The sequence below is a fragment of the Engystomops pustulosus genome, chromosome 4 (genome assembly GCF_040894005.1).
Source record: "Engystomops pustulosus chromosome 4, aEngPut4.maternal, whole genome shotgun sequence".
Lineage (NCBI taxonomy): Eukaryota > Metazoa > Chordata > Amphibia > Anura > Leptodactylidae > Engystomops > Engystomops pustulosus.
This window is the reverse complement of record NC_092414.1, coordinates 38,802,769-38,946,947: the sequence shown is the minus strand read 5'-3', so window position 1 is coordinate 38,946,947 and position 144,179 is coordinate 38,802,769. Positions and strand designations below refer to the sequence as shown.

At 42.8% G+C, this 144,179-nt stretch overlaps 3 protein-coding genes across 5 annotated transcripts; 1 reads left to right on the top strand and 2 right to left on the bottom strand.

Moving 5' to 3' along the window:
- Positions 1–17,118: 17,118 nt before the first annotated feature.
- LOC140126364 (histidine--tRNA ligase, cytoplasmic-like) lies at positions 17,119–31,585 on the bottom strand. Its single transcript, XM_072145754.1, has 13 exons — positions 31,392–31,585; positions 29,368–29,457; positions 27,801–27,920; positions 27,546–27,641; positions 27,180–27,305; positions 26,236–26,343; positions 24,506–24,604; positions 23,870–23,963; positions 22,739–22,866; positions 20,951–21,220; positions 19,409–19,525; positions 18,553–18,699; positions 17,119–17,318 (listed from the first exon to the last, which is right to left on the bottom strand). The coding sequence occupies exons 1-13, from the start codon at positions 31,479–31,481 to the stop codon at positions 17,259–17,261; spliced, it is 1,545 nt and encodes a 514-aa protein (XP_072001855.1). The 5' UTR covers positions 31,482–31,585; the 3' UTR covers positions 17,119–17,258.
- Positions 31,586–46,642: 15,057 nt separating this feature from the next.
- LOC140126363 (histidine--tRNA ligase, cytoplasmic-like) lies at positions 46,643–90,111 on the bottom strand. Of its 2 annotated transcripts, none has more exons than XM_072145752.1 (14): positions 89,983–90,111; positions 87,553–87,765; positions 82,624–82,713; positions 82,389–82,508; positions 69,443–69,538; positions 66,464–66,583; positions 64,605–64,712; positions 61,644–61,742; positions 52,869–52,962; positions 51,326–51,453; positions 50,966–51,229; positions 49,561–49,677; positions 47,934–48,080; positions 46,643–46,961 (listed from the first exon to the last, which is right to left on the bottom strand). In XM_072145752.1, the coding sequence occupies exons 2-14, from the start codon at positions 87,661–87,663 to the stop codon at positions 46,908–46,910; spliced, it is 1,548 nt and encodes a 515-aa protein (XP_072001853.1). In that variant the 5' UTR covers positions 87,664–87,765; positions 89,983–90,111; the 3' UTR covers positions 46,643–46,907. The 2 variants fall into 2 exon arrangements, with proteins under 2 accessions (XP_072001853.1, XP_072001854.1); XM_072145753.1 differs by having other exon boundaries at positions 89,969–90,100.
- Positions 90,112–90,474: 363 nt separating this feature from the next.
- On the top strand, positions 90,475–128,113 carry ZMAT2 (zinc finger matrin-type 2). Of its 2 annotated transcripts, none has more exons than XM_072145751.1 (6): positions 90,475–90,587; positions 93,493–93,586; positions 95,407–95,533; positions 108,980–109,053; positions 120,936–121,081; positions 125,981–128,113. In XM_072145751.1, the coding sequence occupies exons 1-6, from the start codon at positions 90,570–90,572 to the stop codon at positions 126,122–126,124; spliced, it is 603 nt and encodes a 200-aa protein (XP_072001852.1). In that variant the 5' UTR covers positions 90,475–90,569; the 3' UTR covers positions 126,125–128,113. The 2 variants fall into 2 exon arrangements, with proteins under 2 accessions (XP_072001852.1, XP_072001851.1); XM_072145750.1 differs by lacking the exon at positions 90,475–90,587 and adding an exon at positions 93,355–93,393.
- The last annotated feature ends 16,066 nt before the right edge of the window (positions 128,114–144,179 follow it).

The following is a 144,179-nucleotide window of genomic DNA, read 5'->3' as shown; positions in this document are numbered from 1 at the left end:
CATGGAGGAATGGGCCAACATACCAGACACAGTGTATGCCAACCGAGTGAAGATATACAGAAAACATTTCAACTCTATCATTGCCAACAAAGAACATACAACAAAGTATTGAGATGAACTTTAGTTATTGACCAAATACTTTTTTTCACCATAATTTGCAAATAAATTCTTTAAAAATGAGTTTGTGATTTTCGAGATTTGTTTTCTCATTTTGATGTCTCTTCCTATGATGTCAGGTACAGGCCTCTCATCTTTTTAAGAACTTGGACAATTGGTGGCTGACTAAATACTTTTTTCCCCACTGTAGATCTATTTTTACATAGAAAACAGTGTATGATTTAACCAAAGAAATATTCACATACCCTAAAAAAAATAAGTGCTAAGAAAATATTGAAATGGGGACAGTTAGTCTGCCATTGCAAAATATTTTTTTTTCTTGTAAAAAAAAAAACTTTTTTCACTTTTTTACTAGAAGAAAAGAAATGCCCAAATCAGAAGTTCAAAAGATAGTCTGGGAAACCAAAAGGTCAAAAAACAGAAATTGGTTCAGTAGCAAACACATAGAGCTAGGTACCAGGACACAGTTTTAGGTAGGACTCAGGATTTTTACCCCAGCTTGCCTCTCAGCCTCATACTGCCAGCATGAGCTTTTATATTGTCAAGACCTAATAAAAACATCTGATCCTTCCTATGTCTTCAAATTTCAAATTAGGTAAATTTAACCTCCTGCAAATGAACAACAACTATGATTAATTATACTTCTTCATGGAGTCTTATTAAAAAAAAGTCCATCAAGATCACACATAAGTCAGTGAATAATTTATCATTAGGATAAACCTTCTGCAGATGCATGTTAGGCCTGATATATACAGAGACCTGGTGCCAACCTGGGGCGTCCTACTTGGGTCACCACCCATTTGGTGCGGAGGGAGCCTAGCGGGAACAAAAGTTTCAAATACTTGCCGCCAGAAATATGCCAACATAAAACATAGCAGAACGGAGCAGATATCTGACAATTAAAGCCTCTTAATCATAATTAACCTCTAATGGGCCAGAAAATCTCCTGGTGGATGGTATAATAGCCAGCAACCCTTTTTTATAGTAGTGTGTAATTCAATATCAGGACTACTTCAGTCATGCAACATTGTCTGGAGTAGTCACTAGTGATGAGCCAGCATTATCCAGGTCCAGCAGATTTGGCCGAACCTTGACCCAAATTCAAAAACCCATGATCCGTGCTTGAATTGATCCACTCACCCACCAGTAACACCCACGATTGGTGCAGACACAGATCTCAGGTGTTATCCTTTACATGATGCGGCCATTTAATGGCAAGGCCCTCTCTCAACAATTGTATATATTTTTTCATGGTCGTTTAGCTTTCTGCTTAGATAAAGAATGGGGTGTTCTTTACAGTTCTGTAGTTGTGACAGAACTGCCCATTGTCCCACATTACAGGCATCATTCTGGAGGACAAACCCTTTTTTTAAAAGTCTGGGGTTATTACCGTATTTTTTGGACTATAAGACGTACTTTTTAGCAAGAAAAAAATCTTGCTAAGAAGTGCCTGCGTCTTATAGTCTGAAGGTCAAAAGAATCCAGCACTACCAGACCACTGTAATGGAGATCGGGTGATGCCCTGATATAGTGCTGCACCCGATATCCCAGAGAGTAGAGCCTCTGCACTGCTCTCCTCTCCCCTCTCCTGGGTGTCCTACAGGACCTGCAGTGATGTCAGAATCATGCGACTGATCAAATGCTTCTTACATCACCACATATTGCTGAGAATGGGGACATGCTACACTGGGACAGTGTAAGAAGATGGGGGAAGTGTGGAGGGGTTGTGTGTATAGCTGAGCTGTGTGTGTAACTGTATGGATGATGCAGAGCTGTGTGGGTAACTGTATGGATGATGCAGTGCTGTGTGTGTAACTATATGGATGATGCAGAGCTGTGTGTGTAACTGTATGGATGACGCAGAGCTATGTGTGTAACTGTATGGATGATGCAGGGCTGTGTGTTTAACTGTATGGATGATGCAGAGCTGTGTGTGTAGCTGTATGGATGAAGCAGAGCTGTGTGTGTATTTGTATGGATGATGCAGAGCTGTGTGTGTAACTGTATGAATGTTGCAGGGCTGTGTGTGTAACTGTATGGATAATGCAGAGCTGTGTGTGTAACTGTATGGATGAAGCAGAGCTGTTTGTGTAACTGTATGGATGATGCAGGGCTGTCTGTGTAACTGTATGGATGATGCAGAGCCGTGTGTGTAACTGTATGGACTATGCAGAGCTGTGTGTGTAAATGTATGAATGATGCAGCGCGGTGTGTGTAACTGTATGGATGAAGCAGAGCTAGTACTGGCTGAGCACAGAGAAGGTTTTTATGGGTCTGAAATGCTTTCTCAGCCTCTAGGGTCCATTTGACCATCACAGAATCTTTACCTTTGGTCAGATCTGTTAAAGTAGCTGCAAGGGGTGGCAAAATTTGGTATAAACCTTCTGTAATAACCTCTTATCCCCAGACAAGCATGGACCTGCTTCTTGTTTACTGGCTTGTAAGGCTTCAATTTTGTTTACCTGAGGTTTAACAAGACCACAACCTATTACGTAACACAGGTACTTGGCCTCTTCCTCACCAAAGGCACATTTTTGGGGGTTTTCTGTAAATCCTGCCTCACACAGTGAATCAATAATGGCCTGTACTCTATGTAGATGGGACTCCCAGTCTGGACTTTGAATGATTATGTCCTCCAGATATGCCGCTGCTAATCATGTGTGGGATCTTTAAATTTTATCCATTACCCCCTGGAAAGTTGCCGGGCACCATGCAAACCAAATGGTAACACAAGATAATAAAATAGACCATCTGGAGTGGCAAAGGCCGTTTTCTCTTTGGCCTCCTCTGTAAGTGGCCTGGGATATCAGAGAAAAAAAAAATCAGTATTCTTGGAAAGAAACCCCTTCACCTCTACCTTTTGGGCCTTTGACAGAGAGCTGTTACCTCTGGCAATAGGGGCTTTTCAGAGCAGGGCAGATGTGGTGGGGAGGATATGTCTGTAGCAAGTGTTAGTCAATCCTTGCAAGGCTTAATAAGATTGACATGGTACACTTACTCAGGCTTCTTCTGTCAGATTTTATAGTTTATCTAATTTATTTTTTTCTATCACCTCAAATGGCCCTTGCCATTTTGCTAGAAATTTACTTTCCACTGTGTGGATAAGTACCAAAACTCAATCGCCTGGTCCAAAAGTATGTACTTGGACACTGCGGTTATTCCCCCCTTGTTGTAAAAAGCGGACATTCGGTCCACGAGATCCTCACCCACTTTTACCACTTACAACAAATACAACAAATCCTGTTTACTGCCATGTGAGGGAAGCAGAGTCTGGTTTACAGAAAAAACTCTCGACAGTCCAGCCAAATTCCGGAAAAAACTTTTGAGACTTTATTTGGTCAGAATACAAACATCCACAGCATTGTTTCTCGATATTCCCTTTCTCTATCCAACGCGTTTCAAACGGATTAACCGTTCTTAATCATGGTGTATCTGAGAAGGGGACGTGCACTCGACTTTATATTGGTAAAGATAAATACATGCACCTGTAGGGAGGTGTGTAAAGTCGATTACTGCACGTGGACTCCTCCTATACTCCATGTTACAAAAGTTTACATGGAAGTTTACATGCAATTATCACAAGATAAAATATACAAAATCTTTATTCTAGTATACTATAAAAGACTAAAAAAAAGAATAATAATCAGTACACACTAAAAAACAAGAAATGAAAAAGAACCCTTGCTGTTTCTTGCCATTCCGATTGAATTTCCGATGCTTCCCATCACCAGGGCAACGGAGGCATTTCCAGTGTTGGTCACATGAAAGTCATGTGCTAGGTCCTCGTAGGAAATGTTGACGAGGCGTGGGCATCGAGAGTCACATGTGATACCACGTGTTACATCACCCTGGTGATTTGTGCACAAGGGGCGGGGCCACCACCATCGTCTGGAAAACACCGACGTAATGTAAGTAGATTATTTGAAATGTGTAAGTTTTAATGAGCGTCCACGTTGCCTTGGTATTCCGGGAGCATAGTCGGAGGAAAATGCATTATAGATGTTGACAATACAACTAAGATATAAAGAAACAGAAAAAAAAAAAGGGGTTGTCATTATACATATATTGGGCTCTTGATCATAACCATTTAGTACAGACATTGATAAAAACAGTTGCAGGTTCAAATGCTAAAAACAACATTATGAACAGAATAGCTGAGCATATATCACTGTTGTGAATCCTATTTTTACCCATCTGCAACATCGTTGTGAACAACAGATGAATGCACTAATTATGTGGGGAATGACTCCAACCAGTGGTATATGATATGTGAAAAATTGCCAGTTATGCATACTATGGAAATAAAACGTAACAAGTCAGGTGTTATTTCTCCTTGGAAAAAGTATATTCTGTTGGGCATACACTGTATCTGGACATGAGATGGTACACTGAAATGTACTATATTATATTCTATTATTTTTGGAACGTTATTTTTGGGACATAAAACATAGGTTGTTCTATTCAATATTGATATTACTATGTTAAAAATACTAAGTATACTGCCCCCTGGTGTTTTTTCAGTAATGATACATAAATTCCTTTCTGAAGTTCATGCCCTTTGGATATCGGGTGTCTAAATTAAATATCCAATATGCCTCCCGATTGTATAGTTTTGAGTTTATGTTCCCCCCTCTGATGGGTTTATGTACTTTTTCAAAGGCAAATGTACGTAAAGATCTTGTATCTTTCTGGTGAATGTCAACAAAATGTCGAGATGCCCCTGAAAGTCCCCTTGCTTCACCTCTATTGATGCCATTTAAGTGTTCCAAAAAGCGTGTCTTGAATTTGCGTCCGGTATGTCCAACATACATCAGGTCACATTCTGTGCATACAATAGCATAGACGACATTGGCCGTGTTGCAGTTAATGTAGCTTTTTATGTGGTATTCTTTTTCATGATTGCTGTTATGAAAAGTCTGAGTCTTCTGTACATAATTACATGTGTTGCAACGATTCATGCCACATCTGTAGAAACCCTTGTGTGCTAACCAGGTCGAATTGATTTGGGTGGTATATAATGAGGGTGACAAAATGTTACCTAATGTTTGTCCTCGTCGTGGTATGATGTTACAGCCCGCTGTCAGGATTTGTTCCAGAATCGGATCCACATGTAACAATGGAAGATGTTTGTGCACAATGTCGGATATATCTTTATATTGCGGACTATAGGTTACTACCAATGTTGGTTTGTTGGGTGTCGATTTGGTTTTTGTCTGTTTGTGGGTTATCTGTTTGTTCTCCTGCTTTTTATCTACTATATCTCTAGCTCGGGTGAGCATCCATTTGGGGTAATTCCTCTGCCTGAGTCTGTCACTGGCTTTCACTACCTCCTTTTCATATACATCAATTTGACTACAGTTGCGTCTCAACCTCGTGAACTCACATACCGGGATAGCCTTAATGGTGTGTTTAGGATGTTGTGAATCAGCGTTTAATATAGTGTTACCCGCTGTCAATTTACGATGTGGAGAAAAATGTACATGTTCTCCCTCTTTCGTGTTTAGACTCAAATCTAGGAATATCATTTCACATGGATGTGTGTTGAAGGTGAAGCCCAAGTTATACTCATTGCTGTTCAAATACTGTGCAACATCCCCCACCGGGGCCTAGCCCTTTGAGGTGAGGCCTGGAGACAGCCGGGGCCCGCGGTACCGGAGTGGCTGGCGGTTGCGGCCTAATCACGCTATGGTCACGGTGCTTGGTACGGGGGAACCGGAGGGCTGTCCTACAGCCTGGCAGGTCTCCAGCAGGGTGGTGTTGGCAAGAAAAGATGAGGGAGAGGCTGCTATAGCGGATCTCCCTGGGGCAACCCCTTAATGTCCCGAGTGTGAGTCTCTGGGTGATGGACAGGGTGCCGGTGATGAAGGCAGCCGTATTAACAGGGACCAGACGGAGACAGAAGTTGAAGAAAACAACTTACAGTTCTTTATTTGAACCGGCAGGAACCGCAGCAACGTGCCTTTAACAGGTAGATGGAGTGCTGAGATGTGAGTTGGAGGAAGCCTCAGGAGATAGTTCACCAGCCTGGATGTAGAGGGCAGGCTGGGAGGCAGCTGTGTCCTGGTAGGAAGCTTCAGCTTGTCCTGTAGGGCTTCAGGTATCACCTTTAAAGGTAAGATGATACCCCTTTTCCTCACTACACTAACTCTAGTCTTCTTGCTCCACTCTTCAGAGGCAGGGGCTAGGCTCTTCCTGCTCTGGTATGGGCTAGACTGAGAATGCTCACTCACTCACTGATCTCTAGGATTCTCCTACACTGGAATCTCCCTAGAAAGACCTCTCTAATCATCTGAGACCCAGAACATTCCTGGCCAGGGGTTTTATTACCTTCCTTTGGTCAGGTGGTGGCTGCTCCTCCAATCACATCTCAGCTTACAAAGGACAGGATGTAACACAAATCATTGGACAATAGCATCTTGCATCATACAAAATACTTAACCTCTGCCTTGCCAGGCAGGATTCACCACTGCAATACCCCTATGTCCTATCAGGACCATGTAGTGTAAGGTGATTACATGCAGGTGGGACGTATTCGCAAACACTCCCTCGCCATTGCATCGGCGAGGGTGTTGCATACCCCGGGGGCAATTGAAAGAGCCGCCCTCGGCTCGACTATAGATGTTTTGGGGCACAGAGGGGGCTAAGGCACTTCTAGGAAGTGCAGGCTATGTGAGGTGTAGGACAAACCGCCCACGGTCCTGGAGACAGGCACCTGGGTTGGTGTCGGACTAAGACAAAAACATTTAGCTGTATGACAGTTGGTCGCTGACGCCATTAAACCGAACTGTACAGTAGGAAAGGTGTGGTGTCATGTCCTGTAATCCACTCCTTGCACCAAGGCCTGTATATTTGTTGTATCAACGCTTCTTCCCTGGCGGCAATTATATAGTGTGTATATCTGCATTGCGTTAGCATATGCGACACGAGTACCTCCTGACTGGCATCCTTACCCATGTATGGGTGGCATCCAGGTGCTATCTTTGTAACACCCCCGGTCCCCTAAAGACCCGCAGTTTACGGACTACCCCCACGTGCAAACCTCGGTTTGAGGGATCAGGTAGCGGTCAGTGTTTTACAAGAAAGACGGTCCGACACAGCCACACTACAACCTGTAAAGCCTATGAAAGGGTTAATGCAGACTACTGGCATATATGACAGTGTGCAAACAGGTGGTAAATTCACATTGGCTTAGGAGCCCAATGGGTACACATCTTGAACGTTACAAACGTTACAGAGGTAGATAGGCTACTCAGGGTAGCACGGTAGCAAATGTCTCTTTTCCTGCAAATAAAAGGCATGGAAGTGCAAACATAATGTCCGTACCTAAAAAGGATGGCATTAAGTGCAAAATAATAGTCAATAGCAATAGCAACTTTTCCCTGGAGTATCTGGCAAAAGTCTCACAGAAGGTCTCTAATGACAAAGTCCATCTTCTGGGTACAGCCCTTGATGTGGGGAAAAGTGCACTGAGAAGCAAAGGGTCTCCTCTATGTGTAGAGGGACAGAGTCCTTTGAAGAAAGAATCTCTGCTGTGGCAGAGGAAGGGGTGCTATCATAGCACAGGACAATAAATAATCTCTTGACTGAGATAAATAAGGGTAAGAGTCTCAGGAAGGTCTCTGGCTCTTTGGGGAAAGGACAGAAATATACACAATGTACAGTACCTGAAGTGGGCTACAGCCCTTCAGGGGTTACTCAGTATCGCTGGGTTCAGCAGGGACAAGATCCGGCTCCAGCGGGGAATCCTGTGCATCCTCAGCGGGAGTAGGTGCCGGCTGGGGACACCCGGTGGCAGTAGCGGGTACTGCAGGTGCAGCAACATATTCCGGACCTTCAGGGGGAGGAGCGCTGTCGCCCGGGGTGTCGGCTGTTCCAGCCGGGGGCTCAACTGGGCCAGGGACCGCGGAGGGGTCCAGAAAGAAGTAAACAGGGACCTGCGGCAGCGCCGCAGCTCCTTCCAGCTCCGGTTCTTCCGGGGCCGGGTCATCACCCCATTGGTAACCGGCAAGGGGAGATGTGGGCCTAGACGGAACCTCCGGACAAGGTTCGCTAGCCGGGATGTCTTCTCCCACAGAAGAGCCGCGGGATCTGGCAATGCTCCCGGCAGGGGAGACGGTGGGGGTGGCGCCCTGGATCATGCCCGGCCCATGGATGGCAATGGGACCCGTACTCACGATTACCGTGGATGGGGCATTCACGTGGGTCACCGCCCGGGGACTCGCAGCCGAGGAAGAAGAGGTGTTCGGAGATTCCGGCCACTCGTCGTCCTCATACCAGTCGTCGTACGGGAGGTAGCGGTCCTCATCGGAGTCGGGGATCCGGATCACACCAGCCGCCCAGGGTCCTCGGGGCCCCTCTTGCAGGGAGAATTCAATGCACTCGCCTGGCTTCAGGTTGTGTTGGTTCTCCGGCAGATCAGGCCTCTTGACAGACCGGCGGGGTATAAATACTTCCCGTCCGGTGTAGTCCTGGGTGGCGAAGCCATAGCCACGCTGCTTATCGAAGAACCGGACCATGCCGGTGGTGCGGTTCTTTTCCACCCAGGCTCCAGCTGTAGACCGGCCGGCCATGTAGCGTTGGGCCTCCTTCTCGCGGCGTCGCTGCTCCGAGACAGCGTCCCGGAGTCGCTGGCGGGCGGCCTCACCTCGGCCTCGAGGCTGCGGAGGTGCCGGTGCTGGGGCTCGTGGCTCCGGTGCAGGCTCGGATCTCCGTGATGGTCGGGCAGGTGCAGGAACAGGAGCAGGAGCAGCCGGAGGATCAGGAACCGTCACAGCAGAGCTAGCAGGCCGAACAGCAGGGACAGTAGGCCTCGGAGCAGGTGGCACAGCCGCAGTAGGCCCAGGCGCTGGCTCGACAGGGGTCGGGGCCTCCCCACGTGGCGCCTCCACGTGGGCCTGCGGTACCAGAATGGTAACCGGGATAGGTACGAGGAACCGCCCGGGTGGGACTTGGTACTCCGTCACCGTCTGGACATACCGCCGGGTGACGAATGCTCGGGTCAGTCCTCGATGCAGCCGGTGCCCAGCAAAGGGCCTCCGGACCGGCTGCGCAGAGACCACCACCATAGTCTCCAGCACTTCATAGAACTCAGGACGCTCCACAGGAGGGAAGGGCGGAGGACACCACATGATGCTGTCCTCACTGTCCAAAATCCACTCGAGTTCTGGCGTTTCTCTGAGGCGGGGCAGGAAGTCCGCCTCGAGCCAGTGGGAGGAGTCCAAGTCCTTCCCGCCAAGAGCTGTGGCGGGCTCTAATTTTTCCTGCGCCACAGGAGGCGGGGTTCGCGCCATTCGCGCGTAGGTGGAGCTTGGTGCGTCATCTGGGTCTCCCGCCAGTGAAGGTTTTGGCGGGCTTGAATTATTTGCTGCGCCACAGTTTCTGAGGTAAAAAATCTTCAGGCGTGGCAGCGCCGGATGTAGCAGAGCTGGTACAGTTCTTGCAGGGATTAACCTCTTGAGTGCTGGAGCGGCGCTCGACAGCACGTGGCAGCAGTATAACACAGTTCAGTCCAGAAACACACAAGTACTTGGGCCTAAACCCGGATGGCAGCAGGGTTAGGCAGCACAGTCTTTTTAATAAAGGAAAGTCTTTAATGCCGTAATAAGGCACAGAAGTATCAATCCTGTTTGTGACGCCACTTGCAACATCCCCCACCGGGGCCTAGCCTTTTGAGGTGAGGCCTGGAGACAGCCGGGGCCCGCGGTACCGGAGTGGCTGGTGGTTGCGGCCTAAGCACGCTATGGTCACGGTGCTTGGTACGGGGGAACCGGAGGGCTGTCCTACAGCCTGGCAGGTCTCCAGCAGGGTGGTGTTGGCAAGAAAAGATGAGGGAGAGGCTGCTATAGCGGATCTCCCTGGGGCAACCCCTTAATGTCCCGAGTGTGAGTCTCTGGGTGATGGACAGGGTGCCGGTGATGAAGGCAGCCGTATTAACAGGGACCAGACGGAGACAGAAGTTGAAGAAAACAACTTACAGTTCTTTATTTGAACCGGCAGGAACCGCAGCAACGTGCCTTTAACAGGTAGATGGAGTGCTGAGATGTGAGTTGGAGGAAGCCTCAGGAGATAGTTCACCAGCCTGGATGTAGAGGGCAGGCTGGGAGGCAGCTGTGTCCTGGTAGGAAGCTTCAGCTTGTCCTGTAGGGCTTCAGGTATCACCTTTAAAGGTAAGATGATACCCCTTTTCCTCACTACACTAACTCTAGTCTTCTTGCTCCACTCTTCAGAGGCAGGGGCTAGGCTCTTCCTGCTCTGGTATGGGCTAGACTGAGAATGCTCACTCACTCACTGATCTCTAGGATTCTCCTACACTGGAATCTCCCTAGAAAGACCTCTCTAATCATCTGAGACCCAGAACATTCCTGGCCAGGGGTTTTATTACCTTCCTTTGGTCAGGTGGTGGCTGCTCCTCCAATCACATCTCAGCTTACAAAGGACAGGATGTAACACAAATCATTGGACAATAGCATCTTGCATCATACAAAATACTTAACCTCTGCCTTGCCAGGCAGGATTCACCACTGCAATACCCCTATGTCCTATCAGGACCATGTAGTGTAAGGTGATTACATGCAGGTGGGACGTATTCGCAAACACTCCCTCGCCATTGCATCGGCGAGGGTGTTGCAACTGTATAAAGAGTGCTATGGCAGGCACATCGCCACTCCAGATGATCAAGATATCGTCGATGTACCTGCCATACCACTTCAAGCTGGAGAAAAAAGGATTAGTGTCAGTAAAAATGAACTGCTCTTCCCACCATGACATTGTAAGATTTGCCAGTGAGGGGGAAAACTTAGCCCCCATGCTGACACCCCTAACCTGTAAAAAATATTCATCGTCAAAAAGAAAAAAATTATGTGTTAACAGATACATACAAGCAGAGTCTGGTGTCAGGATCCACCAGTGTACCATCAATAATCTTCACATTTTCCATGGCTTTGGTAAGGGTGGATACAAGCATTTTTATTAAAGCGTTTTTGAGTTTTTATGGGTGGAATCTTTTTAATTGTTCTTCACCAAACTGATCTTTCTTCATTTCCACATCAGGCACATGGTTACTGTTGGAGTCTCCTCTCTCAGGACTTTCTTCTAACACCTCATTATGGTCAGTGTCCTCAGTGGCCCCAGTTATGGCAGAAAAAGGAAACATTACCCCATCAGAAGCCTCCCCTAAAGGCATACACCCTTCAGTGTCAGGCATTTGGTCATCACCTGCAGGTTGGGGATTCCTATAGGTTCCCATAACTGCCAGAAATGTGGGAAAACCCACATTAACAAGAGGACTGAACCAACTACAACTTATATTGTTCCGAACCTGGTGTTTATGCAGCCCTCAGCAGTGTTATAATCATGGGTGTCACCATGTATACAGGATACATCAACGGTTTTGGTCTGTCTTTTTCTAGAATGAACCAAATCAGTCCTTACTAGGGTGATCAGACTGCCCGAATCTAACAAGGCAGATACAGTTTTACCTTCCACAGTTATCATGCACATTTGTTTCTCACCCTCAGCATTTGGCTATACAGCCAGGGCCATATTTAGTATTGATGCTGCCCTAGGCACACTCAGTGATTACACCCCTATTCAAGCCCTCAAGCTAACATCTCTGGCACGTTACTAGAAGAGATCAGTGCCGGTCCCAGTAGGAGTCTCTCCAATGATCCACTGTAAGCATTAGATTCAAAAATTGTTTCAGGCTGCATTCACATGATGCGTTTGCATTGTGTTTTGAAATGCATTGGGCAAAATACTTATTTGCATGTAAATACATTTTCTTAATAGCAGCACATGTGGGACATAGTTAGTCATCACTATTAAAGGGGTTCCCCAATCTAGCACGTACAGTGCTTGGCTATCTCTGCCGGCTCCATAGAGACGAACTTGGCAGCCTGCGCATGATCTCAGGGACCGACGAGAGTACATCGGACCCCTGTTCTCATGATCTGAGGGGGTTCCATCACTGAGTCCCCTACCGATCAGCAAGTTCAGCCCTATCCGACAACCCATCTGCATTTACAGTGAATCGCTTGTGATCAGGGATGTGCATTGTACACAACTGGGAGACTCCTCCCCACTGTGCACGAATTGTGTTCCTAAATGTAATTCAAGCGTAGTGTGTGAATGTAATCACGAGGAACCTAGGTGTACCCTAAGCCAATTACAACTAGTCCTACTAACCCTAACCCTAACCTACTGACCCACAAACATATACAGTGCTCTCAATAATTAACTTCTCTGGGACCGCCTGCTGACTTTAGACATCAGTGGGCACTGAGTGCGACCTGGTCTCCCGGAGACACTAGGGAGAAGGGAGATAAGGTTCTTTACCGCTTCTCCCTTCTCCGCTCCTCATAGCATCACACTAAAGGAGCATGAGGCAGAGAGTAGCATAGTTGGCACTGCCACCGGCTCCATAGCCTCGGCGGGTAAAATTAGACCTTGTACATCTCTGATCAGAATCCCCTGGAATTGTGGCTGTTACAGAAGTAAATTTAATACAAAAAAAAATTAAAATGTCCCCCAGGGGTCTTAATTGACCTCATGAGGGACATAAAGTAAAAAAAAACCCACACAAAAATTACCGAAAAAAAAGTAGGGAGTTCATTAATAATGTTCATTTTGAGTTAATTCGAAAATTAAAAAAGAAAAAGAACTATAAATTATTTTTAAAAAAAGACTTTTTTTTTCACTTTTAACCCCAAATAAAAATGAAAAAAAAAGTTTAAACTTTTACCTTTTTAACTAGCTCTACTATACTCTATAGAGCTCTACTAGCTCAATATTATATACAGATGTATATACACGCAGACTTGTATAAATAAGTACATGAAAACAGAACAGTTTTACCTCCTGTTACTATGCACAACTATATGAAAGCATTTCAAAGGCCAGCAATTTGAAAATGCCCCAATTTAGGACCAGAGCACATGCATGCGACGGGCCAAAACCTTTGCTTTTTCTCTACGTTTTGGGGGTGGAGAGCTGAATGGATGATGTGGACAGGCTTAGTAAAGGTGACGGTGGTGCTGCTGGTGGTTACTCCCTTTGCGGGGACATGGGTGGCTTTGTAACTTGGGAGATGATAGAACAGGCTAAAGCAGTAGAGAAACCCTTAGGGGTTTCAAGGCTTTTTAGTGCCTTAGCAACTGCAGCTCATGTTTACTGTGCAGGTGCCTGGTGCAAGGTGCTCAGATTGTTAAAGGGAATCCCTCACTAAGGACCTCATTTTCACTAAAGACAGGTTGCAGATGCCAATTACACCTGCAGTGCAAATATATCTGGCTGGTGCATTATTCCTGTGGACCCCTCTCCATGACCACTCCAGTACCAGAATCCAGATCTGCTGTATGACTATTTTGGCCCGTTGCCTGCTACCTGCTGTTCAATAAAAAAACATGAGTTGAATTGCACAACGTTGCCTCATCTGATCCCTGGCCGTCTACCACCACGGGCTTCCCATCCATTACCCGGGGACCTATCTTACAGACACTCAGGGGTTGCCCCAGGGATAACCAGTACATCAGCCTCTCCCTCCATATTTCTTGCACACACCACCTGCTGGAGACCTGCCAGGCTGTAGGACAGCCCTCCGTTCACCATACCAAGGACCGTGACATCAGGGTGCCATAGGCCGCACTAGCCAGACACTTTGGTATTCTGGACCCGGGCTGCCTCCAGGCCCCAAGAAAAGGCTAGGCCCGGTGAGAGATGTTGCAAATACATCCAAACCAAAGTAAACCACAGAATTCTGGCAGGAATCCAGGTAAGTTGGGTGACAACTATCCTATTTAGAGGGGCTATTGCCTCAATGAAGTCTTATAGGCTGGGTTTCCAATAAGATATAAGAGTGAACTTATAGAACTAATGGGTCCAATATTTAAATTTAAGAAGATAATTGCAGGATTTGGGCAAATGTAGCAATGCAAATAAACTAATTTATGTAGCATTTGGATTTTTTAAAAGGGTTGGTTTTAACTTTTTAGTATATGTTTTGACTGGGGAAAGTATTAGAACTTGGATGGAGATAGGAGAGGAATTCAATATTTAATCAGGCCATGCATTAAATTGACGTGTCTGGAAAAGGGACCCCGTTCTACAGGTCTCCAAAAGGCTGAGAAGTTGTACAGATGAGTGTGATGTGTCCAACACTCATCACACTCCCAATGTGTGCTGGCTGGATGTCCAGTCCAGCCCAGCCCAACTGCTGAGGAACCAGAACTAAACACGGCATGTCAGTTCAATTCCAGTTGTTGGCATTGAAGCCGGACGTTCCATCCAGCACACGTTGGGAGTGTGATGTGACTTGGATACATCACACTTGTTAGATTGTAAAAGGGTCTGAAATGTATAGAAGAGACTCATAGGGCTCTTTCACATTGGCTTTGTTTCTCATGTCCGTAGTTGAGCGATTTCCACAGATGCCTCACGAAGCCATTGATTTCTACAGGTGCTTTCACATTGGCTATTATTTTCACTGATCCATTGTCCGGGGAAAAACCATAATAAAATATGTCCTATTTTTTTTCACTGATGAGGATCATGGAAGGCGATAGAAGTCTATGGGGGGGGGGGGGGGGGGGGTTCTCCTGTTTTTTCACTGATGAGGCTGAAAAAACAGGTGTGATGTTTTCAAAGCACGGAGACACTACAGATACAAAACACAGCTGAAGCTGAGACCAACGCCAATGTGAAAGAGCCCTAAATGTCCCAAGTACGGGGAAGGTAATTAACACTAAAGATGTTATGATCATGTCACTGTCTCCAGGGTTTTTGGGAGGATAGTTTGGATACTATAAAGGTATATTTAAATAGTGGAAATATACAGAATTGTAAAACTGGATAAGACCTGAACCTCCAACCAGGGGAGAATGAAATATGTCAAATGAATGTTAATATTTGAAAAATCAAAGTATACTAGGAATAATAAAGATAGATAAAATAAGACAAGGTGAGAAGATTAGGAGGAGCAAAATAGAAAATATAACATTTTAGAGTATGAAAAATGAAGGATATGTTACAATGGGGCCATGCCTGTCTATAAGGTATGGCGGAGGGTACATTGATATATATTCAGTTTTTGCGGTTTGTGTTACTGACAGAATCACCCTCCCTTGCTGTTCTGTCTGGATTTTAGACTTCTGGTCCAATCATTTCCCGGGGATGGGACTCTGACATCACATGGGAGCTCTGCCTGTCCTAGGTTCTTTGCCTGAACTCTGTGTTTGTCGTATATTCTGCTATCTTGTTTGTATTGAGACTCTCTTTCCTTTGTGATTTTATAGTGTATTTGTCAGAATCGGGTCAAATCCAAGTGGACAATAATTCTGTCCTGTTTGTTTGGCTTGTTTTAATCTGTTTTTATGTGTAAAACTATTCGGGCCCTACCACTTAGGGCAAGTGAGGCAATCAGGCAGGGACAGCTGGGAAGAGGATTTAGTTGCAGGGCCCACTGTCTGTGTCACCTGTCCATTCCCAGTCAGATTTTTTTTTCATCTTTCTGTTCTGGTCTACTGGGAGGGGTCTGCTGTTAAACTACATTACAGAAGAAAGTTAAGTTTGTGTATATTATGTAAAATGAAATTATTGATGGTTATATGGGAATATTTGATGTTTGTAATAGTTTTGATATGTTGGAAGAAGAAAGAATATTAATAAAGATTTAATTAACAAAATGGTCAGAGGACTCAGGTGGTGCATCCTCAGTCACTTGCCAAAGTTTTTTCGATCGCCAATTGAAGATCCTATAGGTCTCATATTGTAAGGTCTCTTAGCAATTTAGCTTTTTCAGTTCTTTTATACCAATATAGGCAAAAATTAAATATTTCTCCAGCAGTGTGTGTCTTCACCTAAGTGCCCCCTCTTTTCAGAAACAGTCATTATCTTCAAATTGGGATGGGTCTTTACAGACTAAGGCCTGGGGCAGCACAGTGGCTTATTGGTTAGCATTACAGCGTTGCAGCGCTGGGGTCCTGGGTTCAAGTCCCAGGGTCAACATCTGCAAAGAGTTTGTATGTTCTCTCCGTGTTTGCGTCGGTTTCCTGCCACACTCCAAAACATACTGGTAGGTTGCATCGATTGTGAGCCCCAAGGGGACAGGGACCGATTTGGCAAACTATATGCAGCGCTGTGTAATCTGTAGGCGCTATATAAATAAAGGAACAGTTACTGAATTGAAGAGATATTCCATTTAAATCCTAACAATCCAAAAAAAACTTCTACAGGTGCCTTAATGTTGTATTTCAAAGCGTTTGTGTTTGATAATTGCAATTCCCTAAATTCCAACACCACCCCCAAGTGATATGGAATCACACAGAGCCCTTATAGCAGGACCTCTTGGTGTGCAGCATTCACAGCGCCAATTACCCTGATGACACCAGCTGTGGATGACAGATGCAAGATGCTAAGAGCTTTCAAAATCATCCCAGTGCTAGTGGCAAGTCTCTGCAGGGGTGTGCTGCAAACATCCAGTAATTACATATCGGGTCGGGCTGGGGGACCTGGGGTCCATCTACTGCTACATCGCATTTGCATTCCTGCCGTTCTGATATAAGAACCGGTCCCAGCAAACATTATTAAAGTGGGTAGGTCAGTAATAGGAATCTACCATCAGTCAGTCCTTTAAGATCTGTCATTTGTTATACAATGATATGAGATCTAGGTGGTGTCATTCAATTACAGATAATTCCAATCAGTAGTTGTAACTGATATTCACTTTTTTTTCTCTGTCTTGATTGGTCCACTTTTAAGTCCGCTAGGGTTTTTTACATGCAATTAGTGCCACCTTGTGATAGTTTTGTGTACAACAAGTTTCAGTTTTCTTGTAAGGCTGCTGTATAGTTTCCTCTCGGGACCATCAGGTTTGCTTGGGTTGAAGCCCTGTTTGGGACACTAAACCACAGATCCATAAGGCGTCAAGTTGGTTTAGTGTCCCATATCGCCGTGACGGGTTCTCTGCAGGTACCATCTAGACATAGTCACAAACATTTTTAGAACTCATTTTCGTTATACGTAACCTTTTTATTATTTGACAGAGAAACTGAAGAAATGTAAAATTCTTGCACAGATGGTTTATAAATAGTTGCGAAGGTAGGTGGCCCCATTATATGCAATAGCTAAATGGTATGTATTGTAACGTCTTATAACAGACTGGTTCTCCGTTGAATTTCTTCCACCAAATTTTGCCGGGAAACGTCAACCTAAAAAGAAAAAATAAATCATTGAGGAAATAAAGCAGAAAGATCTCAACCCTAACAGATGTCACCTACATTGTGTACTGGATATCTGTGGACTCCTTTACTATTGCAAGCAATAAGTATCCAACTCTTGTGAGAGGCCATTTTGATGATCTGGTTGGTTGCCGTTCACAGATTCTCTACTTATTTTCCTTTGCCATTTTTTAATTACAATTCACAGATCACGAAAACACGGGGTCTGTCGGACCGCTTTTTGCTCCATCAGACTAATGGAGCAGACGGCCGCGCTGACCGTTCTGCTCCATTAATCTCTATGGAGCTGACTGAGATCGCAGAGGTTGTTTTGCTGCTCCTCATATGCCATTCTCTTGAGAAGGACCTGCTGTGGGGTCACACGCCAGGCAATAGATTGTCCTTTCAGCCTCCCACACAGTTTGCATCTGTGCCATTTATCTTCTTACCTTTGTGAGTCTAACTCCTTCAGTGTCATTCAGGCTCTATTGGTTTTTGTTTATCTATACATTTATGTGAGCTCAACTCCTTCAGTGTTGCTTTGGCCAGATTGTATTTGGCTATATTGCCTTCACATTATTGTCATATATACTTCTCATTTTGTACCTATTACCTGGCATGCATTTGCCCTCTCAGAAGTACTCATTTTAGATATAAGTTTTATCATTTCTACATTGAATAAAGACTATTCTTACTAAAGCGGTTGTCAAAGACATAAAAAAGGGTGGGATGATGGCTACTTTAAATAAACACAAACCTGCTTCTTCGGATGCAGTGGTGTTGCGAGCCGCGCTCTCTCCGTGCTCCTGTTAACTAAACATTTACTAACCTTTATTAACAGTGGCACAGAGGTTGTGCTCAGACCAGCTTACGGCCCAAAGAGGCTGCAGGCCACCCATCCAGTCCTTGTCCTGGATCAGGCCCCACGATATGGGGACGGGTGTGGCCGGCTGGAAGCTGGTCAGAGCACAGCTTCAATGCCCATGTAAACAAACAGGGGCACGACCCTGAGAGAAAGTGGCATGGGACACAGGTAGGAACCTTGAGACAATTACATGTTTATTTTTTTTAAGCAACCCAGCCCCCCCCCCCTCTGTTTTTTTTTAGATGTCTCGGACAACCTTTTTAAAGCCGATCGATCTAGGTTTATAAAACATTGCTACACCTATCTACAGATGGTATACAACATTGTGCCGCTGCCTGGCTTGCCTTTAGCCGTACATACCTCTTCCCTTGTAGAAACAACTCTTAGCTTCACGACTCCATCCTTGAGTTCCTGCTCCCCAATAATGGCCACTAGAGGAATACCGGTCTCCTCACAGTACTGTAACTGATTCAGTAACTTGGGATTTTTCTTGTACAACATTTCTGCCTGTAGGGATAAAAGTATGAGATACCAAAATCCTGGTTATACCACCAGAAGTGTCCGGATTTTATAGACCAGCAAGGTCCTATTCCTGCCCTTGATTTTCACTTTAGAACATATCATACATCTTCCTCTTCTCCTCCCATTTCTTTTATTTTTAGGGCTTTATGTGATTAGAGGTTTTTTTTTTCTTACACAGAATAATGTCTTTATAAAATAATAATATTCTGATTTGCCAAAATGTTTCTAGAGTATCACAAATGAAAAGAGAGAAGAGACAGGAGGGGCTCCAACATGTGTGAGATCTGATGGGTATAGGGTGTATCGTAACTAGATATAATATATCCTCACCTGATTGTGTTGTGCTGCCGGTACAACATGGGCGAGTCGCAGTGTGAATCCTTGTGGAGAAGATCCAGCAGGGGGAAGACTCGGCATGCACGGAATGACACGGGGAGGCTATTTGGTCTATATACATACGGGGGCAGATTTATGGTACAGTCTAAAAGAAAATCTTTGCTGCCATTCCCAAACAATTACAGCACAAATTTGTCCTTGGTTTTAAAGCACTTAATGAACCATGTAATGAATAGAGGGGGGAGATCTGCCAGTGCACAGTATGTACTACACAGAGCTGTTCGCAGGATACCTATACAGTGTGAACACTGCATAATAAACCAACCACACACACGTGAGGCCACATATTCTCATCTACCTTGATCCCCCCGTTCCAGAGTTCGGCAATAAGTTTCATTCTTTCCTCTAGTAGCTTCTTCTGAGCAGCTGCAACCAGAACCTGTGTCTCCGTCGTCCGAATCTTCTCTTCAGAAGCCTGAAATAAGGATGAGAAACACAATGCATGACCATCACAGAGTCCGAGTACCTGTACAGGATTTACATACAACATTGTACTTATACACAAGGTATACAAAAAGAATGAATGAAAAAATAGGGAACATCTAATCCTACAACTAAGGGGTTTATATTTCTGAAGAGACGTCATTACAAAACGTGGACCTGGGACATAGATAAACTAAAGGGCAAGGTCTATTGTTCACGCCAAGGAGAGTTTCTGTCCAAAACCCTTCTATATTACTTTCTCTTCACATTCCCTGTACAGTTTTCCTTCCCCCATACTCAGTGTAGCCATATTACTAGTCTGACATCTAGGGGTTATTTGCTGTACTTTCCAGATCCTTAGTATCGTATTTTTACAAAAAATCCTTTGATTTTTCTCAGAAATCAAAGGTGCGCCTTATAGTCCAGTGCGCCTTATATATGTACCGTACTTACAGACAGATTCCTTGAACTGTGCACAGGTCTGCCATCTGCTGGTCATTCATCCTTAGAATCAGGTGCGCCTTATAATACAGGGCGCCTTATATATGAACCTAGACGTTTTAGCAGGCATTTATTGATGGTGCACCCGAAAAATACGGTATATAATAAATATATATATATATATATATATATATATATATATATATATATATATATAATATATATATATATATTTTTTTTTTTTTTTTTTTTTTTTAAAGACACTTTTGCACCATTTTCTTGTAAATTCTGTTTTAAAAGCTTTTACTGTGCGCTCCCAATGACAACCCCCCCCCCCCCACCTTTGTTCATTGGGTCAGTGCAATTACAAGGACAGTAAATAAGTATAGGTTTAAAAAAAAAAAAAAATGAAAACCATTTTGCTATGTTCTGAGGCTAATACTGAGCTGTGTAAGGTGCCATTTTTTGCCGAATGTGATGACATTTACACTGATGCTATTTATGGGACTTTACAACATTTTGATCACTTTTTAGGAGTTACAAAATAGGGCCAAGTGTCCTAAACGCCACCATTTTCTGTTACAGGGGTTCTCTGTCAGGCATAACTGTTTTTGGGAAGTGGCAATCCCGAACAAGTTTGCTATAGTTTATTTTTCTAGGAGATCTAGGGAAAATGTGTACTTTAGGGTTTTTTTTTAGACTACCCCTAGGGTACTTTAGCCATAGATTGGTCTTACTGGTCCTACCATATACTTCCATACTACAGTATAGCAGTATATGCGGCTTTTACACTTGATCTGCTACATTGTGCCACCTGAACATTGTAACAGATCTGCAGAAATGACAAGTCTTGGACCCCAGGCTGTTAGTTTGCAGCATAGGGTTAAAGGTCCTCTTTCAGATATTTGCATAGCAATGTGAAATGTTTTTTAATACTGTGTATGGTGTGACTTTGCTGTGAAAAAGAATTACTCACCTCTGCTTTTTGCTCCATAATAGAAAATATTCTCTCAATTCCAATACTAACGCCCACGCATGGAACTTTCCTGCCCTTTGGATCAAACATTCCCACCAAACCATCATAACGTCCTCCTCCGGCCACACTGCCGACACTGACCGCCTCCTCTGCGTGGTCATTCTGCTGCTGCTGTTGTTGTTGTTCCCCTTGATTCTGAACCAAAACAGCTTCATATATGACGCCTGTGTAATAGTCCAACCCCCGAGCCAAGCTGAGGTCAAAAGAGATCTGCAGGGAGAGTCAAAAGGAGACATTAATCCAAGAGTGGCACTTACTCTTTATTAGGGAAATTGTAAATGTAACCCCACCTCCACCCAGAAGTTGTCTATGAGTATGGGAAAGTAGAGTAGAGTAAAACCCTACAAAACAACTAGAGACCACTCACTGACTATTCCATATTGCAGTAGACTGTCTTCATTGCGCATATCGGACTCACAATTACGCAAGTTTTCTAATTTCATTTTTTTTTTTTTTTTTTTTTTTAATTTTCCCCATGTACAGCCCTCATACAGGTCAATTCAGATCCCTTAAACCACAGGTCTAAGGACCCGTAGTTGGTTTAGGGTCACAAATCGACCAGACCGGTCTTCTTTAAAATAATGTTTGCAAGTTGTTTCTCAAAATAAATAGAATTCTGGGTCACTATAAAATATGACCACTAGATGGGATGAGAGTACAGCTCTCCTACCCCATCTAGTGGTCAAATTTTATAGTTTACTTTTATAGGTCTACACCTGCCTTTCTGCTTTCGCTAAGCATTTGCAGTACAATATAATTGTGTGTTATAACTTACCCAGCATTCTGACAGAATCCTCTATGTAGTCCTAAGGGTTGAGCTTTGGTTTGGAAGCATTTAAAAAAACAACATGGGACTTGTTTGTGCTGCAGGCTGCTCAGCTCTTGGCCCCCACCATTGTACTTCTATACAGATCCACCCAACTGCACCTTCACAGAGGTCACAGCCTCTGTACAAGAGCACAAAGGCGGGGACCAAGAGCTGAGCAGTGTGCAGAGAAAACAATTCACATGTTGTGTTTTGAAATGCATCCAAATCAAAGCCCAACTCCTGTGACTACACAGAGGATTCTGTCAGGATACAATGCAAGTTATAACACACAATTATATTGTAAAGTTAGTTTTTTTTCACCTGAACCTGCATCACGGACTAAGTTGCAGCATAAGCTTCGGCTCACAGGCCGGCATATGGTCACTAAAACCACATTCCTCAAAACTCTTGACACAGCTGCACCGAAAAACACTGTTAAATTTGAGGACTAATGTGGGATCCAGAAGGCAAGAGCGTTGCCTGCGAAGCACGCCATGCTGAGATTACTCCACTTTACTAACTAAAGACTGCAGGGAGAATTTATTAGAGCCAACTGTTTTAAACATCACCCTTAATTATCTCCCCGGCCAGCAAATTCCATGCCGTACCTACTAAGAGGCTCCTGTCTCTTAGTAAATGCAAAAAGGATGGTACACTAGTTTCCACCAGGTTTGACTTGTTAAGACCAAGTCAAACCTGGTCTAAAGTTCCAGTAAAGTCTGCACCGTTTTATGGTGGAGAGCTTAGTAAATCTGGCGGGCCATTTCTCCTGACTTTGAAGTTTCCCCTCCTCTACATGCGTTTCTGCTGTGGTGAACGCTATGGCTAACTGTAAAACAGGAAGAGTATAAAGCCATATTCATTGTTAAAGAATTTTTATTATTTTTTTACATTTGAGAACGATGAAGGTCACAACTCACCTTATCAGTAACTCCAAAAAGTTCCAGATACTGAAACAGTGTTTTCATGTCATTCAGCCCGTCTAGTGCCTGCTTGTTCTGCGAGAGCTTAGGATCATTTAAAAGCTTCTCGATGAGATCTAATCCACCTAAAATAACAGGTTACAAATACGAGTTAAAAGGCCACGACCACATTCACAACTGATGACTATTTTTACAGTGAACCTAAACAGATCCCCTTTGTTGGTTTAGAACGAGAAAGCTGTGCATAACATTATATGCAAGAAGCCAATAAAAAACCCTGTGCACCTTCACCAAGGTTTGACGTAGACATCACAGCCCAGGACAATGATGCTTATTCAGGTGGTAATCATTTCTGCCTCATTAAAGGGATTTAAAATTCTAAAATTTCAATCACAATAAAGATCATTTTAACCCTTTACTTTACAATTTTACTCAGTTTCATAGCTTTTTTAGCTCCTATAACTCAGTGATGGTCAGTTTAAGATTCCAGAGTGTGGGCGGGGACTCTCTAAGCAGACACTTTATGATTCCTCTGTGCTATGAGCACCTGTGTGCTGACAATGTGCTCAGATGATCAAGGTTCAGGTTTATATTCACTTTCATTTAGCTTTTGAACATTCATTAGTATCTGACACATAGAAAGAGAGAGAGAGAGAGACGAGCCATATCAGAAACAAGCCATATCAGATGCATTTTACACACTGTCATCACTGCTATATCTCAGCTATACCACACACAGTCAGCTCTTCTATAACTCCTTCTCCTGCTATAAACATCTTATGTGTAGTTTGTAGAGAAAGCCTGTGTACGCTGCTTTCTGGCAGGAAGTGTCTATGTGCAAGCTTGTTTTGTAATTGAGGTGTAAAGGCAAAGAGACTACATCATGCAGACATGAGAAGCTATTTATGAGAAGAATATGCTAGATGCAAAGTACTACAGACTAGGTATAAATTATATATTGATCACTGAAAAAAAAAATTGATTAGTGTAAATGCATCTTAGAAATCTTTAGCACTTTTAATAGATAATAGATTAAATCTTTCCTACAGATGGCCACTAGAGGGAGCAATGCTCTGGATGGAGTCTTGCTTGGGAGGGAGTCCTGCTGCAAAAGATACCTGTACTCACCATTATTTTGGACATATTCCCCAATTTGGTCTGCAGCCTCAGATGCAAGTCCTTTCTCACCAACCATTTCATTCCTCACCTCTTCCCAAGGGGTCTGAAAAGAAGCAATCAATATTGTTAAATTGGGATATCCTATAATACTATGAATAATTATCAATCACTTTGATGGAACAGCAATATCGCAACAGTGAGGGTGGCCCCAGCAATCAGCTGATACAACAGAGTCGAAGCTCTTTGGGATGTGCCGCAGAATTTTAAGTGTCTTCCCGCTGGATTATGAAAAGATCCCTACAGGAGGGAGTAAGAGGAAATCAATGCTGTTCCAGCTCTCTTCCAAGGAGATAAATTGAAATACCAGGCCCAAGCATTACTATATCAGCTGACTGATGCTGGGTGTCATTTGCTCACCTATTTGATGCCAATATATAAAACATAGCTACTTTTATGTTTAGTGTTCACGCAAAAGACAGAATTGGCATATTAATAATAAAATACACAAATACATGCAGATGTTTGAGGCAAAGTATGAATGGCTCTGAGTAAGTGCTGGAGATCTGCTTCACTAAAAGAAGCCACTGAAAGAATACAGCTGCAATTCCCAGAGAGTGATATAAACCTAAAAACATTAGTTTTCACCTTATCCAATTTGTCCACGGAAGAGCAAATGGTGCGAAATTTCACGTCAGGCACTCCACAAACTGCGAACATCCCATCCAAAATTCTCCTGTCATTTACCTGAAAGTATAAATGACACCATCATTCACATCTAATATATTACTGAATGTTGTGATACAAACATTAAAGGGTCAACCAGTATCAGTGTGTTGTGAAGTTCCTTTAATTTCCCAGTGTTGGTGGAGAGTTTATCACTGAAGTCAAGCTCTTCCCGTCTCAGAACGTTCCCTAATGTCCCTGGATGCAGAACCGTCACTTACAGTGAAGGTCTCATTCTAAGGTGGGGGAGAGCTTGACTTCAGTGCTGAGCTCTCTACATCTGTGACTTTATGCAAACAATTTACAGCTCACTTCAAAATTGATTTTCTGGATGATGCCACTATGCTGGGCCAAAAAAGTATTTAAGGCTGAGTGCAATACAGTAGCATTAAAGTGAATCCGATTTGGAAAAAGTAATGTACACAATACAATTTTTTTTCACAGTAGGCTATGGGCATGTGAAGATCTGAATCAAATCTCTATTAAATCTGCATGATGCAGATTTAAAGCAGGTTTTTGCTTGAAATGATGTGAGATCAGGTGAAACGAGAGGTTAAAAAAAAAAAAAAAACCACGCTGTAAAATCTGCAAAACGCAAAATTGCTCATAAAAACTGTGCATATTTAATGCAGATTTACATAAGGATTTTCCACATGACAATCTGCAACATGTGCACCATAGGTGTTAAATTTGCTAAAACAAAGAGGACCTGTCACCCAAAATTTCGGCACTAGGAGCTGCGTATTCACGAGGGGGCGGCGTGGCTATGCGCGGTGACTGCCGCATGACGCGCGACAGTCACCGGCACCCTATGGAGAGAGCGGGGCGGTCCAAGGAAGAGGCAGCGCCTAGTGCCAAAAGTTTGGGTGACAGGTCCTCTTTAAGACCAAAAATGTGATTTCAATTGATGCCAAAAGAAAAACCTTAAAGAGGACCTGTCAGGGCAATTTGGGGCACTAAACCAACCACAGGTCCTTTGCAGACTGGTGGTTTAGTGTCCCAAGTTGCACTTTAGTCCCCAAAATAAAAAACGTTTATACTTTGTTGAAGTGCTCCCTACACCTGTGCAGTCGGGCTGTAACGCCGGCGTACTACACCTCTTCACTGCCCATGTGCAGAGAAATGGATCCGATGCAAAGACAAGGTGTAGTACGCCAGCTTCACAGTGCGAATTCACAGGTGTAGAGAGCACTCGAACAAAGTATAAACGATTTTCATTTTAGGGTCTTGTTAAAGGGGGACTTGGGACGCTAAACCCGCAGTCTATAAGGACCTGTGTGGTGTCCCAAATTTAAGAGGATGAGTGTGAGGGGTATGATGAGGAGGGTGCCAACCAATTTGGGGCAATTGATTATTTATACATATCCTGACAACAGGGTGTTACTAATTGAGATCATGACACTGTAAATTAGGCGCTGCCAGTACCATACTGTGTAGGCATACGCCACTTTATCATTATGAAAAGTAAAAAACTCAGATTACACTATTAGAATTTATCTTAAAACCTTACACCTGTGCCTTTGGATCTAGACCCAATAGGAGGGCAGATAAATAAACCCTTTCTGTGTGTGAGGCATCTACAATAATATAAACCTGCACGGTACATATGTGTGTGGTATCAATGGCTGAAGTCCTGTATGATGTCACCTTACCTTTATTAGGAACTCGCCCAACTCCAGGTCACTGAGGATTTCATGAACAATCTTCAGACACTCCGCATCAGGGATCATGGGGTCATACTGTCCGGCAATGTCAAAGTCCTGGAGGGACATAAGATGAGAAACTAGTCTCTTACATTTTACATTTACATTTTACATTAAATAACCATCAAATGTTATGCTTACATGTCTTTATAGTCTTTTCAACCAGAACTGTGTGAATTATTGTTTAATGTATCTGCAGCATTTGCTATCAGTGTGAATAAAAGGTTATTGGAACATCTTACATTTGTATTCACAAAGGGTGACACCTAAAAATCCATCCCTCTTGCCTCAGTCTAAGATGACCAGGTTCAACGGGGAAAAGAAAAAAGGTTTTCAAACTTGGTGTTTTTGTACCACCCAAATAGGCATTTTTAAGCTAATAGAAAACGAAAAATGATTTCTTCAATAGAGCTGCTTTTATCTATTCTCTATGCGTTGCATTCAAATTCAACCTACGAACCTAATTTGTATGTAACCCAGTGGGGGACTGCCTGTGTAAGTATATACAGTGGGCACAGAAAGTATTCAGACCTTCATATTTGACTCACATGCCTCCCATTTCATTCTGATACACACACACCCCTCTATAATAATAATCATATTTGGATTTGGCCTGTATAATAGTAAATAAGCTTGGCAGGAAATATAATTGATGGCCCATTAGCTTTTCAATCACTTATCAGGGAGCAGTCAGTAACATGCTCTTATCACAACCACTGCTCCCACAGATGTGAATAGGAGCTGCAGCTCCACGTACAGCCCTGACCAGAGATAACGGAGATAACACATCTGGTTCAGTGTTATCAGTGCAGGAGACGGGTGTCCAGCGGATAGACCTTCAATAATAACCCCCAATTAGATACACAAGTACATGATGTCTTTTGACAACTTACACATTGGTAGAACTCCCTGTAGCGGCCTCTGGTCATAGCCGGGTTGTCCCTTCTGTATACTTTAGCAATGTGATAACGCTTAATATTAGTAATCTTGTTCATTGCCAAATAACGGGCAAATGGGACCTGAGGGCATAGTATAGGAAGCAAAAAAACATTTCTGGAAGGGGGACAGGAGAGAAGCTTAACCAAGCAAAATCAAATATAGATTTACGCTGCTAAAAACACAGAAATTTCAGGCTCATGAGAAGCTAAATTTGTCCATTTGGCCGGCAGAATTCCCGCTCCATTGCTGTTCCAGGGCTGTGGTTGTATTACTGGAGACACGAGGGAACCAGGGCCCAACACATCTTTATAAAAGGATACAGTAAGATCATAACGCAGAGACAACAATTCACCCCCCTGGTCTTTCAGGTCATATATCAGCTTAGAGTCTTCTCCATATTTGCCAGTTAATGTTTCCTATTTAAAATTGAAAAAAAAAAAAAAAACACATTCAAAATAAATCTTACATTCTGAACCTGCGGTTGTGTGCGTTTATAGAGGCATGAAACAGATCATTGCTAGAAGATATGGAGGAATAAAACATGAACGTAAGAGAATCATGGATACAACCCTCACCTTCAGCTCAAATACCGGAGTGTCAATGGTCTCAGCACCGTGGCGTTTAAAACAGCTGATAATAGTGTTGAAAACCTTCTCCCGGATTGCCATCTGTTTGGGATTATAATCCCTTGTGCCCTGAGAAGAAAAAAACATATACAATATATATTTATTGTACGCTGGCACGATGACATACATGATGATACAATAGCTGACTTCTTTATGGGCTCTTTCATCAATATTTGGAGTCTGTACATTATGTACTTGCACTCCTTTTCCCTTTGATAGGAGTTAGGCTACATTCACACGATGTATGCCCTCCAGACCGTAGTACGGCGGGCATACCTCGGCGCCGGGGAGATGAGGAGGGGATGAGCACCGCTCACCCTAGCCCCTCTCCATACTAATAAATGGCACCGTATTCCAGAGAAAGATAGGACAAGTCCCATCTTTTTCCCAGCTACGGAACAGTACTGCTCCCGTAGGGCGCCGTGCGCCCATTGCCGTATATACGTCCCCCATATGTTCGTGTGAATGTAGCCTTAGGGCAGTTCCACACCAAACATGATAAGTTAGTGATCACAGTCCGTGCAGAGCCCTGTGTCGCAGGCTGGGAAAATATTGATATATGATGCAAGGAGTCCCTTCTTCCCCACTACAGAACAGCTCCAACAATTATAGTTTTAGTTTGGTGCTGCTGCTTAATGAGTGATGACTATGAGTGATTGTATCACTATGAAGCAAGGAATCCCACTCCATTTCAGTCCATGAAACAGGACACAGCAAGCCTGGACTGACAGTGGCTAGCGGGAAACAGTCCTTGTCCTGTCTAATATCCATGTTATACGAGTGTATACTATTTACAGCTCTGCAGAGGAAACCTGATGACGCGGCACCTTGTGCATGAAGGCGAAGATAAATCTTGTCTTTTTGCAGGCAGCTAGTGAATCAGCATTGTGAATCGCTCTTTTAGCTTGATGTAGACTGTGCCAGGGTCATCTCACCACACACTGGATGTCCGACTCACCATATTACCACGTTAGGCCTCATGCACACAAAGAAAGACTAGCGGCCGGCAAAATATAAGACATAACCTATTTTTCTTTCCATCCATGGCGCGGCGAGACAGTGTTTGCTCACCGCAACGTGACCGTGTGCCATAGATGTCTATGGGAACCTTGACTAGATACTAATATACAGTTTCTAGAGAACATAAGAAAAATGTCCAAAAACACTGGGAAGAGTCATAGCAAGGGATTTATTATCTATAGAAATCATCAGACATTTAGACATTACACACCATCAATGAAAAGTATACTAATGCTGAGCTATTATTCTATCATGTCATTGCCTTCCTCTCACATCCCTTTTCCATATTTAATCCCTTCCAAAACATTTTCTATTTTCCCATCTAAACCTGTATGTGGCTTATTTTACAAAAGTGTATGGAAAATATACAATATATGTTGTTCACCGGGTCACGTGGGACTGCAAATTGCATACGGTTGTGCACACCCGTATGCAAAAATACTGGCAATAGTCACACACAGAACAGCTCCTGTATACAAGTAACACTGATCCCTACCTTAGGCGTTTTGAGAACAAACTTGTGTTTTCCATCCTCTGGTCCCAGCTGTGCCTTTAGCGCCAAGAGTTTTGCCACTTCTTCCGCAATCTAAGAAGAAAGTAAACATTCATACCACAATGTAGAGATACAGCCAGTACATCACACAACATACTAAAGTATAAGCTGAGTTTTTCAGCAATTTTTGTGCTGAAAAAGCCCCTCTAGGCTTATACACAAGTTACATATTTTTCACACTATGAGGGCTCATTCAGACGGGCGTTTTTGAGGTCCGTATTCTATTGGATGATTTTGTGAATGGCATGTGGACCCATTGATTTATATGAGTCTGTTCTTGCAGGGTGTGCCCGTGGATGTAGCAGATCTGAGTGTATGTTAATGAATGCATGTAGATATAGAGATGTGTGTGACAAACAGAATTCTTAATATATTTTTCCTCTTTTGCATGACGAAAACTGGGGTGTCACACAATACATATAAAAAAATAAACTCTCCCGGGGTTGCTGTGTAGTAAGACAAGTAGAGAGGGGTCCATGGGCTCTGCCTGTGCATGCACTATGACACGGTGTTGTCACAAGGACCTCCCTACACGTGCTGCTACAAGGAACCATGAGAGAGAAGAGGAGCTGCAGGGGGCACTGGAGGCAAGTACTGAGTTTATTTTTCTTACATAACAATGGACCCTAGCAGGCTACTGGCTACCTATTATTGGGGGGAGGCTGCGGCAGGGCATTGAATAAGTGAGGGGAGGCTGTGACCAATGCAGTTCCCAACCTCGGCTTATACAGTTTTTGTGTGTTAAAATTAGGTGCATCGGCTTATATTCCAGTATATAAGGTAACAACTTAGTTATTATTGAAAGAAATGATACAGGTATTGTGGCACAGACAGGTAAGATTGTGAGCTATCAGGGTGACTGCCTGTCCGCAGGCCAGGGGATAGGTGACCCTCTCCTGTCACTACCTTTAGGGAGATCATTCCAAATAAACATGAATGAATGGAAGCAGCCATAAAAGTGGTGGCCCGCCTCCATTCACTGCAGCCATCAGTTATATACTGTACACACCCAGAGACATAACAAGGGCTGCTAATACTTTCACTTTCATCTACTCATAAACCAGTATAAGAGATAATGACTGCGACTCCCTGGAGGATGATGTAACCTCACACATTCATTACAGCATCCACTACACTGACTCACTGGGGGTGAAATGTGGGTATACAGTGTATGCCAGGCTCATACAGGGCACAGCAGACACTGGGGGATGGTACTGCTATGTGCCATACAATGAGGGTATAGAGGATACACCATACACTGGGGGTGATAATTCTATGTGTTATGTGGGTATACAGGGTACACCGGGCTCATACAGGGCACACTAGACACTCGGGAATGTTATGGATATGTGGCATACAATGTGGGTATACAGGGTACACCGTACACTGGGGGATGATATGTATATGTGCCATATAATGTGGGTATACAGGGTACAGCAGACACTGGGGGATGATAATGCTATATGTTATGTGGGTATACAGGGTACAGCAGACACTGGGGGATGATATGTATATGTGCCATACAATGTGGTTATACAGGGTACACCGTACACTGGGGGATGATAATGCTATATGTTATGTGGGTATACAGGGCACAGCAGACACTGGGGGATGACATGTATATGTGCCATACAATGTGGGTATACAGGGTACACCGTACACTGGGGGATGATAATGCTATATGTTATGTGGGTATACAGGGCACAGCAGACACTCGGGTATGTTATGGATATGTGCTATACAATGTGGGTATACAGGGTACACCAGGCACTGGGTGATGATAATGGTATGTGCCATACAATGTAGGTATACAGAGTAGACCAGACAGGGGGTCACCATAACCCCCAGCACGTGGATATTGGGGTGCCCACACCTGAGCGGGGACCATACATTCATACTTCTATGAGGTGACATAAGGCCACAGCCTGTGTATGCAGAAGGCACATTATACCCGGTCCTGGCCTCACCTGCTCGGCGCTGGCCTTCTCCTGCTTCAGCCTCCGCACCTTCTCTCCCTGCAGTGTCACCGCCTGCTCCAGCTCCGCTCTATCCGCCATGCTGAGCGCTCACAAGAAGCCGGTGCTGACAGGCGCGCATGCGCGGTGCTGCGGGAAGTGCGGTGACGTCACACCCTGCCCTGTAGTGGTGACACAGATCTCTGCGGCGTCATTAGTGCACAGAGCATTGCGTCACATCAGAGATATAACACGGCGCAGAACTATATAAAGTTTCATCTGAGTTTGATCAGTGAGAACTGACTATTTCCATCAGCTGAAGGGCTGAGCCCTCTTCATACAATAGCGCATTACATGCTGCATGATACACAAACACCCACCAGTAACACCAGAGATGGGTGCTGGCACCTACCTCTGACGTCACCCTGTTAAATCCTGGTATTATATCATGGCTATTGCTGAAGCAACAAGCAAAAATGATGATTAATACTGGCGGAAAATAACGCTCAACTTTCCGAATTTACCCTATTTTGCAACTCATACTAAAATAAAAGGTGATCAAATGGTTGTACTGTCCAAAAAATGGTTCATATCCTGCAAAAAAATGGCACCTTACACAGCTCCAGACCGTACCCCAAAGTATGAAAACGTGATTATGGTCAGAATATAGCAAAGAAAACTTTTTCAAACAAAAGGTTTACATTTTTTTTTTAAATTCTAATAAAACCTATATAAACCTGATAGTCTTGCTCAGATAGGATGTATCATGTGATGTGTAGCATTCAAAGGTGAGTATATATCACCTAACATTTGGGAATCTAATGGTATGGGAAAAGACAAAAGCAGTCCAGCTTCAAGCAGTCTGGCTTTTATTAGTTCAGCTTAAAAACAGTTTACGGTACAGTTCAGACACTTGTATGAGCATAGGGTAACGAGGAGACCATAGATGCCGTTCTAATCTAATGGTATATTTTAGAATATAAAGGGATTGTTCACTCACACAGAACTCATGTGAAAGGGCTTATTTATAGACATGTTTATACTACTCCTCCATACTGTATGTAGTGGGTGTATGTATGGATAATGATATGTTAATCAGGGTTGCCATCTGGAGGGGAATACTGGGACTCCAGTCATGAGCCTGGCCAGAAAGGGGAATGTTCCCACAGATCAATTGCACCACCAGTGGTACAACTGGTTACTACAACCTGTAACATGGAAGACCTGCATCGGCTGCCTGCTCTGAGGAGATATTTATTTATTTTATTTTTTTCCTTTTTGGGTATACCGTGGTGCCCTGTGACTTTGGCTACTATAACTCTTGGCTACTGGAGGGCACTGTAACTCTAAGGGCTTTGTGACTTTTGGATACTATGGTAGCCCTGTGACTATTGGCTACTTGGCGTACTGGCTACTTTGGAGGGGGGTATTTGACTTTTAACTGAGGGCACTGTGCATGCACTCTTACTTTTGTGGGGGTTCTGTTACTTTATTGGCTACTGTGGGGGCCCATGACATGATGTTACATAGGTCTACAATGTGGTGTAGTATTCTAAATTAGGAAACATGTTCAGGGGGGCAGGTAAATTGGGCACAAAATTTACCAGTCAGGGCGACCTAGAATTCCTAGTAGCAGCCCTGATGTTTAGTCGTGTAACTTGAAGCTGTTGGGCCCCAGTGCAAAGTCTGTGCCAGGGCCCCGACTATAATGTATGGTTTATAGAAATAGTCTTCTCATATGGGAAAGTGAGACCTTATGGGCCCCCAAAGCCTCTTGGGCCTGGTTGCAACCGAACCTTCTGCATCCCCTCAAGTTACGCCCCTGTTGATGTTAATATCCTGTTGGGTCATGTTCGCACCTGTCAGGTATGCAGTATATTAGACCACAAGGCTTACATTCAACTTTTTGCTCCTTAACATGGTCCCACTCAGATTTTTTATTTATGCTACTATTTAATATTCCATAATATGAGTTGACAAACTGATAAAAATGGAATAGGAGAAACATGTGCTACAAAATTCTTAACACCGATATCTTTGATTTTTTCTTGAATGGCATATTTTATTTTTGCAGTTTAAAAAAAAAAAAAATCACTAACAAATCAAACTGTGTCCTGCCCTATTTTAAGGCTAATGCTGCACTGAACCTCCCATTGAAATGAACAGGAGATGTTAGAGTAATGCAACAGGATAAGGGATAACAATATGAATGTGGGAGCTGCGTTCCCATTTAATAATGGAGCAGCAAGGTATCCCCACAATCATCTTAGATTCAGCTCTCCCCGTCCTACCTCTGCCCCTGCCTTCGCCTCTGCTGACAGACAGTCCCTGCTCTCTGTAGCGCAGTCCGTGTGTAACTCTTATAAGCATAATTGAATGTAGATCACTCGCTGATGAAATCATTATCATCTTACATTATCAAAATAAATACATTTAAAAAAACCTTCCAAAATCTAAATGACAAAAATGTATGTACTGCATGGGGCAATGGGCTTTTTCACTTATATGTCCAAACTATGACTGGATGTCACCACGTTCTAATAATATACAATTGAAACCAGAAGTCTATATACACATCATTAATATGGTAACACAGTAGGACAGTCTGTTACATCACCAATGGGATCAGAGCACGAGAGGAAGGAACAGTTACTGAGGACTGAGGGATGGTGGGAGTTGTAGTATCCAGTGGCGTCCATCTTGGAGATAACTCCACCAACTTTAGAAAGCTCATAAAATTTTGTGAATCATAAAAGCGAACTAAGCTCCATTTTTTAACTAAAGACACTGGGCCGGATTCACCAAAAGTGTGCAGTATGCCTTGCATCTGTGCAGGTTGTGACATATTATTGAATACTGCCGCACAATTTTCAATAGCGCACCCTGCACCCTCTCCAGAAGTGTGAGACATCTTTCTTTAGGTGCATCTTTAACATACAGCGTGCGACACAATTCTGTCAAGTCAAACTCCGAATCAGCACTAATGTGGTGCAAACTCCGAATCTCTCTATGCAGAACCGGCAGAGAAACTGTGCACTGAAGACCTCGCATTATGCGGATCCAAAGAGGCTACTATGGCGTGGAGTAGCCGTGCCGTGTAGCTTCAGCCCTGGCTACTGCACGCCCCAGTAGCCTCTAAGATATCTGCATATTAGGTGGTAAAAAAATGTATAAAGTTAAAGGCCACTCAAGGATTAGCCCTAAAAAGGGCTCCCATGTCATTGATTAGTTGAACCTGCCACCGGATCTACCTTAATAGGTAGTTCCGAGATGGTAGGTTTCCTTTAAATACATGTGCAGTTTGCATGTTATTTTAAGTGCAAAGTCGGACTGAAAACTGGTGCAGTTTAATGGTCCATTGAGTTTTGTAGCCAGGATGTAGCCAGTTCATAGCTAAAGGATTAGCCCCATTTTTTGTATTCTGACATTCGTCGCTTTATATGGTTATAATTTTTGAACACTGTTACCTATCAAAGCGATTCTGAGATTGTTTTTTCTTTACGTTTTCGAAATTTGAAATCATCGCGCTTTCAGGCAGATAGATTTACCATCTAAATAAGTTGCTGAATAACATTTCCCACATGTCTACTTTTCATAATTTCTTAAATGTCTGGATAATTTATTTTGATGTCACGCAGATTACAAATCGAATATCAGTTTTCCATATTTTCCGAATTTACTATTTTGGGGATAATTACTGTTTTGAATGAAATTTTAAACATTTAACAAAAAACCCTATGTATCAACTCTTTTTCAGATCTGCACCCATCAAACTATCAGAAACAACTTTTAGAACTTCATAGTAATTAAATCAAAATGAAGGTGAAATTTAGAATGGTCAATTTTTGTCGGTTATACATTTATTTAGCCCTAAAATGTATACATTTCCAAAAGATAAAGCTCATCTTACAATTTGTTCTGCAATTTCTCCCGAGTACAGAGACCCCGCCATATTATCACAAGTGACCGTTCCTTGTTTTATGTAGGCACAGCGAGGTGCAGATGGGAAGGAGTGCCCTGCAGCTGCCAGGATTTTAATTTTCTCATTGGCCACTTTTGGAGGCTATCAAATTTTAGCTTTATTGGGGCCATGTGACGGCATTTTTTAAAAAATTTTTTGCAGGATGAGGTGCCCCATTTTGGGGTTGGTATCCTATTGCTAAAAATGTATGAACTTTTTTAGAGTGCAGGAGTAGAAAAGCATCAATTCTGTACTGGAATTTCAACTTTTTTTTTTCATATAGCCTAATGATCATGTTATCTTTATTCTACCTTTTCTGGCTACCGAGCTGGTTGATGGCTTGTTTTTTTTTTGTGGGACTTTGTACTTTGCAACAGTATCATTCTGGAGTACATTTTGTGGGTTTTAACATTTTTTTTTTTTACGCCATTCTTCGTGCGGGCTCAATAATTATTTACTTTTATTCTATCGGTTCTTACAGACGCGGTGATGCTATATGTGTATGTCACTAGAGTGAGGAAAAGCAGGTCGATTCTGTGTGTTTTCATTAAATTATGGAAGTGTATTAAAGGAGGAGAAAAAGATTATGAGGGGCAATGTTTATGACAGGACAACCCCTTGAATTTGTCTTTTTTATTATATATAATTAAATATATAGTACAAAGAGAACAGATAAAATCCTGGACAGCTCTGCAAGGCTGAGTTGCATCTCCTGAGTCTGACCCAACGCTACAATGCTCTTTTTGAATAACTACCTAATCTGCCCCCTTTGTCATGTGAGAGGCGTAGCCACACCCGTACCAGGGTGGGATGATGGGAACATATTTCCTAATTATGTCATATTTTCTCCTAGGGGTCTCCTAAGGAAAAGATATGTCCCACACAAACCCCAGCATGAATTATCATATCTAACAATACCATACACCATGATGAAATGTTGAGCCAATAGTCTGATACCTATTTTGTTGGCTTCCTGGCTCCATGGAAAAATTCATTGACTCCCCAAAAACATTGAAGAATGATTAATTGAGTTGAAATGCAAGGATTCTGAGATACACACATGGGAAGGTGCCATAAAGTGAATGAACATTTTCTATTCACGAGACAGGGAAAACACATAGGAGCAGAGGAAAACATTTGGCCTAGTGACTAGGTGTGAATCAGATTATCTTGTAAGGCCAAGGTGGTGGTCTCGTCACCACATTTAGCTGGGGGGTACCTCATAACCCATAACAAATAAACATTTTTCTATATTTTAGCATGTACCTGGCTCAGTACCTACTGTATATAACTCGAGTATAAGCCGAGGCTCCTAATTTTACAACCAAAAACTGGGAAAACCTATTGACTCAAGTATAAGCCGAGGGTGGGAAATGCATTGGTCACAGCCTCCCAGTAGTATACAGTGTGAGACACTGAAAGGGTTAACTGTGGATGGGCGGTATGTTTCCCCTGGGTTTTCCTACTATGCAAGGCTTTAGTGCTGAGGTTGTGTTGTCCAGCACCTTGGACAAAGGTGGTGGGAGCAGCCCACTCAGGCTGCATAAAGCTGCTGAGCAGAGCTGAGAGCGTTGTCTCTCAGAAAGGATTCTGGAGAGCACACATAGCCCTGACCTCTGTGCCTGGAGCAGCAAAATCTTTTGTGTTAGTGGTGAGTTAGAGAAACTCTGTTTAGTTAGCGCCCAGACGGGTAGGATATTGTTTGTTTTGATGCCTGAATGTAAAGGCTGTTTTATTTTGTTCATGCTGCTGCAATAAACACAGGCGAAACCTGTTTTGGACTATACCTTGGTGTCACTGTCTTGAACTGCATCACAAAACCCCGCTACCACTGGGCCATATCTCCCACATATGGTGGAGGATGCTGGCAGTTCAAAAGACACACACCTGAAAAGCCTCGCTACATCCTGCAAAATTGCATGGCCTGGGTGAAAGCAGCATGCAAATTGCAGCATACAGCCAAGATGGAGGACTTTATTAAATACCTGCAAGAGGAGGCCATAGCTAATCGGCAGCTGCAGCAAGCCATGCTCCAGCAGTAGGAGGAGAGGTCCTGCCAGCAGCAGGAAGAGTCCCAGGCTAATCGACAGCTGCAGCAAGCCATGCTCCAGCAACAGGAGACGTACCGCCAGCAGCAAGCCATGCTCCAGCAACAACAGGAAGAGTTCTTACAAAGGCCTTACAAAAGATGGCGGCGACCGACGACGTGGAGGCGTATCTCACTGTGTTCGAGTGAGTACCTGAGCGAGAGGAGTTACCAGCTGAGCAGTGGGCAGATGTCCTGGCACCGTTCCTGACAGCCGAATCGCAGAAGGCCTTCTACAACCTGAGTGAAACAGAAGCCGGTGAGTACCCCCAGCTAAAGGCGGAGATTCTGGCTCGTCTTGGGGTTACCATACAAGTCCGTTCCAGCCGGGTCCACCAGTGGGCATACTCAGAAAAACTACCCCCGCGCTCCCAAATGCATGACCTGATTCATCTTGTCCGGAAGTGGCTACAACCAGAGGACTGCACCCCAGCACAGATGGTCGAGAGAGTGGTTCTTGACAGGTTCACCCGTTCTCTGCCCCCTCGGCTCCAGTGATGGGTTGGACAGGCCGGTCCCACAAATGCTGAGGAACTCGTGTCCCTAGTAGAGAGATATCGGGCTACGGAGGATCTTCTACTTACTTCTCCCACACGAAGCAGTGCCAGTGAAAAGGCCACTAAACCATCTGGTAAGACTGCTACTGCAGAAAAGGGGAAACAGGTTAGGTTGGGAGGGGGTTCATTGGGGGGCTCAGATAGACAGAAACCCAATGAGGCTCGTGACAGAGGTCATAGCCGTATCCAGTGCTGGCGATGCCATGAAATGGGCCATATTGCTGCCAACTGTCCCCTGTCAGTGGAGCCAATGGACTGCAACCAGACTCGGTGAATGTTACTGTTTCCCGGCCGGTTCTGGCAGCTGAGTCGGTCACGGATGCAGAACCCCAAGTGTGTATGGTCACAATCGGGAGTCACATGGTGGAAGCCTTGCTAGACTCAGGGAGTCTGGTCACACTGGTGCGGGGAACTTTGGTTGATCCTGGACTATACAGTGGGCATAAAGTGGGAGTGTTATGTATACATGGGGACACTCGCAAATATCCCACTGCCGTCATCAACCTACATACACCTTGTGGTACTATTACCCATGAAGTGGGGGTGGTGGGGACCCTGTTTCATGAGGCTATTATCGGCAGAGACTTACCAGTGCTTTGGGACCTCTGGAGACGAAGACCCACCTCAGGTGCTATTACAGATAATGGACATCAGATATGTCCGGCCTTGGCCCTTGAACCCTTTGAAGCCAATGTACCCACACCAGCAGTAGGGTTGACCCCAGGTGATGAATTCTCTCCCCTAGAGGTCCTAGCTGGTGAGGTCGAGGGTCACGAGGAGGTGCCCGACATGCCGGACCTTGAGATATCCCGTGTAAATTTTGGGGCTGCACAGCTACAGGACCCTACCTTATTTAAAGCACGGGAGAATGATAAAGTGATAAATGGGGTACTCCAAATACCAGGGGCTGACAAAATATACCCCCGAATGGTGATTGTTGGGGAACTGTTGTACAGGGTTGACCAGATATGGGGTGAGGAGGTTGAGCAACTTGTAGTACCCCAATCTCACCGTAGGCTGGTGCTAGATTTGGCACCTAAACATGTGCTGGGAGGGCACTCAGGTGCTGAGAAGACCCGAGAGAGGATCCTGCAGAGATTTTTCTGGCCCGGGTGTGGGAGTAGGTAAACCGGTATTGTAGCTCCTGCCCTGAGTGTCAACTTACTGCCCCGGTGTCCCACTTTAGGAGTCCTCTGGTCCCGTTACCAATCAAAGAGGTGCCGTTTGAACGGATTGCAATGGATTTGGTTGGCCCTGTAGTCAAATCCACAAGGGGGCACCAGTACATCCTGGTTATCCTGGACTACGCTACGGGGTATCCAGAGTCAATTCCGTTAAGGAACACCTCCTCCCAAAACATTGCTAGGGAGCTGTTCCAGGTATTCTCCCGCACAGGCCTTCCCAAGGAAATCTTGACTGACCAGGGTACCCCATTCATGTCTAGAGTAATGAAGGAGATGTGTAAATTACTGCAGGTTATACAGCTTCGCACCTCTGTATATCATCCTCAGACAGAGGTTTAACAAGACCTTGAAGGGGATACTAAAGAGGGTGGTCAGCAAAGATGGGAAGGACTGGGATTGTTTGTTGCCTTATCTGATGTTTGCCATACGTGAAGTTCCCCAGTCCTCCACGGGTTTCTCACCCTTTGAGTTGTTATATGGCCGTTCCCCACGTGGAGGTAGCTAAGGAGACCTGGGAACAGGAAAGGACCCCCCACTGATTGAACACGTCTCCCTTATGCAGGACCTCATGGCGGCAGTAATGCCCCTTGTAAAGGAGCACATGACAAGGGCACAAGAGGCCCAGTGTAGGGTCTACAATAGATCAGCCAGACTCAGGACCTTTAACCCAGGCGACAGAGTGTTAGTTCTGGTGCCCATCATTGAGAGTAAGTACAGATATACCACGTGAACCTCCTAAAGCCATGGAGGCCAAAGGTGTTAGCCCCCACAGGGTCAAACAGAGGGGGAGGGTATGTGAGACACTGAAGGGGTTAACTGTGGATGGGCGGTATGTTTCCCCTGGGTTTTCCTACTATGCAAGGCTTTAGTTCTGAGGTTGTGTTGTCCAGCACCTTGGACAAAGGTGGTGGGAGCAGCCTAATCAGGCTGCATAAAGCTGCTGAGCAGAGCTGAGAGCGTTATCTCTCTGAAAGGAGGCTGGAGAGCACACAGCCCTGACCTCTGTGCCTGGAGCAGCAAAGTCTTTTGTATTAGTGGTGAGTTAGAGAAACTCTGTTTAGTTAGCGCCCAGACGGGTAGGATATTGTTTGTTTTGATGCCTGAATGTGAAGGCTATTTTGTTTCTGCTGCAATAAACGCAGGCGAGATCTGTTTTGGACTGTACCTTGGTGTCACTGTCTTGAACTGCATCACAAAACCCCGCTACCACGGTCTCTACTGGGCCAAATCTCCCACAACAGCTACAGCCAGCCAGCCCCCAGTTTACCCAGCACATAAAAAAAAATAAAGTTACATACTCCCCGATGCTTGGCGCCTCTCCTCTGTCTTCTCTCTGCTGTAACAGCAGGCAGAGACGCGGCCATAGTCTCCCATCATTGAGCAGACGTCCTGCATGTTATCCTTTACATTTCTGTCCGTCCAAGGGATGAAACGGGGGACCACTATAACCATATATTAATCTTTAGTATAAGTGGTTTTGTAGGATGGACCCTCCACGCTCTATGGAAATAGATGCTGAATGCATATGTAAATGTGAACAGCCTCAATAGATCTTACGCTTTTCGCTTTGCGTTACATTTTGAACATCGTGTATCCCTTTCTTTACCCTGGTGAATGTAAAAGCAGTAAGTACTGAAATATACCGGCACTTTAGATGGGATATTTGCTGGTACAATGGCTTTCCCAATTCTCCTCCTGGAAGTCAATCAGATGAACATGTTCCCTTTTATGTGGATGAGACAAAACAGTTCATTACTCTGCGGCGTCTCCGATCCGAAGTCATTTGTTACAATAAGTCAGTGTGACTTTTACGGCAAGCTTTGACATTTGTTGCTCCGGTTATTTATGTTTTATCACAACAAAGACATTTTTGTAAGATTAAAGAATCTGTTATTTCAAGAGTAAAAGTTCTTTTAGTCAATTATTCATGAAGCGAGTTCTTCCATCAAAATGGGATGTATTTTTCAATGTTGAGCGATTCCACTCAGTGCCCAAGTTTTATGAGGAAGAGGGAAAAAGCGAGGCGGATCAGAGGCGAGAATAACAGTATTACTCTCGTATGAGGATTTGTGTATTATTATTGAGAAAAATAGAACTGTCTACCTGCTCCGCCAAGCACCCGGAAAGTATAAATAGCATGTTCAGGGCTCTGTAGAAGATTTTCAGTCAGATCTTTGTTTTGACCTCTCATACAATAATATTCTCGTCTCAACGCAACCGCTGCATTTAACATGCCTTCCGGGGGTCTGTACCACACGATCGCCCCCCCCCGCGCCGTTTTCGGGGGGGCTGATCGCTGCTATGGCACCTCTGAGGTCCGATCGGGACCCCAGAGAAGCCTGAAGGCAGTGCCTTTAAGATGGCGTCTGTGACGTCATCTTAAAGGCAAAGTGTCAGCCTATGCATCTGCATAGGCTGGCACTGCTAATACCCTGCAATACATCAGTATTGCAGAGTATTATCATAAACAAGCAATAAAATGATTGCTTGTTCATATCCCATGGTGGGTCAAGTAAAAAAATGCAAAAAAAAATGTTTTTCAATAAAAAATAACTTATAAATCACTAAAAATGCCCATAAGCCCCAAAACATATAAAGAGACATATAACGCTCAAAAAAGTCTAAATCATAAAACAAACCCCACATATATAGTATCACCGCGTCCGTAACAATCCATAGAATAAAACTAAATAACTATTGAACCCATATGATGAACGCCGTAAAAAAAAAGTTAAAAACCCGCCCAAAATTATGATTTTTACCTATTATATCCCACTAAAAATGCAATAAAAAGTGATCAACAAAACATATGTACTCCAGAATGATATTGTTGCAAAGAACAACATGTCCCGCAAAAAACAAGCCATCAACCAGCTCTGTAGCCAAAAACGTAACAATGTTATGCCACTTGGAAGACGGCGATGCAAAAATGATAGATTTTTCCCCACATTAGGGTTTTATTTGGCAAATTTAGTAAAACATAAGAAAAAATATTCATGTCTGGTATCCCCGTAATCGTATCGACCCATAGAATAAAGATAACAGGATTATTAGGATATACGGTGAACACGAAAAAAAAAAAGAGTAAAAAACCCAGTACAGAATTGATGCTTTTCTACTCATGACCTCAAAAAAAGTTCCTAAATTTTCAACAATAGGTGATACCAACCCCAACATGGTAACACTGGAAAAAGCATCTCATCGCGCAAAAAAAATGCCGTCACATGACCCAAATAACGGAAAAGCGAAAATTTTATAGCCTTCAAAAGGGGGCAACGAGAAAAATAAAATCCTGGCAGCTGCAGGGTGCTCCTTCCCTTCTGCGCCTCACTGTGCCCCCATAACACAAGTAATGTCCACATGTGGGGGGTCGCTGCACTCAGGAGAAATTGTAGAACAAATTTTATGGTGGGTTTTCTCTTTTTATCTTTTGGAAATGAGTAAATTTTAGGGCTAAATGTACGTATAACCGACAAAATTTGACCATTCTAAATTTCACCGCCATTTTGATTCAATTACTATGAAGATCTCAAAGGGTTAACAATCTTTGTAAATGCTGTTTCTGATAGTTTGTGGGGTGCAGATTTGAAAATGGGTTGGTTATATAGGGGGTTTTGATGCTAAATATGTAAAATTTAATTTCAAACGGTATTTATCCGCAAAATAGTCAATTCTGAAAATATGGAAAATCGCTATTCGATGTGTAGGCCGCGTGACGTCAAAATAAATTATCCAAATATTTCAAAAATTATGAAAATGTAAAGTAGACAAATGGGAAATGTTATTCGGCAAGTTATTTAGGTGGTAAATCGATCTGCCTGAAAACGTGGTGATTTTGAATTTCGAAAATGGCAAATTTTTCTAAAAATTCATCATTTTTTTCCTTTTTTTGTAAATAAACGCAAAACTTATCAGCCAAAATTTACCACTAAAATGAAGTACAACATGTGGGGAAAAAAATCTCAGAATCGCTTTGATAAGTAACAGTGTTCAAACGTTATAACCATATAAAGCGACGCAGGTCAGAATCCAAAAAATGGGACTGAGCCTTAAGCTGTAAAATGGCTGCGTCCTTAAGGGGTTAAGCACAAACCTATGGACCCTATCTTGTACGTAACCCGAGGACTGCCTGTATATGCCTTTTTAATTACTGTGTAAAGGGGTAGTGCCTTGTTATGCCAAGTGACCTGTAAAGACATGCATAAAAGATAAAAAAAAACTATTTTTCTCATAAATTACTTATAACAAGAAAGCAGGAAAGGTATCTCTGAAAAGCTTTATAAAGCACATTACACAAGGCTTACTCTACCTGTAGGGTGATTAACCCCTTAATGACCAGGCCCTTTTTCGTTTCTTTTTCACTCCCCGCCTTCAAAAATCCATCAACTTTTTTATTTTTCCATGTAATGAGCTGTGTGAAACGGCTTATTTCCTGCGTAACAAATTGCACTTCATAGTATTTAATATTCCATGCTGTGTACTGGGAAAAAAAATTCCATATGCAGAGAAATTGGTAAATAAGTGCATTTGCACCGTTTTCTTGTGGGCTTGGATTTTACGCCTTTCACTCTGCACTCCCAGACTGCAATGATCAGCTGCAAGATGTCTGTAATGAAGCTTTATTAATAATTCTTGGTCCAATTACACCAAAAATTTTGAAACTCCAATTGTCACTGGGGCAAAAGAAAAAAAATTGTCTAAAACTTCCATTATAAAATATACAGTTTCGACTTACATACAAATTCAACTTAAGAACAAACCTCCAGACCCTATCTTGTATGTAACCCGGGGACTGCCTGTATTTAAAAACGTTTGAGACTTTTGAAAAGTAAATATATATTTGTATATTCTGATACATGTGTTTATTTTGGGTTATTTATCTTCATGTCTGATTTAGCACCTTAAAGGGGTAGGCCACTTTTCAATAAATCTCTTCCATTGGACAAAGGCAGCTTGGTGGCTTAGTACAAGTCCCAGGGTCAACATCTGCAAAGAGTTTGTATGTTCTCTCCATGTTTGCGTGGGTTTCCTCCGGTTACCTCCCACATTCCAAAAACATACTGGTAGGTTGATTAGATTGGGAGCCACATTTGGGACAGGGACTGATCTGGCAAGCTCTGTGCAGCTCTGCGTATCTTCATTTTACAGTCCATTCTCACTTACATGGACAGGAAAAGGGGAGGGAGCAGGATGAGTCATAACATTTCTGCTACAGATCCTCCTATTCAGCAAAGCTAAGATATGTATACAAATGACGTCATGAGGGATCCACAATCCGTCGCAATGATGAGACTCCAGGACTTGTCATTTCTGAAGATCTTCTGTTAAAGTGTGCTGGCGGCATACTGTAACAGATCTTCAGCAAAGCCACCTTATACTGCAAAGCTGTATTATTGCAGTATATGATAGAAGAGATCAAACCCCCTTACAAAAATTACACCTTACACGGTTCCCTATGCCCAAGTATTAAAAAAAGTGATTAGCGTCAGAATATGGTGCAACGAAGAAAGTTGTTTTGATACAAAAGATTTACATTTCTTTATTTTATTAAAATTTATAAAACGCACATAAATTTGGTATCCTCATGATCGTACCAATTGCCAAAAAAATGGAAAAAAATGGAGCAAATGCGATTTTGAGTGTGATAGGATACCCAGAAAAGTATTGCGATACTTGATACCCATACGATACTTTCTAGAAAAGAAAAAAGTATTATGTCAATGTTTAGGGTGCGGTCACATGGTCAGTAACGGTCCCCAGTGGAGAAGCTTTAGTGCTTTATGACAGTGTAGTACATGTATTGTAAAGGTTGTCCTGGTAATGTTAATATAAAATAGTATACTAAATAGTATAATTTGGGGCTCATTTAGGGAGGTGTTTTTGATGTCTGTGTGCTATCCTTTTTTTGCGGAAGGCACACAGACCCACTGTTTCCTGAAACCAATGCATTTCCCACCCTTGGCTTATACTTGAGTCAATAGGTTTTCCCAGTTTTTGGTGGTAAGTTTAGGGGCTTTGGCTTATACTCGAGTATATACGGTAATCACAATAATCATTTCAATAATAATCTCTGAGAAGATCCCTCTCTATATACAACAATGCATGGAGCCGGTGTCACAGTGTAACAGTGAAGCTCCTGGTTACATTAAATCCTCCCATTGACAACCAGTAAGCCCAAGTCTAGTGGATAGAGGCTCTGTCCTGTATCTCTATGGCAGGTGGAGTGTGGAGGTTGTGGGTTTAAATCCCGGGCTCGGCAAAAAGAATATTTAATTGAATTAAATAGAGACCTTGTGTCAGGGGAAGTCTTGGAGAGATGGTGATATCCTTCTGATGACATGGTCCCTGCTCTGCCCCCTGACACATCTACACAAAGGATTCCCTGCCGGATTTCTGCAGAGGGATACAAGAAGTCTGTGGAAGTCATTCAGTACCGCAAGTAACAGAAACCTGGTATTGAGCTGTTCTGCCTTTGAAAGTATCGTACAAGTACAGAGATTTCAATGCATTGTGCAACCCTACTAGGAAGTACTTTTGTTACAGAGTTAAAAGGGATTGTCCCATAAAGAATATGGCTTTTATCCAGCACATAATTATTAACTTTCATTATTTTTTAAATGTATTTATTTTTTTACTTAAAAAATAAGATTTTAAAGAAATAACATTAAAATAGCACCTCTGTAAGGTGGAAATAACTTCTCACAAGTTTTTCCATTTTGCCTTCAGCTTCTTAGGGTATTCCAGGTATTTGTAGTGTTGTTTCGGAGGGTGCTGAGGGTGCTATTTAACACAAACAATCCAGAAATTATTTTATCAAAGCGCCACTTTCTATGTGGACAAGTGTAGTTATACAGTAAATAAATGGAGCTAATAAACATTTTCTTGTAAACCCTACAAGACATGAGGTAACTGGGCGGCAAATGCAGAACAGGAAGGCCAAAGACCCAGTAGGACATTGGGAGCTGCTGTTTTTGATTGTCAGAATTACTTTCCAGTCAGGATTTGCCAAGACTATGCACATAAACATTAATCTCACTGTTGTAGTCTGGTAACATCCTACAGGGCTGGAGTGGTGGCGTCCACCTTACCTCAGTCCCCATTGATCCAGGGAATCATTACATTGTGGTCCAGCACTTTGGTTAGGATAATTTTTACGGCAGTGGCTTTCTTTTTGGCTCAGGGACAATATATAATCTTGCTGTTAGGCTCCAGGAACTCGCAGGACACAATAAAGTCTGCATCATATTACCAGTTACAGGCGGTCCCCTACTTAAGGACACCCGACTTACAAACAACCCATAGTTACAGACAGACCCCTCTGACCTCTAGTAAAGGATCCAGAGAGCTTCACCATAGTCCCAGATTGCAATAACCAGCTATAAGGAGTCTGTAATGAAGCTTTATTGATAATCCTTGGTACCATTACAGCAAAAAATGTTTAAACTCCAATTGTCACTGGGGCCAAATTTTTTTTTGTCTGGATCTACAATTATAAAATATACAGTTTCGACTTACATACAAATTCAACTTAAGAACAAACCTCTGGACCCTATCTTGTACGTAACCCGGGAACTGCCTGTATGTGCTTGTACTTATAAATAATTAACACAAGCATAAATCTAAGAAAAAAATAACAAGATCTTGTATAATATATATAGATATTTATTCCTTATAAAAACTCTCTATATATTAAAAAAATCCTTCTGCTGTATATCCTAAGTACGTAGGAGTCAATTACTATCAACTTGTCCGTTTCTGGATTTCTTTTATTAAATCTTCCCTGGGGATGTTGACCTGTTGGAAAAACAAAGGGCACAGTAAGAATGTGGTTCCTTATCTGCTTAAATGGGTATTCCCAGTTTGGCAAAAAAATGTTGTGGTTTGTATAATGAAAAATTGTATGTTTTCCAATATACTTTCTGTATCAAATCTTCAAGATTTTCTAGATCTCTGCTTGCTGTCATTCTGTAGAAAGCTACATTTTTTATTTCCAGTGGATAGAAATGGCCCCACAAACGAGCTGTGCACCTGTGTGACCATGGTCAGATTTCTGTCCACTGGAAGTAAACATAGAAGCATAGAATGACAGCAAGCAGAGATCTAGAAAACCATGAGGAATTGATGCAGAGAGTATATTGGAAAATTGCATAATTTTTCATCATGCAAACAATAACATTAATTTGCCAAAATGCTAATACCCCTTTAAAACAGGCTTGAATTTTTACCCCATATTTACTTCAAATAAAAGATTTTTTTTCCAGTTTTTTCAAATTAGTAAAATTCAGATACCAGTCTCTGCAGCTAGCAAAAAAAAGCCTTTGGCCTCTGCTGGTATAATGGGTCTAACATATGTTCGGGATTTATGGTTCACCAAGTGATGCTTTTAGTGTGAATAATATTAGAAGCATGCAGAAAAATAAAAGGTGCACGTTCTTTCTGAATCAAAAATACTATGCGCAGGGCAACCAATCAGGCAGCTCTTAGGCCCACCTTATACACCGCAACAAGGCCTCTCCTGCTACCCTTAAAATAAGGGCACCATGTAAGTATTTACTAAAATGATACCCAAGCTCTGATTGGGTTTTGTAGGCAACTAGAACCGTTTTACCTCAGACACATCTGATAAGTCTCCCCCAATGATTAACTAAATTACAGAATACCATCATCTGAAAGGATTCCTAGAAGTAACATTTTTCTGTAGTTTCTGTAGTTGGCTGCTATTACTATTCCAATTGACCACATGTTATGTGTAATAGAGGGCTGTACCTCTTCTCGTGTTGTAACATCTCTCAGCTTCACCACTCCATCTCTCAGTTCTTGCTCCCCAATAATGGCCACCAGTGGAATGCCGGTCTTCTCACAGTACTGAAGCTGGGACAGTAATTTAGGGTTTTTCTTATGAAGCATCTCTGCCTATGGTGAAGAAAATACATGTCAATACAAAAATAAAAAACAATAAAATTGACACTTTTATCCTCTATCCACTCTATCCAGGACAATCTATCGATATGTGGAACCCCAAGGTGAGTGACAGAACATGAGAATACAGGTCCCCCTGACTTGCCCCATGCATTTTTAGGATTGTCTGTCCCGAATGCTGTCTTGAAAGTCCCCTAGATTGTGGGAATTAAAGATAGAGCTGACCTAACCATAGGATAGGTCAGACACTCTTGCCCTTAAAGGAAACCTACCACTTGGGATAGGGCTTATAAGCAGAACATGCCGTGCACCAGCTCAGGGTGAGCTGGTGCCGGCGCTTATCTCTGTTATGTTTTTAAACAGTTTTAAAGTTTTTTTACAGTTTATTAATGTTTATATCCTTACTAGCTTCCCCGCACCGAGGTCCGCGCTCGGCGCACCATGCGCGCTACCACTTCCTATTCAGATGCATGCACGGTCGCGCGCATGGTGCGCCGAGCGCGGACCTCGGTGCGGGGAAGCTAGTAAGGATATAAACATTAATAAACCGTAAAAACACTTTAAAACTGTTTAAAAACATAACAGAGATAAGCGCCGGCACCAGCTCACCCTGAGCTGGTGCACGGCATGTTCTGCTTATAAGCCCTACCCGAAGTGGTAGGTTTCCTTTAAGTTGTTTGTAGGATGACCTACAGTGTCTGCTATACTATGCCGGGTTCAAACAGGCGTGTCCGTAAAAAATGCAGATGGGTGTAATTTGTGTGCAGTCTGTATTGTATCAGCATCCGTTTTTTCACATCCGTAAACAGAAAACCCTGGTGATTTACTAATGTATTTTCTCCCCAGTTGGTTGCCTAGCAACATTTGAGAAAAAAACAGACCGCATATTGATTTTATACGTTTTTTTTTTTTGCAGGTCCTTGGTCCGCATGCGGAAAAAAAAAAAGTGCATGCTGCAATTTTTTTCTCAAAGCCTGAACACCAGTGGAAAAAAAACGGACATGTGAACAGACCCATAGACGTCAATGGGTCAGTATGCAATCTGCAAAAAAAAAAAAAAAAAAAGAAAAAAAAAAAGGAGCATACTAATATAAATCACGGCCATATGAAAAAGCCCCTGATTAAATATGTATATGATGCAGCTAGTGGCAGGGGTTCTAGGTGTAGCAGCCTCATAGTGGTGACCTATCCTATGGAGAAGTGTGTAATGGTAGTCCATATTCTGACAATAGATACACAGCTTTGTGCATACTCTACTACCCTGCGTATACTGCACGGTACATACTGTTCTATGCCATAGCAGTGTATGAGAAAAGGAAGAGAAAGGCCGGAGGTAGGAGTGAGAGATCCACAGTGCTGAACGTGGATTCACAAACTTCTCTCCCTCCAAAAATGTAAACAAATCACTGTGATTCCTAGAAAAATGAAAATACACATTATGTATAATCTTACAATAAACAATGCACACACTCACTTTAATGCCGGAGCTCCAGAGCGCAGTAATAAGCCTCATCCTCTCCTCCAGGTAATGTGGCTGAGCCGAAGCCACCAGCACCTGAGTCTCTGTGGTTCGAATATTCTTAAAAGATTCCTTTGAAAACAATTGTACTATCGGTCAGTAACTGTTATAGGCGAAAGCAAAAAATGTAAAATAAAGGAATAAAAAAATGGATGTTAAGAGACAAAAACTGTGAAGCCCTGGGTTTGTAAATAGAGAACATTAAGACACAGTGGGGCACATTTACCAAGGGTCCGCACACAGCATTTCCGTCGGGTTTCCAGACTATTTCCAATTTGTGCTGCATTTAACAGGGGTTTTTGGCGCACGGTTGCGACACAAATCAGGGGCGTGATCATCAGACAACCCGACTGATTCGGACTAAGCCCGGGATTTAAAATTCAAATTGTGTGGCAAGACATGCACTCACATACACCGGGAAGAAGAAGGTGAACTCTGGCGGACCTGAGTGGGGAAGCGACACATGCAGGATATCGGGCACACAATCTTAGTGAATGCCCGATATCCTCGTCCGACAACGCACCTCGGGGATCGTGACAATACTGGTTAAGTAAATGTGCCCCAGTGCTTGCTCTGCTTTCTTTTTATTTGCACTTAAAGGTAACCTGACTGGACCGGTGGATTAGTGTCCAAAATCACACCGAGTTTAAAAAAAATAAAAAAAAAAAAATTTATAGTTTCCTTGTTCTGCATTGCAGGAAGTGAAGCCGCTGCAGTACAAGCCAACTTCACCACTCATGCGTAGTAGGTAAAGCACGTTTTGTCCCGGCAACCCAAGAGGCCACACTGGGATCCTTAGATGGGAGTCTAATGGGTCTAATCAGACTCACATCTAGCCGAGTATACATGTCTGTTTGTATTTTTAATTGAGCCCATTGAACGCGAACATATAGGTCAATTTGGGACCCTAAACCCCAGGTTCATATGGACCTGTAGTTGGTTTAAAGTACTAAATTGACATGACAGGTTCTCCAAACACAGTAAAGGGGATATCCTATCAAGCCATTGATCACTTGTCTGGATAAATGTATGCAGGGGTCCCACTTCTGGAACTTCCAAGGAATACTAGAACAGGTGGCCAAGACCATGTTCCAGAATACAGAATGCAGCGGTGTCTCACAGGGTACTACTGTTCTGAAGTGTATGGGGCCGATTGTTTCAAGTACTATACAAGTACTTTACCCACTAGCTGTCATTCACCCATCACTTATCCCGTAATGCATTATTCATGGGATAATTCATAATTTGTTAATACACAGTAAGCACAGAAAGCCACAAGTGGCTGTGAAGTTCTCTGTCTGACTTACTCACAAACTCGTACTAATGTTCAAACAATCTACTACAGCCATATTACTCTTACCTCTGCTTTCCTCTCTGCCATAGATAGTATTCTCTCAATGCCTATGCTGATTCCCACACATGGTACTTTCCTTCCTTTGGAATCAAACATGCCCACCAGATCATCATAGCGCCCCCCTGCAGCTATGCTTCCAAATCCAGCTATCTTGTCAGTATCATTATCTGGTACGTTGTGGGGTTCTTCTGGACCTCTAAGCAGCACAGCTTCATAGATGACTCCAGTATAGTAATCCAAACCACGGGCCAAGCCCAGATCAAAAGTGACCTAAGAGAGAAATTACAATAAAATTACAGCTAACTAAATTCCACAGTCCTAGACTGAACTTGTATCATAGAAAGGTAATGTCATTTATGTTCACACCTTGTCCGCCACTCCAAAGATTTCCAAGTAGCTGTGAAGTAGCTTAAGGTCGCTCAGTGCTTCCATTGCCATTGTATTCTGAGAAACCAGCGAATCGTTACATAAGTGTTCAAGTACTGCCAACCCACCTAAGCAGAAAACAAGTCATATTACATTACACACTCCGCTGTCATTGTGCTTCTGGATCATGGCCAGGGGCACAGCCATAGGGGGGCAGAGGTAAGCGCAGCTACAGCCTATGGTGCCTGAGGGAGCCGATTGCCATTTAGGAAGAAATCAATACTAAAATTGGCACATAACAGGCAGATGGGAGCCCTGTAAAAGACTCTCTGACTATGGCTGCATAGGAAAAGTGAATGCTTGGTGTTATACATACAAAAGAACATGAATTATAAGGCTACTAACAGACGACTTACAGCCGGAATAGATTTCAGTTTATTGTCTCTAGATGCACTACAAGCCGTCCAAGGTAATAATTCTGATGTCTCTGAAACTAATAGGATTTCTTAGATTGTACACCTTCCCATTATGCTTGTTCTTGTAAAGGGTGTATGGTCATATTGTACAGCAGTAGAGGGGTAGTTTGGGTTTGTTTTGAAGACACATACCCTGTGCATCTTGTAATCATTGAGACAACCATCAACTCCACAAAATATTTAGAGGGAGCCTGTCAGTTATACTAACCCACACTAACTAAACACATCTGTGAAAATGGCTTTTATACAGCAGGATAACTATCCCTATATTGTTATTTTCCATGCTCGAAAAGTTCCACAGTCCATTTGTAAAGTTGTCTTGCTCGCTATGCTTATTCATGTTCTTCTAGCTCAACCTCGCCTCTAGCTTCCTGAATGACGACGGGATTGCTTTCACTTCACTTAAATCAACTCAGCCCTGCTACATCATTAACACATTAGGAGTCAAATGTAAGGCCATGGATCCAAAAAGTAAATCTTGGCTGAAACTGGGTCATACAGCAGGACAAAGATCTCAAAAACACCAGGAAATGGAGAATATCATTACACATCGATTTTCTTCAGGCTCCCTTCTAAGTAGGGAAATCAAAACCCAAACATGAATTTATGTATGAATAAATAAAAAAACTAAATTGCATTATTCATAACACATAGAAGGGGAGGTTCACTAGAAATAACATGATACGGCTAGTTTATTCATTTAGTCAAATGAACCAGAACTTTTGTATTGTATTTTCCATTCTATGTGACTGTGTTTAGCCATTGTGTAATATATTTCCCCCGACCAGGCTGGAGCATTTCCTTATTGGATCTATAATTTATGTCTGCTTCAATATGCCGGGACTCTACATTTTTCTGATGTATTTCCAGAGGCATAACTACACTTTAATTAGCTTCCACCAGATAAAATCTTTCTGCCAGCCCCAGACTCAATTATACCGTGTTGCAACGTATGCAAAAAAATAAAAAAAAAAAGAAGAAGCGCTGAAGATACACAAACTGCCCTTTGGTCTCACAGCACGCCATTTATCACGGGCTCCTTTAAGAACATCTCCCATGCTTCATACCGTTAAGTCTGATGTATTCACCCAGTCGGTCTACAATCTCCGGACTCAGATCCTTCTCTTCAATCATCTCTCTCCTGACCTTGTCCCAAGAAATCTGTAAGAAATCGGAAATACATAAGTAACGTGTCCTTTCTTTCTGAACGGTCTCAATTAAAGCCATTCTGTCACAACAATAAAACCAGGTGAAAAATAAATGAATGAGAAAAATGTCACACGAAATGTGTGACATCAGAAAGATATAAATAGAGGCTTACGGCTCCTGTATCCAGTCACATGCCCATGTCTGCTGCTCCCATAAGTTGTCTGCCTTTTTCTAAATCAACCCCAGACCTTAAGTGCCAGCACAAGGCCAGATTTTAATGATATTCCTGCTCGGTCGCAGATACATTTATCAAACAAGGGGGAGGCCGTTTTGTATCTTCTTACGTCTTTAAATGTGTAATATTATTTATACTGCAATGATGTTCTCCTGACGCCTGATATTGATGTATAGGCCATTAGAGAACATTTCCTCTCTATAAAATTACAGATATTACCTGGAAACAGAAGTCCCTGACTTGTCCTCTCCAGTGAAGCTTCTGAATATTCTATTCAGTCATTGTTCCGTTATCAAGGTCTTACAGATTCAGCATAGAAGAAGGCTACAACCCAGCTTTTCAAAAACCATGTATAGCCTATAGTTTACATGTTAGAGAAATTGTAAGCCTAGAAGACTGATGTCATTTATTGTTAGCTGAAGAATATGATAAAGAGCTAGTAACAGTACTTACCTGCTGGTGTTCGTTTCCCTGCTATCACACTTAGGACGATTCACTAGTCTCACATATCATGAGACCTGTGAGGCCAGTGATCATGTGTACACCCAACATGTGAAGGACACCGTTACAACTGGTGAGCACCATGGAAGTAGTAGAACATGAATATTAGTTATTTTTAGGTACGCCTTTTTAAAATTATCTCTTCTAACGCTAGGATTACACTTTTTTCAACTTTACTACTGAAGGATCTTGCCCCAATCCATGAAGGCTCTGCACCCCCTTTATTGAGGCTTCTCCCCACTGTGCGGACTTGGTTTATATATATTGATTATTAATATCACTATGTAAAATGAACTTTAACCTCCAATGTTGCTGCTCTACATGGGCTTCTTGAGGAGGTCCTTAGTCCTGAACAGCTATCGACTCTCAACACATGGTCCTCCCAAGTTCTGGAAGGTTCCTAGGTGCAGGTCAAGCATGGTGTGGTACAATTCAGGAACATCATTCCAGTAATTGCTGAGAGTCTCAGAGGTCAGACCCACCAAAGAATTATAAGGGTCCTTAACCCCTAAGGCGATGCTGGTTCAGCTCTGCACCGGAGGCATCGGGGGTCGCGGGGTGTCAGCGGTAATCTACCGCTGACATCCCGGGTAACACCTGCGGTTGGAGTGGGCCCCAATCACGGGTGTTTAAACCGTTAAATGCCGCGGTCAGCACAACCGCGACATTTAACTTGTCTTTGGGGGATCTTTCCCCCACGATCGCCCCCCCCCCCCCGCGCCGTTCTCAGGGGGCGCTGTACGGTGCTATGGCAACCCCATAGCTGCCTGCTGGCAGTGCCTGAAAGATGGCGTCTGTCCTGCCCCCACTTCACGTACCCCCGGGGTCTATGCGGAGCTCGACAGGCAGTTAAACGCCTTCCTACAGTTCAACAAATGAGACTGCTTCAAAGTCCGTAGCTTTATTAAACTGATGTAGGATTAGGGTGAAACTGAAGAAAAACATGAATGTACAATCTATTAGAATAGTACAATAATATAACAGGAGCATGTTACATACATTACATTAGCATATAACAGGAAACAAGCTGATACTTATACAGTCTGGGACCAAACATGGCCGACCATGAGGTTGGGCCTATCTGTGCAATTACAGTGCAATTACAGATCTATACATTACATCATATAAGAGACTTTATACAGAGTGGTCCTATAACTGCTAGTAGCTATAGATTCTTTTAGACAGTCTCCTTACAGGCTATACTACAACAAGGGTTAATTATGAACATCATTTAACCTGCATAACATTTGCCAGTGGGCAGCACAGCGTCAGTGACGTCATCTTAAAGGCACAGTGTCAGCCTATGCATGTGCATAGGATGACACTGCTAATACCATGCAATACATCAGTATTGCAGAGTATTATCATGAACAAACAATCACATGATTGCTTGTTCATGTCCCGTGCTGGAAATATTAGAAAAGTAAAAAAAAAAGAAGTTTAATCAATAAAAAATAAAGTAATAAATCAATAAAAATGTTCATAAGCCCCATAACATCTAAAGAGAAATATAACGCTAAAAAAAGTCTAAATCATAACATAAACCCCACAAATATAGTATCACCGCGTCCGTAACAACCTGTAGAATAAAATTAAATAATTATTGAACCCGTACGATGAATGCCGTAAAAAAAAAAATAATTTAAAAACCCACCAGAAATTATGATTTTTACCTATTGAATCCCACAAAAAATGCAATAAAGTAATTAACACAACATATGTACTCCAGAATGATACTGGTGCAAAGTACAACATGTCCCGCAAAACACAAGCCATCAACCAGCTCTGTAGCCAAAAAAGTAAAAATGTTATGCCACTTGGAAGACGGCGATGCAAAAATGATAGATTTTTTCCCCACATCCCGCAAATTTAGTAAAACATAAGTATTCAAGTATGGTATCCCCGTAATCGTATCGACCCAAAGAATAAAGATAACATGATTATTAGGCTATATGGTGAACACGAAAAAAAAAAAGTACAGAATTGATGCTTTTCTACTCCTGACTGCAAAAAAGTTCCTAAATTTTGAACAATAGGTGATACCAACCCCAAAATGGTAACACTGGAAAAAGCATCTCATCCCGCAAAAAAAAAAAATTGCCGTCACATGGCCCCAATAACGAAAAAAGCAAAAATTTTATAGTCTACAAAATGGGCCAATGAGGAAACTAAAATCATGGCAGCTGCAGAGCACTCCTTCCCCTCTGCGCCTCGCAGTGCGCCCATAACACAAGTCATGGCCACATGTGGGGGGTCTCTGTACTCGGGAGAAATTGCATAACAAATTGTATGGTGTATGTTTTTGTCTTTTGGAAATGTGTAAATTTTAGAGCTAAATATAACTGACAAAATTTGACATTCTGAATTTCACCTCCATTTTGATTCAATTACTATGAAGATCTCAAGGGGTTAACAATCTTCCTAAAAGTTGTTTCTGATAGTTTGAAAGGTGCAGTTATAGAGGGTGGTTTTAATGATAAATATTTAAAATTTAATTTAAAACAGTATTTATCCCCAAAATAGTCAATTTTGAAAATACGGAAAATCGATATTGGATTTGTAAGCCGCGTGACATCAAAATAAATTATCCAGACAATTAAAACATGATGAAGATGTAAAGTAGACAAATGAGAAATGTTATTCAGCAACTTATTTAGGTGATAACTATCTGCCTGAAAATGCAATGATTTCGAAAATTCATAATTTTTTCTTTTTTTTTTTTTGTAAATAAACGCAAAACATATCAGCCAAAATTTACCACTAAAATGAAGAACAACATGTGGGGAAAAAACAAACAAACAAACAAACAAACAATCTCAGAATCGCTTTTATAAGTAACAGAGTTCAAAATTTATAACCATATAAAGAGACTCAAGTCAGAATACAAAAAATGGGACTGAGCCTTAGGCTACATGCACACTGCCGTGAGCCCGCCACACCGTAGCACGTCGGGCACACGGCAGCGCGGGGAGAGGAGGTGAACGTAGCTCACCCCCGCCCCTCTCCATAGCGATATATGGCCGCGGCGCCGTAATACGGGACATGTCCTATCTTTTCTCGGGCTACGGAGCAGTATGGTGCGGCACCGTACCGCTCCCGTAGGGTGCCCTCAGCCCATAGAAGTGTATGGGGGACGTATATCAGCCGCATATACGTCCCCCCATACTGTAGTGTGACTGTAGCCTTAAGCTGTAAAATGGCTGCGTCCTTAAGGGGTTAAAGAGATTATTAAGATTCTCTAATAAAAGTATTTTACTCAATAGCTCAGCTGAACTAAAGGGTTGTGTTGGCCTTTGGCAACTGTTTCAATATATCCATAGAGAATGTATACAAACTTGGGCTACATTCACACACATGTATGGGGGACGTATATACGGCCGACATACGTCCCCCATACACTTCTATGGGCTCCCGGCACACGTGCGGCACCGTACTGCTCCATAGCCCCGGGAAAAGATAAGACATGTCCTATCTTTTCCTGTGTTACGGCGCCGTGCACCATATGTCCCTATGGAGGCGCTCACCTCCTCCTCTCCCTGCGCGCTGCTGTGTGCCCGCCGTGCTATGGTACAGCGGGCAACAGCAGTGTGCATGTAGCCCTAAGATTGTGTTTTCACAGAGTGGTTTGTTCTGGTATTTTTTGTATAGTTGAAAAATGAATGAAAAACACATTTTTGCTGTACATATTTTTGGTTTCCTATGTGTTTATAAATTTTTTTCAATTGTGTTTTGAGCCTTAACTTGTAAACCTGCGTGATTTCACTCGTTTAACTTGTAATACCATATGTGACCACTAGATTGCAATCTAACTGCATGTACAAAATCCAAACAACAGAGAAAGTTATTCTGAACAGTATGATTATGTATTATGTACAGCGAATGCATTCATATGTCCTTATGTACAATCACACTGAGTAAAGTCAGTTTTCACAGTAAGCCCACTGTCAAACTCAATATATTCCCCTGCCATACATTTATTCACCTCATCTATACAGTCAAGGTGTTTTATATAAAGGACATTTAGCAATACTGCTTGACTGCGGGTCACCAATCACTGGAATAGGTGGCAAAGGTGGAGGACAAGATGTACAGCAACACAAGAGGACTCTGGTATACAATATTCTATTGAAAGTGGCTGTGGGTCAGAATATGCAAGTGTGTGTATATATTATATAGAGGCTGCATTACATATAAAAGTCATGTGCATCACAATTAATTTAGAGGGGTAGTTTATTGGGTACTTGTTTATAATGTAAATTTGGAGTCAAGGGAACTGTATTCATTTATTATGAACTAAGGGGAGGACCCTAAAATATACTTTAGGTGGTGCAGTGTATATTATATTTCAGGGTGCATAGTGTATATTATAATATATTAAGGAGTCACAGAGTATCTTGCTATACGGCACAGCGTGAGCGGTATGTATTATTTAGAAGCACAAAGAGTAGAAATCCAGGGGATACTATACTGTAAGTGATATTTTCAAGGGTATAGTGTGGAGAGGAGCCAAGAACTGTCAGAAGTTGTCAAACTCTCAAACCATAAGTCATGGCCATAAGTCATAAGTAGTTTTGACCAACCTTCCAGTGTGCGAGACGACTCTTAGGATGTGTAATGTCATTCACAAAGTGACTGTGAGCCAAGTCTTTTTATTACTTTTCACAAATACAAATTCAAAATAGAGTTGTGTCCTGTGCCCTAAAGGCAACTCTATGGGACTTTCGGTCAGTTAACATGATGGACAGAAACTAGAAGCAAAGGGAAATTGCAATCCCCTGTTCTGCTAACCGCAAGGGATCCGACTGTCAAGACCCCCGCAATCTGCCATTTATCCCATTTCCTGTGGACAAACATTATAAAGGACATTTACCACCAGAATCAAGGATTGAAACCCCAGATAAAAATCTCAAACAAAGGCAAGGCTGTGATTGGCCAGGTGAACACCTGGTGGACACACCTGCCCAATCACAGCTCTGCCTGGTTGCTCTGCAACTCATCAAGCAACACGTTCAAGTTAGACGGAGCAGCCAAACAGAGGATGCCGAACATAAGGTTTGGGTCGACTCATTTCTAAAATTCCCCAGGGACATTGTTAGGCAAGCTAAGTGTCTAATGCTGGATGATAAATCTAAAGTTTAAGAAAGCCAAATAATAAATTTGCACCTCCTGAATGTTGGCTAAGTTTATGTGAGAAAAATGTGCCAGTTTGGTTTATTTGGGGCATGCCAGACTTCCCATGAAGCTGTTCCCCTTTCATTAGGTTTACTAAACCTAATTGTGTTTCTAAACCTTGATAAACATTTAATATTTTAGAAATGTCCTTTCTATGACCTTTGCTTCCTATCTTGGGCTATATAGCAGCTAGAACCATAGTTCTGGCATCATTGCAAAGACGAGAATCTTCTAAAACAAATCATGGAGATAAAAAGGAAATGAAGGCATAATTGGGAATGATGCTCCCCCTTCAGAGGAAATGTTAGAAAGGGTATTTTATACCCTCGCTATGGGGACTGTTAGATTAGTAGTGTAAAAGCTGGTGACAGTAGAATTTTCTCTACAGCCTCCACCATTTCATCATTTTCAGGTGGGCTGTTTTTTTTTTTGCAGCTCACAGTAGAGGGTCTAATTAGCATATTGCATACTGAAACTAATCAGAAACTATGATAATTAGGCTGGAACTGACAGCTTGGCACCACCCATCTGACACTACAGAAAATAACGATATTGATTACTTGAGAACGGTCAGGTCTAGAGAAATAATTAAGTGCAACAGTGACTATTAATAGATGCAAATATTCAGGTGTGAAGGTGTGGAAAAGTCTTCTGTAAGGTCCATTAACACCTAGACATAAAATGTAAATGTTATACTGGCGATTTGCTGGTATAAGATTACTAGGGTTTTTTATTATCATAAAAAGTAAAAAAAAAATTTCCCCCCCATCCTTTGTGCGGTAAAATGTTAAGTGAATATTTGAAAAGTTGGCTGTGCCCAAGCGTGTTAAAGGTGTGAATAAGTCTAGTCTCTGGGTGGGTTTCCTCCCACACTCCAAAACATATTGTTAGGTTGTTTAGATTTTGAGCCCCATGGGGACAGGGACCAATTTGACATGCAATGTGCAGCGCTGTGTAATCTGTATGCGCTATAGAAATAATAATAATAATAATTATTATTATCATTAGTCTTCTCCTTCTTAAACTAAGCTATGTTACATAACCAGCATAGTAAAAAATTATGCAGACAAATACCGATGCCCGATCCCATATGAAAAACATACACTTTCAAGTAATCTAGTGATTCTTTGCACAAAAATCGAATGGTTGCTAGAGCCTTTGCACAGTACCTGCACAGGTTAGCAAGTTCACATTTAATTCCCCAAGTTTCTTCTAAACACAAAAAGTTCATCAACTTTCTGTAATGTTTAATGCTCCCCCCTCTCTGATGGGACCTGTAGTTTACCAGCAGCCTGTAGACCTTGTAAAAGGTGCTGGATGATGCACATTTATGCAGAAATCATCCATAATCCTAGGTCCTGGGTTATTCATAAAACACCAGATTCTTATCTCTCACAAGATAATATCGCTTTCTGCCGCGCTATTTTGTGGGGTTGGTTCAGCGACCAGAAAAGCTTCTTGTGACACTGATATATCAGCTCTCACAAAATCCGAGCAGCGGGTGTTATCTCTTGGGAGATTATATCAAGAGATTGATGAATACACTGCTGGTGTAGGAAGAAAAAATAGGGAAGAGACTTTGTAGCAGAGATCAATGAGTACTTTATCACAATGCAGCTGATGGAATATTATGCATCTCTTGCATCATTACAAGCGCGCTCCATCATTACACACTTCAGCCGGGCCGCACCGAAGATTAATATCTGCCCCGCACAACTTAATCTACACCTGGCACATCTGACATTAATTTGTGGCATGCCCACTTTGTACTGAGTAATAGTTGTGCCTTATAATGATGAATTTCTGACCGCCGACTTGTTATCAGGAAAGGTCTCTGCGATCACCTGAGATGATTTATTCCATTATACGGTGATATAAATATGAATAGCAGAGCATGCACGTACATGGTGATATTGATTGGTCTTATGGTGCGGTACATTTTCCAATAAGATCTAAAGGAAAAAATGCACAGCTTTCTCCTTGACCTAAGCCATCAACAGCCTCATATATTGGTGATCACGGCTTATATACACATGACAGACACCATAGATGTAATGAGTAACTGCAGAAGACCACCACATATTTAAAGGACATCTACCATCAGATAACCTGATGGTAGATGCTTATACTCGCCTCCCCGTCCCATCCCGATCACCAAGAACCTTCTTTTTTCATCTTTTAGAATGGCCTGATTGCATAGAAAAAAAGATTTATAAACTATGCAAATGAGCCTCAGTGCCGCAGCCCCTCCCCCCTTCTCCGGCCAATTGGGTCCGGAGATGTCACTTCTGAGCCTGAGGGGCTCTGGTGGGTGTCAATGTCTCTGCAGTGATGACATGGCAGCCTGTGAAGCTGAACACGGAGGGGCTATGAGCCTTCTGGGTGTAGGGTGTAGGGTGAAGGGAGGGAGGGAGGGAAGGAAGGAAAGGAAAGGAAAGGGAAGGCAAGTCTCTAGTCCACCATCTTTAGTGTCTACTAACAATACAGTAGGACAAAAACTATGGGAATAAATGAAAAGTCGGAATGTATAATTCAATGTACACTGTCCTAGTATAGGAAAAGAAAACAAATGAAAAATAGAAAATGCATAAAAATGAAACCAGGACCTGAGAAAAAAAAAAACAAGAAAAAAAAAAAAACTTTAAATAAAAGCATAAAAACACATGATACACAAATATGAAAAAGTATTAACTAATCCATGTCTGTGAGAGGTGTTGATGGGTCGTATGTATTTTGCGTTAGGCTTTAAGGTGGATAAATAGCAGAATCCTGAATATACACTTACCTTGTCCATCTTATCAATGACAGTGGATACAGTTCTAAATTTGTCATCTGGAACGCCACATGTTGCGAGAATACCATAGAGGAGTCTTCTGTCATTCACCTTTAGGAACCCAGAACATTCACTGTAAGTATGGCAAAATAAATCAAGTATAGGTGCAATAATTCATAGCAATAATTAGGCAAAAAATGCAGGGATCACATCACAACATTCATTGGTTAAAACAAATCTCATCTTTCCATCTGCCAGAAGCCAACACGACATAGAACATCCTAGGAAGACCAGAGTCATGAAGGGTTTACACAATTCGGAATTATACGGGTGACCAAATCAGGCAGGGAGATTTCTGCTATAGTCTCCACTGGATTTCTACCTTTGCCCGGCCACAGCGGAAATTCCCAGGAAATGGAGAGCGGAGATCGGATATTTTCATACATAAAAATTTTATTATTCCACCGATCCCAGCCTAACAGCAGTATGAATTGTTATTGTGCCGCTAGTATCGGTCATCGGACCTGCAGATGTAACACAGACCATAAAGTACAGAAGCACTGATATGATCTGGCAGCTCTAACAATTCACCTATATAAGATATTTTCTCCCTACCATGTCCTGCTCTCATGTAGGGCAGCATCAAGCACCTGGCACAAGCATTATGGAACATCATCTAGACCTCCGAGGAACCAAAGATAATATTTAACAAATTTATACCGTATAAGAGAAAAGTGATCACATATTTTAATGGAATATCCTACCAACTGTTGAACACAAGCTGCTAAGTTCCATTAGTAAAATTAGAAAAGTTCTCAGCGCTGTAAGATCCGGGTGCACAGAACCGTGCAGAAGCTTCTGTGTCAAAGTGCGGACAAGCCCGACTTGGTTCCAAGGCTGCAGGAACTATAGGGCTTTATGTTCTGGTCCAGACACAGATTGGTTGTAATTGCTGGTTTGGATAGGATCTACATGTTATTTTAGCTCTCGCTATCAGATTCCGCAACTGATATCAGCAGGGATCATGTAAAAAGCTGCAATAATTCAATCTTCTCCGTAGTGTAGCCCATATTAGAATAAATGGAGTGTGTAGTCTGTAAGTGAATGTAAAGAGCAAAATTTCTTCCTATTCCAGATTTCCTTCCAAGCCAAGAAATTTCTATTTAATGTATTACCCTTATTACACCAGTATCAAAGCTTAGTATTATCTGTTGCTAAGCTTTGGAAATGTAACATCCGCCTGTCTAACCGCATAGATATCTACCTGCTTCTCACTTCTGGTCTATTTTAGATTTGCAGTATACCGTATGTGTAACATCTGACTGGAACCACTTTATAGACATTACTACACAGATGAAACCCTTTAATGAGTAGTTCTACGTGTCTGGCATAATTAAAGGGGAAATTATAAGTGGATGCGATTAGTGGCCTAGAACTTATGACAAGGACAATATAGAACGAGATCAATGTCGTGAAGAATAGATGCAGCCCAGGAATGGTAGGATAAGACATTCTTGATCATGTACTTTCCTGGTCAGACAGCTATATCCGTCTTCCCTGCAGGTTGTGAGATATTTTATCACCTCACCTTAAAGGGATCTTCCAGGGATATTGAAAAACCTCATAGGAGCAGAGACAGATGCAGGCAAAAAAGTGTGCTAACTCAGCTTCAACTGTTAGGTGGACTTTGGTTTCCTGGAACTGGAATGAAGTGTCGGGATCATGTGACACATTTCAGCCAATCCGTGTCTCACGGGTCTTATTGACAAAATGAGTCACCAGGGCCCACTTTGGCCACCGATTTGTCCTGTCATCCAGACACTGCTGCCCTGCTGGAGAACCAAAGACTGCCCTGATGCTTGAAGAGGTGTTTGAATAATATTTACCAAGGTCCCACGGCCGCATTTCTGTTGGGTTCCCCGATGTTTTAGGTCATCGCTTTCACGCGACACAAATCAGGGGGGGGGGGGGGTGGACCGACAGAAGAACCGACGGATTCAGACAATGCGTGGGATTTAACATTTAAAATTGTATTGCAAGCCAAGCCCCGGGAAGAAGAAGGTGAATTCCGGCGGACCTGAGCGGGGAAGTGACAGATGCAGGATACCGGGCGCACGCAGGTAGTGAGTCGCGGCAGACTGCATCCTCGCCGGACATTCCGGATCGGGGATCGCGCAGGGACCAGGTAAGTGTATGTGCCCCAATATGTTTGAGAAAAAAATGTGTACTTATTCTTCTGTCACTTGCCCCCGGGCACTAACCACCAGTGCCCCCCATTATAATGTAGCTATAATAAGTGTTGGTTGTCTCATCTATATGTGACATGACCTGTAATACAGTCTCATATTAATAAATGGTGCCGATTTGCACTACCAAGTACAGCCACTATACAGTCTTGTGTTTAAAGGGGTGGTCAGGGGTGCAAAAACCATAGCTGCTTTCTTCCAAAAACAGCTTCACACCTGATCTGTGTGCGGTATTGCAACTAAGCTGAGCTGCAATACCAGCACCAACCATGGGCAGATGTGGCGCCGTTTTTGAAAAAAAGCCGCCATGTTTTTCAACCTTCAGACAACCCCTTTAATAGACTGTAAAGGCTATAGAACTTGCCGGAATGCTGTGGGCGTTTGGTTGCCTGCTAAGATATTCACCTATAATCTAAAATTTCCCTTTAATAATATTTGTGGGGTGAGATACCTATGCAAAAAAAAAAAAAATGTCTTCTAATAAGCAGTTTCACATGTAAAGGAGTGGAGCGCATTATCAGAGTTGGTTACAAGGACTCTTGCAGTGCACAGCAAAAGAAGGTGCTGTGTCAGAGCGCTCCAAGAAAATCCCATTTATTACCAATTACACATTCCCCAGAAAGAGCAGAGGATGCAAAATTCTACCACAATGCACTGCACCAAAAACATATGTATTTATCTTTCTTCCATTAAGTGTGATTTTTATTTGTTTCAGATCAGCACTTACCTTAATGAGAAACCCTCCCAGTTCCAGCTCACTGAGAATCTCATACATAATCTTCAGACACTCGGCGTCCGGGAGCAGGGGGTCGTAGTGTCCAGCAATGTCAAAATCCTGGCATGAATATGCATAGCGGGATCAATAGCGACAGGCCAAGATAGATGGGGTCAGATTTTAAAACTCATACATTTTAAAGTAGGTAAAAACATTGTTTTTCTAATGACGGATGATTCCAAAGTTTATTATTTACACAGCGATGCAAGCGATTCCTTCTATAGAAAGTTATTCCGGCTATTAATATGCTCTGCATCCCTAAGATGATGTGCACAATGACACTATGTATTTCATCATTTATGGATACCAGGTACTAGGCACTGACAACCTTCAGCCTATGTGTATGGATACGGTTGCTAGGCGGAAAATCCTTAGCAATAAGTCTATCTCCGAGGACAACACTTAGAGCACATTAGCACTACTAATATATTCTTCATCTCATATCTTGTCTGTTTTTGCGGTCAGTGAGCCTCACTGTTCTAGTTGCTTATGCCAACCAATCAGAGCTCAACTTTCATTTTATAAACTGCTGTGGGAAAATGAAAGCGGAGCTCCGATTGAGAGCAAAATGGTTCTAGTTGTACGTTGCAGCCAGACATTTTTGATAAATCTTCCCCACTGTGTCTTTGGTATACCGTATTTTTTGGATTATAAGGCACACCATCAATAAATAGCTGCTAAAACATCTAGGTTCATAAATAAGGTGCACCAGATTATAAGGCGCACCTGATTATAAGGATGAATGACCAGCAGGTGGCAGACCTGTGCACAGTTCAAGGCAGCTGTTGTCTGTGAGTACGGTTCATATACGGCGCACTGGACTAGAAGGCGCACCTTTGATTTCTGAAAAAAATCTAAAGATTTTTTGTGCGACTTATAGTCCGAAAAATACGGTATTTAAAGTTTCCGAGCTGTATGTCCATATGCTACCCATGCAGTGCAGCCAGTCCCCCCTACCTATTAGCCATGGCTATGATTTGCCAAGGGGGCCACCTGTGGCCAATCACAGCCGTGGCTAGTAGGTAGGGTCGTTAATTAGCTAATCTGGCTACATGTCCGGGTCGAATGGGACGACCGGAAACCGAACTTTAAAAGAAATCCGGCTCATCTCTAGGCATGAGCTACCCAAGATGTGGTGACTGACACTCAGACGTCTGCTTTATAATACCCACCACCCGGACTACAAGACGAAATATTACATCCTCCTATCCCCTCTATTACACACCCCTAACCAATATTGATACTAAGCAAAATGTTCCCAATATCAAAACCCTTTAAAGGAAATCTATCATAAAAATGAAGCATAAAAATCCAGGGACACTTACTCATAGATCCTGGCATTGTGACTGTGGTAATCTTCTATATTTGTTATCCATTAACTCTTCCTTCAAAAGTCAACTTTTAAAATTATGCTAATGAGACAGAAGGGCGCTGGGGGCGTTACCATAGCCCCTCCATGGTGTAGCTTCGCAGGCTGTTACACTGTGCTGGAATACAATGGATAACAAATATACAAAGATTACCATAGTCATGGTGCCAGGATCTTTGAAGTGTCCCAGGTTTACCAGGCTTGATTTTGGTGGTAGATTTCCTCTTTTTAAAGATCGCTCTACAGTATTTGGTTCCATAAAACAAAAATATTTTATTATAAATAGATTAAGCAAGTATGAAAAGAATGAAGAAAGGTTTAAAGTCAGTTAGGGTAAAATGATGTGAAAATAAAACTGGATTTAAAAAAAAAATTAACAAAAAGGTAGAAAAAAAACATCAAGAACTAAAAATATTAAAATAAATTTGTAGTTAATACTCACACATTGATAAAATTCTCTGTAGCGCCCCCTTCCAGGATTATCCCGTCGATAAACTTTTGAAATCTGGTAGCGTTTTATGTGGCTGATTTTATTCATGGCCAAATATCGTGCAAAGGGGACCTTGTTTATTGGGGTCAAGGAAATGTATAGAGGAAAAACAGTGTTTACACCTACAAAACAACATATCAATGACAATGTACATTTTTCTGTGTGCATTTTGCCCAAAATTATAACCAAATTCTAAAACATTTTAAGAAATCATGAAAGTCATGAAATGCCCTGCACCAAGACCCCCTGGTCATGAAATGCCCTGCACCAAGACTACCTGGTCATGAAATGCCCTGCACCAAGACCCCCTGGTCATGAAATGCCCTGCACCAAGACCCCCTGGTCATGAAATGCCCTGCACCAAGACCCCCTGGTCATGAAATGCCCTGCACCAAGACCCCCTGGTCATGATATGCCCTGCACCAAGACCCCCTGGTCATGATATGCTCTGCACCAAGACCCCCTGGTCATGAAATGCCCTGCACCAAGACCCCCTGGTCATGAAATGCCCTGCACCAAGACCCCCTGGTCATGAAATGCCCTGCACCAAGACCCCCTGGTCATGATATGCCCTGCACCAAGACCCCCTGGTCATGATATGCCCTGCACCAAGACCCCCTGGTCATGATATGCCCTGCACCAAGACCCCCTGGTCATGATATGCCCTGCACCAAGACCCCCTGGACATGATATGCCCTGCACCAAGACCCCCTGGTCATGATATGCCCTGCACCAAGACCCCCTGGTCATGATATGCCCTGCACCAAGACCCCCTGGTCATGATATGCCCTGCACCAAGACCCCCTGGTCATGATATGCCCTGCACCAAGACCCCCTGGTCATGATATGCCCTGCACCAAGACCCCCTGGTCATGATATGCCCTGCACCAAGACCCCCTGGTAATGCAGTGCCCTGCAGCAGAACCCTTGGTAATGCAGTGCCCTGCAGCAGAACCCTTGGTAATGCAGTGCCCTGCAGCAGAACCCTTGGTAATGCAGTGCCCTGCAGCAGAACCCTTGGTAATGCAGTGCCCTGCAGCAGAACCCTTGGTAATGCAGTGCCCTGCAGCAGAACCCTTGGTAATGCAGTGCCCTGCAGCAGAACCCTTGGTAATGCAGTGCCCTGCAGCAGAACCCTTGGTAATGCAGTGCCCTGCAGCAGAACCCTTGGTAATGCAGTCTCTCACTCATGCATAAGCTGAGGTAGAGTTTTTCAGCACATTTTTTGCGCTGAAAAACTCAGTTTCTACTGAGACCCCCTGGTCATGATATGCCCTGCACCAAGACCCCCTGGTCATGATATGCCCTGCACCAAGATCCCCTGGTAATGCAGTGCCCTGAAGCAGAACCCATGGTAATGCAGTGCCCTGAAGCAGAACCCATGGTAATGCAGTGCCCTGCATTACCAAGGGGTTCAGCATGGGGAGGGGGAGGCAAACCCACCCAAATGTACCAATATTCCACTATACAGTGACCATATAGCGGTAGATACTGATTCTGCCCAGCCCTCCTTATTATTAATCACAGGAGATAACATAGTGAACTACTACATAGTGAAGGTGTACTACTTCAGCTGCACAGTGCACGCTGTATATCTACAGCTCTTGTGCTGTGAAGTCAGGAAGTACTACTCCAGCTTCATAGGGCACTTGTGCAGTGAAGTCTGGATGTACTACTCCGACTTCACAAGCAGCACTGCGCAGGCATGGAGAGCCCTGGAGAGTATAAACATTTGTTTTTCTGTTAATACGGTCACGAACAGCTATCATACTGGGTGATTTGGAACTCCGATAAGTACCTGTGGGTGGCTTAGTGTCCCAAATCCACATGACAGCTTTCGTTTATGTCTACATATAAAAAGATACATTTGAAGACAGTCGCCAGAGTCTTTATACTTTCACGTTACAGTGTTGTCCATAACTGACAGATATGATAGGAAAATCTTCAATTTGTCTTTGTATACTTATACGAGTCCGCTCATAGTAATCCTTCAACTGCTTGTCTCCTTATTCCTGATTGACAGGTCTCACTGCTACCAGCAGCTGTCAGTATGGAACTAGTGCCTAGGTACCCTCTTGTCAATATTTAATACAGACATATACAGCTTCCTTAACTTTGCCAGGGGTAGACAATGCTACATAGGTATAATGAGGAGACCATAAGACTAATCTCTTGAGGGTTGGGAGGACTACTGCGCACTCCATCTATGACAGGAGGAGATCATGGAATTCCTGAGAGCCCAAAAATATGTCCCATGAGAGTCATGCTAACAATGCTACATAATGCCTTGCTGGTACCTTGACAGAGAGTGTGAGAGAGACAGTGGTTGTGTGTGACTTGGCGCTGCTACATCATTAAACAATCCTTCACAAAGGAGAGGGTAAGGTTGCATTCACACAAATGTGTGCCCACCAGGCGGGCATAAGATTGGCGCCATGACCCTCCCCTCTCCCTAGCAATGCACAAATGAAAATTCCACATTTAGACCATTCGGTTTTAAGGAACCCAACCTATATATCCGCTCAAGTTCCATGCATCTGAGGGTGGCTTGTCTATTTCACCTCTGCGTTGGGGTGGTATGTGATCTATAAGAGAAAACCTAAGTTGTCCCTCAGTGGGGAACATTTATTAAGGGCTATGCGCCAGTTTTGTGTTGGACATTGCATAGTACAAGTTCTTAGTGCCCCAGTATGTTTTGCTTCTCTGAAGTGTCTGAATAGACCAGAAGATTATTTTGTTTACATCTAATAGTATATTTATGATGATTGATATGAGTGTTAAAGTCGTTGCCCATGTCATTTCTTCTACATTTAGGAGATTAAAGGGACAAAAGAGTACATAAATGACTTGCTTATAGACTGTAAGCTCTAGCGAGCGAGGCCCTCACTCCTATTGTTCCATATGAAGGTTTATTCACATTTAAAAGGATACAGTCAGATCATAGCGCAAGGATAGTTGCTCCCCTCCTTGATCTTTCAGGTCATAGATAAGTTTGGAATCTTCCCCATATTTCCCAGTCAGGGTTTCCTGCAAAAGTTTTGACAGTTAAGTCCCAGCAAAAATAAATAAATAAAGCCATAATGATAAATCACAAAGCTTGGCAAAAATGACAAATTACTAAACTTACTTACCGTATACTCGAGTACAAGCCTCGGGTGGGAAACAAATTGGTCACAGCCTCCCCCTAGCCCCCAGTACATAGCCAGCCAGCCAGCCAGTCGCCCTCAGTACATAGCCAGCCCCCCGCCCTCAGTACATAGCCAGCCAGCCCCCAGCCCTCAGTACATAGCCAGCCAGCCCCCCGCCCTCAGTACATAGCCAGCCAGCCCCCCGCCCTCAATACATAGCCAGCCCCCCGCCCTCAATACATAGCCAGCCAGCCCCCCGCCCTCAATACATAGCCAGCCAGCCCCCCGCCCTCAATACATAGCCAGCCAGCCCCCCGCCCTCAATACATAGCCAGCCAGCCCCCCGCCCTCAATACATAGCCAGCCAGCCCCCCGCCCTCAGTACATAGCCAGCCCCCCGCCCTCAGTACATAGCCAGCCCCCCGCCCTCAGTATATAGCCAGCTAGCCTTCCCCAAGTATGTAACCAGTAATAACCGTTATAACCTGTGCGCTACATTGTCACACGGACTGGCCACTGACGGACAGCAGAAGAGAAGAAGACTTGCGGGGGGGCATTGAAAAGGAGAGTATTGGCTTTGACTTGAGTATAAACCATTTTTGGCTTTTTCAGCACTTTTTTTGTGCTGAAAAACTCAGCTTACTCGGAGTATATACAGTACATTCCTTCTACCATATGGACCATAAGAGAGGCCCCGCCCACACCCTGGGATTTTTCACTGAGCAGCATAGAGAACTGAGTAAATTGTAAAGTAAGGGGTTAAAATGATCTTTATTGTGTTAATATCACTAGGGGATTGAGAATTTAAGTAAAAGCCTCACAATGCTAGAAAACATTCCAATTATGATACTTAGAAATGGAATCATTAAAAAAATTGAACAGGTGAGATAACAACTCATTGAAGAATTGGAGTATATGGGAAACTTTTGTTTTTGGGTGAAATCTTTAGTCTGGCAAAAGTTGGTTACTGTTGAATTATGACACTCCTCATACAGTTCAGACAAAAAATATAACATTGAGTAAGGTAAGGAACACTAGCTGATAATAAACCCTATAGGTACAGCAGGCATTTGCTCTAGAACAGGTCAATTTCTTCCACAGGGTGGGTGACACCTGGTGGAGGAAATGGACAATTTTAGAACTTGGAAGACATTGTACTTTTTAATTAAAGAACGTGACACACATATTAATTTGGGGGAGAAATGTGTAAGCAAACTTAGTAGGATAGTGCTGCATAGAATATAATCCAAACATAAATGCGTTGTCAGCCACCAGGGGTAGTGGACCCACTGGACCACCGCGGACAATGACGTAAGCCGACACCTGGGAGCAGAGTCTAAGTGGCACCTGGTTTTCACCACAGGCCGCCGCAAAGCAGATTGGACTTGTTGCGGCGTGATACCACCAGGTTGTTCCACAGGCGCGACTTAGTCCGCGGTGGCGGCCAAGGCGAAGTACAGAATTGTAAGGCAAACTAGTGGTCGGGGACAGGCAGCAGGTAGAGATAGGCAGCACAGAATCAAAGTCGGGAACGTAGTGGTAGGTCAGGACAGGCAGCACGGGATCAGAGTCAATAACTGAACCGGGATCACATCGGGAATTTGGAATACAAGCAATGGACATCCAGGGCAGGAGACGCTGCTGGAACCCGGAGAGGCGAGTGATGCAGAGGGGCACACGGGTGCGCCTGTAACCAGAGACATGTGTCCTAGGGTCAACCGTGACATGCATGTCTCTAATATTTTCAATTTGGTGGGGGTGCTGTTTATGCTAAAATTGGGGCACATTATTTATTTTAATGACCTCTGATTTTTTTTTATATTCGACCAGTACAACAAACTTCTCTGCTCTAGAAGAACTCAAATGGGGAGATTTATCATCAGTCTCTTAGAGCAGAACTGTTCTAGTTGCCCATGGCAACCAATCAGAGCTCAGCTTTCATTTCCCCACAGCTGTATATAAAATTAAAGCTGAGCTCTGATTGGTTTCCATGGGCAACTAGAACAGTTTTACCTCAGAAACTTGATGATAAATCTCCCCCAAAGTGTCAAACGCAGGTGAAAGACAGATAAGATTTGTATCAATGTCAATACCGTTACAATTTAATACGCATTAAATCATACAAAAGTTACAAAAAAAATAAAAAAATCGAAAATAATATAGTATACAGTCTTGGATACCCAAGTAAGAGTAAGACTTTGCCAATTTAGGCCACTTTGAAGGCCTGTGGAGATTTATAGCCATTAATGCTGCACTAGGGGATTCTGGGAAAATATGCAAATACATTTTCTAGGATAGGATATGGAAAACCATGTCTCTTTCAGCTACCTTGTAAGGCAGCTCCCTTGACTTTAAGCATGACTTGCAGGAAGCCTAATGACATGACCTGCTGATACGTTTAGGCGTACACGGTGGCGATACATATGGCATACATGGTGGGATGCGTTGTGTATGTGGTCATATAATTTACTGATCTGTCATTTCTTGGGGCTATATATTTACAAAGGATCTGTATAAAGTCTACTTTACACCCTGAGCCCAAATCTTAAATTTTCTCCTGTATACGCACACTCAAAAACAGCACCGCTCTCGTCTCCATGGGGTGTGTCAGAACCTTCTTTCTGCCCTTCCGAAAGCCATGATATCATTCCATGGCACTTACGAAAAGCAGAAGGCATCAGTCTCCAATTCAATGACATCTTTGTTTTATATCTATCGTATCTCGGAAAGATGCTTGGCACTTGGCCTAGTATGGCGCCGAGGCTCCAGGAGGAATGTCACTAGCATCTCCTTCTAATCTTTATTACACTTTACAGCCCTGCTGCTACATACCTCTATACGTCACATTATCCTGCAATATGTGTTTTTAAATGGATTTCTGCTCGAGAAGTATCAAGAGTCTCACGTCTGGGTATATTTGGTAGAGAAGCGAAATAAACAGGTCATCTAAGGGATTATAAATCTGGAGACTATGATTCATTATTTATTAAGATCCCACATTAGGCAAGTTGTGATCATGCAGCGCCCTTGGACGCTTTCTGGATAATTATGTGTGTAATTTACTGTCCCGTCTCTGGGGGATGTGTCTGGTACTTTCGCTTGTAATACATTATTCATTCACACTATTTTTTTTGTTGTCTACATGCTGGCTTGTTGGCGCGTGCCAGATATTTATGCCTATTATTTTAGAATTGGCCCCGTAACCCTTCCAAAGTAATTACACAGAGAAGATTTCCCTTTAATTACACTAGGAACACATTCTGCTTCTGCTGCAGAAGAACCGTAGTATACTTCCTTTCTATGACAAGACACAAGACATCATTTCTAAGGCTCTGTTCACATCTGCAAACCTCCCCTGGATCAAGCATGCAGCATTTTAACACATTAACGTCATGCCAGCAAGGACCCTAACCGAGGGATCCATGGCTGTCAAAGCAGGCTCTTTTACAGGTCCAATGATTTTACAACGTACTGCAATACAGTAATATTGCAGTACACTGTATAAGAGATCATCCCCCTAGGGTTCAAATACCCCAGGAGGTCTACAAATACAAGAAAAAATATAAAAGTAAAACTGTAAATAATTTAAAAAACTGAACGTGTCCCTAGAATACAAAAATAAACAAACATAAACAGGTTAGGCATCGCCATGTCCTTAAAAGTCTATCAAAATATAAAAATGGTTCTTCCCGGCAGGGATGAAATATAGCACCCGATTGTCCCAATGGACCATTTTTTACCATTTCATAATACACATATATTTGAATAAAAAGTGATCAAACGCTTCTACCATCCCAAAAATGGTAGAAGTCAGCTTCACCCACAAAAACGACACCTTAAAAAAAGTCTGTACACGAAAGTCTGAAAAAGTTATTGGGCAAAGCCAAGAAATTTTTTTTCTTTAGAAAAGGTTTTAAAATCAAAACCTTATAAAACCTATATGACTTTGGTAACCTCATCACCATACTAACCCAACGAATAAAGTAGAAGTGTCACAGCCAAAAAAAAGAAGCCAACAAGAAAATGGCACACATTTTTTGTAATTTTCAGCAGATTTTGAATTTTTTTCAAGCTTCCAAGTGCATAGCAAGGAATACAAAATGCCCTCACTAGGAAGTAGAATGTAGAATTTAAGCAGAAAATAGACCCCACACATACATAGATTTAAGGGATTATAAAGTAGGAGTGAGGAGGTGCAGAGAAGGATACCACAGTGAGAAGGAGTGGAGTGTACGGGCCATAAAGCTGGGTATTATACTGTGCAGGAGGGGGTGGGATACGGCATGGCAATGGGCATGGTGCAAGTTTTTGTTTGTTTTTTTATTCATTTGAATGACGCTGCAAGTGCCCCACTTTTTATACCTCTTTCTCTAACTTGGGATGTATGCATCTCCATTTGTCAGTCTATCCGAGATTTCAACAAGTTTTTCGGTAACTTTTATGGAAACAAAGAATTTATTGAAAGTTCTTGGAAACCAGATACGTCATAACACCATGGATTAAATATAGCAGAGAACTCTCTATATCACTAGTGTTTGTACAGAAAGCTTACAGGGGTGGGGAAAACAGGAAACGTAAGGCCGCATGCACACTGACGTATGCCCGCACGGCTATGGCCAGACGGGCATGCGGCAGCTGCGATAGAGAGGAGGAGGGGTGACCTCTCTACATTGCAATGCATTACATACAGGCCGTAATACAGGGAAAGATAAGACATGTCCTATCTTTCTCTTGTGTATGGAGCAGTATGGTGCAGCATGTGTATGGCACCGCATCGCTCCGTGCAGCCATTGACGTTCTATGGGGGATGTATGTATAGCCACAACCTCGCAGCCGTACATACTTCCCCCATAAATGCGGCCTTAGAGAGGTGCATCTTCAGCCAAAAACTGCAGAACAGGAAGTGATATAAGAGAAGGAAACATAGCTTTGTAGATGAGCAGACCCAACTGTCTTCCCCATGCCCCCCCCCCCTCTGGACAATTGTACCCTTGGCTGGTTGCTAGGGGCATCAATTTGTCAGATTGGCTGTTCGGCCAATCTGGTAATAATTCTGCTTCAGTCCACTCAGCCCAGAAGCATGCAGTTATATCTTATCTCCTGCGGTTTTCAGGGCAAGAAATTAGATGTAAAAGAGCAACATAACATAAATTTAACAAACTCAACATAAACAAAAGGTTCCTCTCAACTTCTCTATCCCCTCGTCCTGGATCACTACTCCACCCAGTGACTGTGAAATTTACTTTCTCTGAAATAGAAGTAAGACTAGATTCACATACATTTTTTGGGGCACATTCAACGTTGTACACACTCAACATGTCCATAGACATACAATGGCAGTCGGAGGCAGCCTTTTGTTCTCTTTCAGATTAGTTTACATTGCATCCAACAAAAATCACAGGATGAAAAGGTGCAGTAGCCTGCTCTTTTTCATCCTACTTGCGGAGGATATAATAGCCAATGGGAGATGGATGCGTCTGTATGGCATCCATCCTCAGCCTCCACTGAATGTACCCTGTGGGTGTTCCCTAATCATCTAACTGTCCATGTATGGATAGAAGCCCTGCACCCTTGTGGTAGATTTTTTTTGAGCTTTAAATATTATGTGACTGAATCTTTTCAGCACCGGATGAACACACCAAATTTCTGCAAGAAATAAACTACTAACACTTATAAAAGGTGGGAGCAGGGTAACCATTCAATCAATACACCACCCTCCTCACTGCTGTCACCGTATGGTAACCATTCAATCAATACACCACCCTCCTCACTGCTGTCACCGTATGGTAATGCCCAATCACCAGGGTCCCCAAGCTAACATGGTGCACACGATCCATGCTGAATAACAAGTGAATTAATCGCTGGCTGATTCTTTAAACTCACTCAGCAGGTGCTCGGTCATGGTTAGAAGATAAAATATTTATAAGGAACTTGAAATAAGCGGAATAATAATGTGGGCATAATGTAGTCAGTCAAATAGCTACAAAATCATAAAAACACTGTATGAAAAATGCATTCAGCTTAATTGCAATGCTAATAACCAGCGTAATACTAATTACTAACATTTCCATTGCTGACACATAAAACAAGCGAGTTTGTAATAACAATGCGGCAACTGCAAAATAATTCTGACCATTTCGGAAACAATTTTTTTTTTTATGCCTGAATAACTTATTTATCAACCACAGAACGTGTGTAAACATAACAGATTAGTAGCCGCATGTGACAAATGTGACAGAGCAGCACGGTGGCTTAGTGGTTAGCATTACAGCCTTGCAGCGCTGTGGACCAAGGTTCAAGTCCCAGGGTCAACATCTGCAAAGAGTCTGTATGTTCTCTCCGTGTTTGCATGGGCTTCTTCCAGGTCCTCCAGTTTACTCCCACACTCCAAAACATACTGGTAGGTTGATTACATTGTGAGTCCCCATGGGGACAGGGACTGATATGGCAAGTTCTGTGCAGCGCTGTGTAATCGGTGTGCGCTATACAAATAAAGAATTATTATTGCTACCGCTGTGGGTTTATACCCTTATGGGCCGTTATTGTAAAGTCTGCAAACAGATTAAGACTACGGAGATTCCTACATGACAGAAACCCATTTTATACTACACAGGCAGAGCCTTGGGGCTTATTCACGCAGCCGTATTATACAGCACATACAAAATGTAGAGAGAAGGGGATTAGTTAGGGAATTTGCATCCCTGTGGAAAACCAAAAACACATAATATAAAATACATATGTAATTTCTCCTTTTATCTCCTGTTTTTGGTTTCAAAAACACCTGAATGTGGAAATTTTGCTATAAAAGGGATTTTCTAGGCTAAACATATTGGCGTGGGATGGTTCATCATTATGGGATTGATGGGTAAAACAAACCCGGTACTCCTATGAATTTGGTGCTTGCTGTACATGGTATAACCTGGGGGTCTGAGCTGTAAGAAGACTGCGCCATGGGCTTGGCCTCTGTTCACTGACAATATTTTAAAGTGGGACTTAAACAGTTAACCTCCTTATGAGCTTACCCGGGAAGGGGAGTGGCTGCTGGATTTGGTTTGTTCAAAAAATAAAATAATAAAAATGTTTTGCTGCTCCATTCTATTATGGCATGAAACGTTAAGGGGATAAAATGGATTTTTGAATTTTCTTTAAAGGGAAACTTTCCCTTTAAAGAAAAGTATGTCCTTTCTAGTATTCCACAGTCATGGGAAAATGAGCAGAGAACAGTCATATTTGCCTGAGATGCATCAAGTTAAAAGGCTTTAGGGGGAGAGTCACTTTACACGCCATTTATATTAGGTTCTAATCTATAATACTTAGAAACATGCTTTTGGCGTCATATTAAAGAATCTCATCTTTCAGATTGCAACAGTCTTGTGAGCTCCAGAACCCATGATACAGGCAGATAAAGAAAAAGAAGGAAACGGGATACTTATCTGCAGCTTGCATTCCCAACTTTGAATTTACCTGCCCAAATTATGGTTCTGTAGCTCCCAAAACAACAAGTATGATTTGATTTGTGGTTTGAAAGAGTAAATCGTCTTATTTAATATCAGAAACATGGTTCTAGCTTCTTTTTTTTTATCAAACATTTTGATTAAAGTGTTTTTCAATTTTGAACATAGTAAAACACAAAGCAGACACACATTTCAAGGTACATAAAATATACCTTCCCTACCTTCAACTGTGCAGGTAGGACAACATGGCAGGATATGTAGGCACACATACATTTGTTCATGAGTTTTTACACAAGGGCGACAATTCTCGCAAACGGACATATATATAGGGCAGTTCCACTCACATATAGAGCATAAGGGTTCACGGGCCAAAGGCAGATAGACGATAGCCAAGACGTTCCCGAAAGTCCAGGAGTACTTTACTCAGTAGGCCGGAGAGTCCACCTGCCCCACAAATTTTCAAATTTCTTTGGGCACTTCCATTTCAGATACACATCCCACCAGAGTCTAATGATGTTATTGACCTTTTGCACAAATTCTTGCTTGGTAGGAGACAAACTCTGGATCCACCTGCCGGCTTTATCCTTGCAAACCAGATATCAAATTTTAATATGCTTTGCTTAGTCACCTTGTCAACCTCCTCCATTTCAATAATGCCTAGCAGACATATCTTAGGATCCGGCTCAAGGTCTATGGGTAGGACTGTTCTAATAACCTGAAGCACCTCCCTCCAGAACCTGCACACCCCCACATTCCCACATCATGTCTAACAATTTGGCCTCCGGGATGGAACACTGAAGCACCCACATCCGCCTCCCACTTTTCCTTAACCGAGACTGGATGACTCTTCAAATATTCCTCTAGAAGCCGGCTGTAAATTACATGGTTCTAGCTTCTACAGAAACCAAGATATAGGAGTCTGGATGGACGCTCCCCCGCCTGTCTCTGGAAAAAAATATGATATATATATATATATATATATATTTTTTTGCAGGTAAATGGTGGAGATTTCACATAAAAAAGGTTCTAGAAAGGACATTTCATCCCCTACCTGAGGGTGCTGCTAGTTAAGTGGCCGCAAAAGTAGGTAAGCTACCCGTTTAAGGCATTTATGCATAGCAAGGCTAGGTAAATTTGGTAAATCTCCATGATCCTACTGAATTTAAGAATAAAGGTGATGTATCATTTGGACCACAGTGAAAGCAGTGAAAACAAAGCACCAGAGAAAACGGCCTTTTATGCCAATTTCACAGATAAGTTTTTGTTCCTGCTTCAATGTGCGTAGCATAAAATATTAAATGGCACCTCTAGCAATTTGTTAGGCAGGAAACAAGCCCTGATACACCTCTGTAACCTAAAAGAATAATAATAATAATAATAAAAAAGTTAGGGCTATATGCTGTTACTCTGCTATCTTCACTGCTCCCCGGATCCCTGCATCATACGCTGTTATAGAGTTACTCTGCTTTCTTCACTGCGACCCGGATCCCTGCATCATACGCTGTTATAGAGTTACTCTGCTATCTTGGTGGTGACTGACCCCTTGCTTGACCGCTCCTCAACTGACAGTAGACCGACACCTTCCTCTAGATCACTATCATACCTAATGGAACAACTCTCACTATGTGATGTCTGGCACACAATTCATAACACTGCAAAGGAGTACACCTTTTCCCGTATATCTGTTATCTGTTCCTGTTACCCATCACCCTGATGGATTCCCTCCATTCCATTAATATTCACCCAATCACTATACCATACCACGCTCCAATCACAATGACCCTGACAGCTCTACAACACGAACATATCCCCCTACATACAACACCTAGAACAGATAATCTCCAAATGGCAACATCACTCCCTCTCCTTCATAGGTAGAGCCGATCTACTTCAGATGGTGGAGTTCCCCCAGCTGTTTTATCTCCTGCAGACTCTGCCCTCGACTTTAACACCCAAAGACTTAAATAAAATTAATTACCTCTACCGGAAATTCATCTGGGGGGGATGTCGCCCAAGGATAGCGTTTCACATTCTCCAAAAACCCAAGATTAATGGGGGCCTCAACCTCCTTAATATTAGGGCATACAATCCAGCGGCCACTATCAGGGTGATTAGGGACTGGATACACAGCACCTCCAGCTACACAGACATCCTCATAGACCAATATTTTGCAGTAGGGGTGGGTCTAATTTGTTACATACCACATTTGACCGCCTGACCACACAGCCGAGATCTAATACCTTACTAATGGCCACTTGGCGCGCGTGGTGAAGAGTGAGAAGACATTTCAACCTTGATCCCTCGTACTCTCCATATTATCATTTAACCGCAATCCCTAACGCTCAACATGGTCACCCACACCGCCATTTCTATACGTGGTTTAGGGCCGGAATTAGCACAGTGGCGCAGCTGCTACATGAGACTGACAAACAAATCCTTACAATTACAGAACTACAGGAGAAATTCCCTGACTTGCAGATTGCGCTTCTCCATACGCGCAGGCCTCACATTACGCTGAGAGGGTGTTGGCAAACTTAAAAGATAACGACTGGAACCCAAGCTGCAGAGCCTGGCTTAATAGGACCAATGGCCAATACAAACAAATCTCCCTAAATTATGCCCTCCTCCACCCCTCGCTGGACTGTGAGACCTCGCCTGCTCCCCTGACTAAGTGGCAGGTAGATGACACGTCTATTACCCCATCACAGCTCCTGAAGGCCATGGCTAATGACTATAGATCTCTGCCTTTACGACGCTTCCAGGAGATTTACCTTCAGCTGTGGCATCGCTCCTACATCACTCCAACTAGAAGGTTTCATATGGGTACATACGACAGGACAGCATGCTGGAGATGTCATGAGGAGGGAGCCGGCCTATATCACTGTATGTGGGCATGCCCGGTTATCCAGCCAGTCTGGCACACAATCATAGCCTTTACAACTAAATATATCTTACAAATTATGTCCCTAGGAACTCGCTGTCAGCCATCTTTGGGTATGTAGATACAGAAACACAACGTTGTACCAGAGGGTGCCAGAGATTACGGACAGCAATATGGGCAGCTGGTTGTAAAAGCCTCCCCCAAACCTGGCTCAGCCCCACAGTGCCCACTATCAGAATGTTTCTAGACAAGCTCACGTATATAATGCGTATGGACTGGATAGAAGCCTCCCTGAGCGAGTACAGTCTTTTTCACCACTTGGGAAAGTTTTATCAGTGTGCGGTCACTAGAAATGATCTGAGATATCAGACATGGCTTTGTGAACACAGTGTGGTACCAGGAACGACAAATTATGGAAGATGTCCTGATAGAACTTGATTGAAATTGGATCAGGAATGTTAGTGTCTGTGATCTAATACATGAATGTGGTAACATATTATAATACAACATGCTTGGGCTGGGGTGGGGGTGGGGTAACCTCCAGGGATGAGATGATGAGCAAGTGCCGTGATTCTTTGGTTTTGTGTTAATTTTATCGTTTGTTTCCCCCCTCCTGTCCTTTCCCCCAGAACTGGGTATAACTATCCTGTAAGGCCATCATTCTACGAGCCAATACCGTATGGATTTTGACCTTTAAGCTGGAAAAGGATCCCGCTAACAGCTAAAGAGAACTGGAATTGCCATTCTGAATTCAATGGAACATAGTGACCTGATAGAACTTCTCCCTTCCTTTCCCTTCCCCTTTCTCCTGTGGGTCTCAGACCCATTGTTTGTATTGTTTTCCTATTACCGTATATACTCGAGTATAAGCCGACCCGAGTATAATCACAAATCAAATCAGTGTAACGTATACAAATTAACAGTAAACCGATTCTCGGCTAATCAAATAGTGAAAATAGCGCAAGGAACTGCCCTCTTGGGTATGCATGCAAGCTTTAAACTAACAGAAAAAGAGGATGCGACATGCAAAATGTGATAATAAAAGATAATTTTTATTGAACACAAAGTACATTAAAATGTCATATAAAATGGCATCTCAGGAGAGACTTAAAACATGGAGCACACCAAGTATACTGTCCATACACAATATTATATTAACAGGAAGTGTAACCGAATAATGTAAAAAGTAACATACTGCAATGCGACATATATACCATTAGCAACATATTGCCTATATCGGCCTGTAATTAAACCCTATAATACAGCATCGTGCCTTGGTTAGTGGTTGCAGAGTTAAACATTGCATAAGGTATGGTAATTGGACATACTACCTGGCGTGCCTCTAGTCCCCCAGGTATAAGCCGAGACCCCTAATTTTACCACCAAAAATTGGGAAAAACTACTGACTTGAGTATAAGTTGAAGGTGGGAAATGCATTGGTCAAACCCTCCCAGTAGTATACAGCCTGCAGGCCCCCATGTAGTATACAGCCTGCAGGCCCCCATGTAGTATACAGCCTGCAGGCCCCCATGTAGTATACAGCCTGCAGGCCCCCATGTAGTATACAGCCTGCAGGCCCCCATGTAGTATACAGCCTGCAGGCCCCCATGTAGTATACAGCCTGCAGGCCCCCATGTAGTATACAGCCTGCAGGCCCCCATGTAGTATACAGCCTGCAGGCCCCCATGTAGTATACAGCCTGCAGGCCCCCATGTAGTATACAGCCTGCAGGCCCCCATGTAGTATACAGCCTGCCGGCCCCCATGTAGTATACAGCCTGCCGGCCCCCATGTAGTATACAGCCTGCCGGCCCCCATGTAGTATACAGCCTGCCGGCCCCCATGTAGTATACAGCCTGCCGGCCCCCATGTAGTATACAGCCTGCCGGCCCCCATGTAGTATACAGCCTGCCGGCCCCCATGTAGTATACAGCCAACAAGCCCCTAGTAGTATACAGCAAGCCCCTAGTAGTATACAGCCAGCCTGCCCCGCGGCTCCCCGATGTCAGTGCGGCTCACCGATGTCCCCGATGTCAGTGTGTTTTGTCCTCTGTCTTCTCCATGACATCGGGGAGCCGCGCTGACATCGGAGGGTGAGTATTTAAGTTTATTTTTTTTTAAGTGGGTAATTTTTTTTTTTTTGTAATAGACTCGTGTATAAGCCGAGGGGCCGTTTTTCAATACATTTATTGTGCTGAAAAACTTGGCTTATACACGAGTATATACGGTAAATTGGAAAAACTCAATAAATACAGTTTTAAAAAAAAAATTCATGTGGAAAACGGTCGAGAATTCACATTAAATAGAGAATTCTAGAAAGAATAGTAGTTTCATGGGGTCAAATCCAGCAACAGGATCCCTTTAAAAGGTTAACAAATGAGATTGTGTGTGAAATACAGATGCAAAATAACTAACCTTCAGCTCAAACACAGGGGTGTCGATGCCCTCGGCTCCATGACGTTTAAAGCTCTTCAGTATTATGCTGAACACCTTCTCTCGAATGGTCATTTGCTTAGGGTCAACATCATGTGTTCCCTGTGATCTCAATGCAGAGTAAATGTCAGAAAGTGACAGCAATATGCAAATTTATACACATATTTATTTTAATATCATGCATATATATTTTCAAACATTTTAAAAACAGAATTACTTTTGGAGTCTTGAGTAGAAAGTTTTTCTTTTGGTCCACAGAACATGATGGTGCCGTCACATCTTGGTGTAGCAATGCCTTTGTGATCACCTGTAATAATACACTGTATATTAGTCCCTGATTATAATAATAAGAGCGAACACTCATTTATTGCACATAGGAGGGGATATAATGTGCAACAAGTGGAGTCAACTTTGGGAAACTATCTGAAATCCTACTGGAAAAAAAATCTGCACTTTTTTTTTATCTTATTTGTATTTAGTGATGACATGTCAGAAGAGATGACAACAACCAATTGGTCTTATCAATGCTTGTATATATGTGGCCATTTCTACTGACAATCTGATACTATCAAGATCTCATTGGCAAGACTTAGGCCCCTTCCACACTTGCTTTGCAGATCACGTCAGTCTGAGCAGGGTGCCAGGGTATCAGAGTTTGTTCAATGGTTTTCACGCTGGTTGACAATGTATTATCAATGTGTTTTCACAGGACAGCACTGAGCTCTATCTTTTCTACGGCAATCGATGCATGAAAAATGCATTGCACTTGCATGTGTGATGCGTTTTTGATGCATCTCCATAGACTTGTATTGTGTGTTTTTCACACACGTGACTTGCAAAAGTAGAGCATGATGAGATTTAAACGAGCGTTGAAAAAAAAACGTGTGTGAGTGCGTGAAAAAAAATGCAAGTCTAAAAAAAGCCCATTGCTTACAATGGGTCAGAGTGCAATGGAAGTTTTGCATGTCAAAAGCATGCGCGTGAAAAACTCAAGTGTGTAAGGGGCCTTAAAGGGGTTGCTCACTTTACCTCATGTTTTTTGTAATGTCTGTGTAAGGCTGCATTCACACAGCCGTATATACGGCCGGTGAATATACGCCATATATACGTCCCCCATACATGGCAATGGGCGCGCGGCAGTACGGAGGCCAAACATATTTGTTAATATTGCCTAAGTGTGTGCGACTGAGGAAGTGTGTACAGATTTCACCTCATCAGCGAGACATACCTGCCCATAAAATGGCCGCAGATGGAGGGTCAAGTGGTCTCTAATTGTCCTTGAACAATTGCCCTGCCAGGACTTTATAAAAGTATTCATGGATATAAGATTGAGGTCCCGGCAAGGTAATTGTTTATGGACAGATACAGATCCGCGGACATTATTTTGGCAGGAATGTCTGGCTGATGAGATAAAAGACTGGAGGATTCGATTTACACATCAAGAAAGCGGAGCAGAACTATTAATAGATGTAGATTGGTAAATTACCTAATATCTTGCCCGCCACACTTATACATTACAAAAACATGTAGTAAAGTCTCTTTTACATATGTTGCCCATGTGCCTTTACTGCCTTGTGAATAATCCCTGAATGTTTCAGAATTCAGAATTTTGTACTGTGTGCAGACTCTCCATGATTCTTTGTTTACATGTCTATGCTCTGCTGAATAGGTGGAAATGCAGCAGGACATTATGACTTATCCTGCTCCCTCCCCTCTTTTTTCCTCTGTTAGTGAGGATGGACTGTGAGAAGAAAGATACATTGGGAGACACCAGAAGACGCCTAGAGCAGTGAAAGATGGTAAGCTGTGTATATACAATACAGACCATAGGTTTGGAAACACCTTCTCAAAGAGTTTTCTGTATTTTCAGGACTATAAAAATTGTAGACTGAAAGCATCAAAACTATGAATTAGCACATGTGGAATTGCTTAAGAAAAAAGTGTGAAAACAACTGAAAATATGTCTCTATTCTAGGTTCTTCAAAGTAGCCACCTTTTGCTTTCATTATTGCGTTGCACACTCTTGCCATTCTCTTGATGAGATTCAAGAGGTAGTCACCTGAAATGGTCTTCCAACAGTCTTGAAGGAGTTTCCACAGATGATTAGCACTTGTTGGCCCTTTTGCCCTCACTCTGCAGTCCAGCTCACCCCAAACCATCTTGATTGGGTTCAGGTCTGGTGACTGTGGAGACCAGGTCATCTGGCGTAGCACCTCATCACTCTCCATCTTTGTCATCTTCACCAACGTCTACCCTAGCTCCCTCATGTTTTCTCATCAGCAGAGTTACTATGTGAGAAAACATGGGGGAGGGGGAAATGAGGGAGATGTTGGAAAAGAAAAAGCATGCCCCTTGTGACTCACTCAATCTGCTGGCAAGGTGCCAGCTATTTTTTAAAAATTGATTTAAAGGAAATCTACCATTTGTCTTCATGCATTGTGAACCAAACATACATATTTTCTTTAATCCCTGATCCGAGTGGTTTTGCTCAAAAAACAAATGTTAAAATTCAGGACCTTAGGAAAGCTGAATTGCAGTCAGTCTGCCGTTCATAAACACATTACACAGAGCTTCCTGAACTGTCCAGACAGGACTAATCAACCTGAGCTGGATGACTCCTATACAGCAACTGGGAGGTGGTGCAGCAATTGATTGCTTCTACCTGTCAGGGACAACACAGTTCTCTGAAGCAGTGCATAATTAAGGTAAGAGGAGAAGTACAAAGACAGCCACAGGAGCGACAGAGCCTAATTATCATAATTTTATAATTGTTTTTTCAGCAAAACCACTCCGCTCAGGGATTAAACAAGAAATGTATCTGCATCAGTGTAACTACAGCATTCTCAAGGTATGTTTGGTTCACAATGCATGAAAACAAATGGTAGATTTCCTTTAATAAAAGATACGAACTATGGATTTTTATAAAAAAAAACTCAATGGGAAACAATAAGAAGACTTCTTTGGCAACCTGTCATTAGGTTTAATGGTAACAGGTTCCCTTTACCAAAGTTTTTAACCTTCAGCAAATAATTGATTGTAAAAAGCTATACAATATTCCAATACACTTTCTGTATCAAGTCCTCATGGCTTTCTAGATCTCTGCTTTCGGTCATTCTATAGGAAGCTTTTTGTAGATAAAAACAGGTGCACGGCACGTTATATATATGATTACTCTCTGTGTTATAATGAGCCGTGCACCTGTGTGACATCAAATGACCTGGGACAGGTTTTTATCCACAGGATGTAAACAATGAAACTTCCTAAAGAATGACAGCAAGCAGAGATCTACAAAACAGAGAGGAATTGATACGGAAAGTATATTGAAAAATTGTATGACTTTTCATTATGCAAACAAATTATTTTTTTGAAGGTTGAAAACCCATTTAATTGTAGATAAAAATGGGCCTTTACATATTTTCCTTTTTACAGGACTTGAGGACCTAACTAGATGGACACTGCTATGGTGGAAGCACCTCACTGATTTGTATAATACCCTGTTTCCCCGAAAATAAGACAGTGTCTTATATTAATTTTTGCTCCTAAAGAGGCACTAGGTCTTATTTTCAGGGGAAGTCTTATTTTTCCATGAACAAGAATTCACATTTATCATTGAACAAAAAATCTACTTCTCTAACATTCTTATAACTCTCCAAACTCTGAATTTCATGCTGTATTTCTTGTGACTCCATTTCTATTAGAATCATTGGCCCCGATCTCTCATGGTTAGTAAAAGCACTTTCCATAAATGGCCCTTCTTATCCTGGTAGTTGCTGGTATCACATTTGCAGCACAACAGTCAGTGATTTACTTCCATGATTTCTTCCCCATGTCACAACCTTCTGCAGCATCTAAAAGATTTCAATATACTAATGTATGGCGCGGGGGGAGCTGCTGCAATGACTGACACTAGGTCTTATTTTCAGGGGAGGCCTTATATTTCTAAGCCTGAACAAAATTGTACCAGGTCTTATTTTTGGGGGATGTCTTATTTTAGGGGAAACAGGGTAGCTGTGGGCAAGCTACTAGCAGTCTAAGAGGACTTGTCTCATAGCTACAACATCACCAGAAGGACTTGTAGAAAGAAAGAGGTTGTAGAAACCAAAGGCTGTGTTAAGGAGATTGCACTGGTTTGGGACGCCATCTTGACTTAAGAAATACCAGAATAAGGGACTGTCCGCCATTTTAAGTATTAGCCAAGGGTCAAGCACTGTCCAGTTCAAACTTCATTTTATGTAACCTGTTTGCTGGCCTGTCAGCTAATTCTCTTTGACATTTAATGAGAAGCCAGTCTGTCCTTCATCTTTAGTTCAGTATTTTGATTTTTGGTGCCAGTTTATCTCTTTCTTCTCAGGAAATTAGTATAAACAATATCTGTGTACAGGTCCCTGAGAACTGAGCACAATTAATTAACTTTTTGTAGAATGTGCTGATGACCAATAGCTTTGCAGTATACTATTCACGCCTCTTTGATGACTCTTCAGTCTGTGATATTATGGATTTGAGAGATTAAAACGGAAGAGAAGATCTTTACATACACTAAGAGACTGACGTGTGTCTTGGTTCTATGTTCAAGTCCCTGGTACCGGGACAACCATGAAAGGGTTAATTAGGACTCACCTTACAAAAGTCAAGAGGGCTGTTGGGGCCTGCATAAAAATCCCTATCAGGCTGCTTTATGCTTGGCTAGTTACAATAGTCTTATCTGTGCAGTTGTGTTTCTTTACTATAGATCAGTGGTGGCGAACCTATGGCATGGGTGCCAGTGGTGGCACTTGGATCTCTCTCTTTGGGCACTTAGGCTGTGACCCCCAGCACAGAATTCACCACACAATACCATGGAAGTCCAGGACGTGTTGCACTATCCTAAAGTGGCTCATGCTCTGCTGCCTGGGACTACAGGAGGAGGATGGAGTTGTTGATGATCACTGCACCTATTACTCCAAGCCCCTGCGGTTATTCTTCTCAAGCTACTGTATTGGTGTCCTCAGGATGCTGATACGATTGAAAGCTGTGACAAAGGTGGGAGCAATAAGTCACTGTTTAAATTTGCTGTGTTGGCACTTTGTGATACATAAGTGAGTTTCGGTGGTAGTTTGGGCACTTGGTCTCTAAAAGGTTCGCCATCAGTGCTGTAGATAAAGCTTACCTGAGAATTAGGAACACTGCCCAACAAGGAAGGAGTAAATGTTGAGGGTGAAATTCTCCTGGCCACCAGGATCGTCCAGCATGAAGCAGAGAAACATTTTATGGATGCCATTGTTTATCATTCATCAGTAGGCTACAACATCCAAGATTCATTTATTTTTCAGCTTTGGGTAATGTTACCCTTTATTCTTCTGGTCATGACTTGATAACAGATCTGAGGAAAATAAAAAATAAAAATCACAGAATAGTTTCCATACAGGCATGAACAAAGAGACGGGTGGGTGGGCAGAGCGAGCAGGTCAGCAGGCCACATTTTCTGTGTTATTAGTAAAGGGATTTCTGATCATCTTTATTTTTACAAGTAAAATGTAATAGGGGGATTTGAAATTTTACAGAACATTATTAATGTGTTATCAAACTACAAATTATTTTTGGTCAGCCCCAAAAATAAAATAAGGAAAAGAGAAGAACTGTCCTGCCGACATCTCCAGCACACGGCTGGTAATACTCAGGAGTGTGGTGCCAGTCCATCAGAAGTTTTCTTCATATGTAGTGCACATGGAGGATTTAGTTACTATTGACTGGACAATCTACCACTGGGCCAAGAGAAGGGCCCTGGCCATAGCCCCTCCGAATTATAATTCACATTAAAGACTGCAGTTTGCATTTGGACTACTGTTATTTGGCCAAACTGTGAAATTAGAAGAGTCTTCCACATACCAAGAAGTCTGCAAAGTTACAAAATAAAAGGGAAGTAACCACAATACAGTGGACTATACTCTTGTAGCCGCTGAAATAAATAGGAAGGGAGCTCAGAAGATTAGAGAGGGTTTTTTTTATTTGTAAACGTTAAAATTGTAAAAATTGCTCTGGCCAATAACGTGACAAAATATACAGAAATGCCTGGCAGTGAAAGGGTTAATACCCCCTGGTTGAATTCCTGAGCGAAGATGCTTATCATCTATCTATATATCTGTCTGTCTAGTTATCTATCTCATATAATCTGACCATTTATATATCTCACTTTTTCTCTATTTTTCAATCAATCTTCTAGTTCTCTTCTACTGTATTTATCTCTATGGCTGCATTCACACACATGTATGGGGGACGTATATATGGCCGATATACATCCCCCATACACTTCTATGGACTCACGGCAAGGCACGGGAGCGGTACTGTCCGTAGCCTGGGAAAAAATAGGACATGTCCTATCTTTTCCTGTATTACGGCGCCGTGGCCCATATGTTCCTATGGAGAGGGGCGGGGGTGAGCTGCGCTCACCTCCTCCTCCTCTCCCCGCGCTGCCGTGTGCATGTAGCCTATCTCTGGATTTATCTCTTTTATCTACTGTATATATCATCTACATTATAGTTCTGCATCTAGAAATCTCTATCATATTTTATATTTATCTTCTATCATAATAATTATAATGAATAATTCCTTTATCTATATAGCGCATACAGATTAAGCAGCGCTGCACAGAGCTTGCCAGATCAGTCCCTTCCACCTGGGGCTCACAATCTATTCAACCTACCTGTAAGTTTTTGGAGTGTAGGAGGAAACCAGAAAACAAACACAGAGAACATACAAACTCTTTGCACATGTTGACCAGTGCTGCAAGGCTGTAGTGCTAACCACTGAGCCACTATGCTGCCCATCAATATCCCAATCATCTATCTCCTATAAAAATTTCCCCATATTACAGATTGTTTTAGCACTGACTGTGATTGGTCATAAAATAGTTTTCTTTAGGGGCCCCACTTTGTCTAGAACCGGCCCTGCCCATGGACACACACATTGCACAGGACAGGAGTCCTTGCATCATACAGAAATATGATGTCTGATAGAACTGCCTGCAGAACTGTTACTGAGCCAGCAGTGCAGTTTGGCTAGCAGACAGGTAGTCCTTTTATCATGTCTCTGTATGAAGCAAGGACTTCTGTCCTGTGTTTTGTGTGCAGTCAATGGGCTCAGACCAAGACACGGGTTTATCTATAGCCGGCCTTATATTTTGTGATAAGTTCACACAGCCTGACCTTGCAACTTCCCAGAACCCCAGGGACTGTATGATGTTGTATTTAGATTGGGTTCATATTTTAAGCCATAATTCTTCAAAGCAGCCTGATTCCCCATGAGATTTGTATAGCAATGTCATTTCAACTGATGCACATAGATACCAGCAAAACACATTCAAATGAATGTAAGACAAATCTGCAGTGTGAATTCACCCTTACAAATGGATGGGATATCTAATAACGCTGACATTTCCACGTGATACATTTCTAGATTTGCTAATTCATGCAAATATATGGAAAATAAATGGATAAATATCCTTTTCCAGTTTGTCCACACAATAATACATGACTATATGTGGAAATGGATAAATGCTCTGATGCAATGAATGGGTTAATAGTAACCTGTGACATCTGACCTTGCAGACATTGTTGCCTAGCACTGCAATGGTCCTCTGCTCGTCTCTGCTCCTCCAGTACTCATCCCATGTGATTCTGTCACCTCCACGGGGAAGGAGACTCGTCTAGCCTCTCCCTGCACTCTATGGTGTGAGTTAGTGACGTCATTCAACATGGCGACTAGGTTACACTATACGTCTTATAATGACGTAATAATCCCACTACAGAAGCTTTAGTATACAGCACTCACAGAGTCAAGACATAAATTCACATTTAATTTTAGAAACGGATCCCTTTGAAGGAGTTTGGAATCATCAGTGCCCACAACAAAGATGGCGCTGATTGTCTCATTGATCTCCCGGAAAGCTTAATTTTATTTTTGTTTACTCTCATATTTCATGCCTACATGTTGTATACGGCACGATAATATATAACAAACACGGATATTATTATTATTTTTGGTCTGTTCGATGCAGTGGCCGAGTTTCTACAAGCCCCTCCCTGCTCCCTCCGGGGTGGGCGGGGCTGGAGCCGTGGCCATGGTGATGGTAGGAGCTATCCTTCCGCGTGACGTCATTCGGCGCGACAGTCGGCTTTCGGGTACAAGATGGCGTCAGGAAGTGGGGTGAGTGTTGTGTGGAGCAGGTGCTGGGTGCCCGGCTTTATATTATCTTATGGTGCAATGTTCTGCTCCGCGATACCGCAGGAGTCTGATCACTGATTTCCTACACATGCGGTTTTCCAGCTGCTCGGGGTCTGCGTGTTGTACTGCGGCTCTGGGATGATCTGATTGTGAGACAATGATGTGCGATGATCCGGTGTCTACATAGACCTTCCCTATATCACAACTTACATCAACGTTATATCCAGGGTCTCTGGCTCCTCCTGGGGTCACCGTAGGAAGTATCACAGGTCTGTGAGGCTGCCCATAGACACAAGGATAACCTCCTATACTAGGGTCTGTAGATAAATCCCCTCCTTTTCTGGCTCTTCTGCTCCCTGCACCACACTTCAGCTTCTTCTCTCCTCCACGTGCTGCTGCGCCAGGAGCAGGCGTGGGGGACCCGGTCCAGGGCTGCGCCGCGAGCAGGTGGGGTGTCCGGTCCAGGGCTGCGCTGGGAGCAGCAGGGGGGGTGTCCGGTCCAGGGCTGCGCTGGGAGCAGCAGGGGGGTGTCCGGTCCAGGGCTGCGCTGGGAGCAGCAGGGGGGGACCCGGTCCAGGGCTGCGCCGGGAGCAGGGGGGACCCGGTCCAGAACTGCGCCGGGAGCAGGGGGGGGGGTGGGTCCGGTCCAGGGCTGCGCCAGGAGCAGAGGGGGGTCCGGTCCAGGGCTGCGCCAGGAGCAGGCGGGGTCCGGTCGAGCGCTGCGCCAAGAGCAGGCATGGGGACCCAGTCGAGCGCTGCGCCAGGAGCAGGCGTGGGGGAACCGGTCCAGAGCTGCGCCAGGAGAAGTACAGTACTGCTGACATGTACTTACCACTCCTAGGTCTTCCCTGCAGGTGCTTTGCTCTGGGTCCTGGTGACTGCACATGCAATCAGAGTCAGGTGACAGGACACAGAGATGAGCAGCAGGACAGGTCCCGGGACCAGTAAGAACTTTTCAGCTGCACTCACCACTACCCTGGCCTCCTGCACCAGGGAACTCCTCCAGGGGTGTAACTACAGCAGTAGCAGTCATAGAAGCTGCTACAGGGCCCACAGTGTCACGAGGACCAGCCACACAACCTGCCACAATAAAGAATGGAGCATATGCACCATTATACACATATTATTCTGAACATTGTACAGCATAATATGTATATAACATTGTGGATCTTCCACACAGTACACAGCTGAGCCAGCAGCTAACATAAGAAATGTTGGGGGGGGGAATCTCTCATTTCTACTTCCTCCATGAAGTCATATCTGTTGCCATCCCCTAGGATTAGAAGACAACATGAATTGCATACCCCCATTTGTGTGCGCTTAAATATATAAATGTGTGTGTACAAATATGTATTTATAGCTCTGTGCAGCGCTGCGTAATCTGTGTGTGCTATATAAAGCTAGAATTATTATTTATTATATATGTTTGTAAGGGAAATGGGGACCACATCCCAAAGCCTGCTATGGGGCTCGACCTCTTCTAGTTACTCCCCTGAGCACTTCCATCAGGGTACAGGCCACAACCCGAGGCTTGACAGGCCGCATGTGGCCTTTTAGAACAGGTTTTGCACCCCTATCCCAGGCTTTTAGTTGAGATGAATATGGCTGCTCTTTATGTACATGCTCAGTAGCTCCGTTGCTATACATCGGAGTAATAAGGCACTCGGATGGAATGTCTGCATTTATCTCTGCACTGCTAGAAGGACCAAAAACAGGACTGTGGAGTTGGCTAGTATGGACATGAAAGTAATTGAGTCTTAGTGGCTCCACGGCCCTGACTCCACCTCTACAAGACTGTCCATAGACATTAAAGGAAACCTACCTACCACACTTATAACCCACAAATACCTTGCAACAGATCAGGGTGAGCTGATGCCGGACCTTATCTTGACTAATTGCAGCATACTAATTGCGGACTACAGCAGTTTCTGCAACTAGTCAAGATATGCTCCGGCATACCCGGTATTTGTGGGTTATTAAATTTTAAAGTGGTAGGTTTCCTTTAACATGTTCCCTTCTATCAGAGGGTGTAAAGGGATACTACACCTCTATAGGGCTCTCTATAGATCTGAAGATATCTCCTATCCGAGGGTGTAAATGGGTTCTACACCTACATATCTGTATATATGTATGGAGCCTAACACTGCTGCCTCATTCCGGATACAAAACTGATGCATGGTCCTGAAGACTCCGCTGGTCCTCACCTTTACACCAGCTGCAGAGAGGAACAAGAAGGAGTCTTCCCCCTTGATGTAGCATATACTGAATGTAAGCAGACATGAGAGGGGGGTCATAATTTCCTTGCCCCATCCTTCTCTGTTGTTTTTGGGTGTATATAATGTGTAGCTACTTTTTTAGGCCCTTGCACCAGGGGGAGAGCTGTTGTAAAGAGCGCCACCAGCTTTGGTGAATGTGGCATGAGCAATACTACACTGTAGTTAGGTTAGTACTCTAATATAGAAGCAGTGATCAGATGAGGAATGGGGGCGGTTCAGTATTTTCATCTCCATAATTTTTTTTGTGGTAATATATATATTTGTTTTTTGTTTAATCTCATATGTAATCTATTAGTATGGTAACCCCCTCCTTAGCAAAATACTGATGTAGCCTCGCAACTATTTTCCTGTCTCTCTATCAAAAATACAAATGTGGAGCGTATGTGTGTGCAGGGGTAGGCCAGGAGAAATGGGTATTACACGAAAGGACGGGAATTGCTTTGAAACGACAGGTCAGCATGTATGGTACTGTAAGGTCTAATAGTGCCATGAGTATGCCATTGCTTTATGGGGTGAGAATAACTTCTTAAAATAAAACAAGGCTCCAGCAGTAAAGTCTATTTTTAATGACTATTTTGCAAAATTCTTAAATGTTGTTCCCTTCTTTCCAGTCCAAGAACAATGATTTCCGCCGGAAGTGGGACAAAGATGAATATGAGAAACTTGCACAGAAACGAATCACAGAAGAGAGAGAGAAGAAAGATGGTTTGTAGCATTTACCCACATTATTAAGCCATACAAAACCACAAGGGTTATGCCTGAAACACAAGAGATTAAATCTTAAAATGGAAACTTTTGTCACTTATTGATCCCATAACCATGAAAGATCTTAGTGTCCCCAACATATTTAGTAAGCTTAAAGGAAACCTACCAGTTAGAATGGTCGGTGTAAGCTGTAAGTACCGGGCACCAGCTCAGGGTGAGCTGGTGCCGGTACTTACTTTCGCTAGTGTTATAAACCGCGGTATCGCGGTTTTAACACTTTTTAAACTTTAGAGCAGAGGAGGCTTCGGCGCTGCGTGCGCACGATCGTGCACGCGCCTACATAGGAAATAGCGGAGATGTTGCGCGCGCACGGTCGCGCGCAGCGCTGAAGCCCCTTCTGCTCTAAAGTTTAAAAAGTGTTAAAAGCGCGATACCGCTAACACTAGCGACAGTAAGTACCGGCACCAGCTCACCCTGAGCTGGTGCTCGGTACTTACAGCTTTACCCCTACCGTTCTAAATGGTAGGTTTCCTTTAAGCAGTGTCCCCATTTCAACAAATACATTTTACTCTTTGTATAATGAAAAGTTATACAAATTTTCAATATACTTTTTGTATCAATTCCTTGTGGTTTTCTAGATCTCTGCTTGCTGTCCTGCTACAGAAAGCTTCAGTGTTTATTTCCAGTGTTCAGAAATCTGTCCATGGTCACACAAGTTCACGGCTCATTCTAACACACGGCTCTGATTACTCCCTATGATAATAACGAGCCGTGCACCAGTGTGATCCACTGGAAGTAAACATAGAAGCTTTCTATAGAACAACAGCAAGCAGAGATCTAGACAACTGTGAGGAACTGATATAAAAAGTATATTGGAAAATTGTGTAACTTTTTATTATACAAACAATAAAATAAATTTGCTGAAATGGGACAACCCCTTTAAAGGAATTAAATCACATTGCGACCTTGATGTAACTGTGGCCCTTAATTGCAAAAAGAAACATATCTTTTTTTTCATTTGCAAAAAAGGTGTCAACCACGACTCACCCCAATTCGCCTATATCACTTCAGATGTTGCAGGGGGACACAACAATCCCTATTTGTAGCCCAAGTCTGAAAAATGTGACGTGCATTCGCAGTGTTCTCCTCTTCAGTAATGTGTGTCTGAGCCTCTGGTTTCTGCTGAAGTTTTTCAGTTTACAACTGCCTTTAATTCTCTCTTTTTTATTGAGACACACTGAAGCTGTTGAAAGAATTGGTTTACTTATTTTTCCTGTGACCTGGAGATGTACACAATTGCACAGATTCCCATACAAATCAATGGGATGTTGAGCTTTTGTTTGGCACTGGCATCACCATAAAAATACATTGTGAACACGTTCCAATAACGCAGAGGCAGAAGGTTTTCTCTGGAATGATATTTGTAGTTATTGCTATTAAAGCTTCCACAGATTTTCTTAACCCTCCATCAGTTTTGAAAAATATCCACACAAATGAGTGAGTGTGTTGGCTGGGAAGTCCGGCCCGGATGCTTAGCCAACAGAACTGAACCCGGCATTTTGGTTCAGTTCCGGTTGTCAGTGTTCGGGCCGGACCTTCCAGCCATCACACGCTGCGAGAGTAATGCAAGTTGGACTTCTGACTCTTGCTTGTGTGTGATGGGCCTCGGCGACATGAAATTATGGAAAAATTATGAATAACTGAATGTTTTCTAAGCCAGATTAGAATGTATAGGGTATAGTATAGATCTGTGATATTAACATGCTGGATAGAAGTTTTTTTTTTTTTTTTAACGTTTCAAGACTTTTATATTTCTTTAGGCAAACCCCTACAGCCCCCCGTCAAAAGAGAACTGCTCAGACATAGAGACTACAAGGTGGACCTGGAGTCCAAGCTGGGCAAGACCATTGTCATTACAAAGACCACTCCTCAGTCTGAAATGGGAGGGTAAGTGCTATCATAAATGAAGAATTTTGTTGAATTTTTCAGTGTTACAGGTGTTTTGTCTTGTTGGTCCCATTTTATTATATATCAGATTTATATGCCGGTCACAGGAAGCCCCATTTATCGGCCTTGGGTCAGTTCTCGTACACAAGAACCAAGAATAACAATAAATTATAATTATTAAAGCTTAATTGCAGACACCATTGATAACTGTTCTAGCTGTTTATTGTAGGCTGGGTAAATTACCAACATCCAGAGGTGCGTTTTGTAACTAGGGGTCGTCTGTAAGTCGGGTGTTCTTATGTAGGAGACTGCCTGTATATTGTGCTATGGACATAACTGTTGTCAGATGTCTGTTGTTCCGATGGCTACCTGAAAGTAAACTGGCAGCACTAGGATGTCCTTCTAGTGCAGTTTAGGTTTTCCTGCACAAGTTTCAAGCTCGCATCAGTACTGTACAAATCTGACAACTAGAATGACGCTAGAACTACTGCTAGATGGATTGTTGCGCTTTAATGCAACCAGGACTAAACTTTAACCATATTTGATCAGTGAAAATAGTTGTTCTTTTCAGACGTCAGATGTTTTTCACAGTCCAATGATTGGATCTTATCAGGGTATCAGAGTACATAGTAGGGGTGTAGCAGTCCTTTGGGTTAATTTCTCACAACCAATTGTGTTTCACAATATTCTTAGGGGTACAGCTCAAGATATATCAGGAAAGACACTTCTATTTCACATGGATTGTTACAGGCAGTTTCAGTCAAGTCACCTCATAGTACAAGAGGTGAAATTAGAAAAAATATACGTTACACATTGTGTCAGGGGGACATAGGATACAACCAATTTTGGTACAATTGGAAGCTACTAAAAAAAAAGTACTTATAGGCAGATAGTTTGTTTGTATTAAAATCATGTTCTGAATAATCTAATTTGGAACTTCACGAAGAAAAAGTGTGGGGGATTATTTTCATATGCACACCTGTGAATGTATCAGACAGGGAACAATTCTACACCAGGTCTTGTCGGGCGGAGAATTGCATTATAGCGCGCAAACTTTTGGGCCATAGCTAGTGCGCAGTGCAATGGGCTCCTGGCGGCTGTTGCCCACCTGGTGTTGAAATGGCATGAAGCGGTAAATAATAGCCATTACTGCTGGTTCTCTAGTAATTGCAATTATTTCAGGACTTGTACACCAAAAAACAGGCGAACACTGATGCATTGATTCTTCTCTCCTAATTTATTAAGACATTAAATTAAGCAGATCTCTTACTTAAAGCTACAGCTGCTCAAGGCTATCGATTGGGCCACTTTATTGTGTAAATTTGTGGAGCTGTAAGGGGCCACATTAAGTGTCCTCTTTGAGGCCCATTTTTAAAAAATAAAGTGGGTCAGGTGAGTAGCAGAATATGCTTACCTGATGCACACTTGTATAGTAGCAATAAACAATGAGGTGGTGTTTCTTCAAAGGTCCAGTGTATGTCGTTGGGTAGAAAGAGCAGCTCCCAAGTACTCCAAAACCGGTATCCAATGGAACCGTAAGAAACGTGTAGAATAGAAGACAAAATGGGGCTTAACAGGTGCGCGAATAACCAACCCGCAGGACAGACCGATGATGCACAGGAATTGATTAACTGATATTTATTTAATAGAAAACAAAAGAAATCCAATTGGTTGTCTTTTGTTTTCTATAAAATAAATATCAGTTAATCAATTCCCGTGCATCATTGGTCTGTCCCTCGAGTTGGTTATTAACGCACCCTTAAGCCCCATTTTGTCTTCTATTCTACATAATAAACTTAAAGAGAACATGTCATCAGGTTTTACCTCACTAAATCTTATCTACCTGACCTGTGATATACTGTGCAGGACTATGTGTGGTCTACAAATCTTATACATAGGAAAGTGGGGACTAGTGGAATGAGAAGAGAAATAATGCCTTATGCCTCACAAACTACGGCTAGCTCACGGTCCCAAGCGCTTTTATTGGGCACTTTCGCATGGGTGGTCATGACCGATCGCATTATGAATCATTAAAGCAGGTCATATTCCTGCCTGTATTGTGATGCTGGTAATCGACATTGGCGGAGTGAGTGGTGCTTGTGTGCCTAAGGCATTAGAATATTTAATTTAGAATTTTAAACAATTGGTATAATTAAACACTACAGGCGGTCCCCTACTTAAGAACAGCCGACTTACAGTCGACCCCTAGTTGCAAACGGACCTCTGATAATTGATAATTTACTGTACTTTTACCTTTGGCTACAACAAACAGCTGTAACAGTTATCACAGGTGTCTATAGTGAAGCTTTATTATTAATCCTGGTTCTTATGACAACCCAACATTTTTAAAATACAATTGTCACAGAGTCCAAAACAAATTTTGGCTGGAGCTACAATTGTAAACGATACATTTCCGACATACATACAAATTCAACTTAAGAACAAACCTTCAGAACCTATCTTGTACGTAACTCGGGGACTGTCTGTATTAACAAAAAACTAGTATGCATAATAACCATGTGTGCTCTATGTACAAGGACGCTTAAAGGAAACCTACCACTTGTAGTGGCAGGTTTCCGATGGAAATACCGGGCACCAGCTCAGGGTGAGCTGGTGCCGGAGCTTATTTTAGTTAGTGTTTTAAACCGCGGTATCGCGGTTTAAAACACTTTTTAAACGTTATAGCCGGCGCAGGAAGGTACCTGCTCGGCGCTTACCGTGCACGCGGCTCTCATTCACTTCCTATGTAGCCGTGTGCACGGTAAGCGCCGAGCGCGTACCTGCCTGCGCCGGCTATAACGTTTAAAAAGTGTTTTAAACCGCGATACCGCGGTTTAAAACACTAACTAAAATAAGCTGCGGCACCAGCTCACCCGGTATTGCCATCGGAAACCTGCCACTACAAGTGGTAGGTTTCCTTTAAAAGGCTTATACAGGACGAGAAAATTAAAAAAAATTAAAAATCGGACCTTTACAATCTATCAGAGCTGAAACATCAGGCATAACTTATGGCAAGTATTGAAACAGTATTGAAACGAAAATCAGGTTTTCAGAATGAAAGAATAATAAAATGCGGCCATATGCACACAGCGTGCATAACACGTAGACATAAAGCGATTATGTGACAGATGCTGTATGAGATCAGGTTTGCCTTATATTGATTGCTGCTCTCATTCTGTATGTGACAGGTTCAGAGCTCGTTCCCTATACATCAGGCTTTCACCTCCCTTCTGTTCTCCTCCTATGCTGACACGGCTGATCACACTGTGATCCGTGGGAGAAACCACAAGATATAATTCTTATCAGTATACAGAGCCTGCTGAGCACTAAGGCTCTGATCACATTATGTGTTACCGGAACAACTCATACATTAAACAGATGGAATACAATGAAAAACTTTCATTATAGTAAAAAATTTTTTTTTTTTATTATTATTTTGCCAGCCAAATGGAAAGCAAATAGAGACTCTTCTGGCCTCGGTCTAGCAAGTGTAATCATGTGTAGCACATTCAAGTGCTATTGGTGCACATATTTCAGTTACTATTATAATGCACGGTCCTTACATTGGGGTATATTTAATTTACATGCCGTTTACCAGATTAAAATTCAAGTCTTTAAAGGATTTCACAAAGTTTTTCCCAACTAAACTATTAACCCCCCTCAGGTAGGGTATGAAATGTCCTTTTATAAATTCCATCTTTTATGTGAAATGTCACCTGTGTACCTATAAAACATCCCCTAAAGTAAGGCAAATTTGGACTCTTCTCACCCCATTTTCACATGAGATGAGTCAATTTTTGTGGTTGCAGTGGTGTCACTTCAGAAGCTCTGTCTTTGGTTCTATAAAACTTATTCTGTCATATTAAAGATAACAATCTTGCCTTTCTGATGCCTTCGAGCATATGGTTCTGTGAGCTACAGAATTGGACAGCTAAAAAATGGTGGGAAGTGGATCTTTATCTGCAGCTTGTATTTCCAATATTTAACTCCCTGTATCTGGTTCTGTAGCTCACAAAGCCATAAGCCTGTATCTTTAATATGACACAAAAAGCTTGTTTCTTGTTGTTATAGAACAGAAGATAGGGGCTTCTGAAGAGATACTATGCCATTAAACTTGACTCCTCTTTGCAAATGAGGTTAGAAGAGTCATATTTGCCTGACTTTGGAAATATTTTTATATAAAAACTGCTGAGATTTCACCAAAAAGAGGGAATTCTAGAAAGGACATTGCATACCCCATGGCCTGCCTATTAGATTGCATACCCCATGCCTGCCTAGGTGCTCGTGTTTGCTCTTTCTGGCAGAAACACATAGGGGTAAGGCCATGGCATTTTTATGGTGCATTCGGCTCTCAAACTACTACCAGCTCATATTTTGATGGGCCGAAGTACAATCAGGGACACTTTCTCATAGATCCAGGCCCCGTGACTGTGGTTCTTATAGTTGCTACTCATGGTCTCCTACCTTAATTATACAAATGAGCCAGAAGGGCTATGGGAGATATTACCAGAGCCCTTCCGGGCAACAGATATCCAGGCTAAAAAACTGTCTTGCCCTCCCCCTGCTCCCTCACTTCCTCCTCCCTCTTCCTGATCACGTAACCGCTGAAGCTTCTGTACTAAGAGGCTCTGGTAACACCCTGCTCCCATAATTTTAAAAGTTGATTTTAGAAGGCAGGAGGGCATAACAAATATAACAGTATTACCACAGTCCTGGTGCGTGGATCTATGAGTGCATGTCCCTCGTTTATCAGGATGGATTTTGATGGTAGATTCCCTTTTAAACCAGTGCATAGGCAGAGCCCCCGACCTGCACACATGTAAAGTAATTAAGAATATGATTTATTGTTAGCAAGATTTTTAGTCTCTTGCTAAAAATGTGTCTAGTGTCTTTAAAGGAAGGTAGTTTGAGTCCATTATACTGGTGGTCATGCCATAAGTTTATCGAATTCCCTACGGTCCATGTATGTAGATAATTGTACTGTCTCTCGCGTTGTCTGGTGATATAATGTCGGTGGTGACTGTTTTGGCAGTCATTGTTACTAGGGTAGGGGACAAGCACTGGCAGGTAGAGGAGGATGGCGGACAGGGCTGCGCTCTGGATGCTAAACTGTAAGCTTTATGAGGTTTTATTTTTATCTTCCTGAATACAGTTAGTGAAGAGAGTACCCAAGGGTGGAGAGTGAATGGGCGTGACAATACTGACATTAGTGCGCTGGTTATCCCGCTTATTATGGGGCTCTTCATAGATGACAATGGTTTATCTGAGGTCCTGGCCTTTCTTGTGTCTGAGATCCATTAGGAGACCTATGTGGCCACAGAGCAGCTTTATCATTTGTTGCCTGCAGCCTATGACGGGATCAGAGGGACAACAAGATCCTGACTAAAAGCCTTCTGCTCTTAGTGACGTCCTTGAATCTCTGTATCTGACAGTCTCTGACATATAAGGCTTTATGTTTGGAGAATGAAGGGTTTAGTAAGATTATAACCTCACAAGGTGTAAATGTAGGTAATAGAATGGACTTCCCTTCATCTGTCCCTCAGTTCTTGCAGCATGTACCCCGCGGCCTCTCTATAGCCTCAGTGGTTACAGGGGACGGATCAGAGACTCCACCAATGGGGCCACAGATTCCTACAATAACCCAAAAAGAAAAATGAGAGGAAGAATTGTGGTTTACATCAATACAAAAAGCTTTATTAAATGTATATATTAAAAAAATATATAAAAATTCATCAAAAAATGCAGGGAAAAAAACAAAAACAGACAATCCAGGCAGCGTGTCCAGACAAAAGTACCAAAAAAATATCTCCCTGCAGAAGTATCTGCACCTATCCTATGTACTAGTATGCAAACCAAATTACCGAGAGACAAGTGTCTGCATGACATTGAAACCTTGTCTAGTGGATATATGTATACCTGCACACTGGGGTAGTACAACACCTGGACACGCTGCCTGGCGTCCACCCCGACGTGCGTTGTAACCGCACAGGGGGAGATTTATGATATAAGTGGGAAAAAACGAAGGACTTGCTCCTAAATATCTGACTTTGGGTGTATCAGTGCCCAGGAAAACGGGGGATGGGAGGGGGGGGGGAGCGCCTCCTGGTGCCCAAACAGATAATCTGCAATTTCTGCCAGAAACTGGAAAAAGGTTTAAATCATTGATGAAATCTGCACTAGCCCCGAGCCAGTATGGATTTGAGTTTCGCTTGCGGGATCGGAAACTGAGGCTGCGTTCACACATGGCGTATACGTTGCAAACACAATACGACAGCCGAGGAGATGAGCTTTGCCTAATGACATTGCTGTTAGAGTATCGTACACTTCCACATCCTAGCTATATTATTTCTTGTAATCGTTAGAATTTCTCCTCTTCCTGAGTTTTCTAGGCCTATTGATAATAGGGCCATACGTGGTCCCCATGGGGGAGGGAAGTGACATATCTGTGATGCCAATTGGAATACCTCTTGATATAAAGGAAGTATGTTTCTGCTTTGCCACCATATATGTAAAAGTGTTGGTGACTGTTTGTTACATCTCCAACAAGTATTAGAGGCGGTTTGATATAGTCTAGACAATCTGTAAGGTGTTAGGTACCATCTATACAATGTCTCAAAGTGGTGAATACATCTGGAGATCTTTGTGCTGGTCTCATGTGAAGCCTCCCATTGGGCCACTGTGAATTGCTCTTCCTCCCGTTTTGATTGGCAGGTATTGTGCGTTGGGTTTCTAAGTGCCAGGGGGGCTGTATAGGCTTGTTATATGCCCTTTCTTTTCTTGGTTGCTGACAGGAAATATCTCTTGTAGAGGAGATAGCCGGCTCTGAGGTGTTTACCATGTTTTGTAAAAAGTGGTGTATTTGCAGGAATTTATAAAAGTCTGCTTTGGCTAGGTGGTAACCAGTTTCCAGCTCTTCAAATGATTTCATGATGGCCCCATTATATAGCCATTCCACCCCAGGCACCTCACACTCAACCCAGTTAACGAAGTTTGTGCCTGGGATCATATAAGTGCTTCACCTGATCTGTAGCAGAGGAGCTTCACTGCTGAGCATGTACATAAAGTGCTGCAGTAATTCATCTCAACTAAAGGCCTAGAAGAGGATACAAAACCTGCTCAGACAAGCCACATGTGTCATGTCAAGCTTCAAGTTGTGTTGTGTACCCTGCTCTGTGGTCTCCACTATCATTGTCTGCTCTGATTCCAGTGTTTGGTTTCTGGGGTGGTATTTATTACTGGTTGGTTGAGCAGGATGACAATTTGACCCTTGGATCAATAAATGATCTCCCCCAGCTCAAATGCTCAGATCAGGAATAGAACAGATACTTAAGGGAAATCTACCACCAGAATGAAAGACTGTGTATGCAAATGAGCCTGAGGGACTCCAGGCTCCATTAACACCTATGGAGCCTGGAGCCCCTCAAGCTTATTTGCATACAGTCATTCATCCTGGTGGTAGATGCTCTTTAAAGGAAATCATTTTTTTAAAGGTATTTTATGTTTATGGAGTCGGTACACTTTATCACGACTCCACCTCCATAGTCCTGGTCTTCAACCATGCGTGTGCGTACACACAGAGTTTTTGGATGCATTTTAAAAGTGGGGCTTGGCTAAAACGCATTTCGGTTTCAGCTGAAACGCATTTAGTTTGGAATGAGCACTGCATACAGGTGGTCCCCTACTTAAGAACACTCGACTTGCATACGACCCCTAGTTACAAATGGACCTCTGGATTTTGTTAATTTACTGTACTTTAGTCCTAGGTTACAATAATCAGCTGTAACAGTTATCACAGGCGTCTGTAATGAAGCTTTAGTGTTAATCCTGGTTCTTATGACAATCCAACATTTTTAAAACCCACTTATCACAGAGACCAAAAAAGTTCTGGCTGGGATTACAAAGATAAAATATACAGTTCCGACTTGCATACAAATTCAACTTAAGAACAAACCTACAGACCCTATCTTGTATGTAACCCGGGGACTGCCTGTGTTTTGTATTACTTATATGCAAAGATGTGTTCTCATTCCAAACCACCACACGTGAACGCACCATCAAAGGACACAAAAAGCTCCTAAAAAAGGTTGTATACCCTAGGGGACAAATAAATCAAAAACGGGAACAACTATTTGGTTAACTAATACAGTAAGTTACCCGATAAATACCAAATATAAACTATAAAGTAAGGAACTAGTGATGACGAGTTATTGAGAGAATAATATTCTGACTTGTCGCCCACCCGCTGCAGTCTATAGGACCCCTCCCCCCGCCCCCCAATAAGTTCCTTTAATTAAATTGAGTTTTTTAGAAGATTATAAAAAGAACAACATTCAGTGTTTGAGCCGAGCCTATATATGACGGAGCCGCCTTAGTGATAGTATTAGTCACTTATTAAATTTAAAGCTTTGTGAAATGATAGTTTAGTTAAAGATGTTTCCTCTCTCCACTCCAGACGGCTGCCAGTCAGCTGAAGGACATGCCTGCGAGCGCTCATAAAACGGCACCACTGGAGCTATTAGGTCATTAGAAACTTTTTTTTTTTTTTCCGATAATTTCTTAAAGGGGTTTTCTACTTCTCTTTAAGAGATGCTGTAAGCCTTTCCTTATGTACTATAGTCTTTCCTGCTCTCACACGTTGCATTGACATTGTTGAATGGCGTTTCAAAACGCAGCTATGCAGGAGATTTGCCAAATTGCATTGCGTTATTATTGGGGTCTGCCCATAGAATATACAATAAAGGGGAGGTGTTATCTGGACTCCATCGTTACTCCAAGCCGTACACTCAGAGCCTGCTATAAAATGGCGCTGCTGCATATTTTTTGTCTATGTCGGCACCAGTAAGTACAATTTGTCTTGCAGGTAACAAGCCCTTAAGATCTCTGTAAATCGAAAAAAATTATAAAGTTATTGCTTCTAGAATGCAGGAACGAAAAATGGAAACGCAGAAACTAAAATTGTTTACACAAGAGAACTGCGAGCTTAAATGGCATTAAAATAATACATACAATAAATAAGCCAGAAATGTTTGATAAAATCTTACCTTTAACGTCTAAATAAGGTAATAAAATCAGACTATAGAAAATAAACCGTGAAATGCATGGAGAGGAGGAGAATGTCCGGTAATGAGGAGCCGGGACCCCCAAGGAGGCGGCTTTGTGTGCGGGGGTACACGGGGGAGCGCTCATTACCGGACATTCTCTCCCTCTCCATGTGTACAGCGCAGTCAGGATTTTCTATATATACTTTTTATTGCATGTCACATTATTTCTATATTCCTCTTTTAGTCATAATTGCTGTTATTTTCTGTATTTACGGTTTATAGGTTTTCGCACTTTGCCCTGTAATAGGGCGTTTAGTACAGTGAAACCTCTTTGAACAGATCGCCCAATTTTTGCAGACACTGAATAACAATCAGTCTTTTAGGTAGGGGGTCATCTCGAACCGGTGGTCTTTTTAGAGGCGTTTCACCATATATGGATGAACTTCCAGCCCAAACCTTATTTTTTTGAGGGAGGCTCCTGGTCACTTTCTCCTGGTGCATTAATAATTAATAAGTCCTGGCAGTTTTGGGGGCGCTGCAGTAGTCACTAGTTTTAGGCTTGAGGCTTCATTTCAGAAACTACATTTTAAGTGATATTTTTCAGCATATACACCTGAAGCCCTCCTGCCGTACATAGGCTGAACGTATCCCAAAAACGAGCTGTGATTGTAGCCTAAATCGGGCCCTTCCAATGAGGCAGCGTCTGATATGTGGAAAGTCCTTCTCTCCAGTCATCTGAATGGAAGCCTCTGTGCGAGACTTGTATAGAAATGAGAAGAGAAAATGACTTCCTGTCCACACATTTACTAGGAAAAGTCTTCTAGAATTATTTGTACAAACGCAGTGTATTCATCACATTGGGGGGTGTTTATCAGGACCTGTATGCCAGGTTTTTTTTGCATATAAGCCCGTACTAGCGAACTGCTAGTAATTGCAATTGTATCCCCCTTACCGGCATCTTCACACCAAGTGGGCATGGGGGGTGTTGCCGGTAGCGGAGTGGGCAGGAGTGCCCCGCAAATTGCCAGCGAACATTCGGGTGTGAAAGATTGCACGTTACTGTGCAATTCTACCAGACAGTAAATGTAGATTTGTATGTTGTTGCATCCACCCGCCAGATACGTCTGGAGACCGGATGAAGGGTGGGGGCATGCTGGCGCACGAGTGTCCAAACTTTGTTTTATACTACTAGGAGGTGTATTGAGATTAAACAGCCTAAGGCCCATTTCACACAAACATTTTTTTTTTTCCTGTTGTATGCTACCCGTACCGTTTCGGTAGGGGTAGGATATAGCCACATGCATTTCAATGGGCAAAACGTTCATCCATATAAATGGATGTATTGTCCACCGAACAATACAAGGGGAAAAGATGGCACGCTGTATCCTTCCTGTACACACAGACGTGCCGCACTCCTCCCTATGGAGAGGGGACGGGGTAGCGGCGCTCACCCCTTCTATCCAGCGTGCGGCTGGTTGTTCCTAGCCCGAGTGGGCATCCGTTCCTGTGAGAGGGGCCTTAAAGTGTCAGTCCCTGTGATAAATATTATATTAACCAAACAGAAAAGGCCATACAGTGATACATGAATCAGTACAGTGACCGTATTTTGTACCAGAAAAGCCAAAAGAAAATCCTCTTGAAAATCAACAGAGACTACCAAAAAGGGAAAAAAAAGGAGGAAATTAAAAACCAAGGCTTCAACAAACATACAAGAAGCACTACTCTTTATTAATTACAATGATAAAATAGATATAAAAACAAATGCATCTCTGAAAGGGATACATAAGGCACGCCACGTAATAGGTCCAAACAAAGTAAAATATATAGAAAAGTAGTACAAGAATAATACAAAATAATGAAGGCACCTATAGGTATAATGTGACCAAACACTGTGATAATAAAACCACAGTGTAAAAGAAAAAAAATGGCAGAGTAAGATTTGTAAGTGGCTTACACAAAAACCATAATGAGAGCCAGCGTCACAGAAGCAAAAACACAAACTATGAACACCGATAAGGCGAACATAAGGCTAATGTGACAAGAAAGAGGACAGTCTATTACCTGGCGTGCACCCTGACGTTTCAACAGGTCTTTGTTAAGTCTTGGGCATCTGTTCTGCGTAGTGCAGAGTAGGATGAGAAACGTCATTGCGATCTTAGAGTGCTTTCACGCGGTCCGTTCTTGGTGCGTTCTTAACCGCGTGTGTTTTTGTTGGTTTGCCTGTTTTTTCTTCATTTACGGAAGTGGAAGCGGCTACGAAACAGATACAATCCGGCCAAACGCATGGTAAACATTTAAAAACTCGCCAAGAACGCACAGCGTGACGGCACCCTTTGCTCCTCTCACTTTATGTGGCGCTAATGTTGTGACTGGGGCTCCGCATTTCTCTTTCCAAGGGCTCTGATGGTAAAATAATTGTCCATGTCCTGAAGTCACCGAGCTCTGATTACCTAGAGGTCATATTTTTGGGCACATTAAAGGGATTGCTCCAGACTGAGCAGCGTGCGCGCACCGTCTTGTATTTCCCTTGTTTTCCAATAAAGGAATAGGCGCTGCTCCTTAGTAGTGGCTGCTGACCCGCGACTAATAAAAATCTATTGATTCACTTGAGAAGACACGGTTGTCCAAATATCAAACAAAAGGTAAATAGCAGATGAGGAGTGTGCGAGCCGCGCGTCTGGTATTTGCTGCGTTGGAAAACATCATTGAGAATGTTTCATAGTTATGGGGTTTGGGGATTCTTTATTGAGTAAAATATCAGGTTGCGACCTCTTGACTCTTTACAAAGGGCTTTGGAGAGGCACAGCCTGCACCAGAGCCGGCACATTGCTCATAGGGATTTATGCGCTTTCATGGCTGTGAAGAAAGTAGTTGGCAGCAATAACGGAGAAGCTATCGGGTAGTATACACAAATGTCTCCATTTTATGCCTTGATGGGGCAACGTGGCGGGTATTTTACGTCTCTTATTCCGTATTGATGCACATTCATAAATCCTTCACAGGACGATAATGAAGTGAGTCGCATGGCTGCAGCATCAGACTTCACACGGGGCTCGTCTGTAGTCTGAAACCTGAAGTCTGGATATGCATTGCATGAAATGAGAGCAGGAAATTGTATTTATTTATTTTTAATCAAAAGCTTTTTATTGTGGATTTTTAAAACTTTTTTTTCTCGCACCTACCACGAGTAACAAAATGGCAACAAAAAGTATGCACCGAACAGTAAAGAAACCCCCCCTTCTTCCCACAGCAGACCGATAACTAATTTTAGTCCCTATATAAAGACCAGTCTATAAGTCCTATTGTACCTAGAAAGCAAGAGACATGTTGCCATACAATCTCAGCATATCCGCCCAGAGAACAAATATGGAGTTGCAGCATGCCTCCTTGTACCATCATGATGATTTTCTTGCAGATCCACAAGGGCTCTAACCAGGAGCCCCGCCGTATCCAGCCATCTCCCGCAAGGTTTTAATAAACAAGATTGTTTATTGTACGGGGAATCTGTCACATTGAACATGGTATTGTATCTGCAGGAAGCATGTTATAGAGCAGGAGGAGCTGAGTAGGTTGTACATGGGGTCCTATATGCAGGCAGCATCTTATAGAGCAGGAGGAGCTGAGTAGGTTGTACATGGTTGCACTATGTACAATCACATGCGTTTGTATTGCTTGAAGGCGGGGCCACATGTGGCTGCACCCTCAGTCATCTGACCAAAAAACGTAATGTTATCACATTGATGAAAAGGAATAATTAAAGGGGTTGTCCACTTTAAGCACATTCTGACAAATAATTGATAATCTTTGTGTAATGAAAGTTTCAACTATACTTTCTGTTTTCAAGATCTCTTCCTCTATAGGAAGCCTCATTGTTTACTACCTGTAGGTAAACAGCAGTTTATGGTCATGTGATGTCACACAGGTGCACGGCTCGTTAAATATCACACAGCTGTGATTACTCTCTGTGCACCTGTGTGACATCACATGACCATGAACTGCTGTTTACCTACAGGAAGTAAAAAATGAAGCTTCCTGTTCATGACAGCAAGCAGAGATCTAGAGAACCGTGAAGAATTAATAAAGAAACTAGATTGTAAAACCGAATAACTTTTCGTTACACAAACCATATTATTTGCTGTAATGTGTTTCAATTGAACAACCCCTTTAAGGTTCTAATAGGCAGGTTGTTAAAGGGTTAGAAATACAATGTAGCTTATGTTCCCAGTAATGTTAAACAGGGTTAGGTTTCCTTTTGTCTTTTGAAAATGCCCCCTATGGTCTTTGTTAAAGTCTTTAGTGACTAGTGTGAACAGGGTTGATACATTTCCATGCTATTCTCTTTTGATGTAATGAAGACTTCTCCTGCAGCATCTAAATTTGCCTGTTTTTTTTCTTTGTCTTTCAGATATTACTGCAATGTTTGTGACTGCGTAGTGAAAGATTCAATAAATTTCTTGGACCACATCAATGGCAAAAAACGTAAGTGAACTACCGTAGGTTCCTTTTGTTTATAAGCTGTGTGCGCTTCCACGGATGGTCCTGCAGGTGGCAGCAGTGTGTTCTGCTATGTCTGTGTGACCAGTCAGCTGGAGGACCATGAGGTCACTGCTCATCACATCTCATCACATTTGGGTTCTGCATCTCTCCTTTTTGTTTTCTTGTGAGTTTTTTGCTTGTGTTTGTTAAAGGGGTTTTCCGGGCTAATAAAAATAATTACTGTCAGGTTCTGCTTAAATAATAACAGTAGAAGGTATACTTACCTCTCTGGTCTGGTGCAGTATCTGCTGTCACTGCTGCTCTCTGTGGGTATACAAAGACCGCAGCGGCAATGTCACATCATCCTGACCGGACCCACTGCACATGGCTAGAAAATACATTTGAGAATATGAGAGAACTATAGATCTGTAGAAAGTAAACCATGGTGTGATCTAAGCTGCAGCGCATGTAGACAGTCTACGGCCACCTTCAGTATCACTAGAACTGGACCAGCTCACCAATTCCCAGTTATAATGTAGGTTGATCTATATGTGGCCCGAGCCACAAAATCAAACTATTAGCGATTTTTGAAAGCCCCAGAATGCAGAAGCGCCCCCAAGAGGAGAGATGACTGGACCAGCACGTGTGATGGTATTTTCACAGCGACTCTCTCCTCTTTTTACCCTGGTGATCGCTATAGGTGCGACTCTTTATCAACCTTCCTGTCTACATGTATGTAGGTACCCCACCGCCCTGCACAAAAGTTGATGATATCGGCTCTTGAAGAGAGACCACCGAAAGGCCCACCACCCTTTTTAGGACCTAGTGACTCACAGGTCTGTTAAAGGTTGAATAGACGCCCCCTTCTTTTCTAGGATGATTATTTTTTTTGTGTTTGGTCACATAAGGTCAAAATCTTATTTTGATGACTAAATGTCATGATCTGGGTTGGCTGATGTGGTTATCACATTTCATAGAGGATATGCAAATACGTTTTCCAGGATGAGAAAAGGAAAATCAGGCTTTTTTTGTAACCTTGTAAGGAAGCCCCCTTAACACCAAACATGACTTTCAGGAAGCCTAATGACATGCTGTAGGATTAAAACCGTACCAGTAAATCTATTGCAAAAGGAACAGATTCCTAACTATAGACAGTGCTGTATCAATGTGGTTGTATCTCTTCAGTAGAGTGTAGGGAACTGGTTTGGTTTTAATTCTGCATCATGTCATTAGGTTTCCTGAAAGTCATGTTTGGTGTTAAGGGAGCTGCCTTACAAGGTAGCAAGAGAGGCATGGTTTTCCTTATCCCATCCTGGAAAATGTATTAGCATATTTTCCCAGAATCCCCCAGTGAGCTATAAATCTCCACACGCCTACAAGGCGGCCTTAATTGGCCAATTTATTATTGATCACCATATATTGGACATAGACTGCACACAGCAATGTCAGGAGCATGCATCAGTAACATCAATGTGTAAAGAGTATGTAGTGCTCCTGGGTCTGTGCTTGTGTTATATTCATTGTTTTGAAACATTTATGAAATCTAAATTTCTGAAGGACAATTTTATAACTTATCGTTGTAAGACTCAGAGCTCTGTACAGTCTCCCTTTCACACGCAGCCATCTAGACGTAACTTTTCATCCCATGTGTATATATATAGCAATGTGCTTTTACCCCCACCATTCACATAAGACAGATGCAGGCTATACTCGCCCAGTCAGTCAGTCAGTCATTCTGTCTGTCTGCAGATTCCAATCAAATCTGGAATGGAACAATGTTTTTCATCGGAGACAATGGAATGATTTTTCCTGATTAGGTTACATTATAGATGTAAATGACCGTATGTCCATTCACCTATTAACTGCTTGTTGATGGATATTTCTCCCTTACAAATACAGGATTGTCTCAGCTAATATAGTGGGATTATATGTCCCAACTGGCTCAGGTGGTACCTCAAAGGGCTTGGCCACTTTCCGTTAATGATTGATATTATTTGTGTAATGAAAAGTTAAACAATTTTCCAATATACCTTCTGTATCAATTCCTTATGCTTTTTTAGATCTCTGCTTGCTGTACTTTTATAGAAAGCTTCTCTGTTTAATTTCAATGGATCGAAATCTCTCCATGGTCATGTGATGTCACACAGGTGCACAAGCCGTTATTATCATAGAGAGTAATCGGAGCCGTGTGATAGTAACGGCTCCTGCACCTGCATGACGTAACCTAGAAGCTTTCCATATTAGTACAGCAAGCCGAGATCTAGGGTACCACGAGGAATTGATAGAGAAAGTATATTGAAAAATTGTATAACTTTTCCTTACGCAAACAATCTAAATCATTTGGTGAAAGTGGAGAACCCCTTTAAACCCCGAGAACAAAGGAATTCGGCATGATTTGTAAAGCGCTACGGAATTTGATGGCGCTATATAAATAAAGATTATTATTATTATGTAGGGTGGGATATGCGTGACCCTTCTTTTAGTCAATGGCAATCGGCATTGGGCACATTAAGGCCACATTTTGGCCATGGCAGAAGCGAGCGGCCAGTCAGGGAAAATTTGCATCCGGTTTTGTCCAGGTAGAGATGGGAGGGGTGACCACCAGGCTATCTGGCTTGGTCACAATGAAGTGAAACACAATGGGGTGGATGCATCAGTCTGCCCACGACAGAATACTGGAGTAATTTGCACCTGAAATGCTCTGCACTACGTTTTCGACCATTTCTAGGCAGTTTTCTGAATTGGCAAAATGGGCGTGTCCTTAGTGAAAAGGGGGTGTGGTCTCACAGGAAGTGGTCTGTGCTCCAGAAAATTCAGTCTCTGCTTCAGAAAATGTAATCTTGTGGCGCATAACACTAGACCAACTAATAGGAGGTGCAAAGTACGACTCTTCTACTGCACCAGATTAATAATCCAGCATCAGACACATCTGGCAACTCTGGCGCAGCAGAAAACACTCTAGTTGTACCCTGGTCTATAGACCAACACATGAATCCATCTCCCCCATGTGCTCCCTGCACCTTAAAGGGGTTTTCCCACAAACCCAAGTTAGGCGCTATCCTTGGGATAGGGCCTAACTTGCTGATCAGTGGGGGTCTCCGTGATGAGACCCCCACAGATCACAAAACGAGGGGTCCGATGGGGTTCCTACGTACCTCTGTTGGATCACGGAAATTGCAAAGCTGCACGCTCATCAATCTCGGTCATTCCCATAGAGATTAATGGATAAGAGCGGTCATGCGCGACCATTTGCTCCATTTGTCTGACGGAGCGGCGACCCCCCCCCCCCCCCCCCCACACTGGTCAGCAAGTTAGGCCCTATCCCGTGGATGGGGCCTAACCTCTGTTCGTGGGAAAACCCCTTTTAACTGCGCACAAAGACCACTGTGGGGACCATTTGCTAACCGCACAAATCATAATGCATGGTTGTGTGCATGAGGCCATACACCGAAAGATAATCCTTCATTTTTTGTGCTTTTCGGCCTAATCGTATGGGCATGTAAGTGCTGCCCCCTGTGACATGCCCCAGACTTTCCCCAATCTTGTGCTTATCCACCAGCTCTCTATCCACATGACTAGAATAAGCAGACTTCATACATCAATAGTGTTTTGTATAATCATTTTTCTTTTTTTTTTCCTTTGAAAGACTGGAAAACATCCCAATTTTATTTTCCTTTCCATGTCACGTTTGCTTAATATAATTCCGGCGTTACTAAATTTGTAGCGCGCCTCCCGCTGCTCCAGCTAAGCAATGGCTTTTATGTAGAAGTGCCGCCACGTAATCTTCTGACTCTCTCGTAACGGCAGTCACTGACAGTAATAACAACAAATGAATCGCCGCCATTAAAACGTATTGAATTTTATGACAGTATTTTGGCTGCAGGTTTTAATTTTGTTGGAATAGGCGTTTATAAATGCAGATTCTCACGTCTATCGGGTCAGTGCCATTTTTTTATTTAATAGGAGGTTGTTTGATGAAATCAGCGAGTGCTTTATGATGTGACTCTGAGAATTCATAGAAGTGGTGGCTCAGAAAATGCACAATATTCCCCCTTCTGTACAATTCCTGAATTCTCTCGTATTACAATAAAAGTAAAATACAAGGGCAGTCCAAAGTCCCAGGGAACCCTTTAATTTCAGAACTGTAAAGAGCAAGGGTAGACTTTTTTTTGTGGACACATACAGGTTGGTTTCCTCTTTCTGGAATGATTTTTCACTGATGCTTTACTGACCCATTATTTTCACTTTGCCTTTTCACACTTCAGTTTTTACTGATCACTAGTCAGTTAGAACCTGTTCTTTTTGTGTTCACTGACATTGGATCAGTGAATAAAAACTGATGTGGGAAAAGACCCATTGAAAAGAATGGGTCGGTAAGTTATCGGTGAACAATCATTGGGAAGGGAAAACCAATCTGTATGTTTCCATAAGACAAAATGGGTTCAGTGAAAAATCACTGTGGTAAAAAAATGCCAGTGTGAAACCACCCTTGGGGACCATGCACATGAACGCATATACGACCCTAGTTGTCTATGGCGCCTGAGCTCAGTACAGTGAGCACAATGTGATGAGTAATGAGTAAAGAGGCCTGTCTGTTAGCCTAAGTCCGAAACATGCCACTAATCAAAGTAAAATCCCATAATTTTTTAATTATATACTCAGTGACACACGGTACAACCATAGCACACGTCCCATTAAGGGGATATCCAACAAGTTTAGTGCAGTCTAGTGTATATTTGCTAAATCTGAAACATGGCCACCTTAGTGGTTCAGGGGAAGTTATTTCCAATGGGAAGGTGGTCTTGTAGCAAATCAAATAAGATCAAAATTGTCTCGAAATTGATTGCCGAAATCTGTTGTTCAAATGTTATGAACATGTAGTTGCATCAACGACCAGGAACGTTCCCTGTGATGCACAGCTATGTGAACAGTGGGCTAGAGGCACTGGCTCCATCCTTTATGAACCTGCGTTAGGAGATGATAACTTTTGAACCCTTTACATTCAAATTTCATCTGTGCCCCAGGGGGTCGGAGATCCCCCCCCCCCCCCCCCGCCTTCTTTACAAGACTGTGCTGAGATATTTAGCTCTCCCCACTGTTCTGTCTACACCTGGTCCACAGCTAATTGAGTTCTGTAGACCTATAAAAACCAGATTCTGTTCTATTTGTTTAATCCCTATTTGGCCCTCATAGTTGTGTATGACACTTGGGCAAAATGGATCAAGGTAGTGGCAGTATCGCACTGATGTTTTCTCAGGATCAAAAAAAACAGGTCTTTGTACAAAAACCTGTTCATATACCGGCAGTCCCTGACTTACAGATGACTCCTGGTTACACATGGATCTCTGTGGCCACCTTGACCTCGGTGAAACTGCCTGGATGCTGTAATTTAGTGAAGTTTAACCCCAAGGTCATTGTAGTGGTAGACTTTGGTGCCAGGTAGACCGCTGGTCATTCTTCTTGATGTCACAGAAAAAGTTCTGTCTTGTAGGGCAGCGCTGTGACTGTTTTGGAGCCATAGCATTAATCAGGCCATATACATTACACATATATTGGTTAATTCTCAATCATTTCGGTTGGACTGGTTGACCATCTAATGTATATCGGATGTTCTTGAACCCTCCCTTGGCAGCGGAGGGACAGAACGGTTTGGTTTGTTGGGTTTCAACACGGCCCACTCCCCTTCCCATGGAGATAAGCTACAGCGAGGGCTGTCTGACAGTCTTCTCCTTATTCAGAGCATATGCACGGGTGGCTGATCCGAGTGTCAAGGTGTACTGGAGACATCAGCCATATATTGGGTATGGACAGATTTCAGGCCTGGCTTTCCAGGTAACGTGACAACAAAGTAGAAGTATGGCAATGGCAACCAACAAACGTGATAGGAGTTTTGGCTGTGTGATAGGAGATTTGGATGTTTTTTGAAACATCCAAAATTTGGCTAAAAAATATAATTACTTTCATACGATAGACTCTTGGTAGCAGTTTGGTAGGGACCTGCACCCCCATAAATCAGCCATTGATGATTGGAGAATGGCATAGAGAGCCGAGAGCTCCATTCTGTGTGCAGTGGTGAGATCACGTTACTACATGTCAGCTCCCATTTAAAGCGTGTGACTTAATTCCACCATTGTGAAAAGACCTGGTCTGTTTACTTATTTATTCTCTATGTGAATAGCTGGACCCCACTAATTTGATGTTGGGAACCTATTCTATGGATATATTGATGATTTTTACAGGAAACCTCCCTGAAGAATTTTATTGCTTATAGATTTCGACTGAAAAGTTGTTATACTCTCTGCACAATAATTTCCTATCTTTCGGTATTTTTTCCTACCTCTTACTTTCTTTTAGCGTGCAGTTTCTCTCATCTGGAGGTAGAAAGGTGTTGCATATGAGAGTGGTCGTTATCAGTCATTTTCGGTATTGTCTGTGTGGCACTAATGAGGGTCTGTGTGGTGGGTCACCGGTGATGTCCTCGCTGCACACAATGGACACTTTGACATTTTCCTTGGACGGCTGTACATTATTATAAATGTGCTGCTCTTTATCTGGAGGAACAGGCGTTGGTTATTCTCCGCAATCAATCTGGCGTTATTTAAGAATGTGTTTCTTCTCGAGAGTCTGCAGTCAAAGTGTCAATCATTTCAATGATGTCTAAAGGTTTAGTCATATTGAGTCGCAGATACTGAAGTTCTTCTGAAATGTTCCCTGTGCGGTGCTCCTCGGGGCTTTGGAAAGTATATATCATTCCTTCATCGACTTAAAAATCCCCCTCGCACATACGTATAGATTGACGGGTGTTTTTCAGAAAAATAAAAGCTTACCAAATAAAAACATGCATGTTTTTCAGCATTCAGACAAGTTTGTGGAGGGCTGTTCTAATAACAGGTATTGGGTTCCAAGGCTGGTGGACGAGGCTACAGATGTCATATCTGTCTACTATCCGTGGCCTGGTACATAGAAAACGCATTATGATAATTGGGGGCAACAGGTGTTGGGCGCCCACTGCTTTAATGTGATTACTTTTCATGGTAGATGGAGACCCAGCAATTGTCCCCAGGCCTCCTATTTACTGAACGGAGGCCTGGGGACAATCACTGGGTCTCCATTTACCATGATAAGTAATCAAATTTAGACAACATTTGATTACTAAAACATTAAAGGAAATCTAGACAATCTTTAGACAACATTGAAACATTGATATGTATAAGGATGTGCCAAAGGTGTGGCCTAACAGGCTTCCTGATCTTTTACTTAGGCCTTATTCACAGGAAAAGGGATGGGAGAGTGAGCGCTCCTCACCCTCCCCTCGCCGTTGAAAAACGAGCAGTCCATATCGTGATCTGGTGACATAGACTTTTTTGTGGCAATTTGTGACGTAAATAGGGTCTTGGAAGTTCAAGCCATCAGGTGATCACATGTAAAAGCCCCCGCGTGGGATAGTAAAATTGTTAGGTGAAAACATTTTATTTATTTATTTTTTTTTACTTTAAGGGTTGTATCAATTAAAAACAATCTAATAAAATTCTAACATCTAGGGGGAATTCATTAATGTGTCGCCGACTCCGACAGGGCAGAGCTCGACAACACTAGTCTTGGTCTGCACCAGATTCCTCGGGCTACATTCACACGACCATATTGGAGACGTAGTTACGGTCACAAGCTTGCGGCCGTACATGTGTCCCCCATAGACTGCAATGGCCGAACAGAGCGATCTGGCTACGGCCTGGCGGGTATATGTTCATGTGAATGTTGTTTCACTGTGATCGTGAAATCTGTCATGGTATAAGATGGTCTAAAATAAAAAAACAGACCTGCTTTTTGGTCTAAAACTTGTTTGGGTTTTTTTTCTAACGCAGGTGATTTCCCCTCCATAGTTTTTATTGCATTTTTAAAGACTTGAGCTATGCACCTGTAGTGGTCATTACCCAGCCATGTGCAAAGAGAATTGTAGAAAACACATGCCAGGATCGCTGTATTTTTGTCCACCCCACACAGCAAAATCTTCATAAAAAGCTATAAAAAAAGTCGTATGTATTCCAAAGTAGTACAAATAAAAAAAAAAAACTACAGGTCTTCCTGCACAAAGAAAGCTCTCACTTCACTTAAATAGTTGTGTGTCTTGAAAAAGGGAAAATGCAAAAACTTTTATAAAGGTAAAGGATATTGCACTATGGAATATGATGGCACTATATAAAGACTATTATCATTATAAAACAAATAAAATATTTAATATTGTATATATAATAATTTATCTATAGTATTCCTGCAATCGGAACAACCCAGAGAAAACATTTTATCATATTTTTTTCGTTCTTTTAGTTCACACAGCAGTTATGAATTTTAAAGCCGGAAAAAAAACAAACAAAACAAAATTGACTTGAAGGAAATCTACTACCAGGTTGAAGGATTGTAAACCAAGCACACTGACATACTGGTGTGTGCCCCCTCTGGCAGGATCTTCTCATCTTCTACCTTCTTGTGCCCTGGTTTTTTTTTTTTTTTTTTTTTTTTTTTTTTTTTTTTTTAAAGGCTTTTTAAAATGATGCAAATGAACCTGAGGGGCTCCAGGCTCCGTGGGTATTAATTGAGACCGGAGCCTCTGAGTTTCATCTGCACAATTTTTAAAGCCTTTTTTTCTTAAAAACTAGGGCATAAGAAGCTGAAAGAAGAGCAGATCCTGGCAGGGGTTACACTTCGGTGTGTCATTGTGCTTGGTTTACGATCCTTCATCCTGATGGTAGACTAAAGACAATCAGTGAGAACCATGTATCTAAAAACCATTCTATTAAAATTCTACCTTTTCCAGAAAAACAAACAAACAACTCGTACAGTATTATTGAAGGGAAAAAGGTTACCTCACTTTCCTTGTAGCATTACCAAAAATGTGGCCTGGTCCCTAAAGGGTTAAGAGCTTTTAGCATTGAGGAACAGTAGGGCTTGATGGAGGACTTCTATGGCTTCTACATAGCAGAGCTGTAATACGGCTGTATTCATTGCACCTAAAAGACATGATTGTCCTATGATGGCTTAAATGGATCTGTCACTGCTAATAAAATGGTAATTAATATGAAATATTATATTACGGGATCACCCTAATACAAGTCGATGCTCTCCTGACTAGCATGCCTGAGCAGCGCGATATTGAATGGATTATCATATCTGATCTGCAGTGTCACATTGATTATGTATGAGAGGAGAAGGCGCTGCCATCGCCCCCCCGCTGTACTTTAATTCTGCATTAACTCCTGCTCTCCTCCTGGGGGTCTGATGCAGCTTGTTCTTCACAATTACTTCTAGTGAAATTGCACATATAATTAATAGTGGCTTAAATGGCTGTTCTCCGAGCCCCCGTAGATTGCGGCCTTACTGATCATCAGCCGGTATTAAAAATGTATTACACTTGCTGCTTAATTCCATTGCTCTCTGTAATCCACACATCTGCACAATGGTTTAATACCTGGAATCTGGGATATCATATCAGAACCACTAACAATGCAGATATGGGCCAGACCACCAGTAACCTGACATATCAGAGCAAAGTACAAAGTCCTAAGGGTTTTCATCAGGCTGGGCCCCTAGTATGGACCACAAATAAATAAATAAATGAATGGGTTGGGCCGCCAGTATCAGTGAGGGTCCGATTCCTAGCTACCCTGATGATCAGCTGATTCAAAGGAGCATCATGTTATTTTGGTCCTCCAGTACAATCCTGTTGATATCTCCGTGATTATACAGACTCAAAGAATAAAGGGGGAGGTGTCATTTGGAGCGCACAGTAAAATATGTAAAAAAAAAAAAAAAAAAAACGGGGCCCAAAAGAAATTCTTAGGTATACTAGGAGGTACAATTTGTTTTCTGTACCTAATTGTAGGAGGTACAATTAGGTACAGAAAACAACCCTCATACAGTTCAATATGCAAAAAAAGTTATGGGATTTTGACAGTGAGGAGTGAACATTGGAAATACAAAAACAAATAAGGCCTGTGTACTTAAGGGGTTAAACAGTGTGAAGCCGGCTGATAAAATCGTTGTACTGTAAGACTGTCTAGTCATACATTGCACCTCCAAAACAATTCTGACCTAAAGAGATTGCCAAATCTGCCCCAATATGCTAAATAGTGTTTGTGCAGGCGGTCCCCTACTTAAAGGAAACCTACCACTTGTAGTGGCAGGTTTCCGATGGCAATACCGAGCACCAGCACAGGGTGAGCTGGTGCCGGAGCTTATTTTAGTTAGTGTTTTAAATCGCGGTTTAAAACACTTTTTAAACTTTATAGCCGGCGCAGGCAGGTACGCGCTCGGCGCTTACCGTGCACGCGGCTACATAGGAAGTGAATGAGAGCCGCGCGCACAGTAAGCGCCGAGCGCGTACCTCCATGCGCCGGCTATAAAGTTTAAAAAGTGTTTTAAACCGCGATACCGCGGTTTAAAACACTAACTAAAATAAGCTCCGGCACCAGCTCACCCTGTGCTGGTGCTCAGTATTGCCATCGGAAACCTGCCACTACAAGTGGTAGGTTTCCTTTAAGGACACCCGACTTACAGACAACCCATAGTTAGACGGACCCCTCTGCCCACAGTGACCGCTGGTGAAGTCTCTGGATGCTTTAGTATAGTCCCAGACTGCAATGATCAGCTGTAAGCTATATTGATAATCCTTAGTCCTATTACAGAAAAAAATGTTTAAACTCCCATTGTCACTGGGGCAAAAAAAATTTTTATTTTAAAATATACAGTTTTGACTTGCATATAAATTCAACTTAAGAACAAACCTCCGGACCCTATCTTGTATGTAACCCGGGGACTGCCTGTACTGTCATCTGGGCAGTACTGGAGCGGTCCAGTCTGGCAGTACTTAATTGGGTGCTATTGATTGCGCAGAAGTGGTAATGCCGTTGAAGTTAGTGTAGATGAAGGGTCCTAGAGGCCTCTTACTTTCCCTGTTATGAACCTGCCTTTCTGATGATGGTGCGGACGACCGGCATAACTAAAAATATTCAAAAACCGCAGACTGAATTCTCTGTCTACCCCCACATAATATATACTATACAGGGGGAGATTTGAAATTAAACCTTTGCAGGTTGCTCATGGCAACCAATCAGAACCCAGCTTTTACTCTCCCACACCATTTTTTTAAATTGAAAGCTGAGCTCTCATTGGTTGCCATGAGCAACTAGAACCGTTTTGCTCTCCGACGCCAAAGTTTCTAGGGGAAAACTAGATCCAAGTGCAGATGATAAGGAGCTGTCAGTAAGATAATAGATGGCGGCAAAGTGCTGCCACCACAACCTGCATTTCGCCCACCGGGGTCCTAAATAATAAAGGGTCTGAAAGGAGAGAATTAAAAGTTAATAGGAGACATATGGCCACATAGCACCTGAACAGCTCCGGCTTTAATCATGTTGTGACTTCTGAGGTCTCGGTGGCATTCTTGGTTTTTAAGCGCTAAGCACATTGACTGTGGGATGATACGGGGCATAAAGGACACAGAGCAGACGCGTGGAAATCTCTTTCTGACGTTTCTATTCGACGTTGCATTTCACGGTCCAAATAATGGATTGTAATGACGGAGCTGGATTTGTCCATGTGACAGTAAATTAATTGTCTGCTCCTCACCATCCACACATAGGAGGAGCTGAGATGTCACCCCTTTACATTGTGATGCTTGGAGGAGTTGTACTTTGTTCTTGCAGCTTTTTGCTGTATAAATGGGATGTGTCGGCGCTATTAATTCTGCGGCCCGGAGATGAATGCAATGCCCTTCAGCAGAACGGCTCAGTAGGATGTTGTACTGCTGTGCTGGGCAGACACTTCCAGGATTTACAGACCCTTAGACACCTAAACCGCTATTGATTTTTCCAATGACTTGTGCATTTCAGATCAGCGGAACTTGGGGATGTCCATGCGGGTCGAGCGCTCGACACTGGATCAAGTGAAAAAACGATTCGAAGTAAATAAGAAGAAAATGGAAGAGAAACAAAAGGATTATGACTTTGAGGAGAGAATGAAAGAACTGCGGGAAGAGGTGATCGTCTGCCTGTCTTTATGTGTGTATATAATGTGTGTGCAAAAGGAAACCTAATGTCAAAATCAAATGTAAGCCAGAGACACTTACTCATCGATCCAGGCACTGTGACTGTGGTAATCTTCTTATATTTGTTGTACGTGGTCGCCTCCTCTTTAAAATAAAGTTTTAAAATTATGCTAATGAGCTAGACATGCTCTTGGACGGTAATACTAGAGCCTCTCCATGCTGTAGCTTCACAGGCTTTTAGCATCTCTCCCTCGCCCCTGCTCAGTAATTGACCCTTCCTTCTCCCCTCTGGTTGATGTAATCTTACACAGTGTGTAATCTCTTGCACAGTGTAACAGCCTGTGAAGCTACAACAAGGAGATCTTTTAACTCCCGCAGAGCATAATTATAAAAATTGATTTTTGGAATAAGGAGACCATGGATAATAAATATAAGAAGATTACCACAGTCACGGTGTCTGGATGTATGGGTAACTTCCCTGGTTTATCATGATGGTTTTTGATGGTAGAATTCCTTTAAAGCAGTGATGGCGAACCATGTGGAGACAGGGTGCAAACTACAACTACATATTTTTTACAAAGTGCCAACACAGCAACACAAGGGCACCAATACAGTGTACAGAAGCTGAAATTTTGATTCTTATTGTAGCTGGAGCAGGAGCTCTAAAGTTAATCCAGCACTGTCCACACCACCGCAATCCTCCTGCAGTTCGCCGAACATGAAGTCCTGTTCCCTGTTTCCCAAAAATAAGACACCCCCTGAAAATAAAACCAGCAGCCCTTCATGCAACTGCTCCCCTCCCAACATAAATAAGTATTAGTAGATCATTTAGATACTGCAAGCGGTTGTGTCATGGATGAAGAATTTACAGGATAAAACCACTGACTGATGAGGGGATTATTAATGAAAAGTGCTAAACATAAGAGATTGGGACCAGTGATTCTAAATCTTTGATTATCAGCACAGAGTGTAGGGACATGATGTCCAGCACTCTGGGCTGCTAATTATGCACAAATCAACTTTGAACTGAGATGTTAATTGGTTGTATAAAGTCATGGAGGAGAAGAGTTTAACGCTTAAATCAAGCTCTTTCTACCTCTGAACTCCTCCACCAATGTGACTGACATCATAGCTGTCAGCTTTGTAAATGCAGGACCATCAATTACAGTTAAAGGGGCCTTCTAAGGAAGGGAGAGCTTGACTTCAGTGTTAAAATCTCCTCCTCCTTGACTTCATAAAACCAAGTAACATCTCACTGCAAATTTGATGCCACCACACACAGAAGCTGCTTTGCTGCTGAAAAGAAAACTACTACGGATCTACCTATTAAAGGAAACCAACCACTTCGGATAGGGCTTATAAGCAGCACATGCCGTGCACCAGCTCAGGGAGAGCTGGTGCCGGCGCTTATCTTCGTTATGTTTTTAAACAGTTTTAAAGCATTTAATCACTTTATTAATGTTTATATCCGAACTAGCTTGCGCGGACCTCGATGCGGGGAAGCTAGTTCGGATATAAAGATTAATAAAGTGTTAAAACGCTTTAAAACGGTTTAAAAACATAACGAAGATAAGCACCGGCACCAGCTCTCCCTGAGCTGGTGCACGGCATGTGCTGCTTATAAGCCCTATGGTAGGTTTCCTTTAAGGTAGATTGGGTGGTAGGTGCCTCTATTGTACCTGAGAATAGCCCTATTAAGGGCTAATCCTTAAGGACCCCTGTATCTTTTTATAACTTTTATTTCCCTAATATGCTAATTTTCTAAATAGGCTACTGGGGCGTGGTGTAGCCGGAGCTGAGGCTACACGGCGCGGCTACTCCACGCCCCAGTAGCCTCTTTGATCCTCCTACCCCCATATCTTAGGTGCCCTCGTCCGCAAAGACAGCGTTCTGCGCATGTGCAGAACACAGGCCTGCGGCTGTATGGTCACTGCTACAAAGCCGGAGCTACTGTGCCCTGCAGCTATGGGCTAGGAGGATCAAAGAGGCTACTGGGGCGTGGAGTAGCCATGCCGTTTAGCCTCAGCTCCGGCTACTCCATGCCCAAGTAGCCTCTTTAGAAAATTAGCATATTAGGGAAATAAAAGTTATAAAAAGATACAAGGGACGTGAGGATTAGCCCTTAAAAGGGCTATCCTCATGTACACTAGAGGCACCTACCACCTGATCTACCTTAACTGGTAGATCCGTGGTGGTAGGTTTCCTTTAACAACATACTGGTAGTGGTTTTGTTGTCCAATTTCTGATGACAGGTTCCCTTTAATTTGGTTTTGTGTTAAATGACTAAACTGACCTCTCGGGTAAATTTACAGCTCTGTAAAAGGGGTTTCCACCAACAGACATTCATGCAGTTTCTGCATCTTACAATTTGCAAAAACAGAACTGCTCACTGTGTTACTGTATAAATTCACTTCTAGCGTTTAACCCGACCATAGCCAGCAGTCTAGATGTGACCGAGATGAGGCATGAGCCACAGATCAAGATGACTTTAAAAGATGCGCGCAGGTCCTGGAGATGGCATATGTCATACAAGTCTTTCATGGGAAAATGCTTTTAAGCTCGGCCTTTCTCAGGCTTTCAAAATTTGACAACAATTTTAAACCAGCGGAATCTCTCCAGGTTCCTCTGCATGTTGTGGAGGCTGCCTGTGCTAGTGTGTGGAGGAGGCCAAGCGTGCTTCATTAGGGTTTCTGGAAAATAATACGCAATTTTGCTTCCAGGAATAAGGAAATATTTGCCTATAGTGTAAGTTTTTTAGGTTTTTTTTATTTTTAAAGGGGAAAATGACCATCCTGATGACAAATTCCCTTTGCATTCTCTCTCTCGGTCAGCGCCCAGATTTTAAGAAGACTTGCAACATGACTAATTTGCAATATATACTTAAATCGTGCAGAGCTTTTACATACTCTATCAATTTTTGGTCCAAGAGCAACACATATATTTCTGTGGAAACAAACTTAAATGGAGTATAGCAGCGGTTTAGGCAATAGAAGGCTGCTGACTGTGCCAGGTAACTGTAGTCGTGTGTAAGGCCTCATACCACACGGCCTGCTGCAAAAGGGGAAGTGAACGTTTGGCACAATCCCTGCCCTCTCTCCATCTCACCGGGTGCCATAGAGCTCCTGTTGCAAAATTACAGTTGTGTGCGTGGCGCCTAAACAAACCTTTGTGTGTCGTTTGATGGGAAGCAGCAAGATCATCTCACTGAACGTGACACAGTCTCTCCCCCTGAGTAACTGCTGTAGTATGAGAAGAGAAGCGAGCTACAGCAGTGACTCAGAGCATAGGCGAGGAGCTGTGATGTAAGATCTCGCACAGCAGTTTACTAGAGCTCTCCAAGTCTGGCTTCAATTCTGGAATATAAATGCATTTTCCCTGTCCTGCTACCAATGACACATACAAAGATAAAATCCCCCCCCCCCCCCAATGCCCAATACCCAATACCTAACATTGTCTGCAGGGAACACAGAGAACAGCAGTGTGAGGACAATCACCAAGGATAGAGCTACAGGATTGTGTCAGAGATGTAATCAGAAAACTCTAATTAAAGGCATGGATGGATTCTGTAATCTCTGCTATTATAAAAATTGTCTTCATATCAACTTTTTTGTGAAAAAAGTTTGATCTCAAAACAAACCTCTACTTTTTGGTATTTACACCCTGTGTCCTTGTGTCTCTTAGGCCTATATGTTGGTCCAATCCTTCAGACCTCACATGTTGCACAGGAAATCACACAGAAATCCGACTCATGCATCGGCACTGTAATATTTACTAGAGTTCTGGCACAGCTGTTGGCAAGCAAACAGGGACTCCTTGCATCACATTTCTGTGTGATACAAGCACTCTCATCCAGTGCACTCTCCTCGGTCCGACATGCGGGTCAGTTTTTAAGAGTTCATGTGCAGCGGGCATTAGTGCCTACATAGTGTTGTATTCTTTGGTTACAGCTATGTTGTCCCCCATACGATAGGTTAATCTGGAATGGATATTCTGCTTCCCACTTTTCTAGAACGCTTCCGTTTTCCACCTTTTTGTTTGGCCATGTGACTGCAAGCAGGAAGTTTGTAATGAATCTTATCACTGGTCAGTTCTGATTGATGCGCCAGTAACCCAGCAGTGCATTGTGGGGTTTGTAGTATTACAGGGGGCCAGGGCTAGTAGACCTTTGCTTTTGTTCTCGCTTGCCAATTCATATAAAGGCTGTGAGACAGAATTGGCACCCCTGATCGGCAGAGCCATTCTAAACATCACTACTGATGAAGGAGCGCATGACCCTATGTAGAAGCCTCTTCACACTGCGCACGCAATAGTTTGCCATATACAAGGGCATTTTATGTATGGGATGTGGTTTTGTGCCCTTCCATTAGCAGTCAAGTTAGAACTGCAGTGTGGGGCAGATGGAGTTTATATTAATGAGTTACATTTATGCTTATTTCAGTCCCAGGTGTGAAAATAAATGTAAACTGGACTGTCCCTTTAAATAAAATTTTAAATTGGTATTGAGCCATGTGTAGAGCGCCATTCTCTCGGCCTATGCCGGATCCTCCATGAGTTATGGACCTGCCATAGTTTAATTATCAGAAGCACCCAGCAAAGGCCAGATTTACATGGCCTAAAGCCATCAGCTCATTTTGGGTTCTGAATCTGCCAGAAACTGACTTTTTTTTTTTGCATTGCTCCTGTTGTATTACACTGCAGATTCTCTTTCCCACGTGGGAGCGCACCCTTTGTAAGCCGGTTTCTTTGAAGGGACCACGTGAGTGACTGGGCATTTGTTAACCAAAAATACCAGTGCATCATGGGAAGCCTACAAAATAAATAATCAAAGCCATTCAGTAGTAAGTTGCTTATACTGTTACCTGACCTGCATCTTGTTCTTTCAAATCCCAGGAGGAAAAAGCCAAAGCCTATAAAAAAGAGAAGCAAAGAGAGAAGAAGAGGAAGGCAGAGGAAGACTTGGGCTTTGAAGAGGATGATGAAATGGCAGCAGTTATGGGTTTCTCAGGGTTTGGTTCTTCCAAAAAGGGCCACTGATCGAACTTGAAGGCCGCATCCTAACCAGCGAGTAGCTAATACCCTTCCCCCGTGTCTTTTCATATTTTACCAGGGCTTTTCTATGAATAATCCTAATCTATAAGGCCTCAAGTAGTTTCTGCTCGATGCAGAGGATGATGGGAGTGCATCCAGACCTAGAGAAAAGTTGTGCTGACCCAAACCGTGAATCGATAGCACCGACTCTTATTTACACACCAGCCACGTAATCACTTGTTTAATAGTATGAGCCGATAATCCCACATCTAAACAGCTACTTATATCTGACTGCCTCTGCACGCTGCCAGGGTTTCAGAGAGAAAAAAGCCTTAAATAAGTCCATTATTTGGATGGGTGCTGTCACTCTTACCTCACCTCTGCATGGAGTCCTAAGATGTTCTGCAGTGAATCCTGGAGCCAACTTTTACCAATAAAGGAGATGTATTAGAATAGTCTCAACAAATCGGACCTCTGATACTGAGTCCTTGCTGGTCCGTAGAATGAAGAAGTCCTGGTTACCCTCATTAGTGGAGTGATGACCACATCTCCGGTTGCTCTCCATTGCCATGGATGGGGTAGTATTTCCGAGACTTTATGACAACCTTATGAGTGTTTAAATGGCCAGAACACTAAGTGTTAACTGGCCTTTTCCACTGAAATAAAGTGTATATGCTAGACTTGCAGCCAGTCAGATATAAAGCTGTATGTCAGATACTTTACAGGGAATCTGTCAGCAGTTTAGACCATAAAAAACTGCAGGCAGTGACAGGTAGCAGCCCTGGAGAACTGCCTAACCATACCAGGACTGTGAAAAGTGAAGTTTTAATCCGGCTCTGTGGCTCCTGCAAGGGCTCTGGGTGGGTCTTTCAGCCTGAAGAGCTTTCTGCTCTCTGCACTGTGCTGCACGTCAGCCCCTCCCCTTTGCTAGGAGTAGGAGCTGTATCAGGATTTTTGTTACAGCAGTCACTCACAGCAGAGAAGAGGGCCTGTGGAACATTTCATTGCAAAGAGCCAAAAGCTCTTCAGGATAAAGGATCCGCTTAGAGCAGTTTCTTCGCTTTTCACAGTCATTCAGCTACTTATTACACATGGGATGAGATTTATCAGAAGTGTCCGAGAGAAGAACAGTTCTAGTTGCCCATGGCAACCAACCACAGCTCAGCTTTCATTTTTCCCGTGGCAGTTTATAAAATGAAAGCTGAACTCTGGTTGCCATGAACAACCTATAACAGTTTTGCTCTCAGACACTTCTGATAAATCTCCCTCATGGTATGGTTCCTCTAACTAGCACTGTCTGCAGTTTTATTATGGTCAGAACTGATGACAATTTTCCTTTTAACATGCAGTGTCACATACTAATCTGTCCGGCATGCCTATGTACCAACATGATTGCTACAGCTGATCACTGGCCTCAGCAGTATTCTGCACTGGACCATTGAGGCCAGTGATTTCCTGGAGCTGTCACGTAGGTATATGACTACATCCACATAGCAGCTAAATGTACGGAGACTGGGCGGGCAGTACAAAGATATTTCTACTTCCATCCACGTGTGACCCTATTCTGTTTGGCTTCGTCCTATTTGCGTTAATGCGCTGCAGTACCAGACAATGTCAGCTGGCAAGTGTGGCGCTGTCCTCCAGTGAAGGAAAGAGTTTAACTCATTCATAAAACTGTATAATAAAGTGTAAACCTTTGTAGAAAGCTCATCCCCCTATAGTGCTAGTGGCCAATAGATTGACTTCAGGTATTTCCACAACATAAAGCTCTGTGTAATATATAAAGACTGTGTCGTTGGTCACCGGATACCCCAGGACATCCCGCCAGGCACCCTTGTATTTGGGATGGCATTGGTGACACGGGCTGCTGGCACATTGTCTCTACTACCAGCTGGTTAATGGCAAGACATAGACTACAGTCCGAACCATTTGAAGGGCTCCATAAGTGTATTTAAACGTGTTTTTTTATATATATAAATAAAACTTTATCACAAATCTGTGTTGTGAATACCTCAGCGGGGGGCTATTAGCACGTAGCTCCTGGACGCGGTTTTCCGTTTTGGTTCCCCGTCGCAGCCTCATTCTACGTATAAATATCTTTTATTCTGCTGAATGTAAAATGGAAAAGAAAGGCAAAACAACCTTAAATTAGTTGGAAATGACCCGTGTCCTCGGCATCCATGCCCCCACAAACACACCTAAAATAAATTCATTGCCACTGTCACGCCTGCTGAATTTCATTATTGCCATCTATTGTAAGGAGTCCAGAGCCGGGCTTTTTTTTTATTTATTTTTTTTTTATGGGAAACAATTTTCCCTTCCCCCTGCCATGTAAATCTCCCCAGCGCTCCATAATATTCGGCAGTGTCTGCTTCAATGGCCGTGCTCCGGGTACATTCTCTCTTGATAAACACTAATAAAATCGAGTCTCGACTATTTTGCTAATGAGCTATGATAGCAATTCGCCTATGACACGAGACAATAATTCTTCCCTCTCGGTAGACTGTGTCAGCATGAAGCACCTAGGCGGAAAATTAATTTTTTCCCCCATTTTTTTTTTTCTTTGCTCGTGTTTATAGTTTCTACGATTTGAAACGTAGTTAAGCATTTACGGAGATCGGGGCGCTCGGCGGTGACCGTTCAGAGTGAGGAGTGTGCGGATGTCTGACTATACAGCCTATGTTATAATTTTTTTTTTAAACCCATAACTTCAATAGTTTACAGCTTTGTTTTTTTTGTTATGGGACAATTTTTTCCCGTTTTCTTTGTGTGGTGCTGCTGATTGGACAAGGGGACTTTCTACAAGATTTACTTATTTTATTTTTTGCAAATGAAGTGCATTGACGGAGCACTGCTAGCAATCCATAAATGCAGCGGATTCTACAATTGGATTTGTGGAAAAAGCTGCTGGAGGTTGCAACGTACCTCCCAACTTTTAGAGCGGTGAAAGCTGGACGAAGCAAACTGCACATGTAGCACGCCGTGGACATTTTTTTTTCCCCCACGTCACACATTTTGCTCCGCCCCTTAATCCCACACCACACACAGCATAAGCCATCCATTTCCCTTCACAATGTGTCGCCCCTCTTCTCACTTTGTAGCCCTCTTGATATTGTGACCCCTATCAGTGCCTCCTCTTATTGTGCCTCCTCGTCCGCTCCCCTCCTATTATGATCCATCTCCTTCTTTCACCAGTTACTCACTGTCCCAACCCCAACAAAAAATTCCTCTCGCCTGTCAGATGACATTATCGCATTGCACCTACCCGCTTCGTCGACAGAGTTGTTGTCCCGGACAGAGACCGAAATGCCGAAAGTCCCGGACCGAAATTTTTTTTTTTTTGGTCACTTCTTTTCATGAATTGTCCTGAAAGGCGTGTGGACACTTATTAGCCATTGGTGCTCCTCTGGGGGATTCTGGGAAATATGCAAATATGTTTTCCAGAATGGGGAAAGGAAAACAATGCCTCTTTTAGCTACCTTGATTGGCAGATTGTGAGATTAAGCCAAACCAGTATATCTATTCCGTGTGTAGACCCTCCTTGTTTCCGTATTTACTTCTCTGAGCTTGGCTGTATAGGTGAAGCAGCAGAGTATGACCCATTCTGCTCCAAGTCTTTGTCAGTATGGACAGACTGTGAGACAAGAGGGAGCTTGACCTCACTTAGATGTCCTAGAGCAGAATTGGAGAGGGCAGTATGTGGTAAAGGCTGCAGCTTTCAAGGAAGGCATATGTAAAGGTACATATACATGCAGAGACGTTTCTGATTTATTGAAAAGTGGCCAACCCATTTAAGTGTCTAAATGTAAGACAGACTGACAGTCTGCATCAGACTTCTCAAAGGGGTCATTTGGGAAAGGGGTTATTTGGGATGGAGGGACTCGTTTCCTTCAGAAAGGTTGTTTGTGCAGCCCCATTTTTCGAGCTACCATATATACCCGAGTATAAGCTGAGTTTTTCAGCACAAAAATGTGCTGAAAACCCCTAATTCGGCTTATTTTCAAGTCAATAATAAAAAACAACACACTACTCACCTTTCCGACAAACTGCTTCAGCCATATTCCATAGTCACATGTTGTGGGGTCATTATATCATAGCAAGTGATCCAGTGATACTATCTCCTGTATTAAAGGGAACCTGTTATCAGAAATTTGCCTAATTAGCTGTCTGTTGTCAAGCAGCTTCTATATTGTGTTTCTTTCATGGCCTGTTGTGGTGATATCATCCAGAAAATCAACTTTGAAGTGAGATGTAAATGTGGTTTTATGAAGTCAAAGAGGCGGAGAGTTTAGCACTGAAGTCAAGCTTTCCTTGCTTAAAGACATCCCCTTTACTGTAATTGATTGTCCTGTGTCCACGGACATAATTGATCAAATCTACTGAGGTCCCGCAAATGATGTCAATGGGAGGAGGTGTTCAAAGATGGGGAGAGCTTGACTTCAGTGTAAAATTCTCCGCCTCTCTGACTTTATACATATAACTTACATCTCCCTTCACAGTTGATTTTCTGGATGATGCCACCACCCTGGGCCATGAAAGAAACATAATCTAGAAGCTGTTCTACCGCTTGACGACATACTGGTAGTGGTTTTATTAGGTCAATTTCTGATGACAGGTGCCCTTAAACGATGCAATAAATTCCTCCCAAAATTCTTGAGTATACAAAATCACAAATGATTTACTATACTATACTGAAAAAAAACTGATATGTGATAAGGATCAAACCCGGAGGACTTGTGACACTACTTATAATTGTGTTCCCCCCCCATTGTCGGCTTTGAAAAGAAAAGGAGTTTCGGTGTGGTAAGACAAAAGTTCATCATTTGCACTGAAAAACACAAATTAACCAGCAATTTACTTTCAATAATCTCCTTCAGACCTGCACAATGAAAGCAAATGTCACATTGATGGCTAATGATCTCTACGATTACAGATTCCCATCCTTAATTCACATTAAAGACGACACGGTTGGGAATCTGCCAGAGACATTTAAGAATATTTTTGTAACCCATTGTGAGTGACTACAATAGTGTATACACCCATTGGCAATGCTCCCTGTCTGAGTAGTCAGAATGAGGGACAATCACTTGAAGTAAATTTGCTTTAACCCCTTCAAGACCAAGTTTTTTTTTTTGTTTTTTTTTTGAGCTTCCTCTCCTTCCATAATCTATAATATTTTAATTTTTTTCATTTGTTGGTTTGTTATATGCGTGACAAATTTTATTTTCTAGTGGCTCCATTTAATATTCTGTGCCATGTACTGGGAAGCTGGAAAAAATTTAAAAAAAAACACCTTTCAATTTTGTACTGTTTTCAATATGCAGTCGAGATGACACGTTTCCGTTATTCTTTTGGATCAGTTTGACTGTAGAAATACAAAATTTTGGTAGTTTAGTAATGTCTTTAACTTAAAGAAAAAATTAAAACTTGCAGTGCCATAAAACTTTTTCACACTTCAGTGTAAGGAGCTGTTTAAGGTGTCATTGTTTGCGGGATGGGATGATGTTTTCATTGATGTCTGTTTGAAAACTGTGCAACATTTTTATTTGTTGGTGGCAAATTTATTTTTATTGGTGGCAAATTGGCAAAAAAGTGGTGAGTCAAACAATTAAGCGCTATATCCCATTACAGGGTTTATTGGGGGGAATAATTGTTTTTATATTTTAATAGATCGGACATTTAAGGCCGCGTCTATAGCTTATATGTTTATGATTTTACTTGTTTATTTTTATGCGGTCTAGGGAAATGGGGGAGATGTAAATGTTTTTTTTAATTCAAATTTTGTAAAACTGTATTGCAGTAAATTGTAGATTTACCGCTTCTATATTACAGTCTGTGCCAGACCGCCAATTAAAGATGGCAGCGCCCAGCAGCATACCTCGTAGGTGGAGTGGTCTGGTTCTCCTGCACCTAACAGGATCACTGCCACACTGCATATGGAGAGGACTAGATTCACGGGCGCCCAACAAATATTTACAATGGGCTGTCGTAAAGGGATTTTACTTGTCAGTAGTGTTGAAGAAAACCTACCATAACACATCTACCATATAAGGCAGATCCAGTGGCAGGTACCTGTATTTAGTGGCAATCTGATGAGGTTTTTTGTTTTTTTTAGTAAAACTTTTAGTTCCCCAACAAACTATATAAAAAGTAACTTTGCTAATTTTCATTTGCAGCTTCTGGGGCATGGAGTAGCCGTGCTGTGGACTATGAGCTACGGCTACTCTACGTTCCAGTAGCTTCTTTCGATCCATCTGACAGACCGTCGTAAGTCGCCTGCGAATCCGGAGTTCTGTTCATGTTGCCCACTTTCAGCAAATAATTGATATTCTTTGTGTAATGAAAAGTTAGGCAATTTTCCAATGTACTCTTTGTATCAATTCCTTATTGATTTCTTTAAATTTCAGTTTGCTGTCATTTTAAAGAGGACCTGTCGCCCCCAAAAAAGGCACTAGGAGCTGCAGTAGGAGTGCAAAAAAAATTGTAAAAAAATGAATACTCATTACCTGTGCTCCCTGCAGCCATCTTCTCTTTGCTCCCACAATCTTCGCTTCCAGGGCATCAGGGAATGGCGGCGTCTTCTCTGTGACCCTGGTGATGGTTGGTATTGATGGTGGCAGTGCAGCCTGGGTCACGCAAAAGGTGCAGGCATCAATGTCCAGTGATCAGAACTGTGTGGGTCTTAAAGATGCACATAGCATTGATTGCTGTTGAGGACTGGGACAGCACCCCCAGGGTAGAAGGCGCCCTAGGTGATTGTCTACACTCTCCTGCCCCTCATCCTTGCCCTGCCTGCGGGGGAAATAAAGGAAGCTGTATAGGTCATAGTTGAATATTGGCATATGGCCCCTAAGTACTCGTTTCATACGACAGCATGCCCTAGCAGTGAGACCTGTCAATCAAGCACAAGGAGGGAGGAAGGTCAGTGCAGGGAACATAAGTAGAATATGTAGGACTCACTGTGATTGGACTTAACATTGCAGCCAGGGTGAAGAACCATCCTTTTTAATTAGGTTGGGTGGAATGGCAGGTTCCCTTTAAAGTTTATTCGAAGTTAATGTACCCTTTATGGGGTTGGTTACCTTATACAGTACAGCCGTATACTGGTAATATGGGATGATACATGTGATTAGATTCTGTATAAAACATCCATATTGGTATATAATCATACATTGCTTAAAGAAGACCTTCAAATCTCATTTGTTTGTTTGCTTTATGTAAAACGTGTGGCTGTTTATGGTTAATGTGTCTAGGTCATCGTTACAAGTAATGGTAAGCCGCTGTGTTTTATTAGGCAATGCTGATTATTACCGCTATTATTTATTCCTGATGTTCAGGGACAACATCTTACATAGACGTGACAATGACGAGCAACTTAGTGTTACTTTATTTTATTTAATATTGTAATTAATACTATTTGGCCTACGTTACTTTCTCTGTTTTCTGTGCTAAGTTTTTAGTATATGCTTTGTTTATTCTCTCATAGGAAATATTTTGTGGATTATGGTATTGTTTTGTTTTTTCCAGTACTTATTCTGAACAAATGAAATGTATTATCAAGGTTCCTGCAAGGCCAAAGTTTTGAGTCATATCTCAGTTTTATAACGATACTCAAAGACTCTTCTGGAAGTGATGCTGCATTGAGAATTGACAAAAGCGTCTGTAAACTTTGGTTTAGGATTGCGCCCATAAGCAGCAGGTCATGCATGTCAGGCTTATTCTTTTTCACTGGTAGAGAAAATGAATCTAAGAAAGGAGAAGGAAAAAAAAATCAATTGTGTTCATCTAGGAAAAAGTGTACAGAAAAGTAAGACTAGAGGCGAACAATAAAACCTGTATATTGTTCTCTGGAAATATGGGGCTCCTGGACAGCTGTAATATAAGTTGGCAAAAACACAGTGTGTCTGTAGGCTTAAAAGGTTTTTTTCGGGATTAAGTAAAAATAGGGTAAAGGTGGAGATGTCCCCAAATATTAAGAGTAACATTACTCATCTTATAAATCCTACTACTCGGTATATTGGATCCCATTGGTCTTACTTGATATTTCTTCTATGGTGGCACAACCATACATTTACATGAGTGCTGCTGTCAATCACTGGCCTCAGCGGTGATGATGTCATGTACAACACTACACTATTGAGGCTAGTGATTCAAATCACATGTCACAGGTAAATTAAACCAAGTATAGCAGAAATTATTATTCTATTATTATTGTTGTTATGGATGCAGTGTAGCAGAAGAGGATTCATCAGAAGAGTAAGGGTTTTAGTTTTTATGTTACAGCAGTACTGTGGTCTAATATTTTTAATAATTTAATCTAAAACCCTACTACTGTGTGTTAACTTCCTGTAGCCCTGAGATTACAGCAAACAGAGGGAGAAGAGAAGTGCTGAGGGAGTAGGGGTGAGGCTTTCTCCTGCTATGTGTAACAGCCTGTGAATCTATAGCACAGAGTCGCTCTGGTAACGTCCCCCCGAGGCCTAATTTTAAACATTTATTTTAGATGGTAGGATGACAAGCTTTCTGGCTCTCACAGGACCTGTAACTTCTCTTCTGTCTTGGACTGATTACCTGTAGAAATGGCTCCTCTGTCCTCCACTCTTAACCCGTAATATTAGCTCCTCTTTGAACTTGTTATCAGTATAAAAGACACCTGTCCACAACCTCAAACACTCACACTCCAAACTCCACTATGGTGAAGACCAAATAGCTGGCGAAGGACTCCAAAAACAAAATTGTAGACCGGCACCAGGCTGGGAAGACTGAATCTGTAGTAGGCAGCAGCTTGGTGTGAAAAAATCCACTGTAGGAACAATAATTACAAAATGGAAGACGTACAAGACAACTGATAATCTCCCTCGATCAGGGGCTCACCCTCAGTGAATGAGCTGCAGAAAGCTTGGACCTTATCAAAGGTCAGACACTCGGATCCTGCAGTGCTAGCCGTGCACCTCTACTTAAGCCAGTACATATCCAGGCCCATCTGAAGTCTGCTAGAGAGCATTGGTTGTTTCAGAAGAGTATTGGGAGATTATCATGTGGTCAGATGAAACCAAAGTGGAACCAAAGAACACCCCACACCTACTGTGAAGAATGGGGGTGGCAACTTCATTCTGTTTCTCTGCAAAGGAACAAAGATGAGTAATCCGTATACATGAAAGAATGAATGGGGCCATGTGTCCTGAGAGTTTGAGTGCGGACCTCCTTCGCTCATTGAAAATGAAACATGGCTGGGTCCATGGCAATGGTCCCAAGCACACCATCAGGGCAACAAAGGAGGGGCTTTGTAAGAAGCATGTCATGGTCCTGGAGGGGCCTAGCTTGTCTCCAGATTTCAACCCCAAAGAAAACCTTTGGAGGGAGCTGAAAGTCTCTTTTGCCCTCCAACAGACAGAAGATGCTCAGGGCCCCCTTTGCATCCAAGACCCCAGATGTCACCTCCGCATCTGCTGATAACAACAGGACCCCTTATGATTTCTGTTGGGTGCAGCGTTGTTGATGTTACGGCCAACATCTACATCCTCTACATGTCTTGTGTGTGTGTGGGCAACTAGTTATGTAATGTTTTTGAATCTTTCCGAGGTCACCATGACAACACGACAGAAATCAGGACAGAAATGTTGTCATTAGAATCAGACAGTGTTACAAGACATGCATTGGGGTTTGTAAATTGAAGAAAGATGTAAGATGTAAAAAATCATGTGCACATTTTAATGTACATTAAAGAGAACCCGTCAGGCAAAATAACCCCACTAAACTAAATATATTTTCACAAACTGCCATTAGAGAGCATTGCCTCTATCCCTTTATTGTCCCTCTACATGCCTGTAAACCTACGCAATGAGGTCCTAAAGCTGTATGCAAATGACCTGTGAAATGTCCAATGAAGCATTAGCATATTCAAGCTGTCCACTCTATTCATGAGTGGGAGGCACAGCCACACCCCCAGTGCTTGACTGACAGCCTGTATAATGATGTGAGGCTGTATAATGATGTACTTCCTGGTGCTGGTGGCCACGCCCCCTGCAGCCTGTGTGTGCATGTGTGTGTGTTTAGGAGAGATACAGCAGCTCCAGGCAGCCATGTTACAGCAGAACATGTCAGATTCATGTGTAGCTGATGTCTGTGTCTCTCACATGTGTATTAGGAGGATGCAGCATGTCAGCAGATGCAGCACTCACACTAGCCATGCTTTACTATACATTACACACAGACCTGAGCAGGGGGAGGAGAGGGGAGGGGTAACAGGGGTGACATCACTGGCTCTGACCATGTGACCAGCCTCATTTACAGGATAAAAAATAGATGATTTTACAATGATTAATGTATGAAATAACTTGATAAAGGCTGGGATGGGATCCTTGTGAGCTGCTCCAACAGGAAGAGGTGACAGGACAAGTGACACAGACCTGATGACAGGTGTCCTTTAAAGGACTTTCCTCATGGTATTTTCCTTTTTAGTTGTGACATGTTCCCTTTTTATTACCTTCGCTTTTCTGTTCCTTCTGGTCATCAATGTTCTTTTTTCCTTCGGAATATTGATGTGTATTCTGTATCTGGTACCCGAGCCTTTTATATAACTATGATTTTGTACACCAGTTTTGCTGCCAAAATGTACAGTAGTTCATCCAAATCTCAGCTCTCTAATCTCAGAAACTAGGACAGTATTAAACTTTTGTTCTCTTGTGTAGTATCTGTTTACGGGTAAAAATCCTCCAGATTATTTATCGTAAATGTATACGTTTTGGATAAATTATTTTTGTATTAATAGCCTCATTTGGCGGAAAAGTAAGAACCTATACTTACTTCTAGTCCAGCCTAGCACCAGCCTTCAATCCTTTGTGACGTTACATCCGACAGAACACACCTGATATGGGCACAGCATGTAATGGGCTAAAGTGGGTGTACGTTGCGAAAAGAGCCCAGCGGTGGTGCAGGAGCCATGCTGGGTCAGAGGTAAGGATAGAAGTTAACTAAAACAAACAAAAAAAACTTGTACTTTTTGCAGCTGCCCCTGTTGGCATACTAAGCCTGCAGAGGTGATGTGTCATGTGGTGTGCATTTGCTGCAGCCTAAGGCTGCGTTCACACGTGGTGTGTTCATTGCATTTTCACATGCAATCAGATGATTGCTTGTTCATGTCCCATGGTGGATCAAGTAAAAAATGTAAAAAAAAAAACTGTTTTTCAATAAAAAATAACTTTATAAATCACTAAAAATGCCCATAAGCCCCAAAACATATAAAGAGACATATAACGCTCAAAAAAGTCTAAATCATAACACAAACCCCACATATATAGTATCACCACGTCCGTAACAATCCATAGAATAAAACTACATAACTATTGAACCCATATGATGAATGCCGTAAAAACAAACTTTAAAAACCGTCCAAAAACTATGATTTTTACCTATTATATCCCACTAAAAATGCATTAAATAGTGATCAACAAAACATATGTACTCCAGAATGATACTGTTGGAAAGTACAATGTGTCCCACAAAAAAACAAGCCATCAACCAGCTCTGTAGCCAAAAACGTAACAATGTTATGCCACTCAGAAGACGGCGATGCAAAAATGATTGTTTTTTCCCCACATGTTGTACTAAAACCCTAATGTGGGGAAAAATCTATCTCAGAATCGTTTAGATAAGTAACAGTGTTCAAAAGTTATAACCATATAAAGAGACGCAGGTCAGAATCCAAAAAATGGGACTGAGCCTTAAGCTACAAAATGGCTGCGTCCTTAAGGGGTTAAGCATGACTTTGAGAGAGTCGATTCCCTTGGCAGAAAAGCAACCCTACACATGAATGGTTGCAGGATGCTTTACAGTTGGCATGAGACGAGACTGGTGGTATCGCTCACCTTGTCTTCTCCAAACAAGCCGTTTTCCAGATGTTCCAAACAATCAGAGAAAATGACTTTACCCCAGTCCTCAGCAGTCCGCTCCCTGTACCTTTTGCAGAATATCAGTCTGTCCCTGTTTTTTCTGGAGAGAAGGGGCTTCTTTGCTGCCCTCCTTGACACCAGGGCATGTTCCAAGAGTCTCCTCCTCACAGTGCGTGCAGATGCACTCGCACCTGCCTGCTGCCATTCCTGAGCAAGCTCTGCACTGCTGGTAGCCTGATCCCGAAGCTGAAACCGTTTTAAGAGACGGTTCTGGCGCTTGCTGGTCCTTGGGCGCCCTGGAGCCTTTTTGGCAACAATGAAACCTCGCTCCTTGAATTCCTTGATGATGTGATAGATTGTTGACTGAGGTGCAATTTTTCTAGCTGCGATACTCTTCCCTGTTAGGCCAGTTTTGTGCAGTGCAATGATGACTGCACGTGTTTCTTTAGAGATAACCATGGTTAACAGAAGAGAAACAATGATTCCAAGCACCAGCCTTCTTTTAAAGTGTCCAGTGGTGTGATCCTTAATCATGAAAGATTGATCTCCAGCCCTGTCCTCAACAACACCCACACCTGTTTTACTGGAGCAATCACTGAAACGATGTTGGCTGCTCCTTTTAAGGCAATCCTGCAATGAAGTTGAAATGTGTTTTGGGGGAACAAGTTCATTGCTGTTAAGCTGATCACTCTTTATAACATTCTGGAATATATGTAAATTGCCATTATAAAACCTGATGCAGTAGACTTTGTAAAAATGAACATTTGTATTATTCTCAAAACTTATGGCCATGACTGTAGTATACACAGCCTCCCCTGTAGTATATGCAACATCCCCCATCGGGGCCCCGTCTTTTTCTTGTGGCATGGAGGCAGCCAGGGCCCAGAATACCGGAGTGGTTGGCTAGTGCGGCCTTGGGCACGATTTGGTCTTGGTGCTTGGCCTGACCTACAGCCTGGCAGGTCTCCAGCAGGTGTTGTGTGCAATAAATATGGAGAGAGAGGCCGATGCAATGACTTCTCCCTTGGGCAACCCCTGAGGTATCTCTAGGATGACACCCTAGGTGATGGATGGGGAAGCCCGTGGTGGTAAGCAGCCAGGAATCAGACGGAGGCAACATTGTGCAAATCAACTTACAGTTCTTTATTGAACAGCAGGCAATGGCCAAATCAATGCAGATTCTTAAGCTGAAAGAGTCATGGAGAGCAGGTTACACGCAGCCTGCTAGTAGGTGCAGGCTGGGCTGTTGCAGGTGGACCTGAGTCTGGGTGGTGGATATCAGTTCTTGGCTTAAGTCTCTGGACTTGCCCTGGATGCTAGGCAGTAGGCCTGAGGCACCTAAAGTTTCCTGGAATTAGGATAGTGACTGTGGCAGACAGACCATGAGGTCTGGTTCTGTCTGCAGATTCTCATATTGGACAATCACATATCATACCCTACCAGGCAGAAGCTACAGCTGAAATTACACAATATCCCAAGTTCTAGAAACACATCCTAGAGGGTTCATGACTCCCCCTAACAGCTCCTGACCTGGAGATGCCGCTATTTGCAACTACCATCCTGCCTACGCATTGGCAGGGGTGTTGCATATACACAGCCATGACTCCACAAAAAATAATAATGCTTGCATATACCTCCAGCCCTGGCACTCCCCCACAGCTCCTTGTCCTCTTCTTTTGCCGCCATCACACACACCGCCTGTGTCCTGCAGAGCGGCACACACAGATGTGCTGTGCTGTACCACACTGCCGTAAGGGCGCCGATGTAATAGATTTCTCAGGTACTGCCAGGACTTCACCCTGCCTCCTGGCAGATGTGGCCCTCCTTGTACCTGGTCACAAGCATTTAGGTGTTAATGCATATGTGATTGGGAGAAGCTCAACTGAACATTTCTAAAATCAACATTGGTAAAATGTTGCGGTATATGTAATTTACATTGGTGATGTCATACTGACAGTCAAAAAAGCTTCTGCTCCAGACCCAATGGGAATGGTAACTATAGGTCATTTTTTTCCTTTTTTTTGTTATTTTTTTCCTGCAGTCGCTGCCACTAGTTAAAATATAAATAATCCCTGACAGCTCCTATTACACATCTGCCAGAAGATTACTTTCTGAGCTCTACCCCAGCCTACGCTGATGCCACTTGACAACATGTTTGCAGGATAGAGTGGTGCCTTTAAGTCTGTTGTTGTGTATTAGGCACAATTCCCCGATCTGTTCCTGTCATGCAGATGTTGATATAGAATTAGCCTATGCCATTCTTCTTCATAAACCGTCATAGCTCTCCGGCTTCTCTTCTGTTGTAATCCTTTATTTACTGACCTCATTTGACAGCTGTCTTGCTGCAGACATCACTTTCTTCAAGTCGGATCTTAATCCTTGCAAGGTTCGGCATTGAGTTTATTCCGCCATTGGCAGTGCCATCTGATACAATGTGTCCTTTACTGTATGACCTCGGCCTCGTCTCCTCTCTGAGCACTACTCCGTCTTCAGCCGCAGACATCTGTCAGTCCTCTCTCGTCTCGTGTTAACTATATGAGTGCACACAGTACACACTTTGAGTCCTATGCGTGTCGCTAATGGCTTTTTAATGCATTTTCTGTAACATCTCCAGCCGAGTCCCCATTATCTCTTATAATGAGGTACAACTCATTAATAAAACAGGGGGTTGTGGGAGCTGTCATTTTATTAAACATTATCCCTCAGCTGTTGGCATGATTTCCCTCTACAACCGCCTTGAATAGTCACATTCCCAACCTTATTTAAAGTGCTCATTAAGCCCCGTATTCAATGCGGGTCTGTGCCACAGGCATAGAATGGTAGACATCCTTAAGTGAATGAGGTCCCAAGTGATTAGTTACAGACTCTACTAATTAAGATAAATTAGGCCTGCCTCTGCTTCTGATGTCACCACCTTCATACTATTAATCTTCCGCTCAGTTTCATCCTACAGCAAAACATTTTAAAACTTTTAGTCGCCTAGTTAACTCTTTAGCTTCTGTGACAATGCCGCGCTGTATTACAGCACCATGAGACATTGCTTTATGTGTATGTGATAGTATGTCGCACTTTTATTTTACTGATTATAGCAAATTATATCATTTGCATGATCAAAAGCTTTACTAATTGTATCTTTGTTCTATATTCTCCACATTAATTTAGGGTGGCCGTCATGCCATAGTCGGAGGTCTGAGATGTACACAGTCATTAGATATTTACCCCCCTTTTCTGGATGTCTCTGACCACATTCTGCGATCCTAATGTCACCTGGCCAAATAGATTAAGGCATGATGTACAAAGATTATGGTGCCAGGGGTTAAAGCATGTAAGCTGTTTTGTGTTATCTGCAGATTTTGTGGTATCCGCCTCTAGCTTTGTGATATAGGTGATACCTTTTACACCGTAATCCTGTAAGATGACCCCTAAAATAGATGATGCATTAGCCAGTGTGAAACTGTATTCAAAAGTTCTTGTAAAATGTAAAATGCGACATGAAGAAGAAACCCCACATCTGTTTACCAGTAAAATCATGTTTTAACCCCTTAAAGGGCATCTACCATCAGGATGGAGGATTGTAAACCCAGCACACTGACATACTGAATAAGGGCAGAAGAAGCATAAAAAGGGGACACAAACCAGTATGTGTCACGGGTGCTCCCGCTACCCATATCGCGGGTCGCGAACTCACCCATGCTCCTCTCCCCCCGCTAGTGCAACACCAGCACTTCTTACGGGTCCCGGCTCCTTCTTCCTCGCCTGTGCGCATCGGCTTCAGAAGATGCTGGCCATTTGATGCTGGCCATTTCCTTAATTGATGCTGGCCATTGACTGGAAAACTATTTAAGTCTGCCTCTTCCTGCAAGCCCTGCCGAATCTTTGTGCCTTAGAGAAAGCTGTGTTTGATGCCTTGCGGTATTTCTGTGATTTCCTGTGACCCCAGTTCCGTTTCTGACTTCGCTCCTTTGCCCCCAGCACCTAGGGTTCTTCGGAGAACCATTCCTAGGTGTAAGCAAAGCTGCGGGAAACTTTGTGGATGCTGCCCTGGTCTGCCAGCACCACATCCCTGTAGTCCTCCTCGACAAGCCTTTGGTTATCTCCTCGGTCACCGGACAAATTCTTTTTGATCCGGTCCGATACCCACAGAGCCAATATCCATGCAAGTCGGTGCTCTGCATAAGGAGAGACTGTCCTTCTTTGTGCTGCCTCGCTCTACCTCGTCCCTCCTGCTAAGTCTTCTGTGGTTGCAGCTGCATGCACCCATCCTTAATTGGGAGACGGAGGAAATTCTCCATTGGGAATCTGACTGCCAGTCTCGTTGCATGAAAGCTCCTCATCCTGTGCCAGTCTTGCTTTCTTCCTTGCTCCGCAAGTCTCTGGAGGGTCTCCCAGGACTTTGCCAATGTATTCTCAAAGAAGCAGGCAGAGACATTGCCACCACACCGTCCTTACGACTGCCCTATTGATTTGTTGCCGGTTACCTCTCCTCCTCGGGGTCGGGTGTACCCTCTCTCCGTTCCCGAGACCGTTGCTATGACATAGTATACAAAAGGGAATCTGCAGAGAGGGTTTATATGTAAGTCCTCCTCTCCAGCCGGCGTAGGGTTCCTTTTTGTGACCAAGAAGGATGGCTCCCTCCGTCCTTGCATAGATTATCGAGGACTTAACAAGATCACGGTTAAGAACCACTACCACATGCCGTTGATCACAGAACTGTTTGATTGCCTGCGTGGCTACAAGATTTTCTCCAAGCTGGACCTTTGTGGAGCCTACAACCTCATCCGGATCCGCAAGGGTGATCGAGTAGAATACAGCGTTTAACATTTGTGTTGGACATTTCGAGTACCTTGTAATGCCATTTGGACTTTGTCATGCTCCAGCTGTCTTCCAGGAGTTTGTCAATGACATCTTCCGAGACCTGCTGTATATGCGTGTCGTAGTCTACCTTGATGACATTTTGGTGTTTTCTCCAGACCTTGAGTCCCACCAATCTCACGTACAGCAAGTTTTAGGCCGCCTTCAGGCCAAACACCTCTACGCCAAGCTTGAGAAGTGTCAGTTCCACCAACGAAGTCTTCCTTTCCTTGGTTACATCATCTCCGACAAAGACCTCCAGATGGATCCCGCTAAACTGCCTGCCGTTCTGCGGTGGCCACGTTCAGAAGGTCTACCATCTGGCTATCCAGAGGTTCTTGGGCTTCGCAAATTATTACCGGCAATTCATTCCCCATTTCTCTACTCTGGTGTCTCCCATCATGGCGATCACCAAGAAGGGTGCCAATCCATGTCTCTGGCCCTCGGCAGCTGAAGAAGCCTTCTCTAGGCTAAAGTCTGCCTGTGCCTCGGCTCCTGTTCTCACTAGGCCTAACACAGAGAAGGCCTTTCATCTCGAGGTGGATGCATCTTCCGTAAGTGCTGGCGCAGTGCTCACTCAGAAGGGGCATAAGGGCCGAACACTCACGTGCGGATTATTTTTGAAAACCTTTTCTCCTGCAGAAAGAAATTACTCTATTGGGGACAGAGAACGTTAAGCCATTAAGCTTGCCCTGGAGGAATAGCAATATTTTTTAAAGGGAGCTCGCTATCCGGTCTGCGTATATACAGACCATAAAAATCTTTTATATCTCCAGACAGCCCAACTTCTTAATCCCAGGCAAGCCCAGTGGTCACATTTCTTCTCATGCTTCAACCTGTTAATCCACTTTCGACCTGCGGAGAAGAATATCAAAGCGCATGCCCTTTCCCGTGCCTCCGATGTCATTGGAGAAGAGCTCTTTCCTCAGCATATTATCTCTCCGGGACAGTTGGTTGTTTCCGCTCCGTTGGATCTTCGGCAGCTTTCCCCTGGCAAGACATATGTCCGACCTGCACTGCGGTAGAAAATTTTGTCTTGGAGACATTCTTTGCGCCTGACTGGATACCCTGGGGTGCAATGTTCCATGGCCCTCATCTCCTGCTACTACTGGTGTCCTGAGTTGTTCAAAGATGTTCAGGACTTCATGGGATCCTGCACTTCCAGTGCCCGTAATAAGCCTTTCTGTCTGAAACCAGCTGGTCTCTTGCTTCCGTTGCCAATGCCCAGTAGCCCGTGGTCACACGTGGCTATGGACTTTGTCACTGACCTTCCACCTTCCTCTGGCAATGCCGTCATCTGGGTGGTGATGGACTGGTTT

Excerpts from the sequence above, each read along its gene's own strand:
- LOC140126364 (XM_072145754.1), bottom strand. The coding sequence starts at position 31,481 with ATGGCGGATAGAGCGGAGCTGGAGCAGGCGGTGACACTGCAGGGAGAG. Across the intron at positions 27,921-29,367 it reads TTGTTCTCAAAACGCCTAAG|GGCACAAGGGATTATAATCC; the intron begins GTAGGGATCAGT and ends TTTTCTTCTCAG. Across the intron at positions 27,306-27,545 it reads CTCTGCGTTATGATCTTACT|GTCCCATTTGCCCGTTATTT; the intron begins GTATCCTTTTAT and ends CTATGCCCTCAG.
- LOC140126363 (XM_072145752.1), bottom strand. The coding sequence starts at position 87,663 with ATGGCATCCATAAAATGTTTCTCTGCTTCATGCTGGACGATCCTGGTG. Across the intron at positions 69,539-82,388 it reads CCCCTGTGTTTGAGCTGAAG|GAAACCCTGACTGGGAAATA; the intron begins GTTAGTTATTTT and ends AAACTTTTGCAG. Across the intron at positions 49,678-50,965 it reads TGGCAGAGAGGAAAGCAGAG|GAATCTTTTAAGAATATTCG; the intron begins GTAAGAGTAATA and ends TTGTTTTCAAAG.
- ZMAT2 (XM_072145750.1), top strand. The coding sequence starts at position 93,370 with ATGAGTATGCCATTGCTTTATGGG. Across the intron at positions 95,534-108,979 it reads CCTCAGTCTGAAATGGGAGG|ATATTACTGCAATGTTTGTG; the intron begins GTAAGTGCTATC and ends TTTGTCTTTCAG. Across the intron at positions 121,082-125,980 it reads TGAAAGAACTGCGGGAAGAG|GAGGAAAAAGCCAAAGCCTA; the intron begins GTGATCGTCTGC and ends TTCAAATCCCAG.